This window comes from Balaenoptera physalus (genome assembly GCF_965194825.1).
Source record: "Balaenoptera physalus genome assembly, chromosome: 11".
In the NCBI taxonomy this organism is placed as follows: domain Eukaryota; kingdom Metazoa; phylum Chordata; class Mammalia; order Artiodactyla; family Balaenopteridae; genus Balaenoptera; species Balaenoptera physalus.
Genome location: NC_138896.1, coordinates 33,918,056 through 34,058,647, shown reverse-complemented (window position 1 = coordinate 34,058,647; position 140,592 = coordinate 33,918,056). Strand labels below are relative to the sequence as shown.

General features: G+C 53.6%; 2 protein-coding genes across 8 annotated transcripts; both read left to right on the top strand.

The window, feature by feature from the left end:
* Window positions 1–29,792: 29,792 nt before the first annotated feature.
* FOXP4 (forkhead box P4) lies at window positions 29,793–89,846 on the top strand. Of its 3 annotated transcripts, none has more exons than XR_014251243.1 (17): window positions 29,793–30,308; window positions 48,664–48,904; window positions 60,449–60,544; window positions 66,589–66,711; window positions 67,254–67,340; window positions 68,908–69,055; window positions 69,200–69,410; window positions 69,677–69,781; window positions 70,537–70,624; window positions 71,689–71,772; window positions 71,889–72,096; window positions 72,178–72,254; window positions 73,106–73,207; window positions 76,642–76,763; window positions 78,160–78,341; window positions 78,622–78,791; window positions 79,246–79,382. XR_014251243.1 is itself a non-coding variant. In XM_082414913.1 (17 exons), the coding sequence occupies exons 2-17, from the start codon at window positions 48,680–48,682 to the stop codon at window positions 79,391–79,393; spliced, it is 2,061 nt and encodes a 686-aa protein (XP_082271039.1). In that variant the 5' UTR covers window positions 29,798–30,308; window positions 48,664–48,679; the 3' UTR covers window positions 79,394–89,846. The 3 variants fall into 3 exon arrangements, 2 of the variants coding, with proteins under 2 accessions (XP_082271039.1, XP_082271040.1); XM_082414913.1 differs by having other exon boundaries at window positions 29,798–30,308; window positions 78,160–78,226; window positions 79,246–89,846; XM_082414914.1 differs by having other exon boundaries at window positions 29,799–30,308; window positions 71,925–72,096; window positions 78,160–78,226; window positions 79,246–89,846.
* A 23,940-nt stretch (window positions 89,847–113,786) lies between these two features.
* On the top strand, window positions 113,787–130,833 carry MDFI (MyoD family inhibitor). 5 transcript variants are annotated; one of them, XM_082413699.1, is made up of 6 exons: window positions 113,801–114,629; window positions 114,741–114,920; window positions 116,465–116,551; window positions 123,623–123,805; window positions 127,234–127,458; window positions 130,023–130,824. In XM_082413699.1, the coding sequence occupies exons 3-6, from the start codon at window positions 116,476–116,478 to the stop codon at window positions 130,277–130,279; spliced, it is 741 nt and encodes a 246-aa protein (XP_082269825.1). In that variant the 5' UTR covers window positions 113,801–114,629; window positions 114,741–114,920; window positions 116,465–116,475; the 3' UTR covers window positions 130,280–130,824. The 5 variants fall into 5 exon arrangements, with proteins under 5 accessions (XP_082269827.1, XP_082269825.1, XP_082269829.1 ...); XM_082413701.1 differs by lacking the exon at window positions 123,623–123,805 and having other exon boundaries at window positions 113,787–114,629; window positions 130,023–130,831; XM_082413703.1 differs by lacking the exon at window positions 113,801–114,629 and having other exon boundaries at window positions 114,746–114,920; window positions 130,023–130,826.
* The last annotated feature ends 9,759 nt before the right edge of the window (window positions 130,834–140,592 follow it).

The following is a 140,592-nucleotide window of genomic DNA, read 5'->3' as shown; positions in this document are numbered from 1 at the left end:
TTGCTTACACGTTGCTGCCTGTTTCTTCTTCCACCATATAAGCTCCATGAGAACGGGAACTATCTGTTTTGTTTGTGTCCCTAGAGCCTAGGGCAGCATCTGGCACATAGTAGGAGCTCAACAAATTTTTGGCAAAGAAATTCATCTGTTCATATTTCTATGGTCCACCTAGAATGTGTCATCCTGAAAGCAGGGCCCATGACTTATTCGTCCCAGCGTCCCCACTGCTGAGCCTGATGCTGGGCACGTAAATAGATGTCTCCATTGGATGGTGGAGGAGTGCAGGGCAAGAGCACAGCATGTGAAAAGGCACAGGGGTGGGATGGCATTAAGGTGACGTGGGCCAAATTATGGGGGCGCGAAGGCTGCAGGGAATATTTGACCCTATCTGATATGGAGCATTGTAGGATCTTGAACCAGAGAGAAGAATTTTGTATAACAACCAGAATCTGGGGGAAGAGTAATCAGAAAAGCGTGGAGAGGTGGAACTGACTTAGAGATTGCAAAAGCCCCTCATGCCCCTATAGCAGAAGATCCCAGAGGAACAGTATCATCTTTGAGCCAGATACCCCCAGAGTTGTCATCTGACCCTTCTGGACCTCCTTACCTTGGGTTAGTCTGAACTCTGAAAATTGGTCATAAACACACCTGCCCTGACCACCCCTGAGGATGTTGGGATTTCCATGAGAAGGTGTGTGAGAGAAGGGTTAGATGTGAGGAGTTCCCTGGAGGCAAGGGCTGGGGAAAGGGCAGGGAAATTTCAGTTGCTCTGCTACCTGGGGACAATCGAAGGTCCCTTTTCAGCCTCACCCTTGCTGCAGACCTTGGTCGCCAAGAAAGGCCTGGGAAGCAAGGCGACAGAGTGTCTCGGGTCTCCCCTCCCCCCTGCCCACTCCCCAGGTTTTACTCTGGGTCAGTTGGAGCCTGAAGTGGCTTTTAAGCAATTAGACTGAGTGCTGGGCACTTGCAAATCTAATTGTTTCAAAAGCCCTTGAAGGGTTTGAGTCTGAGCTCTTAAAATGCCAGAGAAGAGGGAAACCAGTGATGGCGGGAGATGTAGGGGCCCTGGCTTCTCTTCCCCTACCCGGTTTTCTGCTCCCCATCTTCTGGGGGGTGGGGAAGGGTCCAGTTCAGGACAGTAAGGACCCTCCCCACAAGCTCTAAAGGCTGTCCCTCCCCCACCCTAATTCAGTTCTCCATGTAACCGTCTAATCAAACTCAAGGCCTTGCCCAGCTGAGTTGATGAGAACTAGGGCTGTCCAGTAGGCAGACCCTCCCACAACCATGGGCAAAACATCTCACCTTCACCCCCGAAAACATGTCAACAGCTTCAGTGTGACTGCACACCTACTCATGGGCTGGATGCTTGAAATGAAAAAGACGCCCTGACCTCAGAGAGCTCAACAGTCTGGTGAAGGAGAAAAGACCTGCTTCATGAGCAGAAATGCAAGGGAAGTTGACCCTAAGAGAGGTGCAAAAGCAGCCAGCTCCGGGAACACCGACGGGGGCGGGCGTGGAGCCAGAACTGCATGAGAGAACTGGGGACTGCTCCGTGAGGAGGTGGCACTTGAGCTGAGCCTGACAGCAGGTAGGATTTTGCAGGCCAAGTTGGAAAGGAAAACACATCATGAATTTAGGGAATAAGCGTGAACCCAAAGCAGACCGTGGAGGTGGAGGACCCTAATTAGGGGCCACCATCTTCCCCATCATGCTCTGACTCAGTTTACTTGTCTGTAACATGGATCACTGAACTAGCTCAGTGGATTCTATTGGGTTAGCCAAAAAGTTCAGATGAGTTTTTCCGTAACATCCTATGGAAAAACCCGAACGAATTTTTGGCCAATCCAATATATGTGTACTTCAAGCTTTGGGATTCCACGGGGGAGCTTTGGACCACTGAAGAGGTAATTGGGGAAACAGAGTATGTAGGATCCAGCTTCCCACTTCAACGAGAGCTACAACTCCTAGTTGTTTTATATTTGGGGTTTCAGCATAAATTAAGTTTATTAAAAGGCTGTACTACTTTTAAGCCACTCTAGCTTCTATAAACTAGACTAGAGGATTCTTTGGGTCCCTTCCAGCTCTGAGCTCAGAGTCTTCTCCTAATAGCTCACAGTCAGCTCTTTCTCTCCTGAGGACAGAGAGAGAAAAACGAATCCAGAGCCCTGATTGGCAGTGGCCCCCTTTGGAAATTCCATCCAGGGTCTGATGTCCTGGATGGGCTCCTGCCCAACTGCCCTAAGAAGCTCAGCGCAACGACCAAACGAAATAGACTTATTGGTTGATACCTGGAAATGCCCTATTAAAGCACCATCCTTTTTTTTTTTTTAATTGAAGAATAGTTGATTTACAATGTTTTGTTAGTTTCAGGTATACAGCAAAGTGATTCATTTAGATAGATAGATAGATAGATAGATAGATAGATAGATAGATAGATAGAGATAGAGATATATGTTCTTTTTCAGACTCTTTTCCCTTATAGGTTATTACAAAATATTGAGTATAATTCCCTGTGCTATAGGTCCTTGTTGGCGCCACCAGGGAAGCCCCGGTTATCTACTTTTTATATAGTAGTGTGTATATGTTAATCCCAAACCCCTAATTTACCCCTCCCCCTCTTTCCTGTTTCGTAACTATAAGTTTGTTTTCTATGTCTATGAGTCTATTTCTATTTTGTAAATAAGTTCATTTGCATATATATATTTTTTTTAGTTTCCACATACAAGCAATATCATATGATATTTCTCTTTCTCTGTCTGTCTTACTTCACTTAGTATGATAATCTCTAGGTCCTTCCATGTTGCTACAAATGGCATTATTTCATTCCTTTTTATGGCTGAGTAATATTCCATTGTATATATATCACATCTTCTTTATCTATTCATCTGTCGATGGACATTAAGGTTGCTTCCATGTCTTGGCTATTGTAAATAGTGCTGCAATGAACATTGGGGTAAAGCACCACCTTTTTTATTTAAAGCAAAGTCCCCCAAACTTTTTTTCGTGAGAGTGAATTACCTTTTCTTTCCCTGAATTGTGAAAAAGAGAGCTTGGGTTGCTGCCAATATACCTAGATGTTGTATAAGAGGGTAGGGGTGTCATTACTGGCAAAGCCAAAACTTGGACAGTAGCCCACCAAACAGCTCAGAGATGGCCCAGATAAGGCTTTCAGATGGGATGGAGGGTCCCCAGGAATGCCCAAGGAAATTGTTGAGTAAATCAAAGAATGAATGGACAAAGAGGTCATTGCCAAAATGCACTTCTGTCTTGAAAGGGTGGCTTTGGAAGCTGCTCTCGATCATGTTTACCTTGTTGTGAATGACGTATCTTAGAGCAACAATTGCTAGGTGGGGAGGAAAGCTTTTAGAAACTGGGTGTCCCAATATAAAAAAACAATACAAAAAGAAAGGTGATGAGTGCAAGACTATCACATAACTTTGTCCTAGCTTGGACTACCCCCTACCTCCTCATCTTACCTCACTCCACCCCAACCTCCTCATCACATTCTCCCCCTTTCTTCCCTGGAAGCCCGGCCCAGGTCAGGGCTCAGGTGCTGAAAAGTACTTTCAGGGTGCTGGGAAAGGCATTTGTCTCAGAGCAGGCGGATGAGGGAAGGGGTGTCAGTCTGTGCCATCCTGAGGGGTGTGGCCTGTCAAGTGTAAACACGGAGGAGGGGCAGTGGCTTCCGGCCTGAGCAGAGGCCTGAGAAGGAGTGGAAATTCCTACCTGCGTTCCCGTCCCCACCTGCCGCAATAGCCCCTTCACTTCACAAACAAAGCACAGACGGAAGTCAGCCGATGCAATGACATCCGCCCCTGCCCAGGGCCTCTGCCCTGGCCCACTTCCCTGGCCCCATTCTCCTCTTAGGAGCAGCTTCTATCTACAAAAGCCCAGGTAGGTTTAAAAACAAAAACAAAAACAAGAAAACCTCCCATGGGTCTTTCACATTTACAGGCTGAGAAGTCAGGTGTGTAACTTACAACAGGCCACTCAGTCTTTCTTCTTCAGTGGACAAAATAAATGTGAAGACAGCTTGAAAAGTATAAAGCACCTTTCAAGGGTCAGGAATAAATATTAGGCCATTTAATTGTGGATTCAAATCCACAGTTTGAATTTGGTCTTAGGCAAGTTAGTAAATTCCTGGTGCCTCTGTTTTCTCGTCAGAGGTGCTCACAAGATGTGTCTCAAAGCTTTGGGAAGTAGAGTAATGAGAAAATGTATGCAACCCACCCAGCCTGTGCCCACAGGTGGTAGAGATTCATTTTCTATTTCTATACTTTCTCAAACATAAGATTGTAAGATGCACCATTACTTTATGTTCCACTAAGAAATATTGCTGTCAGCGGATTGTGAGACACATCTCAGACGTCAAAGATGTGTGTACCCTAGAAGTGATGAAATGCTATGCTACTGGGGAGACGAGGAGAGGGCAAGGAGTACGTCCATCTCTATAACAGTAGCTCTCTGCTCGGGATATATTTTAGAATATGATGCCCGGACTGCACCCCTATTAAACCAAAACCTCTGGGGTGTGGCTCAGTAATCTCTCTGTGCCTTGGTTTCCTCATCTGCAAAACTAGGATAATTACAGAATCTGCTTCTAGGGCTGCTGTAGTTAATGAGTTAATTCAGCTAAGCGATTTAGAACAGCGCCAGGCCGACAGAAATGCTGAGGTAGAGGTTAACGATTACTCAGCTCTGTAAGCCCAGGTCCCGGCACATGCTAGGTGCTTCCTAAATGTTGGTCGAATACAAGATTAAATATTGTCATGTGACTCCTGCCCTACGTCCCTGCCCTCACCCCCTCCAACTAGGGGAGGCCCACTCGGGCCTCTGTCCGGGGCTGGGGGCCCCAGAAGAGGCTCACCTGCCCAAGGGCCTTCCGTCCAAAGTTCAAGGGAGCCCCACCCTGCCGGGCGCCGCACCCTGCCCCCTCGGGCTGCAGTGTGATGGGTGCTGCGGTACTAGACCTGCCACGGCCTCCTGGAGTCAAAGACAAGAACCAAACTTCTCCCCCAGTCTCCACCCCTCCCCTTTCCTGCTTTTCCTATTTTCTTTTCCATAAAGATTAGTCTGTGTTGCTCGTCTATCAAGGCCTGGAGGATAAACACGTGGTCCCGAGGATAAACCACGTGCCTCCACCCCAGTAGCATAAACCCAGAGCTTTTAAGCAAGGAATGGTTTTCAGTAAATCTCTCCTATCAGCAAAAACCTTTGAAAGAGTTTGTTTAAAGGCCAGGGAGATAAACAGCAAGGAGAAGTGTTTGTTTAAGATGTATGTTCTGTGTGGCCACTCTGGGGCCCGGATTCACATCCCAGGGAGAGGAGCCACTCAGAGACCAGAATGGGGGCCTCCCAGGGGCGCCCAGGGCCCCTTGGTGTGGACTCCAGGCCATGCAGGGACCAGTCCTCAGGGGAGGGAAGCCAGTCAGACTGCACCTGCAGGCCCCTCCCCGGCTGGGGCTTGGGAGAGGTGCTGAAAGGAGCCGCAGGAAGAGGAAGGAGGGGAGGGGGACCCAGAAGGACCCGCTGGTGGGCGTGCAGGCAGAAATCCCCCAGGAAGCCAGCTGCTCTCCCCCCCGCCCACCCAGGCCCGACTTAGAGCCCCATACTCAGCAGTCCCAAATGAATGAGGGCTTGGATCTGGGTACCACCAGCTCTGTGACCTTGGACAAGCCACCATAATTAGAGCCTTAGTTCCTCTTTGTTGTAAAACTAACACGCCTGGGTTTTAAGTATTCCTCCCACCCATTTGACAAATACGCATCAGACACCTGCTTTTTACCAGGCACGGTTCTAAGTGCTTGGGACACAACAGTAAACAAAATAAACAAAGTTGCTGCCCTTTTGGAGGTGAAAGTGGAGGAAAATAGACAATGAGCCTAATAATGAACAAATTATATACTATGTTAAAAGGTGACAGGAACTGTGGGGAGAGAAGGAGCCGGGTACAAGGAACTGGGAAAGGATGATTAGGATTGGCAACACTGAGAAGGTGGTCTTGAAGGAGACACAGATCTCAGAGGGGAGAGGGGTCCAGGTAGAACCCTCAGCCAGGGAGAATGCCTGGGGAATTGAATGAAATGCCCTACTTTAGCACATTACAAGCTCTGGAGTGTGGTCCTGTGGTCGTAAATAATTGCTGGTGCTGTCGTTAAAGCAGTTACTGAGGGCAGGGGAGCTTTCAGGGAGGAAGCAGGACTTGAGCTGGATTTCCCCTGGAATTCCTTCTCCCTGCCAAGGAGAGAGGAGAGAAGGCATCCCTGGAGCAAAGCATCTTGGAGGTGGGGAGACAGGCAGAGCAATGACAGAGTTCAGGGTGCTTGCTGGGCCCGGGGGGCAAAGGCAGCTGGATGCTCAAAGAAAGCCTCACCAGGATCAGGAGCCTGGGTTCCCATCGCGGCTCTGCCCCTCTGCCACTGGGTCACCTGGGACGAGTGACTTGCAGCTTCCTGGGTCTTTTTTTTATTCTACAGTAAAATGGGAATAATATATCCTCCCCTCACTAGACAGGATGAAAGGAAGTGCGGTGGGCGTTTGTGCCTGGAAAGTAGTAGATGCTCAGTAAACGCTGAACTAGTGTTTCAGGCCTTCCTTCGCCCTTTGAGATTCCTTTTCCTCTCTTCCATGGGAGGGTGAGCTGGATGGTGATGGGCCCACTGGGTCCCAGAAGTGAAGGAGAAGATGTCGGACATTGTGTCCATGTAGATAAAAGGCTGTCCCACTGGAGAAAGTTTAGATTCGTCCCTGGGCTTCAAAGGGAAGATAGGAAACAGATTTTCACTCTACTAAGGAGGAGTTTTCCAGGAGTCGGTGGTGTTTAGTGCAGAACAGACCTCTTTAGAGTTGGAGAGAAGTGGAGCAGAGGGGACCCCTACATTGGGAGGAGTTTGGATCTGCTGGTTTGGGGCTCCCTCCCAGCTGGGAGATTTGGGGATCTATTTCCATTCCTTCCCTGGCTTTACAGTCTATAGCGATCTGCCCACAGAGCGGACTTTCTCTATTACCTTGTGAAAACTTGCCTGACCTGCGTCCCTAGGGTTCTGCCATGTGACAGGCCAGCATGTGTGACAGATAAATCCATGCTAAATTTGGAGTGGTCACAGATTAGCATGTTAGTCCTGCCAAGTAAATAACCCAGGGGCAGTTTAACAGGATCTAGGATGTATTAACTCAAAGATAGGAGGAATAGTGGAAATTCAGGCCCCAGGAGAGAGACCAAGGGACAGATAGATGTGTTTGGGGAAACATGTGTGGGTGGTTTATTGAATAAATTCTAGTATCCTCTAAACCCTAACCTACACTAAGATTAAGTTTAGCGAAGATCACAGACCACGCACGGCTCAAAGATTTAAAGGGCCGAAATGCCCACTTCAACACCCCCTCAGGACCAGGGGAAGTACAGGGTGATCTCTGGACATCTCTCCCTGCCCCACAGATGCCTTGCCTAGGAGAACCCGCTCTCCTGGCAGCTGGAAGCCAGCACGTTTCTTTTCAAAGCCTCTGTATCTCCTTCCCCTCCTCCTCCTTCCTTCCCGCCTCCGCCCCCCAAAAAAGGAGGATATGCCCCTTCTGTTGAGTACACAGCCTGTAATTTTGCTGTCAGATCTCAGCCGGGAGGTCAGTGTTGTGACTGACTGTGTAAGGATCGCTCCCGTAAGGGTAATTACACTATATTCCCCTCTGAAGGACAGCTCTCTCTGGATAGAATACAAGAAAACCCCGCATCCCCCATTCACAGAAATTCATGATTTTCTGTTGTTGTCACTGGCACCCTGGCAGCGAGGCACTTCCAGGCGCTGTAACTACTTGGAGCTGAGTCTGCAAGGAGGCAGGACCCAGGCGAGGGGAGGGAGTGGTAATGGATGGCCAAGCAGCAAGGGGAGGGCCATCCAGAGGGGCCCCACTGGGACCTGGGGCCCTGAGTGGCCAGTGGGAACTGGACCAGAGCCACAGGAGCATCTCCACACTGAGCTGGGAAATTCACAGCCTGAACTGGGGAAGCAGGAAGGGCCCCCGCTGACATCTACCCCAGGAAAGGAGATCCCTCGACCTTCACTTTGTTTTCACAGGCTGGCTTTCAGCACCCATCACCTGCCCTGCGCTGCACTAGGCACTGAAAGGGGACGCCAAGATGGGCAGCAGCCCCCTCCGGAAAGAACTGGAGGGCCCTCGGGCAAACCAAAGCACTCCCACGTGGAAGGCAAATCAATATCCAAGTTCCCCACCCCAGACCCAGACCCCGCCAGAGGGGCGATGCCCTGAGCCTTGTCCCCATCCACCCCAAGGGAGGATGGCAGAAATGGCCAAGACCTTCAGATCCAGCATCCGTACCTCGGTAGCCCCTGCGCTGGAACTTCTCCGCACCCCAGGGAGACCCTGAGAGAGTTGGGGAGTCACTCACCCACGACAAACAGTTAAAAGGAAGAAAGCGGGTCTGGCGATATCAATGCACTTTGATAACAATAAACTCTGCTTTTAATTTATGCTAATGTGTAGGGCTGTGGTGACAGTAAGAACTAAATTACAGAGTGGCTTTCGAGCTGGTAATTATCCCTCCATTTTTCGCTGCTCTGGAAGATGGACACACAATTATGCTCTCTTGCTGTATATTAATACAGATTCTTGACATCTTCAGCAGACCTGGAGCTGTCATCGAGCTTTTTGTCTCCTTTAATTGAAAATTAATGGTTACTGGGTTGCCACGGAAACAGAGGCCACAGACGCCAATGGCGCTCAAGTCTCACCAAGGGACTGGCGGCGTCAGGAGTCCGGAATGACCTTGAAAGTTAAAAGAAAAAAAAACTTAAAAAAGAAGGGGAGAGGAGGGGAAATGAGGACAGGAGGGTGGGAGAGAGTGTCGGAGCTGGAAGAGAGAAGAGAGAAAGGGGGAAGAGGGAGAAAAAGAAGAGGGAGGAAAAGAGAGAATAAAAAAGAGAAAACTGCAGGAGGTTGGGGGCATGGATGCTTGAGGGGGGAAATTAAATTAGTAAGTTTTACCTCTCCATTTTTGTCTCTTACCTCTCATTCATTTTAAAGACCCATTGAGAAATGGGGAGCTGGGTGTCAGCTCCAAAATCCATAATTCTACAAATCTGTACTAGGAAGAATGACAGCATCCGCCCAGAGCCAGCAGGGAGGAAGAGAAAAAGGCTCCTTGGTGCCTCGGGAGGTGGCGGGCAGAGCAGGGGGCAGGGCTGAGGTGTGCCCTGTGGGCACTTCCCAGGGGCCAAGGGGCTGTGCTGTGGGAAATGGGGGCCAGAGAGGGGGCTGCTTCATGGGGATCCCAGTGAGTTACCACAACATTACTCCAGCAGTAACGAGCAGGTGAAAGGGCTCTGTCGGCTAGGCCTTCAGCTTGAAGACACAACAAAAGGACTCAAATGAGTCAGATGCACGGGGGTGTGCAGGGGGAGGCAAGTTAGGTTTGCCCAGGAAGATAAAGGTAGGCAGTTCAGCGAGGCTTCGGGATGGACAGTGGCTTTGGGCTTGGAAATGCTTTTTTTCCTGGAAGTTGGCGGACCCAACATAGGGCGCTGGGGACCCCTGAGTGTTCCAGCAGGGAAGGTGGGCTCCCTCTTGATCAGCCCACCATCCCAGTCCCTCAGTCCAGAGCACAAGCTCCAGAAATGCAATACGGGACTTCCCTGGTGGTCCAGTGGGTAAGACTCTGCACTCCCAATGCAGGGGGCCTGGGTTTGATCCCTGGTCGGGGAACTAGATCCCGCATTCACGCTGCAACTAAAAGATACCGTGTACCGCAAGTAAGACCTGGCGCAGCCAAATAAATAATAATAATAAATAAATAAAATAAGAAAAAAAGAAAAAAAGAAATGCAATGCAATTCAACAATTACTGGATGTCTACGAGGAACCAGGAGCAAGGTTTGTGAATCGGATGCAGCACCGGCCCTGGAAAGTCTCACACTCTGGTCTGCGGGGAGACAGACCAATAAACAATTGCAAAGTTAGCCGCCCCCTCAAGAATTTCTCTACAATAATGTTTGTCGCAGTGTTGCTTATAATAGCAAACATCTAGAAACATTCTAGATGACCAAAAATTGCGGATGGATGAAAGTATATGCCTTACAACACACTCAGGAGACGGAGAACTGTGCGGTCATTTTATTTTATTTTATTTTTTTAATAAATTTATTTATTTTATTTAATTTATTTTATTTATTTATTTTTCGGCTGTGTTGGGTCTTCGTTGCTGCGCGCGGGCTTTCTCTAGTTGCGGTGAGCAGGGGCTACTCTTCGTTGCCGTGTGCAGGCTTCTCATTGCTGTAGCTTCTCTTGTTGCGGAGCACAGGCTCCAGGTTCGCAGGCTTCAGTAGTTGCAGCGCATGGGCTCAGTAGTTGCGGCGGGCGGGCTTCACTAGTTGTGGCTCACGGGCTCTAGAGTGCAGGCTCAGTAGTTGTGGCACAAGGGCTTAGTGGCTCCACGGTATGTGGGATCTTCCCAGACCAGGGCTCGAACCCGTGTCCCCTGCATTGGCAGGCAGATACTTAACCTCTGTGCCACCAGGGAAATCCTGTGCAGCCATTTTAAATGATGCTGCAGGAGAATATTTAATGACATGGGGGAAAGTTTCTCGATATTTTATTTAATGAAGAAACCAGTTTTACGAAACTGTACTTCGTAAATGTATTCATGATTCCACGACGCCATTTCTACATTTTTTGAGATATAGGTACATCAAGTGCATTATGCTATAATAAATAGTTACACATACATGTGTAAACGTGTGAGTGTGTGAATACGTGTGTGAGGATACGAATGTGAATAGATGTGTAAATGTTCATGAGTGTGTGTGATTCTGAGTGTGTGAATGTGTGTGTGTGTACTTTAAAAAACTAGGAGATACAGGAAAATCCTACCACGGTTATTTCTGAGTGGTGGGATTATGGCTGAACTTATCTCCTGTTTTATGCTTTTCTGTATTTTCCAAATTTTCTACAATAAATATACATAAATTTTACTGACAGGGTTTTTTTTTTTAAAAAAGAAGTTTTTGAAATTACTTTCTCCAGAAACCAGTCCCCTAGAGATAAAATCCCCAGCCCAGAGCTCCCCACCCACCCCTGCAGAGACCAGGCCCCCTGGCCCAGTGCTTCCCCCCAGAGCTCAGACTCAGCAGCCCCTTTCCTCAATTACTGGTACCCATCCCAGGCTCTCACTCCCAGCCAGACCCTTCTCTACACCCAGCCTGCAGCCAGGGTGCCCAGAGATGGGGAGAGGGGCTGAGGAACCCCAAGAGGAACTGCAGCATGGGCCAGCGTGGGCCCTGTAGTTGCAGCCCTGGAGGAGGCCAGGAACGAGCCCTCCTCTGTTCCTGTGTGCATCTTTATCCCGTGTCACAGACCAGCCCAGAGAGGCTAACTGACTTGCTCCAAGTCACACAGTTGGTCAGTGGCAGAGCTGGAACCCAACCCCCTGGGACCATCTGCCACCAGGTTTGTAGTCTCTGCACGTTTCTCTATTTGTCTTGTCCCTCACCAGGTCCAGAGAACGCAGGTACAAGCGGAAACTTCTCTGAATGGCTTGGATTTCTGAAATATGCCCCATTCTGGGAGGGTCACGATGATCAACAGCATCTTTTCATGGTCTTTGTACCCCAGGCTCGCCTTTGGCAGGACTGGGAGAGAGTAGTCATGTTACCCCTAGTTAGAGCAAGAACTTTGGAGAAAGACTGGCCAGGAGTGGGTCTCCCGGAAAACAAACCCTTTCTACCTCTCTCCAGACACATCCTTAAAGCCCCGTCCCCCTCAGGCCCCATACTCACCAGGCAAACAGGGGCTCTGTCCCTCACCCCCAATTCACTCGTCCGTTCACTCCTTGTCAAGCCTCAGCCTCCAAAATCAGATTCCACACTCCCTTCCTCCAGGAAGCTTTTGGGTCATTGACTTTGGATTATCACTATTATTCCTGTCCTCTGCCCCCAAAATAAATGCAACTGCCCTTATCATATCCATCCCCTGTGGCAGTCCCTACCCCAAGCACTGCTCGTGTGTTCACTCCCTTCATCTTAACAGCCTTAGGAGGGGGTTTTACCATTTTCTCCCACTGAGGCGTAGAGAGTTTAGCTGATGGTCACACAGCAAATCAGTGGCAGAGCCACAACTCAAACCCATGCAGTTTGAGACCAGAGGCCATGCTCTTAACCCCGCCAGTGACAGTGCAAGCGTCCGGGGTTTCACTAGAATTCTGTTGCACTGGCTGATCTGGCACTCAGTAGCCCATTTGGCCAGGCTCTCGTGACATTTCAATGATGAGGCAGGTCGGGGTGAAGGCCTTTCCGTAGAACAGAGAGCTTGCATTTGTAGGCAGGTGGAAACAGGCCTGTCCCCTTTCTGGAGGCTGTATCACATCTGCCATGCTGGCCTGGGAGCCTCTCTCAGAGTAAGAAGAATTCTGTCCTCACGGGTCCTGCCACCAACACTCAGGACAGGCTCTGCACGTGGGGGAGGGTTAACAGGGCAGCTGGTGGTTGCCCCATGGCCATCTGGGGACAATCGGCAGGGAAGGGTCCCAGGCGAGGACCACCATGCCTCTGCCCGGCCCTTCACTGAGTCCTGACGACCAGAGAATAATCGCCTTCTGTCCCCTGCCTACCCGTCTCCACCTCTCCCCTGTCCTTCCCCCCACCTCGCTGCCTCACCCCTGCCCACTTCCCTCTCCACCCACTTTCCCAGAGAACAAACAAGAAGACAAACCCAGCAGCGGAGGAGGCCATGGTGGCAGCAGGAAGGGGAGCGGGGAACTTGCCTTCATTTCCCTGGCTTCCCTGATCCCGACCTTAATCCCCGCTCAGCATCCTGTCAGCCAGGTTGTTCTCAAGCTGACGTTGCTGCAGGCGCCTTCTCGGCAGCCTTTCCTCAGATCTGCCTCCTCCAGGGACTTCTAAAGAGGAGCCCGAGGTTTCTCTGTTACAGCCGGCTTCACTCGCTGCCCTCAAGCAAAGCCCGGGCTCCCAGGGGGCCGTGGGAAGAGGGGGCTGCAGGGGGGCAGTGCCAGGCCTGACGCTTCCGAGGAAGAGGGGAGGGTGGAGGTGGCCGGAGGCTTCCAGAGTGAGGGTCAGACCTGGGGCAGGAGCCAGGCTAAGGGCTGTCGGTCTCCTCAAAGCAGGGGGAGCCTTGCTCAGGTTTGTGGACCTGAGAGGAAGAGGGAAACTGAATCTGGAACCCAGGGAATTCAGGCTGGTGCTAGTTCTGGCTGTAGCAGAAGCAGAGGGGTCTGCGATTTTCTGAGTTTGCCGTGAGATCACAGCTCAGGGTGGGTTTGGAGAAAGGGGCAGCTGGGGCCTGTGCTGACTGTGTATGAAAGAAAACCCACATAGGCACATGAATGGGTTGAATTCCTGAATGCATACTGGGTGCCTGGTGCTGGGAGAGAAACAGGAATGGCAGCCTGGCAATAGGGATGAAGCATCCGGATCCCAATCCTGCTCTGTCACATACTGGCTGTGTGGCCTCAGGCCAGTCACTTGGCTTTTCTGAGCCCCATCTTTCTCATGTCTAAGGTTAGGGGGTGGTTATAATAAAAGCTTCCTTGCAGGATCAATGTGAAGTTTAGAGACAAGGTGTGCAGAGCCTGTGGGGTTTAGGATGATTTTTACTATTCATGTCACTGTCCACAGGGGACATCAGAGGCCAGAGCTTTGTCTGGGTCTTCATGAAAAGGGGCCCTGAGTGCAGTGGAATCACCTGAGAGCATGTGTGTGTGCAGGTGAATGTTTGTGGGCCGGGGTGGGGGGGGGGGTCTGGGCAGGACCCCTGGGAAACTGCTGTGAGTCCCTAAGTTTGAAATCAAGCTTCGCCTGCAGCCTGAACAAATGCCCAGGGCAGGGGCTCTGGCCAGCCCTGCCCCTACCCAGCACTCCCCACTCTCTAGCTTGTGACTCACCCATCCTGCCAGGGGGACAGGGATGCAGCGGGCTCCTGGAAACCTAGGCAGAGGTGCTCCTTGAGCCCCCCTCACATGGCCCCTCTCTCCTGGGACCCCCTCAGAACCTCAAGTGCTCCCAGGACTAAATACCAGAGACCCCGGGTGCTTAGCTCCCTGTCCTGGGTATTTGCCTGCAGGCAGAGATCTCTGAGGCTGGGATGCAGGCTGGGTGGGCTTTGTGAGTGTCCATAGGGTCCCAAAGGCAAGAGCCTGTGGGAGTAGCAGAGAGGTCACCTCCCAATTCCTCAGGGGGGAGGGGGGAGGGAGGGGGAGGGAGGGAGTCTTGGAGAGAGGGCTGCAAAGCAGGTTCTGGATTAAGTTACTCTAGCTCCCCAACAGGAGTCCTCCCTGGAGCAGTGAAAAGAGCACTAACTCTTCCTATGGCCAGGATTTGCGTAGCTGGGTGGCCTTAGATAAGTCTCTGAGCCTTGATGTCCTCCTCAGTAAAATGGGAATATTATTGCCTGTCAGGGCTGTGGTGCCGTAAATATAAAACTACGTATATAAAGCATTTAAAACAGTGCCTGGTATGTAGTATGTGCTCAAAGGTGTGCAAACCGCTTGGCTGATACAAAAAGTTTTGACTCAGGGTAAGGTGGGTGTTTCAGTGTGAGCATTACCTGGTAATAAGAATAAAATGTTGACAGTGTTTTAGGTTTCAGAAATGGGTATGGATGTCAAAAAGTCAAAGCAGACAGATCCAATTGTCATATAACTGTGCTTGGTACCTAACTGGTGTGGGTAAACGCTCATTTCCCTTCTTCCTTCCTTCCTCCCTCCCTCCCTTCCTCTCTCCCTTTTTCCAACCAAACCAATTTTATCATTCTTCTGACCAGTTTACTCCCACTCTTTGGGGAAAGTCAGATTTCCTCCTGATCATAATGCTTCCTTCTCATTTTGGGGGGCAGGGGGTGCCTCCAGAGCCCACTGAGGGCTCTACTGTCTCCAAGCCTTTGGGAAACCACCCGTTTCAGAATTCCCAAGACCTTGTCAGCCATGCCGATTCCTGGATGCTCTCCACCTGTTGAATTAACACCCAAGGGCAAGCCTAGACATCAGCGTTTAATAAGCTCCCTTGTGACCCTGACACCCATTAAATTTGAAAACCACCTCCTTCGTGCTTTTTCTCTTTTTCACTGAGTCTTCACTGTGTCTTCTTTTTTTTTTTCACACACACACACACTGTATTTTATTTTTACAAGAGATAAATAAACTGACACCAAGCATTGTAAATGGATGACCACGACAAAAGCAACGATTGTAATTACCAAACATGAAACACACTCATACTATGTCATAATATTGACATTCAGTCCAATAATCCTCCACTGTTCACTGTGTCTTCTTATGCTTGTCAGACAGTGTTCAAAAGCCCTTGTCTTAGGAATGTGTCCGCTTCTCCCACCAGCCAGGAGATCCCTGTGGGACAATCCCCGAAAGAATCCCTGAGGCCACCAGGCAGGACTGATCCCATGTCACCTGTCCACACACACAGGCAGAGCCTGCTGGAGTTGGGGGCTTCCCAGTCCATCTTCCACAGTAGACTCTGCCTTCCTTAGAGGTAGGTACCTCGGGGGTTTCCTCAGCAGGTGGCCTGGGACCCTACTGAGGCTCCATGTCAAACAAGGCATGGGCTCCCTGCCCCGGCTAAAGAGACAGGCTCCAAGGGGACAGGTTGTCTTTAAAGTTCCCAAGGCCCTCCTTGCACTGGGGGTCGGGAAGCAGGACCACTTCCTGCTGCTTCTTCCCCCCTGGAGCATCCCTCAAAGGATGCCCGCCTTAGTGTTGGGGGAAGGACAGGAGGGGGACCCTCTCACTTCTCTGACGACTCATATCCCCCGCATTCCAAGTCCCCACACCCTTGTGACTACTCCCACCTGCCTTAGTGTATGTTAAGTTGACCAGAACTCTTCTGAGGGAGGTGCCCTGGGAGAGGAGGGACGGTGGGATGGGTGAGTTTGAAGTCCTGGCTCTTCACAACCAGATGGGCAGACCAAAGCCAGTCCCTCCTGATCCCTGTTCCTCAATCTCGCACCTGGGAAGGAGCAGCTGAGACCACCGACGTGAAAGTGCTCAGTGGACACGAGGCGTGGATCTATTATTCATATTTTATAGAAGGGATCCCTTTGCTCCCTCCCGCCTTACAGGTGCAGGCTACCTGGGAAGCCCCTTGTTGCACCTACTCCTTTCAGGGAGTCCTGGCTTCAAGCTGTGCGGCTCTTAAAACAAGCCCCTCTGTTTGAGGGGTTTCACAGGCAGCTGGGAGGGGCCCCCAACCACCCCGACTCCTTCCAAATCGGTGGAGTCAGAAAACCCGGTTCTAAGGCAGCCTTGAACTGTGATGTCAGCCCCAGAGCTGTCGGGGGTGGGGGGGGGGCGGGGGGAGAGCCAGGGAGGGGAGGCACCAGAGGAGGAGGACTCTGGGAACCAGATCCCGAAACTCCCATGGGCGTGAGATCAGAAACCCAAACCCCGGCCCCCCACCCCGCCTCCCAAGCCACTGTCCGGAAAAAATAAACTGTTTCCTGCAACCAGCTCCGAAACAAAGTCTGTGAGTGAGCTGTGACACATGTTACATAAATAGAAGCCACAGAGGGGAAAAGCCTGTTTTCTCTTTCATTATTTATCACTCTCTAACCATCTCCAGCTGGGTGAGTAAACAGGCGCATTGGCCCATAATGAGGAACAGACTGCTGCCGTGGGGCTGCCAGAGGGGCGCGGGGGTGAGCGTGAGAGCGCGTGTGCATGTGTCCATCTGTCTGTCCGCCGCAGGGAAGGAAGAGTGGGAGTCTACGATGGGGAAGGCTTGTGGGAGGCGCCTGATCCCAGCCAGCAAGGGGCTCTTCACCTGGTGCCCCGGCTGGGGTGGGGCAGGGTGCCCGCCAGGCTGGCTGCTGCCTCCCCGCCCTGAGGGTAGCTTGGGCATCCGGTGGGCTGGATGGAGAAGGAGTCAGAAGGGGAGGGACTGTGTGGGTGGAGAGGGTGTGAGAGGTACAAGCCAAGTGTGGGCCTCGAGCATGACCCTCACGGGGTGGGCTCTGAGTGTGGCAGGGGTGAGGGGGACGATGTGTGGGAGAGAGGCTGGGGCACGCGGGCATGTGAAGGAGTGACTGTGACGGGTGCGGGGCCGTGTGTAAGACGGGGAGACTGAAGGAGAACGAGTGTCTGTGAGTGTACGTGTGGCTGTGGGTGTGTGATCCTGGTGGCATATGTGGGTATGTGTGATTTTTTGACTACAAGAACGTGTGAACATGTGTCTGTGTGACTTTGAGTGTATACATCTGTGTGTCACTGCGGGAGTATGATAGGTACATGTGAGATTTTATGGCCATAAGGTGTTGTCAAGGGTCAAATGTGTCCCCGCTCAAAAAGATACACTGAAGTCCTAACCCCCAGTACCACAGAATATGACCTTACTTGGACATAAGGTCATTGCACGCGTACTCAGTTCAGATGAGGTTATACTGGAGTAGGCTGGCCCCTCATGCAATAACTAGTGTCCTGATAAAAAGATGTCCATATGGAAGACACAGAGGTAGAGAATGGACTTGAGAACATGGGGAGGGAGAAGGGTAAGCTGGGACGAAGTGAGAGAGTGGCATGGACATATACACACTACCAAATGTAAAATAGATAGCTAGTGGGAAGCAGTCACATAGCACAGGGAGATCAGCTCGGTGCTTTGTGTCCAACTAGAGGGGTGGGATAGGGAGGGTGGGAGGGAGAGGCAAGAGGGAGGAGATATGGGGCTGTATGTATATGTATAGCTGATTCACTTTGTTATACAGCAGAAACTAATACACCATTGTAAAGCAATTATACCCCAATAAAGAGGTTTAAAAAAAAAAGAAAAAAAGAGATGTCCATATGGAAACACAGAAACACATGTCCACGTGAAGATGGAGGCAGAGATTGGAGCGAGGCATCTCCAAGCCAAGGAATGCCTGAGGCTGTCAGAAGTTAGCAAGAAGCAAGGAAGGATCCACCCCTACAGGTCTCAGACAGAACTTTGGTTTTGGACTTCTAGCCTCCAAAACAGTGAGACAATAACCAAGCTCAGTTGTTTTCAACCATCCAGTGTGTGGTACTTTGTTACAGCAGCCCTAGGAAACTAATACTGGTGTGTATGAACATGGGGTGTGAGCTTGGGAGTGTGTAAATAAGTGTAGGAAACCATTGGAGTGTGTGTGTGTGTGAGATCCTGGTAGTGAAGATAGGTGTAGGTGTGACCATCTGCCTATGGGAGTGTGTAAATACGTCTGTGAGACCAGGAAGTGTGTGTGTGTGTTTGTACCTGCGCTCACACACTTGGTATCCCTATATCGTCATCCTGGAAAGGGCCCCAGCAACCATCCTTCACCTCTGGCTGCCTCTGCCCACCCCCAGACCCTTCCCTGACCTTGGGCAGCCCTGCCTGAGGCCAGGTCAGCCCTGGAGGAGGGCTGAGACAGTCCTGCTGAGGGCTGCCCACAACCTACCCCCACCCTGGGGTCATCCCAACATCAAAGTTTAAACTCCACCCTAGGGACTTCCTGAGAGGTCCAGTGGTTAAGACTCTGTGCTTCCAATGCAGGGGGCGCAGGTTCGATCCCTGGTCAGGGAACTAAGATCCCACGTCCTCTGTAGTGCGGCCAAAACCAAAATCTATAAACCCCACCCTGGCCCGCAGGATGAGAGCACTCATCAGGGACTGAGATGAGGCCAGACCTGGAGGCTGGAGGCCATAAGGTGAGAGGTCAAATTCGTTGTTTGTGTCCCGGGCATTCTTACCTGAAGCCTAGCTCAGGGGTACCGAGCTGGTATCACCTGTCCTGCTTGGGAGACAGACCTAAGCCCAGAGATTCTTGAAACAGAGCTGGGTTCCTGAGCACCTGTGTTGACCATGCCCATCCCAGTGGACCACTGGATATCACAGAGCCTGCCGCAGACCTAGCCTCCTAGGACATGTCCAGACCAGCCTGTACTCCTGCTGGCCCAGCCTCTGCCCTCCAACCAGGGGATACCGCAACTGTTCAATTACTCACTCAAAAAAGCACACGTCCCAAAGCCCATGTCTTAGAATCCTCAAACATATCCCAGAGAGGCCTTGCTGGGAAACCTCAGACGAGTCACTTTTCTCTGAGCCTCTTTTCCCCTCTGTAAAAAGGGTACAACCACCCTTGCCCTGCCTATGTTATAGGGATGGCGTCAGGATTAGGAGGCCTAATGGACGTGAACTTGTCTTATAAAGACATGTCTGATAAAATGCCCCCACAGCCTGACTCTGTGAATGGTGTGTCACAAAGGTAGCTCCACATCCAAGGCCTTCTGGTACTGATACCATCTCCACCATCCGGGTGGTTTGCCGTCTCCTTCTCCAGCTTCCCACAATCTCTTCCCTTAGCTTGATAATGGTTTGATATAATTCAGGTGAGGGGTCTGCAAACTATGGCCCCCGGACCAAATCCTGCCTGTTATTGTATGGTCTGTGAACTAAGAATAATTTTTTAAAGATATTTATTTATTTGTTTTGGCTGTACCGGGACGCAGGATCTTCGTTGCGGCATGGGGGTCGTTAGTTGCGGCATGCGGACTTCTGAGTTGTGGCATGAGGACTCTCAGTTGGGCTTCTTAATTGCAGCATGCATGAGGGATCTCGTTCCCCGACCAGGGATCGAACCCGGGCCCCCTGCATTGGGAACGCGGAGTCTCACCTGCTGGACCACCAGGAAGCGCCAAGAATAATTTTTACAGATGAACATTTGTCATCGATCTGATGGTAAGGAGCATTAACTTTGAACTCCTGAACTCCAATTAAGCAAAATGTTATCTCTCCCACCCTTACCAAAAAAATCCCATTCTTCTAATTAGTAGACCTTTTATTACAAAAAAAAAAAAAAGTACTCAATTATTATTGTAATTCCATCAATAAAAATTCTGTGGAAATTTGTTTTCTGTCTTGTTATGCATAATATCTCTTGTCGCTACATAATATCCTTGATTTTGCCTCAGCCCACAAAGCCTAAAACGTGTACTATCTATCCCTTTACAGAAAAAGTTTGCTGGTCTTTTGCCTCCACTACTGAACTCTGCCATTACAGAAACAAGTTGGCCAGAGTTTGCCAACTGCTGAAGTAGAACGTTCTAAGCCCTTGGACATTTTGATTGGTCTGGAGAGGGGCGAGTAAATCCCTAGACAGGTCCCAACAAGCCAGCATTTGCTTGAACAGTTCATTGGACTGAACTGGGCAGAATGTGAGTCTGAAGCTTATAGGACTGCCTCCAAGGACTCTGAGAATGAAGCCCACCCAGGGTAAGGCAGAGTTAGCAATGCAGAGACTGCAACGGCATCATTTTTTAAGCCCCTAGATCACACATCACCTGTAGCAAGCCCTACCCCTTGATGTTTCAGTTACACAAGTCAATCTATTACTATTGTTATTTAAGCCCATTTGCAGTGAATTTTTTGATGCTTGCACCAATACAAGAGCACAAAAGAAGAGTGTCTAATCCAGCTCGGAGCATTCAAGGAAAACTTCTGAGAAGAGGTGTCATCTAAGCTGGGTCTTCGAGTCAACTGTGAAAGCAAGTGGAAGAACAGGTATTCCAAGCAGAGGACACGGCATGAGAGGAAAGAGCACAGCACACGCCACAAGACCGAAGTGGCAGAGCTGGGAGTGGCCAGGGATGGAATCGAAGGTTCAAGAAAGGATACCTTGTGCCCTGTGCACCAGACCGGCGTACTTGAAACTGGCCCTGTGGGAATGGGTCTTGAACAAGGCATGACAAGCTCAGGTTGGCACTGTAGGTGGAACTCTTTGACCACTGTGGAGGCTGGACTGGGACGAGGTACGGGGAGGGGATCAGGTTGGAAATGGGAGTCAGTTAGGAGGCTACTGGAATAACCCGGGTAGAAGATGATGAGGGTCCAGCCAACGGCAGTAGGAATGGGGATGGAGAGGAGGGAATGACTCTGAGAAATATTTTGGAAACCGCATCCACGGGACTTGGTGACTGATTGGATGTGAAAGAAAGGGCTAGGGAGAGTCAAGGGGTGACTTCTAATAGTTTCTACATGACTGGGTGGATTGTGATGCCACCACTGAGGAGAAAATGCAGGGGTGGGGCATGTCTTTGGATACAGATGATATTGAATGATTTGGGTCTGGGACATGTTGGGTATGCCGTCCTTGGAGGGTCACAGACATGGGGGTGGGAGCAAGTCCAAGAAAGTGATGGTACTTGGACCAACTCACAGATGGTAGTTAAACCCATGAGAGTACATGGGATTGTCCAAGAGGACATGTAGCTTGAGGAGAGCCATGGGTCAAGGCTGAAGGCTTGAGAACCCCCGAAGCGTTTAAGAGGGAGGCCGACACAAGCTCACAAAGGCACATGGAAAGGAGAAGTCAAGGAGCAGGGCAGAGTGTGGCAGGTGCTGGCGTTCTGCCTGTGTCTCTCAGCACTTACCTCCAAACGGAGAAGGCTGCTTACTGCCAACACCTGCCCTTTGCCTGAGGGTTATTTTTTTATTTTCTGGCCATGGAGACGCCCTTGGCTCAGACTCAGGACAAGCTGGAAGCGCTGGAGAGTTAATGTGTCTGGAAGCAGCCCTCCACCAATGGCAAAGAGGGAGTTGGTGGATAAATACCCCAGCTTCCTCGCCCCCATCATATGGACAACTTGAGGCATGCCTCAAACATATTCTGGGGTTCCCCAGCAGGCCTGCACCCCTCTCACTCACAGTACATGCTAACACTCCCTATGTGGGCCTCCTGACCACCCACCCCCCGCCCAGCCCCCCCCACTTTCCCACTCCCAACTCGTGCTTGAATCCTTGCGTCAGAGTCTGCTTCTGGGAGAACATAAACTAAGTCAAAGATGTCGTGAAAACCAACCAAGTAGAAAATTTCAAGATGTTCTCTCCGTGTAACTTTTGTCTTTGAGGGGCTCAAGTCATCCCCACGCTGTGCCCACCTCCACACTCATAGAAGATGCTGCCCGATTTCTCCCCTGGGCCTGAGGTTCCCAGAAAGGGACGTTCCAGAGCCCAAGTCTGAGCAAACTCCACTATCAAGAAATCCTTTCCTAGCTCTCACCCTGGCTGCTCCTCTTTTACAGGGGCTGCTGCATGCGGGGAAGTCCGATCACGGGTCCTCGTATAACGCAAAGGCTTGGAAAGCTTCCTCAGCCCTGAGTCCCCCCCTCCATGTACCCCTGACTCTGTCCTCTCCTTTTCCAGCACTCCAAGTAGCATTCACTTTTTTCTGTTCATCCTATGTCCAGTCCTGCGGGTGGTCATCGCTTCTCTTTCTGTCTGAGATCCAAGAACTGGCTCTGACTACTGGCCTGGGACCCACGGGGAGGCGGGGAGAGCTGGGTGACCTGGAAACACTCCCCAGTTCCGGCCAGTGTACGCCCGACCCACCCTGCTCTTCATCTCTTACCTCTCAAGGCAGGAAACCAGGGGGAATGGCCTTGAACAAGACTTTGGGGGCAGAAGGAGAAGGGCCTTCAAGAAGGCATACAGGAGAGCGATGAAGTGGACATTCTGCTGTCTAACAAGCCAGGGTGTGAATGCAGGCACTTCGCTTACATAATTGTGGAACTGTGTGTGTGAGTTTCAACGTCTCGGAGCTTTGGTCTTGTCATCTGTAAAATGAGGATAATAACGGTATCCACCTGACTTAGGCTGGGTTCCTCCAGAAGCAGGTCCTGAGACAACTACTCCAGTACACATGGTTGATGTAGGAGGTAAAGGAAACACCAGTAGAGAAGTGGGGAAGTAAGATAAGGAAAGGAAGGAAAGCAGTCAAGTTGGTTATCAAGCTAGCTCCTCGGGTGGGCTCAGTCCTGCTGGGGAAACCCTGTGAGTGCATGTAGAGCACACACCTCAGTTATTTACACACCAATGCTCATCTGTCATGGGTGCAGGGCTCTCCTGGATGGTGTTCATTCCCCAGCACTTCTGGTCTCCCAATAGTGGCAAAGCAGAGTCCAATGCCCAGAGGAAGCCCTCAGGCAAAGATAGGCAGGTAGGTGATAGGAAGCCTCAGGGGTATAAGTGGTCAGGTTGAGGGCACACAGACAGGGCATCTGCTATATCATCTCAGAGGGCTGGTGGGAGGTGAAATGATGTCCTGAAATGACGTCATGAATGAAGAGTACTTAACACAGGGACCGGCGCACAGTTGGTTCTTCTCTAATCAAGATCCAGCCTCACTCCAGCCCTCAGATGCCTGGTTCCAGGGACTTCCTGCTGCCCAGCAACCATGAGAGAGGTCTTTGGGGCTGGAGGGCCAGGGGTCAAGAGCAGAGGGATCTGGAGAGAAGATCAGAAAGAAGAGAGGGTGCAGGAGGACTGGGAAGGGGGTGGGCGCTGGAGTCCAGGCCCAGCATGGAATAGACTCAAATCAGCGTGAAGAAGCCCAGGAGAGTGTGTGAGCCCCACTCCACAGGCCTCGCCAGACACCATACACAGTCAGAGACATATAAAGACTCTCTCTTCTCTCCCCTTATATCCACCCTACGTCGATTGCCTCTGCCATTTGGGGCACTGCCTTCTCTTTAAAAATAAACAAACAAAAGAATCAAACATTAGGACTACTGTGGAGATCAGAGATACAGATGAAAAGTGCCTGGTATACAGTAGATGCTCAATTGGTGGTAGCTATTTCCAGTGTGAGGCCACCTTGGCTTTGACTTTCCTCCTTCACATCCCACCTCACCCTCCAGTGCCACTGGCTGAGACCCCAAAACGCAGGGCTTCCAGGTTCCCTGAGGAAGGAATGCTTCCCTTGCTGAGCGCAGAGTTCTGAAGGCATCCCCCGCGGACGAGCAGAAAAGGTGCAGGAAGCAGTGATGAGAAGAATGGGGGGCACAGCCCTCTGGCAGGAGGCGACAGCCCCGAGGGAGTGCGGGTGCCGCCTTGTCCCATTTTCCATCCAAGTCCCCACCTTGACCCCCAGCTCTTTCCCTCCGATCATTGAAGACACAGTTTTATTGCATAGCTCCTAAAATTCCGCACCACCACCCCCAGCCCTCCTCACTGTTACCTGCAGGGCACCAACTTGCCCTGAGGTGTCAGGTTATTTTTTTTAACCAAGTATCAAATTACAATCAAACCAATTCAATGTGCATTTACTGTGCAAAGCACACTGGGCTGGGTGCAAGAGGAAATCCCAAAATGACTAAAATCATGGGCCCCCGACCTCAGTTTATTATCTAGTTAGAGAGATGAGGCATACATGGTTAAACAGTGAACAAACAATACAATGTATTAAAAGTTACTTGGTGCTTATGAAATAAAAGTTAGCCAACAACACATTGTGAAATCAACAAGAGCCTGCTAAGGAGGAGCGGGAAAGAGGTGGAAGTGGGCTGGAGTGATCAAGAGATAATGATCATGGCTCTGAGCTAGGAGATGCCTCCCCGGATGGAGGACCCTACAGGTGTTACACTCACTCACTCACTCACCACCTCCGCTGGACCCTCATCTTTCTCCCTCTTCTGCAGTTGAAGAAACTGAGATTAAGCCCTCCTGCTTCAGGGTTTCAAGCGAGAAAGCGACAGAACTGGGATTTAAATCCAAGCGTTTTTCTGAGGAAGGAAGACTTCGGGTAGCTCTTGAAGGATGAACTGCATGAAGGGAGAAGGGGCTCTCCTCTCTGTGCCCCTGCTTGGCCTTTCCTTGTCCCTGGGCACGGCCTCCCACCGCCCCCCCCCCACCCCCGCCTTGGTGAATGGCTGGGTGTGATGCATGGGATAGGGAAAGGGCGCTGAGTCTGCTCTCTTGGTCCATCCCTGCCTGTGTCCTGCTCTCTCCTTGCTCGGAAATCCCTCCACAGAGGGGGTCTCATTTCACCCAAAGACACTGTGTTCTAACTGATGGAAAATTGTTAACTGCTTGTCAGGTTATTGTTAATTTCCCGATCCTTAATGAATGATTTTCCACCAATCAGCCTGGAGTCCCATGCCCACCACCCCGTGGACAAGGCCTGAGTCTCTGAGGCCCTAAAAGTGAGGTCTGTAAACAACTCCCAGGGCCCAGCACCTGCCACCAAGAGGGGTACCAGGCCCCACCCCCAGGCCTGGGTGCCCTCCCCTCCTCCACAGCCCCCAGGGACAGCTCTCCACACTGCATGGTCCTCTACTCAGGGCAATATGGTAAACTGATAAGCCTCCCCTCAAGAGTAGGAGCCCCCCTTAAAAAGGGGGAGAGTCTGGAGAGTGCCTTAGAGGTTCCTGGCACAGTTCATTAAGATACCAACCCTTAGTGAAATATTTCTTTGTTAAAATCGTCATTTATCTTGGAGAACAGGGGCCTTTGTGGCAAAGAAAGAGGCTACCCCCTTCCATCCCTCCCCCACCTCCACCCAGCACAGATCCTGGGTCTTTCTGAGTCAGAAAGATTGGGAAGCAGGGTGGGGAGGGGCAGCTGGGAGATGGGGAGGGGAGAAGATGCCAGAGTGGAGGAACCACAAAGGGAAAGGGGGTCAGCTTGACTGAGCAGGAGGCAAAGGAGGAGAGAGAAGCAGAAGGCCCTGGGTGGGTGGGTGGAGAGACGCTGCTCAGAAGGAAGCCCACTGCAGTGTGACCACAATAGCCAAACGTTGGAAACAACCCAACCGTCCATCACTGGGAGGCTGGGTAAAGAAATGGCAGTGCACTGACGTGATAGAACGCAAGCCTTTTCAATTAATGACCTAGAGATGCACATAGCAAACCTGATTAATCTCAGCAACACGAAATTTAGTAAATAATACCACCAATAAATAGTAAAAGCAAGGAGCAGAAGGATAGTTTTTATTTAAAATTTCGAGACACCCAAGCCACACTAAATGTTTAAGAGTGTAGAACTTACTTGGGAAGGCTACCTCCCAGCTTCTGGAAACTGGCTACCTCTGGCAAGGGAAGGATGGAGAAAGGGAGGGAAGGATATGGAAGGTTCTCAACTTTATCAGCAACAATTTGTAGGCTTTTTTTTTTTTAAAGCATAAAGAAAGGTGCACAAATCATAAGTGTACGCCAGCTCAATTGTCACAAAGTGAACACACCCATGTAACCAAATCCCAAATTCAAAAAATACAGAACATTCCCAGTCCCCCAGGAACCCCTACTTACTCTCCTGCCTAGAGTAGCCGCTCTCCTGAGTTCTAACAAACACCTCGATTTTGTTTGACCGATTTTTGAATTTCAGATAAGTGGAATTTCTCTCTCACGACTGACTTTTATGCTCAACATTCTGTTTGTGAGACTTGTCCCCGTTGCTGTGTGTGGCAATGGCCTGTTCATTCTCATTACCAAGTACTAGCCCATGCATGAGAATACCAGCATTTATTCACCCATTCCACTGTTGATGGCTATTTGTAGAATGGCCGCTAAGACCATTCTAGTGTCTGTCTTTCAGTGAACACATTATGCATTTCTGTTGGTATATACTTAGGTGTTGAGCCACTACATCATGCTGGTAAAGTTTTATTCCTTAATTAACTAAAAAACGGTTTGGTTTTTTTGACTTTTTTTTTTTTTTGGCCATGCCACGTGGCTTGTGGGATCTTAGTTTCCCGACCAGGGATGGAACCCGGGCCCATGGCAGTGAAAGCACTGAGTCTTAACCACTGGACCACCAGGGAATTCCCTTAAAAAAAGGTTTTGAAGAGGGAAAAGAAGTAAAATTCAAGCAATCGGATGACTGGAAACATAAAATACCTGGGTCTAGATGTGTTGGAACTGTGGGAATAAAAGGACTGACTAATGTTTCTGGGGACACACACACACACACACCCAGTGCCAGGCCTGGTACTAACAAGAAGCTCACCCAGTAACCCACTAACATCCCCACAACAGGGAGGCAGCTGACCCTGGGAAAGGGCAACTCTTCAGAGCAGGAAGACCTGTGAGTTAGTCCTTGCTGCACCATCTTCTAGCTGTGTGACCTGGGGCAAGTTGCCTTACCTCTCTGAGCTTGAGTACCTCACTGTAAAATGAGAAAAGCCACTATGCCAGGGGTGATGCAGCCGAATAGCACGTGAATCAATTGCCAGACACACAGCAGGCACTTACTAAGTATCAACTGCAGATGTATGTATGATTTGCAGTTTTGTGAAGTCAGTATTCTCATTTTTAGGTGAGGAAACTGGAGCTCACAAAACGGAAAATGAGTGTTTATGGAAAGTATCTGATGAACAGGTCACAGAGCTAGATGCTTTGCCCAGCCTTTTTCATGCTACCCTCCCAACCCCCCAGGAGGCATTCTCCCAATGTCGTGGGTGAGGAAACTGGCTCCATCCTGTAACTTGCCCGGATCACACAGTTGGTAAGTGACAGACACTGAAGTTCAACCCTAGGTTGTCTCACTCCAGTCTCTGTGCTCTTAACCATGGCCTCCGTAGTAGGACAGGCCATGGGCCCTGGTTCTTGCCACACCACAGCCTAGACCTTTTGAAGGAACAAGGGCAGAAAGAGGACCCTCCTGCCTGTTCCCAGGCACTCTGGTTCAGGAGCCAAGGGCCACTTTTTTGAACCTTGTCCTAGAGGTCCTGCATCAAAAGGAAGGGCTTTGGACTGGCCGCTTTAATTTTGGGGTGTGTGTTCTGTATCGTTCTTTGGAACATTCTGTTTGTGAGACTTCTCCCCGTTGAGGCTTTGTTTCCTCATTAAAATGCCCTTTAGGTGAGGCCCAGACAGGATCTTTTGCCTCCCTTGGGCCCCCCACTGTGACTCACAGGGTGCTGGGAACTGAACTGGCCTGGAGATGAGGGTAAACTGAAGTGAAAGCCAAAGCATTTCCTAGGGAAATCCCTTTGGGCACGTGAATCCACGTGTGAGGTATGGAGGGCTGCCGCAGGAAGGTGATGGGAAAGGATGCAGTGGGCATGAGAGCCAGCCAGAGAAGCCCACTGGAGGTCACCTCATTCCTTCTTTTGTATTGAAAGTCCCTAGTTCTCGCCTGACCTGAAGCCTCTGTAGGACGGATGGAAAGGAGACCTGAGGGGCATGGCGTGGTCATAATCCAGCTGGGCTTACACAAGAACCTGCCAACTCCAGGCCATGCCCAGGCCTGTCCACACACCCTGACTCCCACCAGCGCTGACTCTCCATAGAAAATAAATAGAGTCGCACCACCAAAGGCTTCCTTTCTCCCAAACTATACTCCTCAGGTAACCCACAAGCAGGCAGTGCTGCTTTAAAGGCCTCACAGAAGTAGCTCTGGTTGAAATCCTGCTTCATCACTTACCAGCCGGGTAAGCCTGGACTTAACCTTTTTGTAAAATGGAGGTAATAGTACTATCTACTTATAGGGTTATTGTGAAGATGAAATGAGTCCTATGCCTGGCATGTGGTACGACTCAAAGGTTAGCTGTGGTTATTTTATTCTTATTGCTTCTGCTCTTGCTACACTGGAAAGGACCCTGTGGCATCCACATAAATGGTGCTTAGGGTCCTCCTCCCAACAATTTCACACCTAGCTATTTGAAATGCTCCAGCAGCAGCTGAATATGCCTGTCACACCTGCCCTGTGTAGGGCAATACATAGGATCTAGACCTGGACAGATAGCACTGACATTACAGCTCCTTCTGGCTATTTGCACCCACAGAAAAGGGATGGAATAAGGGACGGAGAAACCGAGGGAGAGCCTCCTCTCTTCTTCTTCCAAGCCCCATTGGAAAGGCTTCTCTTCCAAGAAATCCTCTCTCCCCAGGCCACAGCCCTGGCATACCCTAAGCTCCAATCCCTGAAGCACCCCCAGCTCACATTCCACAGGAACATCCTGTGTCTGCCCGTCTCCACCTGCCTCGGGCGATTTGGGGCAGGAGAGCCTTCTAGAGCCACGGCCTTCCTGCCCTCCTCCCACAGCAGGGTCCTCCCTTGGTCATGGTCAAGTCACTCCTTGACAACCCCTGAGGTGTCCCTCACCTCTCCCCACTGCAACACACAGAGCCAGACCTGAGATGTTCTGGGGGTGGAAGGCGGGGGGAGGATTTATTCAGGTTTCCACGGGTCTCTGAGTGAAGCGCCTGCTACCAGCACAGCCCTCCCCCTTGGATCTGGGGCCTTTCCTCATCCAGACTTCCCCCTCCCAACCCAAATACACACCTTGGCTACCGCCACAATCCCTCCGATTCCTCCCCGCACCCTCCCCCGCCCTCAGGCAAAGACGTTGAGCTTTGTTTACAATCTAATTTGTCCGGATAATTGCTTCTACTTTGCACTCCGCTCTGCCCGCGTGGATCCGGCTTTGGGCCCTTTCTTCACCGGTTCGCAGAGCACTTTATGGGAAATTCCCCTTCCGGAGAGGGAGGCGGTGCGCGCCCGGGGTGACCGTTCACAAAGCCCAGAAGGAGCCTTCCCACCTCCCCCACCCCCCGGTTCAAAAGCCCACCCCCAGCCCCACGCAGTGGGGCGCAGAAGGGAGAGGAGGAAGGACACCGGCTCCAGGCTCTGGGCCCCCCGGCCACTCCCTGCATAGGGCGCAGCCCGCCGGGAACCAATGAACCGTGTGGGAGCAGGGCTTGGCCGTACCTCCAGACTCCAGGGAAAAGCTGGGGTTTGCAAAGCGCGCCAAGGGATTCGCAAGGCCAGGGTGAATCCCTGGGGTCTCTCCACCTCCCCCCCTTTTTACAGGATCGCAGCCCTACGTCTTCTCCCCACATCCCCACTTTTTCTTCCCCTAAAGTTTGGCCCACGTGGTCTCCTCTCGCTCACGACTTGGCTGCCGGGCAGGGTGAAAGTTGCTGCACCTGCTTTAGGTGAATTATGGTAGCGCTAGAAGTTGGTCTCCCTCCCTCCCCTGCTCGCTCGCTCGCTCCCTCCTCCTTCGCTCTCCGCGCGCTCCCTCCTTCCCCCTCCTCCCCGCCCCCTCCCGCCCCGCCCGCGCGCCGCCCGCTCGCAGCCACTCGCTGCCCGGGCTCAGTCGCAGCCCCTCGGAGTCCGGAGCCGGCCGCCCCTGCGGACCGGACTGTGCGGCCGGCGGCCGGGACGTAGCCCCCAGCCCGCGAGGAGGGCGCGGCGCAGGCGGCGGCGGCGCGGCGGGGAGGAGCCCGGGCCGGAACCAGGGCTGGGCCGGGGGCGGGGACGCCGGGGTCCCGGAGCCCCGGCGCCCGAGCGAGCGAACAAGCGTCGCGGGAGGATCGGGAAGGAGGAGCACAGCCGGAGCAAGCCGAGCTGCCCCCAAAGTGTGATGCCCCGGCGAGGGTAGGGCGCGCGGCGGCCGGCCGGCGCGGCGCGGAGGGAGGACGCCTGGGAGCTGCGCGGCGCCGAGCGGCGCGGAGGGGCAGTCCCAGCGGGCGGCGGCGGGCCCGGGCGGCGACCGGAGCGAGCCCCATGCCCCGCGCGGGCTGACGGGCCGGAGCCCGCACGGAGCGGCCGGGCCGGACAGGTAGGTGGCTGGCCGAGCTCGGCGACGCGGGTGGGGGCTGGGCCGGCGACCAGACCAACTCCCTCGCTCGCGCACTCTCTCGCCCGCTCACTGGCTCACTTTGTGTTTGCAAACTGCCCGCCGGAGACGCGCCGGGAGGAGCCGGGCCCAGGCCGGCGCACTTTGTTCCAGCCGGGGCCGGCTGCGGCGCCCTGACCCAGCGCAGCCGCGACACCCACCCCGCCCCGGCTCAGGCCCCCGCGGCCCGGAGCTGCCTGGGGAACAGGTGGGGGCTACGGCGCGGTGCCGGGGGGGCGGACAGAGGAGGTCGGCAGGGGTTGGGGGGGCTGGAAAGGCTACTAAGGCCCGCCCTCCCCCCAAGAATCTAGGACCGGCCTCCTCCCGGCCTGGCCGCGGGGAATGGGGTGTCTGGGGGCGCGACCACCCCCCCGCCCCGAGTCAGACAAAGAGTACTTCCCAGCCCGGACTTTCCTGAGCCGGGGAGGGAAGTGGTGAAGTGGGCTCCCCCAACCCCAGTCTGTCCAGGACTCCCCAAGACGCGCCGGAGGCAGATAGATGGCGGGGGGGTACCGGGGTCCTATCCAACGCGTCGCCTTAGGTGAGGAGGGGACTTGGTTTGCTGGGGTCGCACCTCGGAGGTTCCGGGGCCAGTCAACGCCTTTCCGCCATACCTGGGTCGGCTGGGAGATAGAGCGGAAAACTTCTTGGGGACTTGAGAGCGTCTGGAAACGGCCTCTTGTGATTTTGTGCGCCGGTGCTGGAGGGTGGGGGGTTGACCCGGCCGATATCTTCATTCACCCCATTTGGGGAGAGCCCCGCCTCACCGTGTAGTGGGGAGAGAGGGCGGCAGCAGCGTTCGGAGGCCGCCAGGGAAGAGTGCCCCGGGATAACCAAGCAAGACCCCCCTCAGATCCAGGACTGTGACCTCTCCCCTGGACAGCCCCCTGGCAGACATCTCTCTTTGAGAGGCGGTCACCTCGGCAGCGCTCGAGTCTTGCGCTCCCCATCAACGCCAAACTAACTAACTTGAGCTGAGCCCGGCTACAGCTCGAGGCGCTAGAATGCGGGGAGCCCTGAGCGACCTGGGGTCCCGGCCTCCCCGGCAAAGGACCATGCGATTTCGCGGGAGGCGGATTCTGAGTCAGAGGCCCTGACGGCTGCGGATTCCTTCTTTCCAACTGGGGCGACCTCGTGAACACATCGGCGTCTCACCCGGACTGTCTAGGTTAGGGGAAGAGGATACGGGAACGCGGAGACCCTGAGCCCTTAGAACACCCGGCTCGTCCCTTTGCACCGCCGGCCTCTCTTGCCATTCCCCGCCTGACTGATTTCCTCGCTCACTCCGTGCCTGGGGTTTAAGGTGTCGGGAGATCACCGCGTGTCTCGCACCCCAGCGCCGGGTCTCCCTGCTGATTGACCTCGGAGCCTGGAGCAGGGGTTGGAGGTGGGGTGCCCGGAAGAGCAAACCCAAGTCTGAAGCTGTCATCCCCGTGGTTGCTGAGAAAGCCCGGGAGCATTTTGGCCAATGCGGGTTTTCACTTGAACTTCAGCATCTTCATCCCGTGTTAAAGCACACGCCTGGATTGTCCCAGGGCGAACTGTGTTGGGTCTGGGATTGAGGACCTTGGGAGCGCAGTTTGAGAGGCAACTAAGGTCAGAGCTGGAGGCTCACCTGGGTGCCGCCTTCTCCCACCCAGAAGGAAGGAGCTGTGGGATCATCTGTACCGCCTGTAGCCACGGGAGGGTCTGACCAGTCCCATTGTGGAACACAGTGGGTAATGGAGACCTCGACACCAAGAATTTGAACCCAGAAGCTCACTTCTGGGACTGAGCGCTGCTGGCGCTGGGCATTTCAAGCCGATGACCCTCCTGGTGAGCTAGTGGGTGGTTGCAGGGGCCGAAGGCCCAACAAATTGGCCAGGCCCCAGCTGCCCTAAGGAGAGCCACCCACCTCAGACAGCCCCTGCCCCAGACAACCCCTGCCCAACCTGGCAGGAAACCGCTGCAGGGGATGGGAAATCTGCAGGCTTATTTTGTTTTTATTTTTGTTTTAATTTTGTCTTGCCTGGGTTCTGGGGCTCTTTGTCACCTGGCAGGAGGGAGAGAGGGTCCTGGGACTGTGCTGTGGGCACCTGGACAGCTTGCTCGCTCTGGCACCCTTAGATCTGAGCCTCTCAAAAGCAGGGCTGTGTCTCGTGGGGCTCCCCATTTGGCGTCACTCCCCCTCTCATCAGTGGGGCAACGTGGCAGGGGGAGGAGGTGGCTCTAGAGAGTGCTCCCCGCCAACTCAGGACCCCTGTAAGATGTGAATCTCTCCTGGATCCCCCCCCCCCACTACCTTAGCCCCGTCCCAGTCTTGGCACTAAACTGGGGGGGACCATGGGAACCTTCTCTCCTGGCACTAAGTGCTGGGCCCCTGGGTGGGGTTTTCTGTCCTTCTCCCAGTCCTGAGCAGGTTTTGCAGGAGTTATGGAGTTGAACCCGTGAGCCCTGTGGGGAGAAAGGCCTGACACCAGTGCTGGGGGGTGGGGGAGGGCAGGTTGGGCCTACCTTGAAAAAGGACCTGTCCCTGTCCCTTTCTGTGTAGGTACCATTCTCACACCTAGACATCCCTACCCCACCTCCTTTCCTGTGCCTTTAGCCAGAAACTTCCTTTCTGGCTGCTGGCAGGTAGATCCCTTCTTGCCAGGAATGTGCATATCCTGCTGGGCCCCTACTCCAAACACACCTCTTCCTTAGGGGCAGGAAAGGAGGGGGGATCCTTTAATCCATTAATTCCCCAAAGGTTTGCTGAGCCCCTACTCTGTCTGGGCAGGTCCCAGGCTGGGCACTGGTGTGCCCAAGCAGTGAAGGCTGGGGTCTGCACATTGTCAGGGTAGGAGAGGCAGATAAGATATCACATTAGAGAGAGGAGGGTGGGAGCAGGGTGTCTGTTTCAGAGGAAAGGTATGAGGTGCAAGGGGGGAAGGGCCATCTCCCCAAGAAGGCTTCCCTGATCTGCCACACCTGGAGTAGCTGCACCCTCCTTCCCTACATCCTAATCCTTTGCTGCCCCACTGCCTTGGTGGCTTTCCTGTCTCTCCAGCTGAAATGCAAACCCCTCCATGCCCATCCCAAGCAGGCACAATGTCTTTACTTTTCTGATAACCCAAACTGTGCAAAGTAATAATTTCTTCCATCCAAGGAGCTCCGCACAGTTTCCTTTCAAAATCTCCCAGCTTCCCAGACCAAGGCAGGGCAGGCACTGTTTTTGACAGGATTCTGGGGCTCCGATGGCTGAAATGACTTCCTATGACTTGGTTCCAGAACTCTGGAACCCAGGGCAAGGAACTCAGGCCTCTCCAGGGCAGAACATGGGTCACAGGGGAGAAGCCTTTGGAACTTGCCAGTGGTGATGGGTCTCTGGAGAACTTAGTTAAGCTCTTCGAACCTCAGTTTTCTTATGTGTAAAGTAGGTCAATGATAGCCGTTTAGAGCCTGTTTGGGAGTAGGATGAAAGAACAGATGTAAAGTACCTAGCATAGTGCCTGGCACAGGGTAGTACTGACCAAGGGGTAGCTTTTATTATTAGATTCCCAGCACTGCCAGGCCACATGCTGGACTGAATACTGGAAATTTTTTTTTTAAATAAATTTATTTATTTATTTATATTTATTTTTGGCTGTGTTGGGTCTTCGTTTCTGTGCGAGGGCTTTCTCCAGTTGCGGCGAGCTGGGGCCACTCTTCATTGCGGTGCGCGGGCCTGTCAGTGTCGCGGCCTCTCCTGTTGCGGAGCACAGGCTCCAGACGCGCAGGCTCAGTAGTTGTGGCTCACAGGTTTAGTTGCTCCGCGGCATGTGGGATCTTCCCAGACCAGGGCTCAAACCCGTGTCCCCTGCATTGGCAGGCAGACTCCCAACCCCTGCGCCACCAGGGAAGCCCCTGAATACGGGAAATTAATCTCCATTTTAGGGGTTGGGAAAATGAAGCCCAGAGAGAAGAAGCAACTTGTCTGAGGTCACACAGTTAGTTAGTGGTAGGGCTGGGACTAACATGTGGGGCTCCTAGGACTCCCAGTGTAACTGGTAGGGCTTGAGCCTCTGCTGTGGGGAAGGGAGAAAGGGAGGGATGGGAGGGCCTGCCACTCCCCATCCCTCCTTCAAAAGCTCAGGCCTGCGTCCCCCTCAGCTCTCCAACGAGAAGGCTGGGTTTCCTGCTCCTGTCTTCCCTTTAAGGGAAGGTCTGGGCTCAGAACTTGGCATTTCCCACCTGCACATGACCCTGGAAGGTCCAGTCATCCCCCCTCCCCCCGACATCCTAAGGTGCTCATGGAAACAGAAATGGGAGGGATAATTCCCTAGAACACAGAGGAGGGAAAATGGCTGGCACCACCTTTCTCCAAAAAGGGAGACTTTCTATGGTTTGGAACCCTGGCTCATGCAGCGTTATGGAAGACAAGTTTGGCAGGCAGTCTCAGATCAATCTGGGACCTACTGCTGGATGGATCATCTTAAAGAAGCAAAAAGAAACTTCCCTTGAGTGTGAAGTTTCTGCCTCTTTCAACATTGCCTTCCTGGATTCTCCATGGAAATGCACACCTTCACCCACAGCCAGTTCTGCCCTGCTGGGATTACAGCAGGAACCCTCTACTCCAAACCCTGAGGCTTGCAGATGCAGTGGTCTTGTGAGATGGCGTTCGTGGGCCCTGTGCAGAGCCTGGACTCGGGGCATGCCTGCCTGAACTAGAAATCAAGAGCTCCTAGCACAAAAGGTGCCCATTTGGACAAGGCCATAGGGCACTGAGCCATAGAGTCAAAGCATCTGGTCCCTCAAAGGAGTGAGCCATTCAAGCCGGGGCCAGGCTGATGCCCTTCCCTTCCTTTGTTACTTGTCCCAGGATGACTCCTCCCGGGATCTTTACCTGGCTGTCCCTTGCTCCAGTGCAGCCCGGTGCCTTTCTTCTCCCCAGCCCTGGTCATAGCCATGCAGCCTGTTCCCCAAATCCCAGCAGCTCTGCCCGCCTCCCCAGGCCCCATCCTCTGCCCAGCTGAAGCCTCCCAAGCTGGGACCTGAGGGTGTGTGGAGTCATTGGTGGTGCAGGGCATGGGGAAAGTCCTCTCTCCTACTTGGAGTTTCTGATGGCACCTGACCTGGGCTACGGTGCAAATGGGAGGGAGGGGAGGTGAGATGGTTTTTTCTCAGACAGTAACAAAGTGAGGTGTGTAGACTAGTGACCCTCTGCATTTGTTCAAGGTAGGCAGGGTCAGCGGGTGGAAATTACCCAGAATTCCCACCGGCAACGAAGGAGGGACAAATGGTGGCGACAGGAGGGCAGGGTAGATCCGGGCATGGAGACCGGGACTCCTCCTCTCCATTCCACAAACATTGTGGAGCCATCGCTGTGCGCAATGGCCCGCAGGAGTCTAGGTGAAGAGGTTTAATAAGAGGTGGCTCGCTTACAACTTGGAAAATCAGAAATGGAGCAAGTGCCCCAGTGAGGATCTTTCCCATATGTTCTGGTGGCTGGAGGCAGGCTCCGGTCCTCACACTCCGCAGCCGGCACAGGATGCAGGTGCTGGCCCTGAGAGCCTTCAGGAGGGCTGAGCTGTGTGAAGGGAAACTGGCCCGTGGGCTGGTGAAGGGGCTTCTGTTCTTGTTTCGTCAGCCGGGCGTGCTGGAGGGCGGGCTCCCTGGGATTCGTTTCCCCAGCTCTGGAGCTCAGGCTTCCAGGAGACCCAGGCTGAAAGAAGTTGGTCCAAAAGAGGGTAGCATATACTTCCTTCTTGCACTCCTTCAGGGGGTTCTTTGGGCAGATGTGTATCACACCCTGAAAGAAAAGGGCGGGCGCAGCTGAGGAGAATTTGGGGGAGGGATGGGAACTCAGGATTTGCAGGAGACCGAGGGAGCGGCGGCTACTGTAAGTGCTTGGGCGCAGTGCCTCTGGAGGCTTCCACATCTCTGGGTTGGAGCCGGAGGCACAGAGGCACTTGCGAAGGTCGGATGTTGAGGGTGCATGGTTGGTCCACTTGGGAGAATCCTTCCTTTAGGAAGCCTCCGGGGTTCTCAGGAGAGCCAGGGCTCCCAGTCCTCGCCCCGCAGCTGAGGGCACCCGCTCTGGGTTGCTAGCTCGGCCAGTGTTACCCTGAGCCTCCGTGAGCGCCGGGTGTCTTCGGCCCTAAGATGCTGGGGGTTTGGGGGTCCAGGGAACTCTGGAAAAGGGGGCGGGTGGCCTCTATCTTTTAGCTACAGGGAGGGTCTCCCACGCTGTGTGCTGACCTCCTTGAGCTTGGGGATGACTTCGCCCGTCTGGGTCGCGTGGGTCTGGGACTCGCCCTTGAGGGGCACCAGTAAGCGCACTGCTACCAGCTTCCTCATTCCCTCTGAGACCTTAGGCATGACGGTCTTCTCTCTGGGCCCTGGTTTTCATAACTGTGCAGTTGGTGAGGGAGCACGCACACTGGCCTCTGCCTGCCCCCGCCCTTCCCGCAGCTGTGGGCTGGTGGTGGGGAGGAGGGAGTTGGGTGTTGGGTGAGAGGAGACCAGCTCACTGCCTCCGCATGTCCTGCCGGAAAGGGGCGCTGTGGAGCGTGGGGCAGACGACCCTGCGGCCCAGGCAAGTCTCCTCCCCAATTAGGCAGCGGAGCCTGATTAGAGGGGGCGCTGCCCGCCGCCTCCCACTCGATCCCCATCTATGAGATTTCCCTTCATCAGAATCTCACATCCTCCAGAAATTAATTTGATGCCTCTTGTTATCAATTAATTGAATCTCGTTGGGAGAGAGAGCTCAGCGAGGCGGGCTGCAGCTTGGCCCGCTTGTGCCACCGTTCCGCCCTCCCCCTCACACCAGGACAGCCTCACCCCTTCCCCATTTATCTTTTTCTGCTTTGCTTTAAATTTCACTTATTTTCTAAAATAAAACCACTGCTATGGGCCCTTTAGACCAATTTGGTTTGGATGGATACCCATGGACTGGGAACTGCCTGAGATTCACCCTTTTGAGCTGGGCGCTGGGGGGTGGGGGGGGGGCAGGGGCTTCCTCTCCCCTGGGCCCTGGTTGATCCCTCCGTAAATCAGCAAAACCAAACCCTTTGGGAATTTGGCCATGACCCCAACTCTTTGTGCTGTGGGGGCTGCTGGTGAGAAACTTGGAGAGGAGAACTGGGGGAAGGAGAGCTGTGGACAGAGTCACATACACAGACACATATACACACCCTAGTTGGGGGAGGGGGACACTGAAGGACCAGGCTAGGGACCTGTCAGTCATCAAGATTTTGTTCTTGTGAAAGTTCTGTCTTTTTTAGAAGAGGCATTTAAGATCTGTTGCACCCACCAGGGCTAATCTGTTAAATGTAGGGCAGAGAGCATAGGTGTGTACCTCCTAGCTGCCCAGCTGCCAAGTCAGGCATTTGTAGAAACAAGCCCTCAGCATTTCCAAGGACACCTGGAAGCCCAGACTCTGCCTTCTGCGTGGAAGATGGAGGAAGAAGGTTCTAGAAGACATCCGAAGTCTGAGAAGGGATTATGGCAGGTACAGAGTAGAACTAGGTGGTCATCAGACCCTGAATGAGGAACTGTGCTTTGCCATTTCACATACCTCCTTGTTCTTGTTTGACAGGTGAGGTCCCCAGGCCCAGAGAGGTGATGTAACTTGTCCAGGGTCACACAGCTGACTGGAACCTGCCTGTCTAGAATGCTGGCCATAAGGGCTGAGGTCACAAATGGACTAACTTCACCCCTTATGTGTTTTGTTGGCTCACACAAAGTTTATTACAGTGGTAAATTTCACATAAATATCCCCACTTGGCTGCTTTTGAAAAACCCAAAACCCTATCAGACAGGGAGCCTGCATTTCTGTGGGGTAAAGATAGACCGGGATTGAGTACCCTCCACTTCCCACTTGGCCCCCTTGGGGACCGGCCTAGCCCCTGAGGGCATTTCAGTTAGCAACTTTTTCATGGAGATTTTGCCCATCCTCAGTATTCTAGCAAGAGCTGGGAGGGGCAGGTGTCTGAGAGGCTTTGCAGGGTCTGTACAAGAGCTCAGAGAAGACCTTTAAGGACACCCTGACCCAAATCTAATTCTTGCACAGCTGCTTAAGAACTGATGGTGGTGGGTGATTTTTTTTCCCCTTCCTTCTACCACGGAGGGAATTACAGGTCTTGTGTCTTGGGGGATCTGTTCCAAGCTGAAATCAGCCCATCCCTGCCCAGGTGAGTCCCTTTATGAAAGTCATCACCCTCTTACCTGCCCCCCCCCGAAATTTATGTACTTTTTGTTGGAGATGGGGAGAATTTCTTCCGAGAATGGAGCCACAGGTGGGGATTAGAGAAGCACTGGGCAGCAGTCACCTTTCCAGAATTCATCTTGGAACAGGGAGAGAGATGTGGAAGGATGCTGAATCTTGCACATTCGAATATGGGTGTGTTTTTTTGGATGCCCCTGAGTTGGTACCCAAGATCCCTGTGAATGCCACCCCTAGATATCATCAGGGGAGACAAAGGGAGGGGCCAGGGCATGTCAGAGGCCGGCTGGGCAGAGCAGCCAGGGCCCCAGAGAAGGCCAGACTACTGGTCTGTCCCAGGCCAGCTGGAGCCCCCTGGTGCCAAGGGCACTACCAGAACCAGGCTCCAGATGGCCACTTGGGCCCTGGGTGAGTACCCCACCCCTTAACCAGCAGGCCCCCCACGAAAGACGGCACTATTTAATTAGCCATCTCTGATTAACCAAACTTGGCATTCGGCTCCTTTTGCCCTCATCTTTCCCAGCTCCGAATCAATGGCTTTGATATGCTAATTAGGGAGTAATTTAATTTCAAAAGGCCGCAATTAACAAGGGTGTTGTGGACATGCTGTAGTTAAGCGGAGTAATCTAATTTGCATTAGTAACAAGCAGGGACTAATTAGAAGCTTAATTAGACACTTAGATGGCTCTTATGTTTACTTTCTTAATGAGATGGAGTGGGATCTTTGGTTCTCTTTTCTCTTTTTTTTTTTCCTTTTTGTTAATTCTTCCTTTTGGTCATGGTACTTGGAAGGCGTGTTGAGGGAGGCCACCTTGCTAGGGCCTGCTGGGAGCATTTTGGGGCCAGAGCCAGTGAAAGTGCGCTGGGGTGTGGTGATGGTGGTGGGGAAAGGTTCAGATTCCAGGGAAATTCCAGAGTGACCGCCCTCTGGGCCTTGCCACGTCTGAGGTGGAATTCTGGGGAAGAGCACTGGTTTGGGAGTCAGAAGAGCTATAGGGTTTCAGTTTGGCTCAACCTCCTAGCAGCCAAGTGACCTTGACACATCACTAAACATCTTTGAAGTGTGGTTCCTTCATCTGTCAGAGTGAGTGCAGGTTGTGTGTGACAGGGTATGGGAAAGAACTTTCAAGGACTCTGAGTGGAATGGTTGTTATTAAAATATATTCACAAATTGTGTGCCCAGGCTTCACTTCCGTAAGACTCAGCTCAGAAGTCACCTCCTACAGGAAGCCTTTCCGGAGCACCCCCACTCCCTCTAGGCACCCATAGCCAGCAACCACCCCACCCCCCAGTATCTACTTAACATTTGTAAAGTTGTGTGTGTTGTGTAGGGCAGAGGTTCTCAACCCTGGCTGTACTTGAAGTTTAGAATACTTGGAAGAGCTTTTTAAATTATCCGTGCCTGGATCCCAGATAATCCAATTAAATTGATCTGGGGTAGAACCTAGGTATGTTTTTTTGTTTCTTTTTTTAATTTTTGGCTGCACTGCATGGCATGTGGGATCTTAGTTCCCTGACAGGGGATTGAGCCCACGCCCCCTGCAGTGGAAGCTCGGAGTCTTAACCACTGAACCGCCAGGGAAGTCCCAGTATGGGTATTTTTAAATGCTTGTGTTTGCCTGTATGTCTTTCTTTCTCCACCAAACTATAACCCACCCCCCAAAAGCAAGGGCTGTGTTTTATCCCCCTCTGTGTGTCCAAATGCCAGTACCCACCGTGCCCAGTGTCAGTTGCAGGCAGAGGCCCATCACCCAGCTATGTGCCCAGATTTGACAGGGCCGGTAGTGTTGGGTTCTCAATACCATAAGCAGAATCTGAGAATCCTCTGGAGAAGGAGCTGAGGAGAATGGAGGAAGATAGCTTTAAAAAAAAGAGCTTGTGAGTCCTCTGGGACAGGGGTGCATTGCTGAAGGTAGGGCAAAGTCAGCACACATTTTATGGACATCAATTAAGGAATAAATGTATCAAGAGCCTTAAAAATATGCAATTCCACCTAAACATGTATCCTAAGCAAATAGAAATGGAGAATATTCTGTTCGCATGAGGGTGTTTATTACAGTGTCATAGTGAAAAAATAGGCAGCAGTCTGGATGTCCAGCTTTAGGGGATCTGCTAAATAAATTCTGAAACACACAGCCCATTCAAACAACTCTGTTACCACTAAAAACTGTTAATTAAAATATTTGATGTCATGTGGAAATGGTTATGACCATAAGTGGTGAGTGGGAAAACAGAAAAATTCAAACCATGTACAGATTATGAACCCAAGCTCACGTTTTAAATGTTTATATGCCCAAAGAGAGCGAAAATGGATGAGACTGGAAGGGGTGGATCCCAAAAGGATCTCTGGCTGGTAGACTTATAGGTACTTAGAAGTCTACTTACTTTTTCTTCATACTTTTCTACCAGGATGTCTTATTTTTATGATTAGAAAATAAAGTTATTTAAATTTGGGGGAGAGGACTTCCCTGGTGGCACAGTGGCTAAGAATCTGCCTGCCAATACAGGGGACATGGGTTCGATCCCTGGTCCAGGAAGATCCCACATGCTGCAGAGCAACTAAGCCTGTGTGCCACAACTACTGAGCCTGTGCTCTAGAGCCCGCAAGCCACAACTACTGAAGCCCACGCACCTAGAGCCCTTGCTCCGCAGCAAGAGAAGCCACTGCCATGAGAAGCCCGCACACTGCAATGAAGACCCAACGCAGCCAAAAGTAAATAAATAAATAAATAAATAAATTTTAAAAATAAATAAATAAACTTGGGGGAGAACCTGGAACAGACAGCCCAGGATGGTGGCTCCCCTTCTAAATCAGAGGATGCTGCAGCCTTTTAGAGGTGTGTCCTCACCCTGCCACGTGCACTAGCTCCTTGGGCTTGGAAGTTTTGTGCTAAGAAGAGGCCTTGAATGGTCCCTAGAGTTGGACCAGATAGCTCCTAGTGTGTCATTTGTGGAGACTCTCAGGCTGAAGTGGGAGTCTTAGGGAGAAAACCGAGGGTGCCAGCCTCTGACCCACACGAGGGAGAGTCCCGAAGTACAGGGAGGGCGTGGGCCTGGAGAGGGTTTGAGCTTTTTCTGGAACTCTGACAGCCCCATCTGCTTGAGGAGAGACACTGCCGGGCTGATCAGAGAACCAAGTAGTCATGTGACTCACATCACCCTGCTCTGCTGTGGGGACACATTTTGGAGCTACAGAGACATTCTAACCCTTGGATTCTGTCTCACTTTCCTCAAGTGCCAAACCATAAGGCTAGGATGAGGGGATGGGATCTGGACTTGCTGCGTCCCCATAACTGTAGTAAATTCCCTTCTCTGAAAACCTTCTCTGGCAGTGTATTTTATTTGGTACCACAGCAACCCTGAAAGGAAGGGTTATTGGTATTAGCTTCGTATGGTAAACAAGGAAACCAAGGCTCAGAATGGTGACCTCACTGCTCATGTTCTAATTACAGAGGTAATAAGAGATCAGAGCAGGGTCAGCAGGTGGGATGCCAAATGAGGGGCTGATAAGAAAGGCTGAGGCCAAAAGTGGCTCCTGCCTGAGCCCTCCCTCACCTGGTGGCCTGAAGCTAGTGGGCCTTTGGGGCCTGAGCTGAATGGGGAAGGGGATCCCTGGGTCTTGGGATGACAGATTGGGCAGTATACCAAGTTACTTGAAATGCCAGTGCTCATTGCTCTGAAAAGCCCTCTGCTTTATGTCCCTTGACACAAATAAGAGCTGATAGCAGGACAGCTAGAAAGGAAAAGAAAGAGAAAGAAGGAAATAGACGGCATCTTCATGCTCTGTTCTCTGTGGTACCCACTTATGTGTCTTTTTATATAATCTATAAATGTGTCCATTTCAAAGACTTTTTGCTCGGAAGAAAGTCTGAAACCAGTGACTTCTCTTGTAAAATAAGGGCCTTTGCATATACTGTTCCCCTGCATTCAGTGTACACTTTACCTGACCCATACCTGCTCATTCTTTTCTAAGTATAGATGCCATTTTAAAAGGAAGCCTTCCCTGCCCCCTGCCCCCGTGTAAATTAGATCCCCCTGTTTATTCCCTGCACTCATATTTGATAGAATTTATTTTATTTGAGCGTATCTATTTGTGTCCTTATTTATCATCTGCCTCACCTCCTGGGAACATTAGCTCCAGGAGAGCAGGGCCTATGCCCTGTTCTGTTCAGTTCTGCACACACACAGCCTGGCACATGGGTAAGTGCTTAAATATTTGTTGAACCAATGAATGGATGAAGGGTCATTGCCGGTGAAATATTCTCCTGGCCAGCGTCAGAGGAGAGAGAAGAATGACTTTGTTCATGACCATAACTCCACTAGTGGCTAAACTTTGGAAAAGGCAAATGCCAGGTTTACCCAGAAAAAAAGGGAGGGAGAATAGGACCTCCATTATTACCAGTTGCCCTCAAAGCAGCCAGGACACCTGTACTGGCTTGTTTGTGTTTTGTAAGCCTGTAGGGGGCCAGGGCCAAATTTCAGTTTCCTGCAGATAGGTCTTCAGTGCTTGGCTTAATCGGGCACTAAATCCATGTTGAATGAATGAATGGTCTTGGAGGTAGATCATCTCGTTTTGGCCACCAGGAAGCTCATAACTGAAAGCCAGTGCTCATCGTTGAAGCCCTGTTGTATTGGACAGACAGACAGCATCAGCATCACCTGGGAACTTTTTAGAAATGAATTCTCAGGCTCATTCCAGACCTAAAATCGGAAGCTCCAGGCCTGGGGCCCAGGAATCTGTATTTTAACAAGCCCTCCAAGGTGATTCTGATGCACTCAAGTGTGAGATCCTCTGGCTTAAGATCTTGGCCTATTTATTCTCCCTTCCTACTACCCCATGATACTATATTTTAAGTAACTGTATCTGTCGTGTATTGCAGTCTGCTTCCCAGTCTTTCTTGCAAGTTGATAGGGGTATGCATTATAAATAGGTAGCTACATCTAGTCTAGTTTCCCCCATCATACAGAGAAGAAAAGGGGAGAACTAACTTGGCCCAAGTCACACAGCAAGTTGGTGATAAAGCTGGGGCTAGAAGCCAGTTTCCCAACTTCTAGTCTCAGGCTTTCAGCTGTCTCTCCAGCTAGGTTCTAGGTTTCCGAAAGGGCTGGAAACTGTGTCTGCTATTTCAACTCAAATCGCCACCATTGCTCTGGGTACAGGTTACCTGTGGTCACGCCCCCACCCGCCGTGCTCCCCTAAGAGCTGGGGGTGCCCTCTCTCTCTAAGGCTGAGCGCATGCACGTGTGCGCCCTGCGGGACGCGCGCCGGGAGAGAGAGTGCGCTGGGGACTGCCCCGCCCCTTCCCTCCTTCCCTCCCTCTCTCCCTCGCGGGTAAACTCCGGGCATCCATCAGTCTGTTAATTGCACTAATTAGAGATCGCGGAGGTGTTAATTGGAAAACCCTGGTATTGTGCCTGTTTGGGGAAGAAAACGTCAATAAAAATTAATTGATGAGTTGGCAGGGCGGGCGGCGCGGGTTCGCAACGAGGCGTAGGGTGTCGTGGCAAATGTTACGGCTCAGATTAAGCGATTGTTAATTAAAAAGCTACGGTAATTAATACTCCGTACACCATATGGGCCCGCGGAAAAGGCACAAAAAGTTTCTACGCGTGTGGGGCTCCCCGTCCCGTTTCCCCTCCCCCAAAGCACCCTAGCCCTTGGGTCCTCCCTTTGGCCCCAAGGTAGGTGGAACTCGTCACTTCCGGCCAGGGAGGGGACAGAGGCGGACCCGGGCGCGTTCCGAGGCGGCCCTCGGTGCGAGCCCGCGTTCTTCGAAGGGCCAGGAGCCTCGGGAAGTGGGACCCCCCCACCCCACCCCCCCGGTGGCCCGCAGACTCCCCCGGAGCGGAAGAGGCGGCTGTGGCTTTGACCCTGCTTGCTTGCTTGCTTGCTTGCTTCCTTCCTTCCTCCCTCCCTCCCTCCCTTCTTCCCTTCCTCCCTCCCTCCCTCCCTTCCTCTCTTCCTTTCGACGGCGTTGTCTGCGGGAGCGTCGGGGTACTGGCCAAAGGCTCCGGGGTGCCCTGGCTCCCCAAGGGAACCCTGAGAGATGGAAGACCAGGACCTACCCAAGGACAGGACCAGCGCCCCAGACAAAAATCCTAGAGCACAGGAAATGACTCGGCCTCTGCCCCCAGCGCAGTGTAGGAGAGGGTGCAGGGAAGGCTGGGGTGGGCCTCCATTTTAGCAAATCTTAGAAAGACCTTCTAATTTCCTCTCGTTGCTTGTTGGTATGAGCCCAGTGACTTGCCCAAGGTCACACAGCTGGCCCTTGAAACCAGATGGTCTCATTCCCAGAGCGCCTCGCCACTTCTGCAGGTAGTCAGCAGCTCTTTGCTGAGGAAATGGGTGCCTGGGGCGGAGCGCGGACTGGCAGGATAGGAGTGTGTGGAGAGAGGCGGGAGGGTGGGAGTGAACGGAGGAGGAGGGGGCTCTTGGAGGGTCCCCCTCAGTACCAGAGCAGGCAGCCCCGGTCCCCATTGGGAAGTCTGAGGCCTACATTTCCCTTTGGGAAAGGGACAGCTGTGATTCACGTGGAACCTCGGTGGCTCTCACCAGCCTCTAGAACACAGTGGCTTCTTGTGTACATACTGACTAGGGAGTTTTCCTCCTGGAGCTTCCAAGTCAGAAGAGACTTCAAGACCACCTCTCCATGTAGAGATGGGGAAATGGAGGCCCAGAGAAGGAGGAAGGCAAAGAAGTCACAGCTGGTGGTGACTGAGCTCAGGCCCCCTGACACCCAGTCCCCTGCCTTCTCTAGCCAGCGTCCAGGCTCCCATGGACGCTGCCTTTCCCCCCCAGCCCACACCCTTGTTGTGGGTGCAGGGCACGGATATCAAGGCCTGCCTCCAGTACCCCACTCCACCCCACCCCGTCCCTACCTGGCCGGGCGCCAGGCACCCAGAGCCTGCTCACCCACAGTGCAGGGAGCAACCCGTTGCTGTTGCAACGCCTGCAGAGAGACAGGCAGGAGGCTTGAGGCTGCCGCTGTGCTCCTCCTCGGGAGGCCAGGTGTCTCAGGGCAGAGGCGAGGAGAGGCCTGGCAGCACCCACCTGCAGGTTTGGATGGGTACTGGTGGACAGGCAGGCGCGAGCCTGGAAGGAGGTGAAGGCCCCGGGAGGGGGCAGAGCAGCACGCCATGTGGGAATTAATGCCATTCGTACACCCTGCGGAAATGACTTTTCAAATGCATATAATCTCAAGCATGCAAATGAGAGGCTTGCTTCACCCTGTTTAATATGAATGATCGGCCCTTGAATAGCTATTATTACACGCCACACTGCAGCAATTATGTTGTTCACTGGGTGTCGCTCTGTACCCCCCCCCCCAATAAAAAGAAAAGAAAAGGGCACCTCTGTTTGCATCCTCCTTCCTTTTTTCTCCCTTTTTCCAAACTTGCTGTCTGAGCAACTTTATGGTGTGTGTGTGAATGTTGGAAGGGGGGCACTCTTCCTTATCCCAAGAAGAAACTGCTGGATTCTCTCTCCTTTCTCCTGCGCACACACACCCCTGAGGCTCTGGTCTTTGTCCCCTGGGGCCCAGGAGTTTTCAGATCTTAGGGAAGCTAGACTTGGAATCCAGGCAGGCAGCTGCTCTCCACCCCCAGCAGGGCCAGGGTCAGGCAGAGGGAGAGCAGAGCGGCCCCTGCTGTCTCCCCATCCCCCTTGTGTATCTGGGGCCCAGGCCTGAGGGAGGGAAGGTGCTCTGTAGGCTGCTGGGAGGGATCCGGGTGGGCGGTTGTGGGGAGGGTCTGGAGCCCTGTGCTCTGGCGGGTGGAGGACGGTGCCCACCCCATCCATCATTTGGTAGCTACTGGCCCTGGGGCTGACACGGCCATTAAGGCCGGAGACGAAGTGCTCAATCTCTTCTGAACCGTTGCCCCCAACCTTGCCCTTGCCCCTAGCCCAGCTCCTCTCAGAACCCAGGATTGGGAGCAGCAGCTGGGGGTGGGGGAGGAACAAGCCCTTGGGAACACAAAGAGAAATGCACAAACGTGGGACACTCCAGCAGCACAGGTCACCCAGGAGGCCACACAGGTCCACTGGGACAGACACCTAGAGTCACAAGAGCAGGGTGATATGGCACACACGTGAACTAGTGGCCTCCCCATGGGCCTTTCACAGTGCTCTGTCCCCCCAAACCCCCGTGCACACCTAGATACCCTCACTGTCTTCCCCACTCTGCTGACAGCAGGGACAAAAACAGCAAGTGGCCCAGTAGAGTGAGGAGAAAGAGTTCTTCCGGAGTGAAAGAGAATTGGGGAGCTGCCACCTCGGAGAAGGAACTTGGGAAATAATCCTTCCAGCAGTTTCTCTATTAAGGCCCTCCTGCACCTATTTATTGGGTCAGGGACACCGTGTGGTTGTGGGGTCTGCCAAGGCAGAAAGGTAATCAAGAAGGGAGGAAAGAACGCTGGCTGGCTTCCAGCCCAATCGCTGTGTGATCTGGGCCAAGTCTTTGACCTCTGTGAGCCCAGGGTGTTCACCCTTACAAATAGGGCAGGTGAAGAAGAGACCCACCATTTTTGGCGCTTACTCTGCTAGGTGGTTTGTATGTGCTATTTTATTTACTCCTCACAGGATCTGAGAGGCTTGGAGTAATTACTTATACAAACAAAGAAACAGGTTTAAGGAGTTTAAGACTCATGTCAAAGATCAGTGGGGAATACCAACTGTGTCCTGTTTGGCTGAAATTTGTGTTCCTCTCAAGAGGCTGTGAATCTGGGGATAGCTGGAGACCCCAGACTTTGAGAACACCTCTGCATACTGAAGTCCCCCATCTGCTTCATAGTCTGTGTACGAGCCCCTGAGATAGTACAGCCTCCGTGAGTTGTAGAAGGAAACCCAGGCCTCCTCCTCACTAACCATAACCATCCCAGACATACCCTCTCTCTTTCTGAGCACGTTTCAGCCACTCCTTGAGAGGCAATTAGGGGAGATGGGGGAAGATACAGGATTGAGGCCTTGACTCTGCCTTGGGTAAATCCTCTGACTCTCTGGACCCTCAGTTTCCCATCTGTAAAATCAAGATGATAATAACTATCTCCCGGGACTTCCTTGGTGGCGCAGTGGTTAAGAATCCACCTGCCAATGCAGGGGACACGGGTTTGAGCCCTGGTCCAGGAAGATCCCACATGCCGTGGAGCAACTAAGCCCATGCACCACAACTACTGAGCCTGTGCTCTAGAGCCCGCGAGCCACAACTACTGAAGCCTGCGCGCCTAGAGCCCGTGCTCCGCAACAAGCCACAGCAATGAGAAGCCCGCGCACCGCAACGAAGAGTAGCCCCCGCTCACCACAACCAGAGAAAAGCCCGCGTGCAGCAACGAAGACCCAACGCAACCAAAAATAAATAAATTAAAAAAAAAACCCAAAAAACTACTCTCCCACAATTCTTGTGAGAAGGGATCTTGCTGCCTGTAGAGACAGTAAATATTGAGTGTCTGCTTTGGGCCAGGTGCTGGGCTGAGGGCCTTAGAATGGAAGGTCAGAAAAGTCGGACCACCAGCTGCCTTCCCTGCACAGCTCCAGGCCCAGCGGAGGGTCTGGCACCCAATAGGTGCTGGGAAAATGGCAGCGGTTTTTGCTGTGGGGGGGGGGGGTGGGGAGGTGGGAAGGAGGCCCTGCCCTTGGGGAACTCCCCATTTAGGGGGGGAACAAACACAAAGGCCATTACAGGTGCCTGTGGGCGGGGGCGGGTGGGGCGGCCAAAATGGTGGTTCCGGGGACTAGCTCACCTGCTTTCAAGTCCTTGCAGGACCCCCACCCCTCCTCGCTCTGCCCTACACACTAGCCTGGAGGGAGAGGCCTGAACCGGTTTGGGTGTGTGGGGGGGTTGGGGGGGTAGCGCCTCCTCGAGGAAATGTGGGGGAGGGGGGCAACGGGGAGGCCTCCGCTTCAGTCTGGAGCTGCCCTTAACTGGGGCGGAGGGTGACCTTAGATAGGAGGGTCTGCACCGCAACAGGGGTCCCAGGATCAGCCTCCAGGAAGCTGAGAGGGAGAAGCCGCCCCAGGACTTGGTGGGGGTTGTGTTGTTTGGGGATGGGGTGTTGAGGGGCATCGCCTGCTTCCCCGGGTGGAACCCGCCCTGCCTGTCCAGCCTCAGCCCCTCCCCCGTGTCTCTCCTCCCCCTCCAGGTCCCGCTAGAGCGACATGATGGTGGAATCCGCCTCGGAGACAATCAGGTCGGCTCCGTCTGGTCAGAACGGCGTGGGCAGCCTCTCCGGGCAGGCCGATGGCGGCGGCGGCGGCGGCGGCGGCGGCGGGGCCGGGACTGCGGGCCCCGCTGGAGGCAGCGCAGGCAGGGATGCGGCCGCGGGCGCAGACAGCAACGGCGAGATGAGCCCTGCGGAGCTGCTCCACTTCCAGCAGCAACAGGTAGGAGCTGGCGCCTCTCCCCAGCAACCCAGGAGAGGGGAGAGGGGCGCCGGGCCTCTTCCCACTACACCCTGGCCACCTGGGGGCTACTGCTCCCTGCCACGCAGCCTCACTTTAACGTTCTTGAGAAGGTCCAGCCTGCAGGGACCCCCTCTGTGCGCTCCCGTTCGAGTGGTCACTAAGGCAGGGGGAGAGCAGCCCTCCCAGAAAGAGAAGTGGGGCTGGGGGCGCTGAGATCATGGACCTTAGAACAGCCTCAGAAATGCCCACAAGGGCAGACAGACGCCTGGGCAGCAGGCTTGAGGGTGTGCGTCTTGTGTGGGTGGACGCCTGGGCTCTCCTCCCGCACTCTGGCTAAGTTAACAAACACGGTTGGGGGAGGGAGACCCTGCTCTAGGTGTGTGCTCTTTGGGGGAGGGGGGCTGTGCACACAGTGGTATCTTCATTTTATTTGTATTATAAAATGTTCCCCACCTCCACCTCTGCTTGGGCCCCTGATGCAAGCTAGATGTGAGATTAAAATTCCAGGCACCAAGGGTCAAGGCAGCTGGGAAAAGGTCAAGAGCAGTAGGCAGAGGCAGGCCTCCATTTTTAGTGCTCAGACTGGAAGTCCTGTCTGTGTCCCCCGCCCTCTTCCCCTTCATCATTCCCACCCTAAACTGCAGAGTTCAGGAGTCCAAGACCAGCCTCTCTGAGGATCGAGAGGCCTTAGGGGTGGGGAAGCCTAACTGGGTTATGACAGAGCAGGGGCCCCAGGTCCCAGCCCCACCCGGGAAAAAAGGAGAATCGTGCTTGACAAGTTCAGGAGAACCGGCCCAGCCAGCCCTGGCCTTGGGATGCTCCTTCTCTTATTTGACTTTGCTCCTCGAATCACTGCTGGTGGCATTGCCCCTTGGGGGCTCTGCTGGGAATGTGGAAAATTCGGGTCCTGCATGTTCCTCCCTACCCGTACCCCACCCCTGCCTCGTGCACACAGATGTGTGTACCCACATCACCCTCATGCTCTCTCCCAGGTTTGCCCTGGGGCTCCTCCCCCGACTCCATAGCCCCTAAGGGGCCCTTTCCCACCACACTTGTTGAAGCTAGAGGTCAGACTGGAAGCAGCACCGTCAGAAGCCCGGCCCCGCGCTCTGCACTGAGCTGGTCAGCCAGCACTGATGCAGGAACTGAACAAACCCAGGTTAAGTCCCAGCCTGCCCCTTCCCAGCAGTCAACCTTGGCCAGTCCTGGGCTTCCCTTACCTCTTGGCACCTAAAGTACAGGGTTGTTAGGATCAGATGCAGTTTGGGTGTAAAATCCCTGGTCAGTACGGATGTGAACAGAATTGAGGACTTTAAAAAATTCCTTCCTCTTGCAAACAGTGGAAACTTGAGCAGTAAGGGCCTGTCTCCTTTCTCCAGAGAGATGGTCCTTGGGAGTTTGCTGGTATCTCCCAAGCCCTCCTAAGCAGGTTCTCTGGGGAAGAGACCCACAGAATCTGTACCACCTACGGGGGACAGAAGGTCAAAGGGCAGAACCCTGCCCTTCATCAAAATAATAACAGAACACACCCCACCAGAAATCTCCAAGGCCACCCATTTTGTATGGGTGAAAACGCTTCCCCTCCTGCACCTCTATGCAGACAGAGCTGTGAAAAATTTTGAATGTCGGGGGAGGGCTGGGAGGAATACTGAAACTGGAAAGTTTCTTTAAAAAAATTATTTAAAGAGAAGACTGAACACAGATATCAGGATAAGTGGGGAGAGGTGTGGGGTGGGGAGGGACAGAACTGTCTGTACCGATCAGGTTTCTCTGTTCTGCGTTGCGCTCAGGCCATGTTTTACCATCTATATTCCACGTTCCAGTTATCCCTGTTTGTTTTGGTGAATATCCCAAAGTCCTGGAAAATCCTATATCTGTTTCACAAATAAACTGGGGTGGAGATTTGGAGGCGGGCGGAGGGAGGGCTGTTTTATCCATTTGGGCTCACTATGGGCGTAGTGCCTGGGGCCAAGGAAAATATTTGAGACTTAAAAAAGGTTTTCTTGGCTCCAAACTATGAAAAGAACCCTGCAAAATTAAAATTACAAAATTTTCAATTAAAAGGAAACAGCCTGTGGGCTGTCCTTCCCCCTCCAATATATGAGCGAGGCTTTGGGGAGAGCTTGAGGGTAACACTTTCTCGTCCCCCCCAACAAGTGTCTCTGACTGTTTGTGGGGTAGAGCGAATGCAGGAAAGAGAGCTGGGGCCCAGCGAGTGCCCCCTCCTCCTTGACCCCCACCAGGAAGTCCTTCGAGGACAAACAAACACCTTGCCTCTGTTTGGTGCTTTGGGTCTTTAATTACTTTCACCATCCTGGGGAGATGGGTGTTATTATTCCCATATCACAATGAGGGGGCAGTCAGAGGTAGCACTGACTTGTCCAGGTGACACAGGAAAGGCTAGATCTCAGGTCTCCCGGTTCCTAGTGCAGGGCTCAGCTCCCACCACACTCACAGTCCCCTGAGGGAAGTGGAGGCAGCAAGGCCTGGCGCCTAGTAGGTGCTAAATTAACCACTGCTGGTGAGTGAATGAGAGCACTCCACTCCCAATCTAAAAGCGCTCTTAAAACAAACCAACAAAAGCAGCAATGGCCGCCAGCTCTAAGTGGCCACTCCAGAAGCAGAGGGTGTGAGTGGGTCTGCGGGCTGTGCCCTTGGTCCCTCCTCCTCGTGCCTCCGTGACTCCTCATTCTCTGTCCGTCTGTCGGTCCTCGGTCCGTCTGTTGGTCCCTGCCCCTCTGCTCTGGATAAACAAGCCCTGGAAATGCAGTCTTGGCCTTTGGGAGTAATGAGTTGACAAAGGAGAGAGAGAGAGAGATAAACAGGGCGAGTCAGAAGTCAGGCTGGTGACAGGACTTTAGGCTGAAACAAACAGTGCTGAAGAGGGCAGCCACGTCACTTTGGAACAAGAGCAGGCGCCTGTTTCCATGCAACAGCAGGCCGGGAGCTTGTTTAAACAGAGGCGGGGTAGGGGGGACAGGGCTCAGCTACCAGGCTCTGTCTGACTGGAGAGAGGGTCCCCCTCTGGCTGCCCCATTTCAGCAGTCAAGGCCCCAGCTTCCCGCTCCCTCCTCCCAGCCCTCTTTTTGGTGAGTGACAGAGCCACACCGCCTCCACTCTGTCCTTGGGGCTTTCTTCTGGTCTCCAGTCTCCTGGAGACTCACCCCTGAGAAGGAAGCGTGGAGAGGAGAGCGCTGTGGGCCCTGGAGCGTGCATTCACTCAGCAAACATGCATCAAACCTTATTTTGCACCTGGCACCCTGCTGGCCCGCTGGAGTTGGTGATCCCCAGCTGCTGTTAAAGAATGCCTTGAACCGAACAGGCGTGCCAGCTGCCCGTCAACCCCCTCCCTTCCTTCACCAAGACAAAGTCTCCTTCCTCAGTGGCCCCCGGCCGCATATTTCCCCTCTAGGATGGCTTTTTTCTTTGAAGGTCGCCCCTGCATTTTCTCCTAATCTAATTTCACCTGTATGAAAATGTTCCCAGTGTGTAGGGCTTTCCCCAGAGACCACAAATATCCCTGATGGGGGCAGCCAGGGCTGGGAGAAGTGTGTGCCAGCTCTGGGGAGGTGAGGTGGAGGGCCTGGGGAGGTTTTGGGGACCAAGCTGGATGCTCGCTGGATTTGGGGCCAGGAGGACTGGGCCAGACAGTGGGGGCGGGCAGGGCTGCTGGCTCCTCGGCTGAGCTGAAAGGCGTCCTGGGCCTCCGGAGCCTGCACTCCTATTGTCCTCTGGTTGCGGGGGGTGACAGGTCAGCGGGGGTCACAGGAGGGTTGCCTAGCGTCTGGGAACTCCCACCGCAGTTGCCTTGGCAACTGGGGCCAAATCCCACCCTGTTCACATCCTGTGAGGAGATTCAAAATGGTTGGGGGGCTCTGCACATTCATGGGCTTTTAACTCACCCCCCTCCATAGAGATGGGGCGAAGGGAGTGTCAGGGAGCTGGGGAAAGAAGAATGGAAGAGATTTTTGTTCTCCTCCCCCATCTGGCTCTCCTCTAGGGGGATGGGGTGGAAAGGGGAGGCTTCAGAGGTGAATTAGCCCAGACACCTCACACACGCTGTCAACAGTTGCGTTTGGTCTTCAGGTCTGGGGCCCATTTCTTCAGTCTTTGGGACTCCCACCCTCCTGCCCCAGATTCTGCTCCTTCATCTCTAGTCCTACACCCTCCAAACTCCCCTTTCCTTTCCGTAGAGTGAGCCCCTTCCCAGGAAGTGCTGGGGGCCTGGAGGGAGAGCTGGGACCCGAACTCCTCAGAGGCGAGACTTAGAAAGTTCCCGTGGGTGAGGTCCCTGACCCGGGACAGCTGTGGGGTAGTGTTAGAAACGACCGACCGCTCCCTCTTGCTTGGGAACAGAGAGCAGGTGAGAGGTGGGCCCGGGTAGTAAAGTGACAGGCAGGGTCCTGAGAGGATGCCGCAGGGGACAGGACCTAACCTCCCTTCTCTCACCCTTCCTGGGTTACTAAACCAAAGGCCACCCTGTTTTGTGTGTCTGCCCCCTAGTCCAACAAAAAAGGAAGTTTCCCTAAGAGGGGAGAGAAAGGTCAAGGAGAGGGCCCGGGGCCTGGGAAAGGGATGCTCAGGCCGCTGCTTCCTTGGGACTAGGGAAGAGCAAGTGCACTGTGCTGCCAGGCTTCCCTTCTGCTGTGGAATTCGGACACCCCCTCTTTTTTCCCCCTCTCACCCCCTTTTTGTTACCAGAGTTCTTGTCCTTACTGATAGGAGTTTGGGGACCAGGGAGAACTGGGGAAAGGGGGTGAGTGTTTCCGCTTCTGAGGGTGAAGGATTGAAGCGGGACGGGCCGCATCCCAGGGCCAGTGCCCAGCTGGTGAGCTAGGTTTTCTCCTACTGGAGCCCCTTCATTCTGAGGAGCCCCGGTGGGAGTCAGTGGGGAGGGAACTGCATGCCCCCCACAGTCCCCTCTCTAAACCCCACACTTACAACCCCTGCGGAATGGCTAGCGTGAGGGTGGCGCTGAACCCAGGCCTGGGAATAGACCCCCTTCTGGAGAACTCCAGTTACTGGGACGCATCTGGGAGGAGTCTCTCTGAGGGGAAGCGCCACCATCCCGCCGACCCAACCGCCCCAACCGCCCCGCACTATTTCAGCTCCTTCCCGGATGCCACTGCTGGACCTTTCTATTGGAGCCGGTTTTGGCCCGGAGAGGCTGGATCTGGATGGGCCTAGGGCTGTTCCCCGCTGGGGGCACGAAGGGAGGGAAGGAAGGAGCCTCTGGGGAGGGCCTTGCCCTTTTGGGCACTGTTGGGTTCATTTGTTAATTCTGTTCTGTGGAGAGGAGGCATTCTCAAGACGCTCACTTGGCGGTGAAGGGGTCCTAAAACCGGTCTGTGCATCTCCCACCCACGTGGGCCTGTCTGTATCTGCGCGTTGCTGGTTTTCATTTTAATGGTTCTAATTTGAGAATGCGCCGATGTCATTTTTACGAGGTTGGTGTAAAAAAAATTTACAGCCTTTTCCAAAAAGCTTTTTTTTTCCAAGGGAAGAAGGTGTAGAATCACTTCGGGGGTTTTATGGTCTCCTCTTCCCCATCCTCCTTGCCCCCCTTCTCTGTGTAATTTCATTTTTATGTCTCTTTGCTGGAGGATAAAGCCTGGCTGGTGAAGAACCTGGATCTCCCCAGGTCAGCACCCTTAGTGGTGGGGGCCCCTGACCCCTGACCCTTCTCCCTGCACCCCTTCCCTCCACACTCTGGTCCCAGAGGACTTGTATTTCAAGGGGTAGACGGAGAGACGTTTCCTGTTTAATTCAAGTCAACAAATACTTATTAGGTACCTCCTGTTTACTAGCAGTGGGTTAGGTGTCTTCTCTCAGAGATTGTGTCAATTCCTGCTTAAAATCCTCCAACAATTTTTCCTTGAGTGTAGAAGGCAATGAAAAGCCATCGTCCCGGTGATGCGGCTGCGGCTCACCCCTGGGACTTCTTCTCAGGCCACTCAGCTTGGCCACACTGGCCTTTTTGGTTCATAATGCTCCAGCCTTATATGCCCACCTCCGGGCTCTTGCACCAGCTCCTTCCAACCGTGAATACCCTCCCCTGGAAGAGTAGCCCCCTCATCCTAAATGCGTCCTCGAGAGGCCTTCCCTGGCCACACAATCTAAGTAACCAGCCAGCCGTCCTTTGCGTAATGCTGGCCATCATCTCACAGCTCGCTTCGCTTTGCTGTAGGGTCTGTCTCATCCCATTAGAATGTGAGCTCCATTAAAGCAAATACGCCATGTCCCCAGTGTCTAGGACAGTGTGAGTGCCCTGTGGGGCTTCACAAATACTCGCTGAATTATAGATAAATGAATCAAAAGTCATATTCCGGGGTGGGGGGGGGAGCAGGTGAGATGGGCCTTCCTGGGAGGGCTTTTCAGGTTTGGGGTGGGCCGGCCCACCAAACACCCTTCTAGGGCCCCTTCCCCTAAATCGAGCCAGCTCTCAGTTGAAATTATCGAGACAATTGAGATCCCAATTTTGCCAAAATTAGCTAGATGCAGACAAAAGAAGTTTGGGTTTTGTCTATTTGGGCTGCTCTTTACCACCATCGGGATTAGACCAGAGTTTGCTGGGGCGGGGGCGGGGGGGGGTTCCTCCATCCTGTCTGCCCAGCTTCTGGCTCCTCACCCCTGTGCAGAGAGCCCTGTGTCAGGCCCAGGGGGATTTAGGTTCTGCTTCTGCCGCTGTGTGACTTTGGGCGCTTCACTGCCCCTCTTCGGATCTCCGTTTCCTTATCGATAAAGTGAACTAGATAAGTGTTTCACAAACCTTTTTGCTGGAGATCTGCCGTAAGAAATGCCTTTTATTTGGAGTGGCAGCACACAAGAGTTTCACGAAACAATGCTTATGCTTACCTAGTAACTCTGATGTTTTCGTGTGTGTGTGTGTGTGTGTGTGTGTGTGTATTTTTTCCTATTTTTTTGACCTTCTAAATTGATATTATATGACCCACCATTAACTCATGACCAGCAATTGGGAAAACACTAGACTAGATACCCTCTAACACTCCAGCTCACCAGGTCTGTGACCTGCGTGACTCTGCTTCTCTGTTCTCAAAAGTTCAGCCCTTCGTGCTTGTCTCCCTGAGCACCAGGTCCCCGCCCTCCCAAACGCACAGAGTAAGGCTGGGACCCCGACACAGACCTGGAATCCTCCAGCCTGGAGAAAGAACCGGTAAACAGCCCTGCACCTGGCCTCCACAGAGAGGATGCTGGTCCTCCCCCAAATTCTCCAAGACAGAAATGAGGGTGTAGTCTCATCCCGCAGATGAGAGATGCATCTGCCCCAAGACTTGTTTCTCTTTTCATAGCAGCTCCCTGTTGCCCTCAAAGCACTAGCTTCAGTCCCCTCCAACCCCGCCGCCCTCCCTGGATGCCATCCCTCCCTGGATGCCATCCGTTATAAGCCATTTGTTCCTAATTGTGAAGCTCCTGCTAATGACTTCTGAATGGGCGGTTGGGGGAGGAGAGTTCGGCTTCATTAGCGAGACTGAGTTCTTAGGCTTGAGGGGGAATGGGGGCGGGTGTAGATGGAAAAGGGCTTGGTTAACAAGTCCTTCTGGGTGGCACTGGACAAATGATCAGGAGCTGCCTGGGAAGGTGAAAGATCAATAATCACAATCACAAGAGTTAACGTCCATCCAGGACCCACTGAGTGCCAGCACTGTGCCAAGTACTCCATGCGCACCGTCACATGTATTCTTCACAGCAAACCTGTGAGCTGACTACAGGGTTATTCCCATTTTACACAGGAAGAAACTGAGGCTCAGAGCAGTGATGTGACTTACCCAAGGTCACTCAGTATTTGGTGGAGCCAGGATTTGGATCCAGATCCCTTTGACCAGGGTCCGGGCCCTGAATGGACCCGGTACTGCTTCCTTTAGAGGAAAACTAGACTTCATTCCCCAAACCACAGAGCTGGGCATTTGGTTTTCAGTCTGAGGGGTGGAGGGAGCAGGAAAATAAGGTTTAAAAGGCCAAATGGCTCCCAATCTCCCATTCTGCCCTGAGCCCCCCCACCCCATGCCTTCTCCCTGGTGGGATTCTCAATGCCTCTTCCTACCCAAAGCTGTATCTGGCCCACAAGGAAGGAAAACTGAACCCCGTGTATCAGGCCCCAGCCACGGCAGGCAGTGCAGACACATGCCTGGTGTGCCAGAGTGGCGACTGTGGCTCGGATGGGGCTTTAGAAAGTCTTAGATCTGCCTGATCCCTTGGGTGACCACCCTGGAGGAGGACATCCTAGGCCAGAGGGCCTCCCCCGCCCCTCCTCCCAGAGCACCATCCCTGGCTAGGGGTCCAGATGGGGGTGGGGGATGGAGCAGCATTACAGGGCGCTGAGCAGTCAGTGACATGTCCAGGCCATCTGGGGAGGGGAGACTGGGCCCCAAACCCAGGGTCTGCCCATCACCCTCACCCCTGGGCACCTATAGGGTGATCTTCAGGTGGTACCAAGTCCCTAATTGGGTCAAGGCTGGGCTGTAAGCAAAGTCCATGAAATGAGTGTGTGCTGCCCACTGTCACCTCCCCATCTTCTCCAAGCCAGTATGAGGTGGGTGGCCATAAAAGTGAATGAAGGAATGAGTGAAGGATGAATGAATGAAGTGCCTAGAGGAGCAGACCCTGTGGGCTCCTCCAGCCTCTCTGGCTACTTAACCTCCAACACAGCTCGATTTTCTGTCCCTGCAAGTGGTTTCCAGGTCCCCAGACTCACCGGCTATTTCAGTCGTCTGTGGTGTGAGGGTCGCTGTGCCTGGAACGCCCTTCACCCTCCTTGTCCACTTGCTGAGCCTGCCCTTCCAGCCTCCAGTCAGTGCTGCCACCTCATCTGGGCCCCGGCGCTGGTGTCCATCTCCACCTCAGTCTGTGACGGGCGTCTCATCACAGCACCAGGCCCTGAGCCCTGGGGCAGGGCCAAGTTCTGTTTCTCTGTGTCCCCAGCACCTAGCACCTAGCACCGTCCCTGGCGGGAAGGAAGGAGTGTGGGGGGAAGGGTGGGAGGTCAGAGGAGGTGACAACCTGGCCAGGCCTAGAGTCTCACCTGGTCCCCTGTCACCTGGCCTAACGGGGGAGGAAAGGCTCAGAGTGATAGGAGGGGTGGGGCCTGTCGCAGGGAGGTCTCACAGGAATAAGATTGCAAGGCCCTGTCATTTTTTTCCTGTAAATCTTGTAATTTCATGCTCCAGGGGACCACAAAGTAAGTGAGTCAGTGGGGAGAGAATCCAGCCCCCCAGGCCACTCCCCCGACCAGGAGACTGCTCGGGACTCCCTCCAACTTCCCCTGGAAAACCGTCCCCTGTGGCTCCTCTCTTCCCACCAGGGATTGGGGGGGGGGCTTCCTCCCCCCACCATGACCAGCATCCCCTCTGGGTCACCTGGGCTGCCAGCCCCTGAGCCATCCTCTTCACCCACCTTGCCCCCGATCTCTGACCCCTCTACCCCATCTCTACCTTTGGAGGACAAAGAGCATCTGTCCAGCCCATGTCATTGGACCTGGGGGGGAGGTCCCTAAAAACGAGGCACATAGAGGCAGGGCCCCTTCCGGATGACCAGCTGGCCACCTCCTTCCCCTCTTCTTCACCCTGCACCTCCTGCCACAGCCTCTCAGAGCCCTTGACTCAGGTCAGATTTCTACTTTCTGATGTGAATCTTGAAGAGAAGCAACCCCGGGCCACTCCTCCCAGTGTGAGGTCCCAGGGAAGAGGGGCATGGAAGAGGCCTAGGATCTGGGGCGCTGGTGAGGGGCATGCCAATCTGGATGCCAGGTCTGCCCTGGGACATGCTCCCATAGATACACCAGGGTGTATTTAGGTACTGTCCTAAGGTAAACTAGGTTTAAGCCTCAGGGAGGCTCAGCTATTCAATGAAAGGGCTGCGAAGGGGGTGTGTATATATGCTTGGTGTACAGTGGGCGCCCCCTAAGTGTTTGCTGAGTGGCGGGGTGGGGGGCTATGAGTGCATCCGTGTCCCGCCTTATAGGTCTGCCTTGGTGGTGCTCGCCGTGGGTAGGAGAGTGGAAGTCCACGTGAGGACAGACAAGTGTGTGTGTGGATAGATGTGCGAGGAAGCCGCAGGTGGCCTGTTGCATTTAATAGGTGCGCTGGGGAGAGGCTGGAGGAGGTGAGAGATTCAGGATACAGGAAGGAAGCGGATGCTCCTCGAATGCCGACCAAGTGCCAAGCATTGGTCCTTTAGTGCCAAGCATTGGTCCTTTAACACCCCACCCCCACCCGCACGTATTTCAAAGTTAGGTAGTGGCCCAGTTTTGCGGAGCAGACTGGAACACAAAGATAGGGGATAACTTGCCCAAGGTCACCCTACTGGTAGGCGGCACAACTGGGCTTCAAACCCAGGTCTGCCTGATGCCAGGCCCCCCTGTCAAAGGCCTGGACACAACTGCTCTGGCCCCCAAGGAGATCTTTGAGGAACCTGGGTATATTTTGTGCTCCTGAAATGTGGATTCAGGACAGGTCCCCACATCCCCTGCCTCTGAGCCCCCTACTGACCTGGAGTGGCGGGGGATGGAGGGCTTGGCTGACCTTACAGAGAACTTCCTGGCCTCTGTCTCCTACGTGACCTCTCCTATTCAACCTCTCACTGCTCGTCCGCCCACCTCCTAGGCCCACTGCCTGGCCGGAGAGGCTCCTCCTGCAGACTCCGTGCATCTCCCGTTCTCATGATCCCACCGGCTCAGAGTCCAGTCTGAGCCACCGTGGCCCCCAAGCCCCGACCACTACAGTCAGTGTAACTCACTGATACTTCACACACTCCCTTCAGGACTTGATCCAATTCCCCCAGCGCCACAAGGCCCTGCTCCCAGACCTCCTGCCCCGACTCATAAAGCCACGTAGCGCTCAGACCCTGAGACCCTGAGACTCCACCCTCATCCCCCCAACTGTGTGCTCTGACTCCAAGTGAATGCTACTCCCATAGCCCCCAGACCGACCACCTAGTAAGGCAGATGGCCTCGGAGCCAGGCTTCTTGGTCTCAAATCCTGGCTCTGACGCTTCCTAGCTGTGTGACCTTGGACATATTACTTAACTTCAGTTTCCTCATCTGCAAAATGGGACCAATAATCCCTACCTCACACCCTCCCAGGAGAGGATTAAATGACATCTTGCTGGTAAAGTGCCTGACACATAGTAGATGCTCGACAAATTGTACCTACTATTAATAGCCTGAGTCCACCACTGTACTTTCTCCTGGGTCCTTGTTTTGACCACTGACCCATTTGCTGCCCCCATTGAGTCCCAACAAAACCTCACCAGGTCCCAGAGTGAGTCCCTACAGGTTCTGATCCCCAAAGCCTGGCAGCTTCTCTCAGTGACTCCTACCTATATCCTTATCCCCTAACCCAGGTGGACCCCGTGACCCTCTCACTCATCGCCAAGACCTTCTACATGACCCTGATCTCCTCCCCTTTATTCTCTCCAAACGCTCCCTGAATCCAGGATCCTGCACTGACCCTTGCCCTCCCACGTCTGCTGGAGCAGCCGGAGCACTGATTCGCCCCTGTCTTGCAGGCTCTCCAAGTGGCCCGGCAGTTCCTGCTGCAGCAGGCCTCGGGCCTGAGCTCCCCAGGGAACAATGACAGCAAGCAGTCGGCCTCTGCCGTGCAGGTGAGGAGGATGCCCTCCTGTACTGGGCTGGGCTGGGGCCAGGTCGGAGGGTGGGCTTGGCACCGAGGGAGGGGAAGGACCAGGGAGGGGAAGAACCGGCTGGAGAATTGCTCTGGCCCATCCCCAGTGCCAGAGAGGGGGCGGCTTTCCAGAGGGGATTGCAGTCTCTGCAGGGGCAGGTGAAGAAACACCACCTTCTCATCTGCACCTGACCGCCCAGCCCTTCCTCCACCAAGCCTCGCGGCTGTCGCTCAGAGTTTGAGTCTGCCTGAGCCCTCTGCCTCTGTACCTGTCTGCCTGCCTCCTCTTCCCTGGCTCTGCCCTCAGGGTCTCTCCCTGGCACTTCTGGGTCACTCAGCCCATCTCTCTCTGCTTCCCTCCCAGGCTCTCTCACTTGCTGAGGCCACCACGCCCTCCCCCCACCTCCTTGTCTCTCACCCACCAACTCTCTCTGTCTCCCCACATTTCCTGTCTCTTGATGTCTCTGTCTCTTTTGTTTTCCTTTGCACAACCTGCCCTTTTTGTCCGCCTCTCCCTTCCCCGCAGCGTGCCGGCCCATCTGGCTGGCTGGGGGAGGGGAGGGGAGGGGAGATGGGGTTGGGGGCGGGGGTAAGCCAGGCCTTCTGTTTACCTTTTGTGTCACAAAGAACTTGGGAGAATTGCCGTCTGAGTCGGGGTGGGTCACAGCTCCGCGGGCAGCCCGCTCCCCTCCCCCCTGGCTCCCCTCCCCCTCCCCTGGCAGCCGGGCTTCCTCGCTCTCCCCACCCCTCTTGGCGGGGGGTGGGGGGCAGGGGTGGTGGCTCCAAATTGGGGAGGGGACTAAGCGGGGCTTTGGAAGGAAGTTTATCTAAGGGAGGAAGGGTGAGCACAATCCGATCCGCAAAGCGCTGAAGCCTGAAGGGTGGGGTGCTGAGGGAGTGGGGGGGACGAGTGGAGCAGGGCAGGGAGGGGGTACAGGGTGGCCGGAGAAGGACCCGGGACTGGGTTTGTCCTGGGGCAAATTCCAGTGCTCTGCGGCTCCGGCTCCGAGGGCATATCTGGGTTTTCTGTGAAACAAGCTTACGTTCCGAAAGTGCTTTCAAGAAGTTGAAGGTGCCGGACAGGACAGTTGTGGGGCCTGAGCAGTGACCCTCTTTTAAAAGTCTCCAACCTAATGAGACAGCCCTCAGGGGGAGGAGTTGGGCAAAGAGGGGTAGTGGCCTGGGCGGGGAAGGGGAGGACAGTTCGGATAGCCGCTAACGGGAAGAAGAAAGTTCTCACACTGGAATGAGGTAGTAGGTTCTCATGCCCCCGTAGTGTCAGGACTGGGTCTCTTTGAATTAGGGAGCCCCCCATATATTCCCTGGGTCTGAAGTGGCCCTCGGGCTACTGTTCTGAATCTGTTCTGAATTTTCTACCCTGGGCCCAGCCTAGTACCCACTTCTAAGAACAGGGAGGGGTAGGCTGGGGAACAGTAGGAATGTTCCCCAACCCAGAGAGGGTCTCCTGACCCAAGTAAGAGGGAGGGAGCTGGATGGTAGTTGGAGGGACTGAGGTCAGACATCAAGAAGGACTTTGCAGCAGGGTAAGAAGGGTAGGATCTGAAATAATTAAGAAAGGAAAGGAGGCTGTGGAATCTTCCTTCGGAGATCACCCCCACCCCCCAAAAACGAGAGGGGTCACTCAACAAACACTTACTCAGTACTTCCTAAACTGACAACATTTGCAGAGTGCTTACCGTGTATGCTGGGCTGGGAGGAGCAGGGATGGTACCGGACATAGAGGAAGCTTATTTAGAGGCTGAGAGTTGGGATGGATACAATTTGGTGCCAGAATCAAGGACCCAAACTCAACCTCTTAAGTCTGGGAATCGGGGTCCCTGGGTGAGTGGGGAGACTAGGCCAGAGCTTAGTTTAGGTTAAACTCCCTTGCAAATGACCAGAAGGTAGTCCTCAGTCCTGGCTGGAGCTGCAGCAAGAAAGATCGTGGTGAGACACCAAGAAGAACTTCTAGAAATGGCAAGGGGGCTGAGAAGATGAGACGAGGGCTGGGCACAGCTAAGGGGCCTGCCCTAGCCAACCTTCTGCCCAAACTCCCAGCTACCTGTGCTGCCTTCTGTGATTGAGCTCTCCCTGCCTGGGGCCCAGGCCCAGGGACAAACCAGGCAATCTCCAGGCTGGAGCTGGAGACCTAATATGGTTTTAGAAACTCTTCTGAAGCTGGCTCTAAGAGAGGGGTGGTGAACACGGCTGGGAGGTGAGTGGGCAGGCAATCCTGCCTTGAGTTGGGGACCACTGGGAAAGAGGCTGCCATCGATCTGCATTACCCACTTGATTCAGGCTCCAGATCAACAAAATATGCTCTCCCCTATCCCACCACTAGCCTTGAGTTCTTAGAAAAGCTGTTTCTAGGCCCTGGACCCCACGCGGGGTCAGAAGCCCCACTTCCTTGGAGATTATGAACCTGAGGGTGGGGATGAGAGGCAAGGAAGGTATCCAGGGTTGGGGCTCCAGGCTCCTGGAGAAGTTCAGACATGGCCCCAAGAACCCCCATCTCCCCAAGCCCAGAGAACCATCGGGCCAGGGCTCTGTACTGGGGACTGCAGTTCACTACTATGCTAAGCACGTGGCAGCATCACAGTGTAGGCAGGAAACTTTGAGTTCTGGAGCTAGTTGTTTGGGTTAAAATCCTGGCTCTGCCCCTTGTCAGCTGTGTGACTTTGGACAAGTTTCTTAACCTCTCTGGGCCTGAGTTGCCTCATCTGCAAAATGGGGCTAATAACAGCATCTGTCCCCTAGGATGGTGAGGATAAAACGAGATGATTTTGTAAATCACCTAGTGTCTGCCCCACGGTGATTTACATGGTGGTTGGAGGGCTCCAGGCCTGAGCAGGGTCCCTGAGGGAGGGGCTGGAGGCAGCTGTCGGGCATTTTGCCCGGGGCTTACACTGCCAGGGCTTTTGTAAGCATTTAGCTGCCCTGGCCGCCCTCCAGATGGTGACTCACGGGCCTCGCTGGGCTGACTAGCTGACGGTGCCCATCCTGACAAATCCCAGCCTGGTGAGGGGTCATTGGGGACACCAGGGGAGCTCCAGCTCAGTCCTCAGAACCCCCAAGGGGTGTGAGGGGAAGGGATGGGCTCAGCCAGCTCAGGAGATAGCAGGCAGCTGCCACCTCACTGACCTTTCTTGACCCCGCTGGGCCACCTTCAAGACAAGTACACACAAGGTAATCCATCCAGATTACTGCAGCCGCCTCTCCAGCCAGCAGCTCAGCCAACTGGCAGGAACAGCAGGGGCCGGGGAGGCCTTCCAAGGTCATCTCTTCCATTCCCCTGCCTCCAAGTAGGAAAGCCCCAAGGAAGGAAATACCACATCCTTTCCTGCAGGCCACTCGCAGTGACTCACACCCCTGGTGCCTGGAAAGACCTCCTGGGTGTCTAGGCTCAGTCTCCTCGGCTGGGGGCCTTGTCCATCTCCTCTAGTTCAGTTCTCACAGCCATGAGCATGGGAGGCCCAGAGCTTTTGCCCAAAGTGACCCTTGCCACGTAATGCCCCTGGGGCCGGAACGTTGGGGCCCTGGCGTGCCTAAGGTGCACTCGTGGAAGAGGGGAGGGAAAGAAGGGAAAAGGAAAATCCAGAATGTTTTAAAAAGTAATTTTCTTTACATTTGTGTAGAATTTCATGGCCATACAAATCACTTTCACTTACTCCTTCCCCCACTGTCCCTCTAGGCCTCGGTTTTCTCATCTCTAAAATGGTGACAATGATGGTACCTTCCTCCCAGGGCTGCTGTGAGGATTCAGGGAGATAATACACATAAAGGGCTTAGCCAAGCACCTGGCACGCCTGGCACGTAATCAGCCGCCAACAACATCATCTTGAGTAGTCGTGTGAAGCGGGGAGGGCAGATGTGCCAAAGCCCAGTTAGCAGATGCAGAAAGTGAGGCTTGGCGATTTCAAAGGATAGTCAATGTCAGGGACAAGAACCTGGGCCCTCTGACTCAGAAATCCAGGGCTCTGAGCTCCACCATGTTTGGGGCCCCCATGTCAAAGGACAGGTATGCAGCTGCCTCGGGAGCACCTAGCAAAGGATACAGGCTGGCTCTGCAAGGGGGGGCTGGATCTGTGCCATGGCCTGCCCCTCCGAGAGTGGGGACCAGAACAGCCCTGCAGCCTGGCTTTCCCGAGCCTCCCCAGGAGACAGTTGTAACGAGAGAGGTCGGCCTTTGGGATCTCTAGCCTCATCGAACCCTTGAGCTCCCTGGATGGTTCCATTTCCACACACTCTCCTAACCCTTCTCAAGACCTGCTCTGGGCGGGCGCGGGGGGGCAGGCGGTGCGGGACGTGGGAACAGCGGGAACTGCAGAGCACACAGACCTGGGCATGAATCCCAACCCTGCCGCTTAAGGCTCCTAGTTAGAGGCCCCTCAGAGCCTTCATTCACACGGTGTGGCCGTGGCTAAAAAGCTAGGTGCCCCTTCCAGGGATGTTTGCACAGAGATGGCTGCAGTAAAGGAGGGGAGCCCAGGGCTGGAGCTCAGCCACTAGTGAAGGGGGGGCAAGAAGAGGTGGGGGCAGTGAGACTTACCGATGTCCCTGGAGCCACTGCACTTCCCCCGTTGCTCCTCTGCCTGGGGATGCCCTCACTGGTGGCTTGAGGCTGAGCCTTGCCCCTGCCAGGGATCCTGAATGGAACCAACTCCTCCTCTTCTGCCCCGCCTGTGGGGCTGGGGGAAGGTGAAAGGGCCCAGGAATCCGCTGGGGACATAACCTGTGCTGTCCTGACCAGGACGAGTCTCTGCAAGACACTCCCCCTGGACTGGCCCACCAGCACCCCTGCCTCCCCGCCCCAAGGTTGATCTGCCAGGAAGGTAACTCAACTCGGGGGAGCACACACTTAGTGAGTGCCTGCCATGTGCCAGCTCTGCTGGGGCTGGGGAGTGAGGCGGGAGATTAGAGACTTGTGCACATGGGGCTTGAAGAGTGATGGGGGTGGCCGATGGCCCTGTGAGGACACCTGTCCTGCTAAAACAGGGCATCAAGACAGTGTTGCAACTTGGACTACCCAGGCTATGACTGCACAGGCTAGGGGTTTCAGGGGAGGTGGGAACCGGGAAAAGAATGATGATACTGCTTTTCCCTGAACCTTTTGCCTGTAGCTAGATTCTCTGGGCCTCCTATAGAGGCCTCACCCAGGGCCGGGGGCAGAAAGCTGCCCTACTATGAGAATCCTGCAAATTCCAGCTGGAAGGAGGCATCTCTGTTTTATGGTTGAGGAAACTGACACCCCAGAGACAGCCAGTGAATGGCTGGAGGTCACTTGGCAAGTTCATTGCAGAGCGAGGAGGAGCGGCCTGCCTCTCCCCGCGTCTCTGCATGGTGTCCTTTCCACCCCACTTGGACCTAGTTAGGTGATTACACGTACACACTCACACAGGGTGGCCCTCACGGTGCTCCCTGGGCGTCAGCTCCCGGTCACCGTGTGTGCCGCCTAGACAGGTGTGCTGGAGTACGTGACCCGCATGTGAGAGGGGCCAAAGTCCAGGTCCTCGTGCCGTGTGGGCTACATTTTGAAACCTTCCCATGGCTGCAGGCTGCCCTCCTGGCCAGGCCCACCTTGTGGATCGTGTTCTCAGAACAGACTGAGCAGGAGTCGGCAGTGGCTAGGTGCTGCCCCTCCCCATCACTGGGGGAGAAACCCTGCACAGCATGGATTCTACTAACCAGTGTCGCTGGGGTCTAATCTTCCTGCACCAAAGACAGCACATCCTGCAATAATGTCCAACCGTCTGCAGGCTCTGTTCTAAGTATTAACTCATTAGCCCTCGTGATGACCTTAAGAGGCAGGCGCTATCGCTACTTCCATTTCAGAGACAAGAAAACCAAGAACAAGGGAGGTGAGTCACTTGTCCAGAGACGCACAGCTAGCAGGTGGCAGAGCCAGAATGTGAACCCAGGCAGCTCACTGCCGAGCCGCTCTGCCCTGCTGTGGGCAGGGGCTTGGGCGCGGACCCTCCCCGGGGTGGGGCAGAGGTGAGGGGCTGACGGGGCCGAATCTCACAGGTGCCCGTGTCGGTGGCCATGATGTCGCCGCAGATGCTCACCCCCCAGCAGATGCAGCAGATCCTGTCGCCCCCACAGCTGCAGGCCTTGCTCCAGCAGCAGCAGGCGCTCATGCTGCAGCAGGTGAGTCTGGCCCCGGGGCCGCCGGAAGGGCAGGGAGAGGAGGGCGAGGTGTTCCAGGCACTGGCCTCCCCCGCTCCCACCCTGTTTACTACCAACATCACCAAAGGCCAAAGCAGTGGCAGAAACCAGAGAGACCGCTCGGGCCGGACTGACCTGCATTCCTCCAGGACAGCTGGGGAGGGGTCAGAGGTCAGGCCTCTCCCACAGCAGACTCCCACACACCCCCATACGCCCTCACAGCGCCCCACCTGTATCTCCAAACCCCAGGGAAGGACAAAGAACATCCTGGCACTTCATCCTCACCCACCAAGGGAGGGGGAGGGCTCGGCGCTGTGCGGGGAGGCTCCCCTCTCCCCTCCGTTCCCTCTCCGTCCAGGCTCTGCTCTGGGGCTCTGCTCTGGGAGAGCCTCTCTCGGAGCAGACATCTCCCTGCTGGACCATCTGTTTCACGGCAGCCCAGTCACGAGAGGGCTGGCCGTTGCTTTGGGGTCAGCAGTCCCCCGCCTGCGCTAACGCACTCCCGCCCTGCTGTCGACCCCCAGCTGCAGGAATATTACAAGAAGCAGCAAGAGCAACTCCACTTACAACTCCTCACGCAACAGCAGGCTGGGAAGCAGCAACCCAAAGAGGTAAGGGGCTCGGGCAGGGCCGGATGTGCCCCTCAAAGGACCCCCGCCCCTCACCTGCAGTGCCAGCCCTCTCCTAGCCAGGGGCTGGGAGTCCCAAAGTGGTCAGGACAGGATGGCCTTGTGGGGATAGCAGAAAAACCAGGAAAGGCTGGGGGATGGGATGGAGGGATGGAGGCCCACATTCCACCACCTCCCCTCAACCCCATTCAGTCCTCCTCTCCTCGCCTTGTGTTGTTGGATTAGGAGAGCAGAAGGGCTGAGCCCTGTGTTATCTGAGCACATACGCGTAGACGGGTATGTGAGTGTCGGATGGTCCGCGCTCATGACCGGCTGCCTCATGGTCATGCCCTCTTCCTGCCTGCTTGTCTGTTAGTGACCCAGCACCTCAGCCCTCTAGCCTGGTCCTGAGAATCTTTCAGTGCCCCCCTTCAGCCCTGCCCCAACCTCTGTTGCTTCTTGTAACATCCTGCCCTGCCTCTCCAGAGAACTCCCCAGCCTGCACCCCCTGCCCCATCTGGCCCACAGTGCCTTCTGAGCTCCCATACCAGGCCCTGCAGTGCCCCCCACCCCATGTCCCAGACACGCACTTCCCTCCTGCTGGCCAAACCACAGCCAAGTTCGAGTTGCCTCTTCCCAGGAGGCTGCCCTGCTGACGCCCAGTCATTCCCTCCCGCCCTCAGCCTCCCCCTCAGAGGTCTCGCATTTGCTGCCTTCTCTGCATTGTCTCTAGGCTGAATAGCCAGCCCACCACCCCACCTCCAGGGCAGGTGGGCCGAGCCATCCCTGCTTCCAGAGCGCCCAGGACATGCTTGGCTCCTGGGGCTCAGAAAAGGCTTGCTGACAGGCTGACTCGTCAGTGCTTGTGTGAAGTACTGAATCTGGGGGTGGGGGGGTCGGGAGGAGCGGGGCCAGAGCAGGAGAGAGGGAGCCACTAAGAGCAGAGTGAGCAAGTGTGGGCAGGCGGCGGGCACCTGGGCAGCAGCGATGCGCCTGTTCCCTAGCCTGGGTCCTGATGACCTGTCGATGCTGATCTTTTAAAGTCCCGTCAGACGCCTTGATTCTCTGTATCTAAGAAGCAAGAGAGGAGAGGAGCAGGAGGGGAGAAGGCCCCCTCCTCAGAGCGGAAGGGGGGCACCCCGGGCATGTGGGAAGGGTGCCCGCCAGGCGGGAGTGGCCCCTGGAGTCTGACAGGCTCATCCATCATTGTGATGAGAGCCCCCCGCCCCCCCCAGGCGAGCACAGCTGTGGTGCGGGAGCCGAAGCAGCCGAAGCAGCGGAAGGAGGGAGGCGGGAGCCGGGAGGGCGTCGTGCTGCGTGTCTGGGTCTGGCCGTGTGTGTTTGCGCGCGTGCGTGCGTGCGTGCGTGTGTGCGTGCGTGTTTCCTGCGAGGAGGCATGCAGCCCTATGGAAGCTGGGCCGGGAGCAGGGAGGCTGCAGCTGCGGACGCCACCACGACAGCTCCGGGGGCCGACAGGCCCTGGGAGGGGGTGGCCGCAGGGTGGGGGCCAGATGGCATGCCTGAGGCTGATGGCACCCCTCTCTGCCCGCCCCCTCGGGCCCCCCACCAGGCCCTGGGGAACAAGCAGCTGGCCTTCCAGCAACAGCTCCTGCAAATGCAACAGCTGCAGCAACAGCACCTGCTCAACCTGCAGAGACAGGGGCTGGTCAGCCTGCAGCCCAGCCAAGCCTCGGGGCCCCTCCAGACCCTCCCGCAAGGTGAGTGCCCACCCCCCAGCCAGCCCCAGCCCCATGCCCTCGCTGTCCCCGAGGGCTGGCAGCCCCTGCTCCAGGGCGTGAGGTGGGGGCCCCATGCGTTCCTGGGGCCCCGCCAGCCTCCCCTCTCTCTCCCTCCCATCGCAGCCGTGTGCCCGACGGACCTGCCCCAGCTGTGGAAGGGCGAGGGTGCCCCCGGGCAGCCCGCCGAGGACAGCGTCAAGCAGGAGGGGCTGGACCTCACCGGCACGGCCACCACCGCTACCTCGTTCGCCGCCCCCCCCAAAGTCTCACCCCCCCTCTCCCACCACACCCTGCCCAACGGACAGCCCACTGTGCTCACACCTCGGAGAGACAGGTATGGGGCTCCGGCTGGGAGGAGGTGCTGTATACCTGCCGGGGGACTGGCCTTGACCCTGAAGGTTGGTAGAGGCTGGGGTGGGGTTGTGGAGCTCAGGGACCGGCAGGTTTGCCTCTCCCGGGGCACGCACAACTGTGCCTGGCGTCTGGGGAACCTGTATTAGGGACAGAAACGTCATTAGTAGGGGAGCTGGGGCTGGGCAGGACCGAGGGCTGCCGGGGTCTTCAGGGTCGCTGACCACCATCTCCCTCCTGCCCTCCCAGCTCCTCCCACGAGGAGACGCCCGGCTCCCACCCCCTCTACGGACACGGAGAGTGCAAGTGGCCAGGCTGTGAGACCCTGTGTGAAGACCTGGGCCAGTTTATCAAGTAGGTGTCAGCCCCACTCTCCTTTGCCCCCCAGCCTGCCTCCCCTAACAGGGCCCCTCATCCCCCAGCCTGCCACCTAGCTTGCCACTTCTTGCGCCTTCAGGCACCAGCTGTCCTGCCATCCTCACCCCAGGGGGGGCCTCATTCCTTCTCTGCCCCCCATCAACTCCCCGGTCACTCCTACCGCGTCTGCGGTCTGTATTTCCTGAGCCAGCAGCCTCCCCACCCCGACCCCAGGCTGCTGAGCCCAGCAGGTTGGGGGTGTGAGGAGAAGGAGAGGACTTCCCCCACCGCCCTCCCCGGCTTCCCCCAGCCCCAGCCCCGGAGAGCGACGGCCTAGTGACGGCCTTCGGGCCTGGCGGACAGGCGGCTGGCAGCAGGCGGCCAGCTGCCATAGCCATGCCAGGCTCTGTCACTGACTGATTAACTCCACTGTCTCCCAGACCCTTGCAGCATCAGGGTCAAACAAATTGTTTTCACGCTTCGTCAGAGGTTTACTTAATTAGTTCATTTGCAGTTAGATCTCTGTAGCTGGGATTTTAGCAAAGACATCAAAGGAGGCTGACGAGAAGGCGGCTTCCTCCGTTGCCCCGTTTTTGTTTTTGTTTTTTTCCCCATCCCTTTCCCTTCTTTGTATCTCTTGGTCTGTCTGCTTTCCAGGCTGTGGGCAGGATTAGAGGGTAGGATGGGGAGGGTGGTGACAGCAGGAGAACCAGGGCCAACTTTCTCTTCTCCGCCCCCTCCTCCCCCGGAAGACACCTCAACACAGAGCACGCCCTGGACGACCGGAGCACAGCCCAGTGCCGCGTGCAGATGCAGGTGGTGCAGCAGCTGGAGATCCAGGTGTGGCCTCGGGCTGTGGGAGAGGGGCGTGGGGGGCTCCCACCCCTGCCTCACCCACAGCACTGACTTTCCAGGAGGGATTTAGGGGGTCTCATGGAAGGGTCATCTAATGCTTTCTAGGTCCTCGTTACCATGGTTGTAAGGTGAGGGCAGCCGGATTCTGAGGGGAAAACCAGGGTTGGGGGTCTCTCTGCTGCGAGGTCCTGAAGAGACTCATACTAATACAAACAACAAAAATGGTATAAATAGCTAACATACTGAGCCTTTACCTTGCGCTATATACTAAATACCTATGTGACTCAAGGGATCCTCTGAACAACGTTATATGGTTGGTAGGTACTATTGTTATGCCCAATTTACAGATACAGAAAACAGAGGCATAGAGAGGTGAGGTAACTTGCCTCTGATCACTCAGCCAGTGGGTGGCAGAGCTGGGATTGGAACCAGGGCAGTCTGGCTCCGGAGTCTCCACTCTACAGCACGGAATACTCAGGAGGCTACTCAGGACAGTCCATCAGGCAGCCAATCAATATTTACCCATTTCCCTCTGGCACCTAGCAGAGCTCCCTGCATGAGAGGGTGGTTGTAAAAGATCTATTGAATTTATGAATAGGGGTGAATGAATCATTCATCCATCCCTGCATCTCCATTCAGTGTGTGAGGGCACTCTCACACACAAGTGCCACTGAACTTGGGTGTTGTTCAGCCACAGCCTCTGCTCTTGATGGGGAGGAAAGGCGTGTGCTGTTGGGAAGAAGGCCCCCCAGAGTGCAGCGGCTGTGTGGGGGTCTAGGCTGGGGACACACAGTCTGGAGAAGCGGGGAGGGCTTCATGGAGCAGGCAGCCCCCAGTCCTGGCCTTGCGGTGTGAGGGGCCAGAGGGGCAGGGAAAAGCCGAGGTCTTCCAGGAGCAAGGGACGGAGGGAGCTGGGCTGCCAAGGGTGGGGGCGCGTGGTGGTGACAAGGGCTTGGTATGTGGAGGAGGAGGAGGAGGGCCCGGCTGCCCCCCCCCGCCCCCTCCCCACCACCAGGCATAACCCCTGCTCACCTCCCACCTCTCCACAGCTCGCCAAGGAGAGCGAGCGGCTGCAGGCCATGATGGCCCATCTGCACATGCGGCCCTCGGAGCCCAAGCCCTTCAGCCAGCCAGTGAGTGACTCTCCCCTCCCTGCGGCCCTCCAAGAACCGCCCCCCCGCTACCCACCCCCAACCCCGACCCCTCATCCTTTCGGCACTGGTCTCAGCATCCTCCCCGTTGCTCACAGCTGAACCCAGTCCCCGGCTCCTCCTCATTCTCCAAGGTGACCGTCTCCGCAGCCGACTCGTTCCCAGATGGTCTCGTACACCCCCCCACCTCGGCCGCTGCCCCTGTCACCCCCCTACGGCCCCCTGGCCTCGGCTCTGCCTCCCTGCACAGTGGGGGGCCCGCGCGGCGGAGGAGCAGCGACAAGTTCTGCTCCCCCATCTCCTCAGGTAAGGGCCGTGGGGAGGGGCATCTTTCCCCAAGCTGGACCCCCACTTCTGGCTACCTCAGCCTCTGCCTGTCTCCCCCAGAGCTGGCGCAGAATCACGAGTTCTACAAGAATGCCGACGTCCGGCCCCCCTTCACCTACGCCTCCCTCATCCGCCAGGTGAGCGTGGGAAGGTAGACGGAGTGGGGGGAGGCGGGGGGAGGCACACAGTCTGCACCCCTCCCTCAGGGTCCTGGGACCAGAGAATGTAACTTTCCGTCTCACACATGTCCTCTCCCACTCACACCTGCATTTTCCTTCTCAGCCAGACAGCCCCTCACATGGGCTTCGGCTGAGCGATCCTGCTGGTCACTCAGACCTGTCTGTGGGAGCACACACACTGTTGATGCTACTTACACCCCCTGTGACATCCATACCCTCATTTCCACGTACGCACACGCCCATGAGACGATTTTCTGATAGACTTACGGTCACTTGTAGTCTGTCTCCTTTTCTCTGTCTCTCAGATGCGCGCGCGCGCGCGCACACGCACACACACACACACACACACACACACACACACACACACACACACACACACACACACACACACACACACACACACACACACACGCCATCTCGTGTTTAGGGTGCCCTTTACAAAAACCAGGATAAATTCCAAACAGCCCCCACCCCCGGACCTCTTTCTCCCAAGAATACTGCTTTCTTTCCCAGTCTAGGGCAGGGGCCCTTGGAGCCATTTTCCCTCCAGCAGAAGTTCACGTGCTCCTCGCACAAGTGCATGGCCCTCGAGGCTCGTGTTCCCTTTAGCCTCTGGCTGGGCTGTAACCAGCCTGCCCCTCTCAGGGGACCATCGAGCACCCCCAGTCTTGTCCACATGCTTCCGCAGCGGGTCTCCTCTGCTCTCAGTGAGTTAGGGGCCAGGCTGAGGGGAGCTGGGGCAGAGCACACAGGCCTGTGGCCCTTGCAGGCCCAGACTGAGGGTCCCTGTGCTTCTTCCTTGTCCACAGGCCATCCTGGAAACCCCCGACAGGCAGCTGACCCTGAATGAGATCTATAACTGGTTCACCAGGATGTTCGCCTATTTCCGGAGAAACACGGCCACCTGGAAGGTGAGGCATGCCCGTTCCTCCTTGCCAGGGCCCCAGGCGGCCTTGGACATCTCCAGATCCCTTTGAGACCAAGGCTGCCTAACAGTCCCCTCGGGGAGGCAGTTCTATAGAAGTGGCCCCACCAGGCCCCAGGCTGGGCTGTGGGCCCCTCCACCTCCACTTCTCTGGAGCGCTCCCCCCATGGGCCCAAAAACCCCAGCCCCCTGAAATAGGGCCTGCAGGAGTCGGTAGTGCCTGAGCCTGGTGGGGAGGCCTGGGTTACATTCACAGGAGACCCTCAGGGTTCAGAGTCCTCGGCTAAAGGCGCACGCTCTGAAGACCAGGATGGGTGGAGGGAGGGGGCTCGCAGGCCTGGACATGTGGGTGGACCGAGACCCTGGACTGTAATACCCTGGGGCACAAACACAGCCGCTCACACTCTCCCCAGCTCTGCCATCAGTAGCAGGAAGATAATTATTGTCTTCATCCAATTAGTCATTTTAACACCTTCAGCCATAAGAGTTTTCCTGGGGGATCAGAAACAGACAAGGGAGGGAACCTAGGAAAATGGGACACGAGAGTTGTGGGCTGGGACACTAAGTCATTTGTTTTTCTAGAGCCAGCATGGGGGGTATGAGTCTGTCTGTCTGATGGGTGAGAATATTAGGTTCTGTGCAGCAGGGTGGGAGGGGGTGAGGGGAAGGAGAAGGGAGTGTCAGTGCCCTGTGGGAAAGGATGGACACCCGGGAAGGAGTCCCCCACATCTCAGGACCTGAGTTGGATCCCTGGCTCTTGAGTCCCTCTGCTGGCCAGTGCAGAAGCTGCAGTTAAACAGCCTACCTCCCCGATCCCACCAGGTTTCAACAAGTGTCACTAGGGCCCCCTCCCTACCAGTGACCAGGACAAGGTGGGGTCTGTACAGGGCCCAGCCTTCTCTGCCTTCTCTGTGCTAAGTGCAGCAGGAGAGACTGCTCCGTGACCTTCTGTATCCCCGTGCCCAATTCCCAAAGCTTGGCAAAGAGGCTGCAAGGCTGGGACAGCTGCTGTGATTGGCTGCGAGTGATGTCATTTCCTGCCAACCACAGTCCTGCCCTCTCTCTGAGCCAGCAGAGCCTTCTTGGAGCCACCTGGTTCAGTCTCCAACCTGCAGGCCAGTTTGGATACCAGGTTTCGTAAATGATGAGAGTCCTATACAAACTTTAGGGATCATTACAATTGTTATGTAATGTTTACTTTAATATTGTATATTAACCCTCTACCTTTAGGGGAGTCAATGTGGAGCCTCACTGCCCTAGACAACCTCCTCCTTGGGGGCAGAGTGCCCCTCATCCACCTACCCTCCTTTCTTGTTCTCTCTTAACTGCATCACCCTCTGCAATCTCTACTTCTCTCCTTTCTTGAGGTCGGAAGGAGCTGGTTTAGGTGACTTTCTTAAACCCCTCGATGACCATCATGAAGCCACCTCTCCTGTAGCCCAGCCCCCTTGGGCCTTCATACCACCTTTGACTGGTGGCCCAGCCTTGGTCATCTCAGCAGCGTGTCTCCCTCCCAGGTCTTCACCTCCATCTCCCCTCCCCTAGTCTAGGTCCCAGCAAGAAGCCAGCTCATTGAGTGACCTTCCCATTTAGCTGTGCTCTGCTGCTGCTTCTGCCACTGGGGGCACTGCCTGCATCCTCCCTGTGGCCCAGCAGAATCCACCTCAGCTTGCGGTCCACTCTGACCTTCAGGATTTTTTGCCGTCAAGCTTCCATTCACGTCACTTGGGAGATGCACCCTGTCTACTCCCAGCTCTATTTCCTTTCCACCCCCACTTACGACCCGTTTATCTGCCCATTGAGGTCCCTCCTCTTCTCCTCAACTATTTCAGCTTCCTTTCCTTCCTCCTCCTTTACTCTCTTGGGCCCCCACCCTGGGATGCTGTCCACTTCAGACCAGGGCAGAAGGGTTGGGAGCCGGTGTGGGCCAGGCCAGCTGCCGTTCATCCGGGGACAGAGCTGCCATCTGCCAAGCTGATGGTCCTCGCCAGCCCTCCCCCTGTGTCCGTCCCCTCCCAGGGCCCATGTTGTGGGCCTGTCCTTTTGTTTACGCAGCCCCTGCCAGACCCCTTAAATTGCCGTTAATGTTTCAGCGTAACGAATTAGTCTCTCATCACGAATCAGGCTTCGAAATGAGGGAAAAAAAGCCCCAGTGAGGCCATCCTCGGAAATTGGGGTCATTCTCATTTGCAAAGCGGAGGATCGGAGCCCCGTAATGCGGGCAAATTTATTCCAAGGCAGGAGCCCCGGCGTGATTAGGCCCTTTGTAATTATCGCTCCAAGAGATTCCACTCCAGCCGCCCGCCTCCCTCGTGGATTAGCAAGCGAGTCGGAAAAATACACAGGATTTAATTAGAGGCAAATTAAAATTGGTAATGAAATCGGGCCAGTTGCAAGTGGCAAGAGTTGGAAGGGAGAAAGGGAGAGGGGATCTCCAGGGGCATGGGCTGCCTGCCCAGCCTGCTTTCTTCCCCGTTTAGAAATGTAAAGAGGAGACAAGGATGGAGATGAGGTGCGGGAGGCTGAGGGGGGACAGGTAACAGGGACAGGGACGGCTTGGGGCTGTGAAGTTGAGAGAGGAGAGCGTGGGGACAGGAGCGAGGCACATGGCGGGTGGTGGTGGGGTGGATCAGGGCCCTAGCCCAGGTTCGGGGAGGGAGGGGCGGATTGGGCCAAGCACCCCTGCCCCCACCCAAGTGTCCTACAAACAGGATGACCTCAATTCCTGAAGTTATCCTGCTGGGAGGAGGTGGGACCGACAAGGTGACTTTTCCCTCCTCTTCCTGCTGTACAGCCACTAAACCCAGGCTCTCCTTTCTCTCAGCTTCCTTATGTTAGCAAGTATGTATTAGGCCTCTACTGTATATACCTCATGCTCTCAATAAGCCGTCTGTTCTGAGCCACAGCCCAAAGTCAAGGCTCCCACGCTCCAAGGTGGTCAAGGAAGGTTGCAGTGAGGCTTCCTGAGTTATTCCCAAAACTTTTAAAGGCTTAATGGGAACTCTGTGTGCACCTGAGGTAAGGTGTCCCAGGCTCGCTGAGGTGCCAGGACCTGAGTGTGGTCTCGTGCCGCTCAGAAGCCCTAACAGCTACATGCATCTGACTAATGATGATGAGAAAACAGATTATTGCTAACGAGGTATCATTCACTTGGTAGACAGAGTTTTCCAAAACGTGGCAGGGAGAAGGGAGCAGACAATACAACGGGCTGGCGGTGGTGAGGATGCCGGAGCTCCTGGCTCCAAGGGCCGAGAGGGGTCTTCCCTCGGCTCCGGCTGCATCTTCTCCTGCCCGGCCCTCCCCTTGCTTGTTGCTGGGGAAGGTGGGACCAGGTGGGACTTGAGGACCCTCCTGCCTGTGCTCCCCCGAGTGGAGGAGGGGCCACCTCTGAGCATCTGCTTCTTGTCACTGCACCCCCAGAATGCAGTGCGACACAACCTCAGCCTGCACAAGTGCTTCGTGCGCGTGGAGAACGTCAAGGGCGCCGTGTGGACTGTGGACGAGCGGGAGTACCAGAAGCGGAGACCACCAAAGATGACGGGGTACGTGGGCCCACACCCCCCCATACCTCTCCAGGGGACCTCTCTGCCCCAGATCCTTCCCACTGTGGGGTTGGGGGCTCGGAGAAAAGGGGCGAAGGAGCCCAGGAGAGCCTGGAATCTGGAAGTGACAGATGATTAGGAAGAGGACATTTATGCCTTCTGCTTCTGACTGAGGGAAGGAGCTGAGGGGAACCTGGCACCAGAGAGAGGCAGAAGCCCAAAGTAGCCCCGGCTGGAGCTGGGGCATGGGCAGATGGCAGCCAGTGTGGCTGTTGGTGAGGGGGCTGCCATCCCCAGGGCCACTCTCCCCCATCTTATTGCAGGATGAGCCAGTCTGTGAGATCTCCAGGCCCCACCTCTTCATTTTACAGGGAGAGGAGGCCCAGAGAGGACAAGGGGCTGGAGGGTGGTCACACAGCAGATTCCTGGCGGAGCTGGGTCTCTGACTTCTACCACGCAGCACTTCCAGTGGAAACTGAGGAACCTGGGGGAGGGTTCCTCTTTCAGCTTCCCTTCCAGCGCCACCACCTCCCCACTCCGAGCACCCCACGTGGGCTTGCCTGCGCATCTTGGGCCTCTGAAGCAAGTTAGATGGCTCTCTGTGGGTGCCTGTGCCCCTCAAAGATTCCTTCACCCCAGACAAGAGCCCCTCTACCCTCAGGCAGCTGTGGGTGCTGGGGCAGGGTTGGGACCCGAAAAGGAAAGCCATTCCCTTCTGAGTGCCCCCATGTGCCAGTCACAACGCTTGGAATCTTCATGTCCCATTATCAACTTGGAATCGGAAGACCTGGGCTCGAATTACACCTCTGCTTCTCACCAGCTGTGTGACCTTGGGCCAGTTCTTTAAGCTGTCTGAGACACCCTCTAAACTGGGGATAGTCACTGTGGAAGGATGGCCTTAAGCCATTGCTTTTCCTGACCCAACTCCTGGACACTTCTTTGTGCAGAAAAGCCTTTGGTGTGGAGCATGTGGGGACAGGCTGAGCACACGGCTTATTGGATGTCCCAAAATTCAGGGTGGCAAGAAAGTGGATTTTATAGTAGGGGACTATGGAGGTTATCGCTCAGACCTTGCCAGACATCGGGAAATCTAGACTGGAGAGAAAATACTGGGCCACCTGACGTGGAGACAGACACTGGGAGGGATCTGGGTCCTACTCCTCAGCCCTGAGACCCTGGGCACATTCCAGGGCCCCTAGGAGCCCCAGCAGCTCACCTGTGAAGGGGGCTTTCGGTCCCAGATGTGCCAGGTCAGTGGGAGGATTGAATAAGATGGGGCCTCCCAGGATAATGAATGGGACAGTCCCTGGCACAGAGCAGGCCCTCAGTTAGGATCAAGGCCTGAGTGAGGCATAAGCGAATGAATGAAGCAGACGCTGCCTTCTATCTCCTCCAGGAGCCCCACCCTGGTGAAGAACATGATTTCGGGCCTCAGTTATGGAGCACTTAACGCCAGCTACCAGGTAGTGGACTGGTCCCCGCCCAGTGCCCTCCCACCCCCTCACTTTCCCTCCAGCACACTGGTCTGCAGAAGAGACATTCCCCCACCCTCCCTGGCAGAGACGGGGCACAGAGCGGGTAGGTTGGCATAGCCAGTGGTGACCCCTTCCCTGGCTTACAGATCTGGGGTGGCAGCGGGGGCAGGGCGTGGGGGTCCTCTCTCTCCCGGGAAGGGAAGAAGTCAGGCCCAGGTTCTCAGGAAAGCTGGGAGGCAGCTCAGCTTCGGAGCTCTGGCCTTGGGAGGGGGTGCCAGAGATCTGCCAGCCCGTGGACACACGGGAGGCTCTCTAGGGCTGGGGAAGGGACAGCACTTGACTGGGTGGAGCCCACTGACAGGCCCCAACTCTGTGCCCTCCAGGCTGCCCTGGCCGAGAGCAGCTTCCCCCTCCTCAACAGCCCTGGCATGCTGAACCCTGGCTCTGCCAGCAGCCTCCTGCCCCTCAGCCATGACGACGTGGGCGCCCCCATGGAGCCGCTGCCCAGCAACGGCAGCAGCAGCCCCCCTCGCCTCTCCCCACCCCAGTACAGGTGAGCCCATGGCATGGACCCCAGCCCACCGCCGTGCCCCCCGCAAACATCAGGAAGGCTGAATCTTCTCCCCCTGCAGCTGGGATCCCCATCTTGTGGCCTCCAGCACAGCTCTCTTCCCAGGGCAGGTGGCCCCTCTCTTTCTTCTCATTGCTCCCCTCTGCCCCCCCTCCCCCCACCCCGTATCCTCTTTATTTCCCTCTCTTCTCCATCCTCTGTCGTCTCCCTTCCCCTCTCCTTCCCAACCAAAGGCAATCTCTGTCCATCCCAAGACCTCCTTTCCTTTGAAGGGAAACCAGACCTGAGACATCAGGCCCCAGCGGCTCAGAGATGAGGGGGTCCTGGGGAGGCGAGCTCTGGACACATCCCTGTGCCCCCAGATCCTGGATGCATTTTGGGCTGGGGCCGGCAGGAGAGGACCTCCAGGGTGCCCACATCATCCCTTCTGTCACAGCCACCAGGTGCAGGTGAAAGAGGAGCCAGCTGAGGCGGAGGAAGACAGGCGGCCGGGACCCCCCCTGGGGCCCCCTAACCCCAGCACCTCGGGGCCTCCAGAAGACAGGGACCTGGAGGAGGAGCTGCCGGGAGAGGAACTGTCCTAAGGGCCTCTAGGGGCAGGCAGGGCAGGGGTGAGACCCCTCCCTCCCGGAAGCCAGGCCCCACCTACCCCGACTCCTCGCCCCGCCCAACCTCAAGGCACTTCCAGGACTCAGATGGGGGGCTGGGCCAGCAACTCCCAAGGTGACCTGACTGACCTACGACGACGCTCGGAGTGGGGGGGCAGGGACCGGCTGCCCCCGAGGGGACACAGAACCCCTGGTCTGGGACCAGCAGAGGACACGGAGGGCCCAGACCCCTCCTCAGACTCCCCCGCCCACATCCGAATCCCACCTCCCCCGCCCCCCAACCACCAGCAGCAGCAGCAGGGCCCTCCTCCCCCACCAGCTCGCCCCCGCAGGGCCCCTCAGTGCCCCTCAGTGCCATGGAGACCCGCAGGCGGGGCTGAGCCACCCTCTCACACCCAGGGCCCCCCCATCTTGCTCTGGCAGTACTCTCTGGCCAGAGGCCCCCGTTTCCCTAATTTGTGCACCCTTCCACCTTCTTGTCCTTACTGTGAAGAAGTAGCTCCAGCCCTGCTCCTACCCCTGGCCTGGGTTGGGGGCAGCTAAAGTCTCAGAGCAGCCCCAGGAAAAACCTGTCCCTCAGCTGTGCCCGATCAAGAGCCACAGCTGGTGAGGGGGGGGCGGGGACAAGTGGAGTGCCCCGGGGGGTTCCGTGGGAGCAGGGCTGCCTGGTTCCGGGTCCCCCCCAGGCCGAACTGGGCCTCCACCCCCATTTCCTGGGTGCTGCCCCCCAGGCCAGGGAGCATAGGAAGTGGCCCGGTGCCCACCTCGTCCACAGAGACCTGTACCCGGTGCACTCGTGGAGGTAGAGCCGCTGAAGGCGGCCGAGCTACCCTTGAGGCTGGAGTTGGGGCCCCAGGTGGTGCCAGGACTGCGGGAAGCATCTGCCTGTGTCCCAGGGAAAGGCCAGGCTGACACCAGGCTTGAGGGGCGGGTGGGATGAATACGGTGGCTGCTGTGACCCAACAGGTCACTCCCACCCCAGCCTTCAGGTCCCCCACCGCAGTCTTCCCTCACCCGCCCTCAGCACCCCTTCCCTGTCCCCCCACCCCCCAGTTACACAGATGACCAAAGACCTTTCTTATGCCGGAAGCAAAAACCAAAACTTTTTGTTGGCTTTTTCCTTTGTCGCCTCCCGTACCCCCTGCTCATCCCGCTTCCCATCCCGGCCCCAGGCTGGAAGCCCTCCCCAACTTAAGTTATTGTTTTAAACCAAAGTTTACAGTGTCTGTTGGTGGCCAAGACCCTCTCTCTCCACCCTCCCTCCACCCCACCCTGAGGACCCTGGGACTCAGTAGAGGTTGGCGACCCTGCTCACCTCCCCTCTGCTCTTGCCCAGCCCGGGGGGAAGGAAAGCAGGCAGAGGGGAGGAGATGGGCAGCCCTCGGCACCCCGCGGGGTTCTCTGCCCCTTGGGTGGTGGGCACGGGAGCCCTCTTCCCAACCCTGGGCTGCTTACTGGGGGCTCTCCAGACCCCTCTCTCCAGGACCAAGTCCCCCATCACACTGGGAGTGTGGATTCCAGCGAAGGAGCTGGAAAAAAAGTGAGACTCTCCACAGACCCCCTATGGGGGACCCCAACTTAAGGCCAAGGACTGGGTGTATTTGATGCTTATGACACCCCAGGCCAGGCCCCTTTGCTGAGAAGACTCCTTGGACTATTTCCCAAGAAACCCCCCACATACACCCCTTCACAATCCACCCCTCCCAAGAGGCAGGGGGCCCTCCGCCCCCTCCCCTATGTACTCCCCACCTGTGTTCTGTTTGACCAGCACAGAAATATTAAACGTCCTCTATTCACAGGGCCCTGCGTGTGTCAGCAAGGGGAGGGAGGGCAGGGGTGTGAAAGCACAAAGATGGCTCTGGACAGCTGGGGGCTCCTGAAGGGGGACTTCCTGCAAGTACGGGAGTGGGCTTGAACCCCGCGCACCGGCACCTCCACGTTCATCCCAGCCAGGGCTCTGGCTCCTCTCTGCTCCGCCTGGCCCCCTTTTCCATCCGTCATCTTAGCATTCTCGGAAATTTCAAACCAGGTCTCTCCATCGTTCTCCTGTTTTCTCCCAAAGTCACAGCTCCTTGCCCCGGTTCATTCGTGGGTTTGAAATCCAGGTTCCTGGCCTGGATGTTTTCATTAGGGAGTAGATTTCCTCTAGGGATGGAGAGGGTTCCTCCTGCAGGACCGCATGCCAAGGTGCCCTCTGGGCCCATCACCCGTGTCTTCCTGGGGGCTACCTGGATAGGTGTGTGTGTGGCATTGAAATGCTCGCCCACCCCTGTGTGCAGTGTCATAGCACTGGTGGGCTCAGGTCGAAAAAGGGGTTATTCTAGCCCATGCAGTCTGGACCCCGACAGCTGGGGGAGGAAAAGGTGCAGGCTGTTAAAGGCAGGGTGGGGAGGGGGGCACCACCACACCAGCCCACATCAAGTCCTGGCTCCCCGTCTGCTGCCCCACCCCAACAGGGGAGCCCCCTCCGCCTTCCTCAGACCCCAGTGCCGTTACTGGGTTATCGGCCAGTTCCCTCCTCCCTGCACTGTTCACCTTCCAGACACTCCCTCCTCCAGAGCAGGGCGCGGGAAGGAGTGTGTGTACTCAGCGGAAGTGCAGGGCGCGGGGGGGGGGGGGGGAAGATGTTGAGAAAGCAGCAGAACTGGAATCAGTAACCCCACAAATCACCAAACTGCTGGAACTTTCTGAAAGCCAGGCTTGAGGGAAGTAGAGCAGAAAAGAGCCAGCAGGAGCTGGAGATTGAGTCTCCGCTGACTTATGGGTCTCAGGCCCTTCCTACTCCTTTCAACCATCATCTGTGTCCTTCTGTCTCACTCTCCCCACTTTCTGTCCACCCCTGTCCACCCTGCCTCCTCGCCCTGCTCCAATCCTCTGGACATTGTTGTAGAGCCCAGGGTGAATCCCCTGTCCCTCCTTACAGAGGGCATCTCAGGAGGGGCCTGGCCAGGTCAGGCCAGGGAAGCTCAGCCTGGGGACTCAGAATCCCCACCCTCTACCCGCCGGCTCGCCCACCAGACACTATGAACAAGTGGCATTGATAATATAATAATCTGCCCCACCTCGCCCTCCGTGGAGGCCACCAGGGTTCTGTATGGTAGAACTAGCTGCATGTAATTGGTGTGGACAACGGCACTCTCTACAACGCAATAAAGAGGTTACCCTCAGTTTAACTGCAGCCGCCGCTTCCCCTCCCCTCCTTCCCCTCGGAACCCACCAGCCTTCTAGAAAATCCAGAGGTGTTGGCTGCCAAACTCCCTACTCCACCCACGGAAGAAGATTTGTTTTCTAGGCTGGCCCTGGGAGCATCCTTCCCACATGGGAGACTCTAAAGGGACAAGGATACACCCAGCCTCACTACCAGGACAGTCCTTCCAGTGATCTAACTTCAGTTTCTCCTGCTTCAAACTTGAGTCCTTTTTTTTTTTTGATTCCTCCCCACAGGGATCCGGCAAATGTCTGGTCAGTACATTTGGACATGGGGTGAAGATCTATCCCAGGTGTTGTCAGAGAAGAAGGTCTTACAATATGAGAAACAGGAGGCTGCTGTGGGCCTCCATCTTCTGAGTACAGACTCAATAATTAATTTCCTTTCTGATCTGACAGATCCCACGCGGGACACTCCTCCCCATCATTACATCGTTACCTTCTTCTAAATAAGAACTACCTCCCACATCCCACCCCCAATCATGTTTTGCTGTCAGGAAGTTCTGCATGCTGTCTAGCTGCTCGCCTTCCTACTGTTTTGTGCAGCTGTTGGGGGGCAGGTTGTTAGCTCTGGCTGGCTGCTTGTCCTGGTCTATTTCTGCATTTACCAGGGGAGAGAAAATCTGTCTTTGGAAACTGTTCTCAGGCTGGTTTAAAAAAAAAAAAATACTCCAAGCCAGGCATTTTGAGGGTGAGAAGGTGGCACTGTGGGCTCTGCATCGGGCAGAAGTCCCCTTCCCCTCACATTCAGAAGGCTCTACTCTCCCCCAACCTTCTATTTAACTCGCCGCCCTTGACCAAGGCCTTCGCCGATGGCCAGCAGAGGGCGCTTCAGACAAAGCCGAGCTTCTGCTCCTCTTTGGGCAAACTTGCCCTCCAGGGGAGGATGGGAGGTGGGGGTGTGGGGAGAGGGCGCTCAACTTCCTGTGACAACCACGGCCCTAAAACCCCATGTCCCTGAGAGCAGTCTCTAGCCTAGGGCAGAAAAGTGTTCCTCCTGCTGTTTGGGGGCTTCCAGACCCCCTCCAACTTGTGACGTATGAAGCACCCGGAGCAGAAACAGGAGAAGAGAGATGAGAGTGATCTGGAGAGATGACGCCTCTGGAGCCTAGTACACTGCTCACCACAAAGGGCTCAGTAAAGATTTTTAATGGTAACAATAATTACTAACATTTAGTGTTCTTATCACATACCCCACACTATTCTAGAAGCCTTATATTTTGTGTAATCCTCACAACAACTCGAGTTAGATACTGTTATTATCCCCATCTGACAGATGAGGAAACTGAGACTCCGGGAATCAGAGGCTAACAGATGAAACATTAAGAATGAGGAATCTGGTTTGCAGTGGGGGAAGGGAAGACAGCGGCTCGGTGCCTTAGTCTCAGCTTTCTAGTGACACTGTACACTTTGGCTTTCCCCCCACCCCTTGTTGGAGACTCCCAAAGGGGAAACTGAGGTACAGAGTGCCTCAGAGCCAGGAATCAGGCCCTGAATTCAGAGTTCCCCAGATGCTGTTCTTCTCTAGGCAGAATGAGGTAAGTTGAGGCTTGGAATGTCTCTAAGGGACAGAGGGAACCGGAGAAAGAAGGCTGAAACGCTCTATAAAACTAATCAGACTGGGAGGGGGGTACTGGGAGGCCTTCTGCTGGAAAACGGAGTGAGTCTGAGCAGTGAAAGCAAAGAGGCCCCTGGTCAGGGGTGGGGGTGGGTGCAGATTCACAAGGCGTGCGCGCGCGCGCGCGCGCGCGCGCACACACACACACACACACACACACACACACACACGTGCTGCTAATTAGCTACGTTTACACCAAGAAGTCCCTTCCATCTTGAAAGCCTGCAATTATCCTGTGGCCAGCCAGGGTGGGGACACATCCACCCGGTAGTCACGGTGACATCCCATCACACAGGCCCAGGTCCCCTCCACGCCTGCGGTCTGCCTCCACCTCAGGTTCAAAAGTTTAGAAAAACAGCCCCTCCCAAGAAGGTGGTCACGGTGGCAGCCAAGGCTGAAAGGCCCTCTGTCCTACCCAAGAGGGGCCGGGGAGGGGGTGTGGGGAGGGGGCACTGGCCACCTTTGGGAGATGGGTCAAATGAACAAGGTTGGTACAGGGTGGGGTGGGCATTCTGGAGCTCCTGGCCCTGAGTAGAAGGCTTCTACCCCTGCTAGGGGTCAGGGCCCCTCCTGCTCTCAGACCTGGAACTCAGACTGTCTCCATCGGGCGCTGCCTGGGCTCAGGGGCAGGCCAAGCGCAGGAACACGGGTGGGCAGACACCAGAGACACACGGGACTCAGCTCTCAGAGAGCTGGTTCTCTGTCTGGGAAACTGACGGTGATCAGCCAAGTGCCGAGGACTGCAGGGGAGAAAACTGAGGGCCTGCAGGGGTTCAGATCCTGCCTCTGCTACTTGCTGACTCTGTGGCCTTGGGAAAACTTCTTGACCTCTCTGGGCTTCAGTTTCCTCGTCTGTAGACTGGGGTGGGGCGATCATCACTGGCTTGTTGAGAAGATTAATTATACAGCATATCAAAACATGTCTAGTGCATATTAGGCCCACAGCACATAATAGCTCTTAACAAAATGTGGTCTTGGATGCCAATTACCATGGGGGTGAGGGGACCGGTGCACTCCTGGAGGACTCCCTGGAAGAGAGGCTGCAGCTGGGAGGGGGAAACTTGGGTGGGAAGTGGGGAGAGGAGAAACGTTCTAAGCTTGTAGGTAGACCTAGATGGAGCTTCGGGAAGGTTCACGTGGCAGAAAACAAAGGGCTGAGTGAGGAGAGAGAGGCAGGGGCAGAGAAGCCAGTGGACTGACAGAAACCTGGCCCACCACTGTCATTGCCGACACACATTTACCTCCTCTGGCACCGGGCTAGACCCCCGGCACGTGAATTGTGGTGCAGTCTCCTTATCTATAAAGTGGTGATCAGAATTCCTGACTCCTCAGAAGATCGAGGGGGAGAATTAAATGGAATCGTGGATGTGAAGCATGCATACGGGCCTACGCCTGCCGATACCCTGTCAGCGGCGATACTGCTGGTGCTGCTGACGAAGATTCAAACGCGGCCCATGTCACCGAGTTTACATCAGAGGGGGACAGTCTGGTACTTCAATAAATACATAAGTGAGCTTGGCAGGGGCGAAATCAGTGATTCCATCACGCCATGCTGTGGCCTGCAGAGGTGTTCAGAGCAGGCTTCTCGGAGAAGATACGGCACTGTAATAGCCTCGAGGGAAAGATAAGGCTCAGCAGGAGAGCCTGGCAAGCGGGGCAACCACCCAGAGAAAGCAGGGGTGGGATGGGTTAGGGCATTTAGGGGAGAGTCAAGAAGGCCAGAGAGGCTGCAGGACTGGGAGATGATACTGGAAAGCCAGTGGGAGTGACTGTTGGAGGGTCCAAAGGCAAGCTGGGAGTCCAGGCTGGCGGCCAGGGGAAGCGCTCAGGAGAGGGTTTAGAGCAGAGGGGAACCGACTGACATCAGGTGTGGGGAGAAAGTAGCTGCGGGGCGAGTGGGCTAAGCTGGGGCTGCGGGGGCCATTAGGTGGCTACTGGGGTTGTCCAGGTGACGGGCGAAGGAGTCCCAAATAGGGAGGTTGCTTTGGAAAATGATATCAGGAAGCTTTTTGAACAACAGAGTAGAAACTGGGACCAGGTGACTGCACGAGAGAAGAGAGGTCCAGAATGACCTCAGCTGAGTGTTATCTGAAATGTCTATTCACGGGACGGGGGGACGTCAAGTGTGGCACATTTTCACAATGGAATATTAGACTGCAGAGAAAAGGGATACACCAGAGCTACTTGTCATCAGCAGGGTACATTTGAAGGGGAGAAAATGGAAGAAAGATACATTGTGCTGCCATTTACATAATGCTTAAAGCCATGCATATGAAAGCTATATATCATGTAAGGCACATACACATGTAGCGAACATTTAAAGAATTTGTAGGAATGATAAATAACAAATTCAGGATGGTGGCTGCCTCCTTGGGGAAGGGGAGATGCGATGGGGAGCGGTACTCAAGGGGCTTCAAGTATATCGATAATGGTTTATTCTTGAGCCAGCTGGTGGGAACACAGGGGTTCATTCCATTATTCCCTGTACCTTTGTGTGGCTGGAATATTTCATTTAAAAACAAAAGAGGAATGATTCCAAGGTTTGGGTCCTGGGCCAGAGGAAGAAATCTCATGCTTTCAGCCCCTCTGGGCTCAAGACAGAGCCAAGGAAGAGGTTCGATGTTCAACTGGGCCTGTAGGGAGGGGCAGGACAGCCAGCTGGCCCTGTGCAGAGGGGCTGGAGAGATGGACCTTGGTGAAGCACATCTGGGCCCACATCTGGTCGTGGGGCAAGAGGCGTGGCTGTGAAGGAAGACAGAGATGGTCAGGGGGCAAGGAGGGAGAACTGGTGAGAGGGCGGTCCCGAGGCCGAGGCAGGGGCTCTGCAGTGGCAGGGCTGCCGTGCTCACGGAAGGCAAGGCCAGGGACAGCTTCAGGCTCCATGCCACCGCCACCAACGTGGACTTGGCAACAGGAGGCCCCTGGCACCCTAGGACAGCATAGTTTCCGAGGAGAGGAGGAGCACAGGAGAGCTGCATGAAGGAGTCCCTGTGTGGAGCAGAAACGGGGGCGAGGGGGAATCTCTCTCTCACTGAGTTTAGCAGCAAAGGGAGAGAGAGAAGGACCCCAGAGGTGGAGGGGAGGAGACACCGCCATGGAATGTCAAGAAAAGGTTTTGCTATTAGTTTTCTCGGCTGTAATGATTTTGTGTTTTCTGATACATATTTAAGCGGGGCGGAGAGAGGGCAGCAGAGGTTCAGGTTGATTCTCCCATGAGTGCCTGTGAGTGGACCCTCCCTCCTCCATCAGATTAGGTGTTTCTCACATCTCCTTTCTCAGTATCTCCCCCAGGACTCGACCACAGCTGCTCAGGAAGAAGGGTGGGGCCCCCTTTGGGAGGGAGGGTCTAGAATCGGTCATGGGACTCACCAGAGGAGGGAGGGAGGGGAGGAGGGAGGGAGCAGGGCACACCATCCCGGAGCAGAGGCCTGGACCTGGTGATCCTCACTTGAGGGAGGGAAGATTCAGCAGCAATGAAGTTGAAGGTGGCTCTGATGCCCGCACTACAAAGTGGGGTTCCGGAGGCGAACGGGAGGCAGGGGAGTGGGGCGACCGGGGCTGGTCAGCCCCTAGAGTGAAGAAATTGCCCTGAGGCCTTGACCCTGGAGGCCTTCCCACCCACTTAGCCCCTCCCCCATTGCACTGACCACCACCCACCCCACTGCCACTCTGTTCACACACATTCCTCTCCTCCCTCCCTCTCCCTCCTTCCTCATCTTCCTCTTCTCCCTGCTTCCCAAAGAACACTTGGCTGTGATGGGCTATTCCTAGATGCCTTCTCCCATAGTCCACGCTGGTCCTTGCCGTCTCCCTCCTCCCAGGCCTGACCCAGGCCCCGCTGGGCTTCCTGATTTTGCTTCCACATCAGAGAGTCACCCCAGACCGGCCCACTTATCCTCCCCGACCTCATAGCACACGCGTTCCATCTACAAATCTTCACTGAGCCCCTACTCTCTACCTAGGCTGGAGCTGGGTGCTATGGAGAATGCTGGAAGGAAGAGCTAGGCACAGGCCCTGCCCTTGGGAGGCTTACAGAGCAGCTGGAGAAAGAACACGGATATGTAAAGAAGTAAAATAATAAGTGAAGCTAGGCAACATGCAAAAAGAAAATACTCTTTTCCCTTTTGCTGCGAGCAATCTTTGGTACAAAGAAGGTCCTTCTAATGACACTTGCAGGGAGTTTAATTATTAAAACGATCTTCCTATCAAAGGATTATTAATATGGTGATAATGAAGGCAGCAGCATAGAAAAGAATAGACACAAATAATGAAGTATAACTATAAAGTCAATCATTCATACATTCAACATTTATTGAGAACTTAATGTATACAAGGCACCAAGCTAAGCCCTGAATGTACAAGAGGGAAAAGACACAGTCCCTCCCCTCAAAGAACCCCAAAGAGAGACAGATATGTAAGCCGAAAAATGGCAATACAGGACTTCCCTGGTGGTCCAGTGGGTAAGACTCTGCGCTCCCAATGCATGGGGCCGGGGTTCGATCCCTGGTCAGGGAACTAGATCCCACGTGCATGCGGCAGCTAAGAGTCCACATGCCTAATTAAAGATCCCGCATGCCGCAACTAAGGCCTGGTGCAGCCAAAATAAATAAATTAATTTTTTTTTTTTTAAAAAGAAAAATGGCACTAGGACATTCCACTTGAGGTTGGGAACACAGAAGAGGGTGTTGGCAACTTCCCCGGGATAACTTGTGAAGCTTTGCGTCAGAGGCAGCATTTAAGCTGAATCTTGAAAGGTGTGTAGGCAGAGGGAACAGAGTCAGGAAGGGCCAGTGTGTTCAGAGTGGCCGTAACCACGCCCAGCGGTCCTAGCAGGAGAATGAGGCCAGGAGAGGCAGATAGGAGTCATATTGTAGAAACTCCCCTACCTAACTCAGAAATTGGCACTTTTTACTCTAGACAAAATATTTTTGAGCCGTGAATGACATGACCATGGCAAGTTTGTTTGTTTGAAGACATTTCGGAGGTTAAATGTGAAGGGAGGATGCTTGAAGATCAGTAACAGGCCGTTCCTTCAGGTCTGGGTGTGAGAAGCTGAATCTGGGTGGCCTCTGTGAACAGAGGAGGGGAAATGGGAAGGACACCAGAGGGGAGACTAGTTTCATGAACAGGAGGCAAGGGACGCACAGGTGCAGAGAGGACCCTATGGTGTTAGGCCTTAGGTAACAGAGCAGCGGAAGCCACTGGCAGAAATCAGAACCTACTAAGAATTTCCTAAGAGAAGGAGCTTATTTTGCAGGAGAAGATGGGGGGTGGGTGTCTGGGTCAAGGTGAATTTGAGGTGACAACAGAAAATCCAACTGGAGCAGCTTCTAATTAAAGGTGGCCAGTTGAGCTCATGCGTTTCCCTTCCAGCCATCCTGAAGCCCTGCTAAACTACAGCAGAGGGACTTGTTTTAGAGTGTAGACTCATAGAAACAAATAGAATAGAACAAGGGAGGGAATTCCCTGGCAGTCCAGTGGTTAGGACTCTGCTTTCACTGCAAGACCGCTGGGTTCAATCCCTGGGTTCGATCCCTGCTTGGGGAACTAAGATCCCCGCAAGATGCACGGCACAGCAAAAAAAAAAAAAAGAAAAGAAAAGAACAAGGGAGAAGACAACAGCAACAAGTTTCAGAAGCTGGAGAGAGGATGGGCAGAGAAAGCTGAGTCCTCAGCCAGTGAAGAGGGCAGCTGAGAGGCAATCTCCCTGCCTCCCCCCGCTCCACACTCAGGGCACAGAGGTCAGGGGAGGGTTGGCATGGGTTACCTTGGTTACCTCTAGAAGTAGGGATAAAGGTGGATTTTAAAAAGTAAAATGTAAGTGGTTGCCGGGGGCTGGGAAGAGGGAGGGATGAATCGGGGGAGCACAGGATTTTTAGGGCAGTGAAAATACTCGCTGTGAGACTGTATGGTTGACACTTGTCTTTATACATTGGTCCCAACCCGTGGAATGTTCAACACCAAGGGTGAACCCTGCATGTAAACTGTGGACTTTTGGGGACAATGATGTGTCAGTGTAGGTCCATCAGTTTTAACAAATGTCCCCTGGGGTGAGGATGTGGATGATGGGGGAGGCTGGGTATGTGTGGGGCGGGGGGTACATGGGAACTCTCTATACTTTCCACCCAATTTTGCTGTGAACCTAAAACTTCTCTAAAAAAGAAAGTCTATTAAAAAAATAAGCAAACTAGTTGAAAGTCAGTTTAAGGAGCAGTTAGTCCTCCAGATCCCTCCCCTACTCTGTGCAGGCAGGTCCCTTCCCCTCCCTGTACCACTGTAGATGATGGGAGATGCATATTCTGGAGTGAGTAAATGGAGGGCCTTTGGGCTGGAGGAAACACTGATGTAGGAGAGACAGGACCACTGCAGGGGATTGGGTGAACGACTCTGACATCAAGGGTTTCTAAAGGGCAGAGGCAGCAAAGGCCTGCCCACAGTTGCAAAGCTTTTAGAGTTCCATGCTTCAGCAGAAACCCAGGGACTTCCCTGGTGGCGCAGTGGTTAAGAATCCGCCTGCCAATGCAGGGGACATGGGTTCGAGCCCTGGTCCAGGGAAGATCCCACATGCCACGGAGCAACTAAGCCCATGTGCCACAACTACTGAGCCTGCACTCTAGAGCCCGTGAGCCACAACTACTGAAGCTTACGAACCCTAGGGCCCATGTGCCGCAACTACTGAGCCTGCATGCTGCGAGTACTGAAGCCCATGCGCCTAGAGCCCGTGCTCTGCAACAAGAGAAGCCACCGCACCGCAACGAGGAGTGGCCCCCACGCGCCGCAACTAGAGAAAGCCTGCGTGCGGCAACGAAGACCCAACACAGCCAAAAATAAATAAATAAACTAAATAAACTAAAAAAGAAAAAAAAAAAACCAGAAACCCAAAGATTCACAGACATATGAGGAAAGCATCTAATGTGAAAAACAGAGGTCAAAACAAACAGATGAAAGCAATTTGGAGGAAACTGTTATGCAGACAGAAAGAAACTTTTTAAAAAATTATTTATTCTCAGAGAAATGTGATATTGCATCCATGAAATAAGAATAAGATGCTATAAAAATGAACATTCAGAGAACAAAATGAGGTCTCAGAAATTTAAAACTTAACAGGAATGAAAATTAAACAGGAAGACTGGAAGTTAAAGATATCCTCCCAAACTGTAGCAAGCAAACAAAGAAACAAAAACAAAGGAGGAAAACAGAAAAAACAGAGAAGAGAAAAGCCCTTAAAAAGTATTTCAAGAACATTTCCCAGAATTGATGAACATGAGTTCCAAACTGAACAGGCCAATGAGCGTATAAAAATGTACCCTCACCAAAGCACAGCATCATGGAATTTCAGAACTGGAGACACAGATGCTACAAACTTCTAGAGAGAAAACTGAGTCACATGAAAGGATCAGAACTCCAAACAGCATTGGTTGTTCAACAGCACTGTCATAGATGATGGAGCATTGCCGTAGAAGTTCTAAGAGATTTTTCTGCAACCTAAAATTCCATACCCTGCTAAACTATTAATTTGTAAAATAAAAACATGTTGAGACATGCAAATTCTCCCCAAACTGCAACTCTCATTTACCATTTCTCACAGTGGGAGGGTGGAGGATGTGTTCCCTCCCCCAAACACAAGAAAAAGAAAGCAGAAAATCAACTAAGAGAGAGATTAGGATCCGTGCCAGGAGTAGAGAGCAAGCAGGTCCTCCTGGAGAAGTGAAAGGGCTCTGGGAGAGATTTCTTCAAGAAGATGAAATGCACAGAATGCCTAAAATTTGGACATATTGAGATGAGATCCACACTACCAGGGAAGATTTAGAGATTGAATCACTAATATGTATGAGGAAAACTAAGCAAATAAAAAAGGGCAGCTCACTCTAGAGAGAAAAAAATGTTGAAATAGTAATAATATACTACATGGTTTAGCTATAAATAACATTTAGTCATAAAAATGAAGACACTGAGGTCCCATTTAACCAAGAGGATGATGTAACCATATTGGGAGAATGGGGAGACACGAAGGGGTTCTGGGGGAAGGTTCTAATGGGGAGGGTAGATAAAAGATAATTTAATCTACATCTTATAAAGTGAAACTTAATTGGCACCTAAAACTGAAAAGTCAAAAAGTAGCGATGCAAGTCTCTTTTCTACAGATATGTATGCTGCTAAAACTCAAAGGAAGCATCTAAAAGAATTGAGAGTGGGGGGACTGGGGGTCGGGTGGAGGGGTGGAGGTGGGGGACAGGGAGCCAGGACACTGCTGCTTTCTTCACAAAACTGGTAGAGCTCTATTCTTTCAACCACGGCACAGCACGTAGCCCTCTGTGGTTTAATTCCGTGCTTATTCACCTGCCTGTCTTCTAGAAGGTGAGCTCTGCAAAAACCAGGCCCCATTCATCTTGTTGCCCCAGCACCCAGCCCAGTACCTGTCAGACAGCAGACCCTCAATTACGTGTTTGTGGAATGAATCATCGTAGGTTCAAGCTGGGAGGGAACTTTCATTTCAACCCTATCATCTTACAGGTTAGAAAACCGAGGCCCACAAAAGAAAGGGCGTGTTCTCCAGGGCTCGGGTGGTGAGTGACAGCTCCAAGGCTACACTGTCAACCTCTGGATTCTTTGTCCATCCTCCTGCAAGCCCAGGGGCCACCTTCGAATCTACAGAATAAGTGACGGTTTGGAAACTGAGCTGCTCTCGTGGGGAGAGGATTTAAAGAGGGAGGAGAGGTAACAAGAGGAGGGAAGACAAGCATCCAGGCAGAGGGAGATGTAGCTCCTACCAGAAAGGTGTGGCCCTGCCCAAGTCAGGAGAACAACATCTCCCAGAAGAGGAGGTGACCGTCTGGGACCCACCAGGGACTTCTCCCTCTGAGGCCCCACTGGAGCTCAGAGTTCAAGATCACACCCCATGGCTGCCATCCAGGGTTCAGGAAGCTGCTACTGCTTCTGCCAAACTAGCCTCTCAACAGCCAGGAAGCGACAGAGTGGCCCCTGGGAGGCTGCAGCAGAAAAATGGCACATTTCCTCCACGTTTACCAGGAGCAAAAGCAGCCCAAAAGGGCATTCACTGCTGCTTCCAAATACCACCCAATGCATCTACATTAGGGGGAAACTAATTTGCACCTGGATCCCTATTGCCAGCGAGTTCTGAGAAACATGGCTTTCAGCTTTCTGACGTCTCCAGAGAACGGTGGACCGGAGGTTGAGAGCGACACTCCACAGTCCCCTCTGTTGATTTCACTTCATTCCTCTCTTGTCTCCCTCCGTCCCAGGCTACGGCACTAGAAACATCCCTTCTCTTCCCAGGCCTCCAAGGAATGCCCACCTGTCTGTGAGTAAATTCACGCAAACAGATGCCTGGAGGGACCCCTGGGCACCCAGCTCTGAATCACAGTGCGGGCTCTGCGGGCCTGAGGAGATACTAGTGTCGTTAATGTCCCCTCTCAGCCATCTAAGCATCCAGGATCAACGGGGGAGGGGAATTTCAGGTTTAGCTTGTGACATGAAAAGACTATTTGGCAGGATGCCAGTAGACAAGCAGGAGGGACCTCTGTGCCAGGGAAATGCCCACAGTGGGCAGCCCCATATCCATCACAGCATGGGCACTGGGTAGCAGGAGGCTGGTCACGTGGGTCCCGGGGTTAGCAAGCTGGACAAGCCAGGAGACCGTCTCAGAGATAATATCCAATTGGGATCATGTGAAGTCTGGTGGTGTCCCAGGCAGGGTGGGGGGCTGGGGTCCGTCTGAGTCAAAGAGTTCCTGGTCACGGAGCCCCTTTCTCCCCACGTTAACCCCCAACACAGAACCTGGCCTCCTGTTCCGTCTTGCACTACCCTCCTCAGCCGGCTGCACTCTGGCCGGGGAACCAGAACGGTCCTGGACGAGAGCAAGTTGGGTGGCACCTCTCTCTCCCTCCTGGCATGGGAACACAGGTTCTCCCCTGGTCTCCCAGCCAGCCCCTTGTCCTGCCCTCTTGGAGTTGGACAGACTAGGTCCAGTCTACACTCCAGTACTTTCTAGTTGTGAGACCGCGGGCATGGTGATGTCACCCTTCTGAGCCTGGGTTTTCCCATCTGTAAAATGGAGCGAAAGGTAACATTTCTCCCAGGGATGTTGTAAGCATTAAACAAATAACATGTGTAAGGCTGTTGGCGGTGCTTGGCATATGGTCAGTTGCCCACTGTTGTGTAAAAACTGCTCCAAAACATAGTGACTTAAAAGAACAGCTATTTACTTATGATTCTGGGGGCTCAGCTGGGCAGTACCTGTGCTCCTTGTGGTGGCAGTGGGGCACTCATTTGGTTACATTCAGCTGGAAGTTCAACTGTGGTGGCTGGACCTCCTTCTCCAGCAAAGTGGGCTTCTCGCATGGCAGCCCAGGGCCCCAAGGAGTCCAGGCAGAAGCCGTCAGTTAATGCCTGGGCTAGAACTGGTACACTTCACTTCTGGTGCATTCTATTCTTCAAGGTGAGCCCCAAGGGCGGCTCAGACTCTCTGGGAGTGGAGATAGCCTCTGTCTCCTGGTAGGAGGAGCGACATGGCACAGAGATGGGAGAGATTGTTGGGGGCTGTCTTTGGAGACAAGGTACCAGCACATAACGTTAGGTCAGTGGTAGATAGGGAAGTCTGGCTTGACCACTCGGCTTTGCACCCTCAGGAGTCTGGCCCAGAGCAATGTTTCCCAGACGATGCAGGCTGTATCACTGGTGTCCCAGAGATGATTTGCAAAAAGTAACTTTGCTTGGGAATTCCCTGGTGGCGCAGTGGTTAAGAATCCGCCTGCCAATGCAAGGGACACAGGTTCAATACCTAGTCCGGGAAAATCCCACATGCCGCAGAGCAACTAAGCCTGTGTGCCACAACTACTGAAGCCCGAGCGCCACAACTACTGAAACCCACTCGCCTAGAGCCCATGCTCTGCAACAAGAGAAGCCACCACAACGAGAAGCCCACGCACCACAACAAAGAGTAGCCCCCACTCACTGCAACTAGAGAAAGCCCGCACACACAGCCAAAATAAAATAAACACAGCCAAAAATAAATTTAATTAATTAATTAAAATATATTTTAAAAAGTGACTTTGCACTTTGAGTCTTTTTTAATCCTTTTGATACCATCAAAGAGAAAGATGTTGGCTTAGTGCTAGCCTGTGTCTAACACACTCTACCACTAGCTATTGCTGGCCCGGCATTAGTGGTATCCAGCAGGCAAAGTATCTTGCCAGAACGTAGTATGTTGCTTTGTTTCTCATACATTTATTTATTTATTTAAATTTATTTATTTATTTATTTATTTTTGGCTGCGTTGGGTCTTCGTTGCTGGGAGCGGGGACTTCTCTTCATTGCAGTGCACAGGCTTCTCATTGCAGTGGCTTCTCTTGTTGCAGAGCATGGACTCTAGGCATGTGGGCTTCAGTAGTTGTGGCGTGTGGGCTTCAGTAGTTGCGGCACGTGGGCTCAGTAGTTGTGGCTTGCGGCTCTAGAGTGCAGGCTTAGTAGTTATGGCGCATGGGCTTAGTTGCTCCGCGGCATGTGGGATCTCCCCGGACCAGGGCTCGAACCTGTGTCTCCTGCATTGGCAGGTGGATTCTTAACCACTGCGCCACCAGGGAAGCCCTCATGCATTTATCTTTCCAATCGTCAAGTGAACTGGCTTTCCACTCCTGAGGGTAATAGAACATTGGCTGAAGTAAGGAGAATCATCGCAACAGAGGGGTCAGAACCCAAGGGCTTCCCAGCTCCAGGCTACAAGCTCTCTCCTCATAACCCTACTTCCAGTGAGTCTGTTGTCCCCAGAAGAAAAGCCTCAGCATCCCCACCGCCCTTACCTCCTTCACCCATTAAACTTTCCTCCTGTACATTAAATTCCACTCCCACAGACATTCCTTGGCATCGTTACAGGCCTCTTCCAGAAACTCCTCTGTGCTTTATTCTTTTTTCCCCCCTATTGAAATATAGTTGGAATCGATTTATTTACTTTTTTTGAATACAGTATTTTGTTTATTTTATTTTATTTTTTTTAATTTATTTTTTCTTTTGGCCGTGCCGCACGGCACGTGGGATCCCAGTTCCCCAGCCAGGGATCGAACCCATGTCCCCTGCAGTGGAAGTGCGGAGTCTCAACCACTGGACCACCAGGGAAGTCCCATTGTTTTATTTATTTTTTAAATTAAATTTATTGGAGTATAGTTGATTTACAATGTTGTGTTACTTTCTGCTGTACAGCAAAGTGAATCAGTTATACATATGCATATATCTACTCTTTTTTAGATTCTTTTCCCACTTGGTCTTTACAGAGTATTGAGTAGAGTTCCCTGTGCTATACAGTTGTGCTTTACTCCTCCCCAATACTCTCCCCATTCTCTACTAGCAGGCAGTGTGGTGCAGTGGGGAGCACTTGGGGTCAGACCACTTTGGTGAGGTCTGGGGTCTATCACCTACTAGACAAAGCCCCACCTTTCATGTTTGCAGCCCAGGGCAAGAGTGCAGAGGAGACGCCCCAATTCCATATCTTGAGAGTTAAAAGCTGCAAATAAAGCTAACAAACCATTGCATAAAAAAAGTTCCAGCTTCCTAGGTTGACAAATATATCTTCCTTAAAACCAAAAACGGGTAAGAGTGTGTACACAGAGCTATGCTTTTTCTATGATGACAGACAGAAAAATATAAAAGTCACTGAATTTTGTGTAATTTTATAGTAAGTCTTGAAATCAGTATAAGTCTTCCTACTTTCTACTTCTTTTCAAATTTGCTTTGACTATTCCAGATCCCAGTTTTTCTAGGTCTGAGAAAGTCTAGGTAGGTTGCCTTCATTTTGAAAGATATTTTTACTGAGTATAGAATTCTAGGTTGATGGTTTCTTTCTTGTCTTTTCTTTCTTTTTTTTTGTTTTTTTTTTTTTGTTTTAGTACTTTAAGGACGTCTCTCCATTGTCCTATGGCTCGCACAGTTTCTCACGAGAAATATGCTATCACTCTTTTTCTTTGTTCCTCTGTCTGAGATGTGTTCTTTTCCCTCTGGCTGCTTATACAGTTTTCCCTTTCTTACTGGTTTTCAGCAATCTGATTATGATGTGTTCTTATGTGGTTTTCTTTACGTTTCTTCTGCCTGGGTTCATTGAGCCACTTGGCTCTGTTGTTTTTAGTTTTCATCAAACCTGAAAATTTTTTTATCATTATTTCTCCTTTGGAGAAATATATATTTTTTATTTCCCTGCCCCAATCTGGGTCTCCAATTTCTCATATGTTAGATGACTTGGTAGTATCTCAAATGTCACTGATGCTCTATTTATGTTTTTTTCCCCCCTCTTCTTTTTGTCTCTGGGCTTCATTTTGGATGTTTTTTATTGTTGTATCTGCATATTCACTGATCATTTCTTCTACAGTGTCTAATTTGTTCTTAATCACATTCAGTGTATTTTTTAATTTAAGATATTATATTTTTCACTTCTGGACATTACAATTGGATTTTTTTTATAACTTCTGTTTCTCTCCTGATCATGTTCATATGTTTCTCTACCTTCTTGAATACATGAGACTTATGTGTGAGGCACAATTATATTATCTCAGTGTCTTCCTCTGCTAATTATTTCATCTCTTCATTTCTAAATCTGTTTCTACTGATTGATTTTTCTCCTGATTGTGGGTCATACCTTGCTACTTGTTAGCATGTCCTTTTGTTGTTGTTGTTGTTGTTGTTTGTTTCTAGATTTTTTTTTTTTTTTTTTTGCCACTCTGCACATCTTGTGGGATCTTAGTTCCCCAACCAGGGATTGAACCCAGGGCCATGACAGTGAAAGCATCAAGTCCTAACCACCGGACCACCAGGGAATTCCCTGTTTCTAGATGTTCTTTTTTTTTTGTTTTTTAATTATTAGCACCTTTAATTATTATTTATTTATTCATTTATTTATTTGGCTGTGTTGGGTCTTTGTTTCTGTGCGAGGGCTTCCTCTAGTTGCGGCAAGCTGGGGCCACTCTTCATCACGGCCTCTCACTATCGCAGCCTCTCTTGTTGCGGAGCACAGGCTCCAGACACGCAGGCTCAGTAGTTGTGGCTCACGGGCCTAGTTGCTCCACGGCATGTGGGATCTTCCCAGATCAGGGCTCGAACCCGTGTCCCCCGCATTAGCTGGCAGATTCTCAACCACTGAGCCACCAGGGAAGCCCTCTAGATGTTCTTTATCAGACTGAGGAACTTTCTTTCTACTCCTAGTCTTCTGAAAGTTTTTAACAGGACTGGATGTTGGATTTTGTCAAACAATTTTTCTACATCTATTAAAATGATCCTACGGTTTCCCTTGTTTCATTTGTTAATATGGTGAATTCAATTGATTGGTTTTCAAACATTAAACCAACTTTGCATTCCTGAGATAAACCCCACTTTGTCAGGGTGTATTATCCTTTTTATATATTGTTGGATTTGATTCGCTAAAATTTTGTTTAGAATTTTTGCATCTATGTTCGTGAGGGCCATTGGTCTGAAGTTTGATTAGATGCTAGACATTGTGAATTTTCCATTGTTTGGTGTAGGAGTTTGTTGCATTCCTTTAAGCAGTGTTGGACTTTGTTCTGGCACATAGCTAACATACTTGAAGTAAGATGTATACTTTTGAGGCTTGCTTTTAAGATTTTTAGGGCAGATACAGAGTAGCTGTTAGTCGAAGGTTAATTTAGACCTCTGCTAAGGGGATATGCTTCTGAGGACTATACTCAATGCCCCGTGTATTATGAGGTCTTTCCACTCTGCCTGATGGGAACACAAACTAATCCCTGCCCCGTGTGAGCTCCAGGCATTGCTCTGCCTTCAGTGGCTCTTTCCCGAGCCTTTCCTTTCATGTGTGTGCAAATCAGTGCTCAGCCAGACTCAAGGAGACACCTTTGCTGATCTCTGGATATATGTTCAGCTCCACTTCCCTGGGACTCTGGCCTGTGAATTTCTAGCACCTTTCTAAATCTGTCTTCTCAATCAGCAAGACATCCAAGCTCTGTTTGCATTCCCTCCTCCCTGCACTGAAGCCTGGAAACTGCCGGAGGCGGGGAGCTGGGGTAATTACAGGGCTCACCTCATTTGTTTCCCTCTCCCCAGGGACCAGTCCCGTGTTGCCTTTGTCCAAAGTCTGAAAATCATTTTTTCAGCTATTTTGTCTGGAGTCCTAGTTTTTTAAGGCCGGAGAGTAAACCTAGCCCCTGTCACTTCATTATGGCCAGAAGCTGAAGTCTCATTCTGTTAGTAAATTTCTTTTCCCATGTGGCTGTGACATGCAGAGCCTTCTAAACTGCAGATCCCAGGTCGGAGGCCCCTTTGCCTAAGCCTGAGATCACTAGTAACTAGATGTGTTACCTTGGGCCAGTTACTAGTCCTCTTGGTGCCCCCATTTTCATTACGGTCAGATGGAGGGGACAATAATTGTATTGACTCTAAGGACTGTCGTGAGACATTGGTAAGATCTTACACGCTTAGCACCCCTAAAACAGTGCCTGACACATAGTGAATGGGTGTTTGATAAATGTGGATTATTTCAGGGACAGTTCAGACCCCCCAACTAGGGCTCCCTCAATCTCTCAACCTCCTCCCACTGTCTTCACTCAGAGAAAGAGGAATCCTTCCTTTTTTTTTTTTTAAGGCCATCACATCCCCTGTCTGATGAGTTAAAAAGATCCTTTCTGCACATATTTTCTCCTGATTTCTCAGCCTCTCTCTCTTTCCACAGACTCTTTACCCTCCGACTAAAACATATTCCTGTCTACTGCCTTCTAAACACCAAGGAACACAAACGTTCCCTCTGGCCTCCTTCCCCCTCACGCTCCCTTCCTCCAGCTTTATTTCCTTTCTCTGCCAAATTTCTTGAAAGAGAGCTCTGTGCTCTCTGCCTCCCATCCCTCACCTCACACTCACCCCACATCTCTGCACACCCCGCCCTGCACAGACTCCGCTCTCACCAAGCCCAGGGCCACCTTCTCGGGCAGTGGCCTTTTCTTAATCCTGTTCACTCAACCTCCCTGGAGAATGTGACATCGGAGGAAACCTCTTCTTAGGGCTTCCATAATTGTCTGCAAAATGACCTTGAGACCCAGACAACCAGAGTCCTTAACAGAACAAGGAGTTCATGAGGCCAAAGAGCATGCCCCCCCCCAACCCCCGGAACACGTGACTTGTCTTCTAGGCCACGCTCCAGGTACCCAATATTTGGGCATCTTTGCCCAAACAGCTCAAGGCCCACTTCCAGAGCCTGCAAGGGCTTCCTGCCTTGGTTTGTCCTCTTGAGGGTGAAGCATGACGGGTGTGTGTGCCCAGGGCCTGAGGGGCAATTACGGGCAGCTGTTTGCAGGTGGAGAGCACGGACGGAGCTGGGGTTTATGGTTGGAATGTGCATGCATTCCATTAATAGGAGACCCTCACTCTGCAGGACAAGCTGAAAGTGTGAAAAGAAAGGGAGAGGGGCAGGCTGAGAGCCAGGAGCCATTTGCATTTCCCAGGCCCTGCAAATGTCAGGGGTGGGCTTGATTTTGCCCCCTTGACTCTCCTGCAAGCTCTCTGACCACTTTGCCCTGTCTCCTTCGCTGACTTTGCTCCATCTCCCATCCTCCTGGAAAAGGTTTCCCAGGAGCCGGCCTTTGGCCTCCACACTCCCTCCTCTGCCCATCTCTCAGGGCGCTCACTATGCATCGAGGGGATTCAGCATCTGCATGTCTGCCTTCTCCTCCAGATGGGAGTTCCTTGAGTCCCCTTGTTTCCCCTAGCCCAGAGCTGGCACCCAGTGGGTGCTCCATCCATGTTTGTTGAATGACAAAGGGAATGGATAAATGAAGCTCACTTATTCTCGCCCGTGAGCATCTAAACTCACCCTGCTAAGCTTGCATTTCCCCAGTGGATGTGATGAAAAGACCAAAAACAGGAGCTCTGGAGTCAGACTGCCGGGCTGCAAACACCCCTCTCACCACTTGTAAGCTCGATGTGTTCCAGGGCAAGTCATTTAACTGCTCTCTACCTCAGTTTATTCTTCTGCAAAGTGGGGATAATAATAGTACCTACTCCATGGGCACCCTGTGAGGAGTAAAAGATCTAACCCACAGCCTCCACTTCTCTTCCTCTATGTCTTTGCTGGTGCTCTTTGTCCTACCTGGAATGCCACTGGCATCATCTCTGCTTAGTGAATCCTACTTATTCTTCAAGACCCAACTTAAATGTGCCACCTCCTTGCAGCCTTCCTGGATTCCCACATCCTGGTGCCTCCTCCCCAGTTAAACGCCTATGACATGCTTCCTGAAGGCCACAGTCCTACTCTGCCCAGGTTACAATTATGCCAGTCCAAGCCCCACTCTCCCTCATAGGGTTGGAGCTTCTTGAAGGCAGGGGATAGTTGGTGCTTAATGGATGCTTATTGAATGAATGAATGAATGCTTGCAGGATATTCCAGATGCTCTGGCAATGTCTGATAAATCTACCCGGACTAATTTTTAGGCAGCCCTGAACCAAGGCCTGTAAGATAGCAAACACATCTCCTCTAACTGACCCCTTGGATTTAAAGGGACTTTGACTTACTGAAAATCCACTTCCAACTTGTAAAGAGTTAATTATTAGCAGGGAGTTGACCCAGGAATGAAGAAGGGCAGAAGATCCTTCCCTCTGTCTGTTCTGTAAATTTGGAGACAGTATGGTGTCGTGTGAAGATTAAACGACACAGTGTTCTAAAAGCCCCAGCAGAGTGCCTAGGGCGCAGCTGGCCCCCAAGAAATGGCAGCATCAGCACCAATGTTTTTTTGGTGGTTGTTGTTATTGTTCTGGAATAACTGAGTTCGCAGGGCAAGAGGGCTGGCAAGCTGATTCTTTTGCAGTTAGTAAGTAGCAATTTCTGCTTGACGACTGTGTTTCCACTTGCAACCCCATGCTTGTCGGTACACGTATTAGTTTCCTATCGCTGCCTTGACCAACGTCAGCGGCTTTAAATACCGCAGGTGTATCACCTCGTGGTTCTGTAGGTAGGAGGTCCAACACGGGTCTCATGGGGCTAAACTCCAGGTGTTGGCAGGGCTGCGTGCCTTCCTGGGGCCCGGGGCCCTTCCCTCCATCTTCAAAACTGGCAACAGTAGGCCAAGTGCTTACGCTGTCATCTCTCTGACCCTCTGCCATCCATGTTGAAAGCCACTGACTTTGTGTACCTTCTCTCTGTACTTTTATTTTTTTATAAATTTATTTATTTATTTATTTTTGGTTGTGTTGGGTCTTTGTGGCTGCACACGGGCCCTCTCCATTTGTGGCGAGCGGGGGCTACTCCCTGCCGTGGTGCGTGGGCTTCTCAGTGCGGTGGCCCCCCTGGTTGCAGAGCACGGGCTCCAGGCACGCGGGCCTCAGTAGTTGCAGCATGCTGGCTCAGTAGCTGTGGCTCATGGGCTCCAGAGCGCAGGCTCAGCAGTTGTGGCACATGGGCTTAGTTGCTCCGCAACATGTGGGATCCTCCCGGACCAGGACTCGAACCCGTGTCCCCTGCATTGGAAGGTGGATTCTCAACCACTGCACCACCAGGGAAGCCCTTCTCTCTGTACTTTTAGCCAGGAAAGCTTCTCCACTTTTAAGGATTTATGTGATTAGATTGGCTCCCCTGGATAATCCAGAGTAATCTCCCCATCTCAAGGTCCATACCTTTAATCACATCTGCGAAATCCCTTTTGCTATGTAAGGCAATGTATTCATAAATTCCTGGGACATCTTTGGCAGGGGGGTCATTATTCTGCCTAACACTGTATACCGTCTTACAAGTTGCCCTGAGTATGTTTTCTGTGTGGGGACCGTCCAATCTCCTCTTCAGAGGGTCTCCCTATCGTCATCATAACACCAAATCGTTCGGAAGGGTTACCACATGCCAGGCACTGTTCTAAGGAGCATGTATTTCTGCACTAATTCAGTCTTCACAGATTCCTTATGAGGTTCCCCACTCCTTAAGCGTGGACTGTGCACAGCCACTTCCTTCCCAAGAGCACAGCCAGGAGAGAGGGAGTAACTCCGCAGCAGAGAAACCTGACACCTGACAAACACCTCAACCAGGTGATCAAGGTCAACATCCACAGTCATAAGTCACATTGATAGGATGTAGCATTGAGACAACACCATGAGAAGGGTGTTTTACCCCTGTGACCTTCTCCTCCTCAAATCTATAATCCCAGTCCAATCATGAGAAAAAGTCAGACAAATTCCAGTAAAAGGGCATCCTGCAATATACCTAACTAGTACTCCTCAAAACTGTCAAGGTCATCACAAGCAAGAAAGTCTGAGGGCTTCCCTGGTGGCACAGTGGTTTAGAATCCGCCTGCCAATGCAGGGGACATGGGTTCGAGACCTGTTCTGGGAAGATCCCACATGCTGCGGAGCAACTAAGCCCGTGCGCCACAACTACTGAGCCTGCGCTCTGGAGCCCGCGAGCCACAACTACTGAAGCCCGCGCACCTAAAGTCCATGCTCCACAAGAGAAGCCACCGCAATGAGAAGCCTGCGCACCGCAATGAAGAGTAGCCCCCACTCACCGCAGCTAGAGAAAGCCCACGCGCAGCAACGAAGACCCAACACAGCCAGAAATAAATAAATAAATAAATTTAGATAAAAAAGAAAAGTCTGAGAAACCATCACAGCCAAGAAGAGCCTAAGGAGCCATGACAACAAAATATAATGAGCTGTCCCGGATGGGATCCTGGAACAGAAAAAAGACCTTAAGTAAAACTGAGGAAATCTGAATAAACTATGGGCTTTAGTTAATAATAAAAAGTATCAGTGTTGGGTCATTAATTATAACAAATGTTAATAACAGAGAAAACTGGCTATGAGATATATGGGAACTCTGTACTAGCTTCTCAATTTTTCTGTAAACCTAAAACTTTTCTAAAAAATAAAGTCGAGGGTTTCTCTGGTGGCGCAGTGGTTGAGAGTCTGCCTGCCAATGCAGAGGACACAGGTTCGAGCCCTGGTCTGGGAAGATCCCACATGCCGCGGAGCAACTGGGTCCGTGAGCCACAACTACTGAGCCTGAGCGTCTGGAGCCTGTGCTCCGCAATGAGAGGCCACGATAGTGAGAGGTCCACGCACCGCAATGAAGAGTGGCCCCCGCTTGCCACAACTAGAGAAAGCCCTCGCACAGAAACGAAGACCCAACACAGCCATAAATAAATAAATTAATAAAAATAAATAAATAAATAAAGTCGATCATAAAAACAAAAAAAAATAAATAATTTTATAGAACTCTACAACATAGGTGCCATCATTATCCCCATCATACAAATAAGGAAATTGAGGCTCAAAGTGGTAACTTATCCTATTAATGGTGGAGCCAGGATTTGAATACTGGATTCTGGCTCCAAAGTTCAATGCTCTTAACCACCATGTTTTCCTGTTTCTCTAGGGGCTGTCCAATCTCCCCCATTAGTCCAGAAGTTCCCCAAGGTCAGGATCTGTCTCTTCCCTCAGGCTAGGGCCAATATTGTGCTTCTCTCCTCAAGGGGCAGGACTATATTTCTGCCAGACTGGGCACCATCTCCTGGCCACTGGCCATGTCCAGTGTAGAGATACAACCTGAGTTTTGGGGATAGACCATTGCTTTTTTTTTTTTTTTTTTTTTTTTGGCTGCGCCGCACAGAATCCTATTATCTGGCCGGGGATGGAACCCGGGCCCTTGGCAGTGAGAGCATGGAGTCCTAACCACTGGACTGCCAGGGAATTCTGACCATTGCTTTTCAACTGGAGTGCTTCCCTCTACCCTGCCCTGGGGACACTTGGCAATGTCTGGAGACATTTTCAGTTGTCACAACTTGAGGAATGCTACTGGCATCTAGTGCGTAGAGGTCAGGGATGCTGGTAAACATCCTACAGTGCCCAGGACAGCCCCACAACAAAGAATCATCTAGCCCCCAAGTGTCAAGAGTGCCAAGATTGAGAAACCCTGAGATAGACCCTATTTCTAACACTCTCTCCCATTTTCCTCATAAAGACAGTCATACGTGTCTAACCACACGTACCAATTTTTGGTTTGGGAAATCTTGTCACTCTAAGTATAGCAGAGACTCTGCGATGGAGAGCTCCACCCTGGGGAACAGAGGAGGGAGGGTCCCGCGCAGGGTCCCGCTACTGCCTCTTCCAGCCCCTGTCTCCATTGACTAGCCTACCTGACTTCCAGCGTGGCCCTTTTGGCAGAGAGGTGCCAGGATGCCCTATTTCCTGGGGCAGGAGGAAGTTCCCAGCCCTGAGGAGGTCACAGCTGAGTCAGCCCTTCTTGGCTTCAGCTCTGAGAGCACTTGTAGACCTGAAAGAGACATCCACATCACAGCTTGCTCTGGGCAGCCAGACCGGAAGGCGTGGCGGGCAGTGGGGCGCAGACAGCTGCCAGGTCAGCCCTGTCCTCGCCCAAAGCCTTCCCGAGACTTGTCAGACAGGCATGTCATGGCAGCTGGGTCTCTTTGGGCAAGTCATGACTTTCCGGACCTTGGTTCCTTTATACATTGAAAGCGGAGGACACTCACTCTCTCTCCGTGGGAGGATAAAATGGTCAGGGAAAACAGCTTTATGGAGCACTGACTCAGGTACCCCGTTCCAGGTGCTGGAGAAAGTGTGGTGGACAAACAGCACCCTGTCTTCAAGGAGGGCACCCCAGGTGAGGGGAGACAGAAAATTCAGTGGTCCACATGGGTCTGTTTCTGGTGGGGTCTGCGGTGGCTGCTGTGACTTGCTGGTGCTCTGTCTGTTGGCTCCCAGCTTCATGTCCTCCCTTCTGTGTTCTGCAGGTGCTGGAAGCTAGCAAACTACATTTCCCAAACTCCAGTTAGGTTCTGCGAATGGGAGGAACCGGTGAGAGATGGGAAGGCATGAGGGAGGGAGAAGCAGAGTTTTCTGCTTCCGCAGCTTACTTCTGAATTGGCAGCAGCAGCGTGGACACCTGGGGTGGGCACTTCCTTAGCATCAGTGGGCAAGAAGGGTCCCTGCTTGCTGCTCAGGGGCAGCTGTTCCAGTGGCAACACTTCCAGCTACTCAACCCCAAGTGTGGGTTCGTGGGTTCCAGCCCAGGGATGGTAGCAGCTTCCTAGCCTCTGAGCATCACCTCCTCCCTTCTAAGACATTTGTGACCAATTCCCAGTATTAAACCCCCTTCTGCTAAAAGCACCTAGAATGGTTTCTGTTTCCCTGTTTGGACACTGATACGAATGGTAATAAATGAGATGATAATGAAAATGTGAAAATGGCTTGCTTCTTATTACTGCAAGGTCCAAAGCAGAAAGGAAACCCAAGTGCAAACTCTCCGTGATTTTCCCCTTAGTGGGCATCTGACATTATCCCACCCATCAGCTTGGCGACTTTATCCAGACTGTCTATCACCCCAGTGGGAGTCCATGGGCATCTTCAGGGGCCAGGATACACAACCCCCCACCCAACAACCCCCCTTCCACTCCTACCACCACCTTCATCACCTGCAGTTCTGTTTTATTCTCTAGGCTGTTCAGAAGCACATTCTGATTATTGGATGCAATTCCAATCTCCATATATTTTGCTTTGTTTGTTCTCTTCAGCAATGTCAGATTATCCTAAAAAAAACCCATAGACTCAGAAACAGGGCCACAGAGGTGAATAAAATTCTTTCTCCCCACCTTCAAATGTCACTTTATGCAGATATCTGAAATTCCACCACTGAAGCAGTCCTTCAGATTAAGGCAAGTAATCTTAAATGAGGCTTTCTGGGCTTCTACGGATCTCCCAAACTTGTATTGGAAATGCTATGTTTATTTGAGGGAAGTTTTTTTGGATAGTGCCCATAATTTTCATCAGATTGTCAAAGAAATATGGGATCCTGAGAAAGCTACAACCAGGAGGTTAAGGCAAGGCCATCTGTCAATCACATATATTCTTTCAGGAAGAGTGGTACATCATTGTCTCCAAAATGGGATTCAGGAAGAAACACTTATTTATATTTACTTCATTTATATTGGAGTCATTCATATTTAATCTTTGTCCCACCCTTTCACTTTTAAGCATATTTATTATGTACATTATATATAACATAATAGCACGGGTATATAATTTATAAGTAAATGACACATATGGGGATCGATGGGCAATTTTTAAAACTTGATATAGGTGCACTGTCAAAATACTTTAGAGGAAGCAGGGCTTGAACACTAATGTTCATTGCAGCATTATTCATAGTAGCCAAAAGATGGAAACAACCCAAGTATCCATCAACACATGAATGGGTAAAAAAAATGTGGCATATCCATACAATGGACTATTTATTCACCCATAAAAAGGAATGAAGTTCTGATACATGCTACAACATAGATGAACCTTGAAAATATTATGCTAAGCAAAATAAACCAGACACAAAAGGACAAGTATTGTATTCCACTTATCTAGGATAAGCAAATTCATAGAGACAGAAAGTAGATTACAGAGTGCCAGGGGTTGGGGGAAGGGAGGAATGGGGAGTATTATGGGTTGCATTGTGTCCCCCACGAAAGATACATTGAAGTTCTAACCCCCAGTACCTCAGAATGTGATGTTATTTGGAAATAGAGTCTGTGCAAATTTAACAAGGTTAAGATAAGGTCATTTTAGAACTGGCCCTGATCCAGTATGACTGGTGTCCTTTGGAGACAGAGACAGACATACACAGAGGGAAGGTGATGTGAAGACACAGGGAGAATGGCCATGTGACTGGAGTGATGAATCTACAAGCCAAGGAACTCCAAGGATTGCCAGCAAACACCAGAAGCTAGAGGAAGCCAGGAAGAATTCTCCCCTAGAGCTGTCAGAGAGATCATGACTCTGCTGACACCTTGACCTCAGACTCCTATCCTCCAGAACCGTGAGACAATAAATTGTTATTGTTTTAAGCCATCTAGCTTTTGGTACTTTGTCATGGCCAGCCTAAGAAACTAGGGAGTTACTGCTTAGTAGTTGCAAATTTCTATTTGGAGTGATGAAAAAGATTTGGAAATAGATAGTGGTGATGGTTGCACAACATTTTGAATGGAATTACTGCCACTGACTTGTACACTTAAAATTATTAAAATGGAAAAATGTATGTTATAAATGTTTTACCATAATTTAAAACAATTAGTAATGTAATATACCAAAACCTACTAAATTGTACACTTTAAATGGGTAAATTGTATGGTATGTGAATTATATCTTCATAAAGCCGTTAAAAAATGGTTTGTATATGGAGGGGCAAAAGACCCAGAGTACCCAACACATTATTGAAGAGAAACAAAGTTGAATAACTGACACTACCCAACATTAAGACTCACTATAAAGCTACAGTAATCAAGAAAGTGTGGTATTGGCAAAGAATAGAAAAATAGATCATTAGAACAGAATAGAGAGCCCAGAAATACTCACATAAATTTAGTCAATTGATCTTTGACCAAGGAGCAAAGGCAACCCAATGGAGCAAAGACACTTTTTTCAACAAATGGTGCTGGAACAATTGGACAACCACATACAAAAAAATAAAAATAATCTAGACACAGACCTTACAGTCCTCACAAAAATTAACTGAATGTGGATCACAGACCTAACTGTAAACACAAAACTATAAAACTCCTAGAAAATGACGTAAGAGAAAACTGGATGACCTGGCAGTTGTCAATGACTTTTTAGATATAATACAAAAGGCAGGGTCCATGAAAGAAATGATTGATAAGCTGGACTTAAAATTTAAAACTTTTGCTCTGCAAAAAGCACTTTGAAGAGAATGAATAAACAAGCCACAAACTGGGAGGAAATATTTGCAAATGACATATCTTTTTTTTAATTTTAAATTTAAATTTTTTATTTTTAAAAAATTAATTTATTATTTTTGGGGGGCTGCGTTGGGTCTTCATTGCGGTGTGTGGGCTTCTCATTGTGATTGGCTTCTCTTGTTGCAGAGCACAGGCTCTAGGCACACAGGCTTCAGTAGCTGCAGCACGCGGGCTCAGTAGTTGTGGCACAAAGGTTTAGTTGCTCCACAGCATGTGGGATCTTCCCAGACCAGAGATTGAACCCATGTCCCCTGCATTGGCAGGCTGATTCTTAACCACTGAGCCACCAGGGAAGTCCCACAAAAGACGTATCTGATAAAGGACTGTTACCCAAAATATACAGAGAACTCTTAGAATTCAATAATAAGAAAATGAACCACCCAATTTAAAAATGGGCAAAAGACCTGAACAGACACGTCACTGAAGATGATATACAGATACAAACAAGCATATGAAAAGATGCTCAACTTCATATGTCATTAGGGAAATGCAGTTTAAAGCAACAATGAGATACTACTACACACCTATCAGAATGATGAGAATCCAAAACACTGACAATGTCAATGCTGGTAAGGATATGGAGCAACAGGAACTCTCATTCACTGCTGGTGGGAATGCAAAATGGTACGGCCTCTTTGGAAGACAGTTTGGAGGTTTCTTAGAAAATTAAACATGCTCTTACCATATGATCCAGCAATCATACTCTTAGGTATTTACCCAAATGAGCTGAAAACTTAGGTCCAACAAAAACCTGCATACAAATGTTTATAGCAGCTTTATTCATAATTGTCAAAACTTGGAAGCAACCAAGATACCCTTCAATTAAAAAAATGGGTAAAGAAACTGTGGTACTTTCAGATAATGGAATATTATTCAGTGATAAAAAGAATGGGCTATCAAGCCATGAAAAGACCTGGAGGAACATTAAATATATATTATTAAGTGAAAGAAGCCAATCTGAAAAGGCTACATAATGTATGATTCCAACTACACAAAATTCTGGAAAAGGTAAAACTATGGAGACAGTTAAAAATATCAGTGGTTGTCAGAGGTTAGGGGGAGGGAAGGATGAATAAGTGGAGCACAGAGGTTTTTTAGGGCAGTGAAAATACTCTGTACGATACTATAGTGGTAGATACATGTCGTTATATGTTTGTCAAAACCCACAGAATGTACAATGCCAAGAATGAGCCTGAATGTTAGCTATGGACTTTGAGTGATAGTGATGCGACAGGGCAGATCCATCAGCTGTAACAAATGTAGCACTCGGGGGGGCATGTGGATGATGGGGGAGGCTGGGTATGTGTGGGGCAGGGGGTGTACGGGAACTCTCTATACTTTCCACTCAATTTTGCTGTGAACCTAAATCTACTCTAAAAAATAAATCTTTTTTTTTTTTAAGACTGGCACTGTCCAGAAAATTTTAAGAGGTTTACTTATAATTGTTATAAAGTTGAATTACTTAAAAAAAAAAAAGTTTGGAGGCCAGTGCATAAGGGCATTTATACGTGATTAACAGCAGCTCAGAGTTAATTAACTTCCCTGGGGGATGAAGAGGATCTATCCAGTAGAGGATCAGCCCTGAGTCCCCTCCCTCCCCCCAGAGAAGATGGTGCTGAAGGGAAGGCTGTGAGGCTTAAGCAAGTTGCTGAACCTCTCTGTGCTTCTGTTTCCTCACCTGTAAAATGGGGGAAATATTGGTACTTAGTATTAATTGATATTTAATGTTGTGACTATTAAACTGGTTAATTCATGTAAAGTGCTGTGAACTGTGCCTGTCGCATAGTGAGCACCGTGTAAGGTGCTGGACACGTGCCCTGTGAGGCTCCCCTTGCTTGTTGCTGGGTGAGCGTCAGGGAGGGCAGACCCGGGCAAGGGAGCTACCATTTACTGAAGCCTCTGATGTTGTACCAGGTGCTCACTTAATTTCTTCCCAATTGTGAAGTGGGAACCATCCTCCTGGGTTTACACAACAGAACTGGAAGCTCAGAGAGTTCAAATGACTTGCCCCAAATCACAGAGCTAGGTAGAAGTGAGTGAGCCAGGATGCAAATGGGGTCTCCACGATACCAAACCAAGCCCCACTCTTTCTACGCTGCCAATTACCAATGAGACAGAGGAGGGGGGCCAGGGCCATGCCTCCATCTCCAGCAGCCAGCTTGGAGGTGGGGGACACATTCCAAAGAATATCACAGTTCTCTCTCTGTGCTAAAGGCCATGTCAGGGATTGGAATGAGCACTGCAGTGGGCTTCAGAAATGTGGTACAAGGGACTTCCCTGGCGGTCCAGTGGTTAAGACCCCACGCTTCCACTGCAGGGGGCATGGGTTCGATCGCTGGTCAGGGAACTAAGATCCTGCATGCCATACGGCACGGCCAAAAAAATAAAAAAATAAAAGAAATGTGGTACCAGTCCCAGCTGCAACCCATACTAGTTGTGTGGCCATGGGCAAGTCACTTCACCTCACTGTGCCTCAGCTTCCTCACCTGTAAAATGAGGATAATAGCTATCCGGACTGTGTGGGTATTAAAGGAAGCAACATGGGAGGGAGATGCAAGAGGGAGGGGATATGGGGATATGGGGATATATGTATACATATAGCTGATTCACTTTGTTATACAGCAGAAACTAACGCAACACTGTAAAGCAATTATACTCCAATAAAGATGTTAAAAAAAGTAAACTTAAAAAAAAAGAAAAGAAAGGAAGCAATAAATCTAGAACAATCCAGCAAGGGGCTGGCATATAGAACATACCCAACTCATGTGTACTGAATGTGACACACCACCATCTTCTGATCACCAAGAATAGAGGAGAGGAACAGAGTCAGGCCTGGGGCCCAGAGCTCCCCTCCTGCCGTCCCATGCCCTGTCCTTGAGGAAGGGGGGATTAGAGCCCCATTCTCCACTCTGCTCATTAGGGAGGGTGTTCCTATCTAGTTGTTCAGTTCCTATCCAGCATCCCCCTCCCCCCACTACACACAAACACACCCCCTTCAACACAGCCCTCTGCAGGGAGGTCGCACCACAATGGCCTGTCCCCCACTCTCCAGGGTACAGAGACCACAGCTGTGGTCCAGCTGCGAAACCCAGCCCAGCCACCGACCAGCCCTGTGCCAGACAGGAAGCCAGGAAGAGCTGTGCATGCCTGCTGGACACTGGAGAGGGGTGGACGCCAGGGTCTGGAGCCTGGCCAGGCTCTGTAATCACATTGTGTGGAAGGGAGCGTACAGGAGAGCTGTGCAGGGTCACCCTTCGCTGTCTGGAGGGCTGTGGGGGTAGGGGGTGAGGATAAGCCCCAGGAGGCAGGAAAGAGCACTGAGTTGGGAGTCTGGAAACATGGGATTTAGTAAGCTCTTGCCACCAACTCACTGCGTGACTTGCTAATGCCCCTTCCCCTCTCTGGCCCCTTGTTTTCCATCTGTGAAATGAAATATTTATTGAGCTCTCTGTGTCAGACCCAATTCTAGGGAATACCCTAGCAGACAAAGCAAAGTCCCCTCTCTCCTGGAGCTTTCATTCTACTAATCAACAAGAGGTGAAAGGTTTATGAAGAATAATAAAGTGGTGGGAAGGGACAGAGAGTGAGGGGTCTGCAATGGCCTCTCTGAGAAGGTGACATAAGTAAAGGAAACAAGGAAGGGAGCCAAGTGAATATCTAGGGGAAGCACATTCTGGGCAGAGGGAAGAGCAAGTGCAAAGGCCCTGAGGCAAGCACACGAGGCGAGTTGAAAAAACAAACTCAGGGAGCAGCAAGCTGGAAGGAAATGAGTGAGGGGAGATGAAGGCGAAGGCAGGTCGAGCCCAGCTCTTGGAGCCTGAAGGCCATTGTAAGGACTTTGCATTTGACTCTGAACTGATCAGTGGGCCCCAGGAAAGCTAGGCCTGGGCTTGAATGCAGAGCCTACCTGGTGTTGAGGGTGGTGATGAGGGGGGTGGAAGCATCTTCAGCCTCCCGCTCATTTACTCTGGGGTCCTATCCAGGTCCTTCAGGAGAAGACAGTAATAGGCCAGGGACAATGGTGAGGTGTGTAAGGCCAAGAGTGAGTGAGGCTCAGGTGCAAAACTTAAGGGAGCATCAAAAAACTCGGTAATTACAATTACTCGGTAATTACTGGGTAAACAATATTTTCCTGCAATATATCTAAAAATCAAAATTAATGCAAAAAAATCTATAATGAACAAAATGCCAATATTTTAAATAAAGACAGGATCTAACCCTGAACTTGCGTGATCCCATCTCACTGGCGTCACCCTAATCCTGTCCCTGGTTCCAATAAAACTTTATTTATAAAAATATGCAGCTGGGGAATTCCCTGGTGGTCCAGTGGTTAGGACTCGGCACTTTCATTGCTGAGGGCCTGGGTTCAATCCCTGGTTCCATCCTTGGTCCGGGAACTAAGATTTCACAAGCTGGGACTTCCCTGGTGGCACAGAGGTTAAGAATCCGCCTGCCGATGCAGCGGACACAGGTTCCAGCCCTGGTCCGGGAAGATCCCACATGCCGCGGAGCAACTAAGCCCGTGCACCGAAACTACTGAGCCTGCGCTCTAGAGCCCGTGAGCCACAACTACTGAGCCTGCGTGCCACAACTACTGAAGCCCACGCACCTAGAGCCCGTGCTCTGCAACAAGAGAAGCCAGTGCAATCAGAAGCCTGCGCGCCGCAACGAAGAGTAGCCCCCGCTCACCGCAACTAGAGAAAGCCCATGTACAGCAACGAAGACCCAACGTAGCCATGAATAAATAAATACATAAATAAAATTTAAAAAAAAAAAAGATTTCACAAGCTGTGAGGCACAGCCAATAAATAAATAAGTAAAAATAGGCAGCTGGCTGGCAGGGCTGTAATTTGCTGATTTGGCTTTTTAAAAATATTGAATTAAAACATTTTTGTATCTTGGCACCTTCCTAAATTTTGCACCCCAGAGGAGTACCCCATTTACCTCACCCTAGTCCTGGTCCTGGATAACAATGAAACTATTAGCTTCCACACGGACGCCCCCAGTGTTCATCCCTCCCGAGGCTCAGAGAGGTAAAGGGACTTCTCCAAGGAAACACGTGGATGGTGGAGTTGGGATGTGGAACTGGAGTCCCATGCCTGGTCATCACACCATACTGTGTTTTGTCCTAGAATGTTGATTTTAATGAGTGTTGATTTTTTAAAACATTTTATTCAAGTATAATAGCCATATAAAAAAGTGCATGTACCTTAAATGTTCAGCTTGCTGAATTTTCACAAACTGAGCACACCTGTATAACCGGTATGTGGGATTAAATGTAAAGCCTATTTTACATTTCCAACAAACCAGACATATTAATTAGTGTTGCGCCAGATTCAGAGGACTTTGGATCCCAAGCAGCTGATTTCGGACAGTAAGGCTGGGAGACTGGGCCGATCCAGAGTTTAGGGGCCCTGGATAGAGACTGAGAAGCAGTGGGGAGGCGGGGCGGGTTAGTGGTGCAGGGCTAGGGTCTGTGGTTAGGGAGGGGGCCCCACATTCAGGAGAGGACGGAGAGCGACGGTGGGGACTGCACTGGGGACCATGTCCACCACCCCGCCCCCTTACGCCCTTCCACTTCCACTCTTGGCGGCGGATGAGGCCAAACTCGCGGACCCAGGTAAGCTGGTCAGAATGCTGCAGTCGCCAAGCCCCACGGGTGCGTCCCAGTGACTCAGCCCTTGCCGGGAAGGGGGAGTCCACCCCGCTCCCCAGAATTTCCATACAACAGCCTGATCCGGGCTGGCTCCCGGAGTTCCAGGCCGGGCCCGCACCAGGCAGCGCGGCCGCGGGAGCGGGACCCCTTCCTCCCGGCCCGGGGGCCCCCCACTTCCGGCCGAAGCCACCTGGCCTCATCGCGGGGACCACAGCGGTCCTGGCCTCGACGGCGCCGCGGGGACCTTCGAGCGTCGTAAGTAGCGACTGTGGGGACTGGGGGACACCAAGGAGAGGCCCCGAGTCCCTAGCTCGGCCCCCGCGTCCCAGCCCCGGCTTCAACTCCGGGCTGGAAGGCGGAACCGGCAGAACAGGCCTGGCGCCGCCGTCGCCTCCCTAATTGCTCACGGGCCCTCGTGGTGGGGAGCCCATACTCGGCTCCGAGGAGTCCTTGGTCTAGCGTGTCTGAGACGCTGTCACCACAGCGGGCGGCCTCACCTGATCATCCCACGGGCCCGCCCACCCCCACCCAGCGGGCCCGCAGGCTCCATGCCCTCCCCCATCCTCGGGGACCTGCTCCCTGGGCGACGCTGAGGGTCCCTGAACTCCCCCCACCCCGACTCTCTGGCCACGGCTCCTTCCTACCCCCGGCCCTGAGGAGGGACCCAGCTCACAATTCCAGATGTGTCGCCGGGCTGCCCCCGCCGGGAGGGGCTCCCGGTCTCCCCTTTCCCGAGCGCCCGCAATTTGGAAGGCCTCGGATTCCAGTCTGGAGCCAAAAGAAAGGCTAAACTCGAGAACCTCTCTTTGCCTCCAAAGTTGGGTTTCTGACCAAATTCCCACGCACGGCTGGTGGAGGTGGGGGAATTAGGGCTGCTCTAGGACACGGGATGCTAGTTGGTCACTAACCGGATTTCCCGGAGGGACAAACTTCTGGTCTGTGCCAAGGCTTAGGACCCCGGGGCAGAGACCAAGCGGGTGGGCAAAGGGTGCCTGAGAAACTTGATCACTCCCACCTTTGGGACAACGAGATTTGGGGTCCACAAATATTCAGACAATTGGCTCGAGGTAGTTGTGGTCACCATGGTTTCTCTCTCTCTCTCGTTCTCTTGCTTTTTCGAAAACTTTTGCAGAGTTTAGGACAGGCGAAGGGGAGCGCGCGCGGCCCCTTTTGCACGCCCCCCGGGGCGCTGGGCCTGGGAGGGGGGCGGGGATCTGGGGAGACTGGGCCCAGCTCCGAGAGCGCGGAGGAAACGCGCGGAGCCGGCTTCCTGTGGGGGCTCCAGCCGCGGCGCCCCGCGGACAGACGTGTCCCGCCCAGGCAGCGCCGAGCCCGGCGCGGGGGAAGGGACGTGGTGGGGGGGGGGTGCGCCTGGGAAGGCGAGGTGGGGGCGGGGAGAGGGTGGGCCGGGGAGGAGGGGAGGGAAGAGGAGAGGCAAGCAGGGGAGGAGCGAGGGGGTTACAGGGAAAGGAGGCAGAAGGAAGGGGGCCAGCGGCGTGCGCTGGCGCCGAAATGGGAGAAAGGAGCGAGTGAGAGGGGAGGGGCGCGGGGCGAGCGCAGTGGAGCCGAGTTGCCCCTGGGCTGGGGCGCTCGCGGCCGTCGCGCATGGCAGGCCCCGCGCGGTGATCCCCGCGGCGCGAGAGAGCGGCGCGCAGCTCGCACGAGTAAGTCGATCGGGGGCCGGGCTGGGAAGGGATGGGCGCACGGCTGCCGCTGGATCGCCCTCTGCCCGGCCCCCTTTTCCCCTTTCGCGCGCGCGGGGACCTTCCGCCCCGCCCGCTGAGCCCTGTTTCCCGCAGGTCCCGGGCCGATGTCCCAGGTGAGTGGCCAGCGCCCCCCTCACTGCGACGCGCCCCATGGAGCCCCCAGCGCAGCCCCCGACCCAGGTAGGACCGGAGGTGGAGAGCTAGACTGGACGAGAGCCGGGTAGGGGGTTGGGGGAGGTGGTCATTCTCCCCCCTCCTCCCTGAGAAGGGGGGAGACGGTTCGGGAAGCTTGAGTGGAGGTGGAGGCGAGGAATCTGGGCATCGGGGACCGGGTCCAAAGAGAGTGGAGGGCTGAGGCGATGGGGGTAGGGCCCGAACGGAGGCGGTGGCCGCGCCAAGTTGGCTCCAACTCTCCCCACTCCCAGCACCAGACACACACACACCGCAGTGTCTGTCTGTCCGTCTGGGATTTGTGTCCCAGCTTTTTCTGCCCAGTGTGTAAATATTTATGGGGGCCTTAGGCGGGGTGGGGGTGTCTGAGTCTTTCTCTCCTTCCCTTCCCCCAACTCAGCCAGAGCCTAGCGCTTCCAGAAAACTTTTGTCCGACAGGACCCGGCCCCTCCCCTCCTTGCCATTCCTTGTCTCGCTCGTCTTCCTCCCCACCCGGGCCGGCCAGTCCCCGCCACCCCTACCCTGCAGGGACGCGCGCGCACACGCGCACACACACGCTTTATCTCCTTCTCCTCTCTCTTTCTCTCCCTCTGTCTCATGCACTCTCCCCAATCAAGTGCTCACCACCCGAGTGAAACGCCCCTTCCCTCAACTCAAGGGGTCTGTAACCTCCCAGGGATTCCTGCAGGAGCCTCCCAACCCCGGGAGGGTTTGTGACTCCCTGAGGGGGTCTGAGGAGGGGGTGGAGGGGAGTCCTGGGGCTGTGGCTCTCAGTCCAGCCCCTCACCATACACATGTGAGCTGAGGCTCACAATGGACCACAGGGACAGGGAGAAGTCAGGAACATCTGGGTTTTTTGGGGGGGGGCGGCTGGAGGGGTGGCATGCAGGAGTACAGGCCCAGATTTCATGCCTTTAATCCTAGCTCTAGGATAGTCTAATCTTCTGCCTTCCTCTCACCCAGCCCCATTTGCCCTTTCTCCCCTCTTTGAGTCTCTGAACAATGGAGGTCTGGTCCTGGACCTCTGACACTAACTCCCTGCACGGCCTTGGACAAGTTCCTTCCCCTCTCTGGCCTCAGTCTCCATATCCGCCCATGGGAGCTGGTCTGCCCGTTTGGAGAGGCCCAGGTCTACCTGGTGTGGATGCTGGCCCTTTGGAGACGCAGGGCTGTGGAGGTGCGGGGTGGGGCTGGGGGTCTCCTAGAGTGAGGACAAGTCGGAGACGTTTGGCCAGGAGCCGGCATGTACGTGAGACTAATGTGTCTGCTGTGCATCCCACCAGCCCTCCGATTCCCCCCCTCTGTGGGGACCCTGGAGTAGGGACTTCTGGGGAATAAACTGCCCCAAGAACTGGGCTCCTGCAGCCTGGAGAGGGAGCTAGGGGCAGAGACCTGGGAAGGCTCTTTCTCTGTCTCTAGCTCCACCTCTCTTTCTCGGCCTCCTGCTTCTCTCCCACTCTCCCATTCTTCCCCTGCTTATCCATTTTCTCTGCTCTCGCCTCCACTCCTTCCTTCCAAGATCCTCCCCCCTGTGTGACCCATTTCAAGCCCCAATAGGGAAAGGAGGGGCTGAATGTGCTCGGGGCAGGGGCAAGGGCCAGGGTGGGCCACTGGGAGGGTTAAGCCCTGGGCTGTAACTTGAGGCCCCCCAGTGCCCCAGCGAGCCCCCTCCCCAGCCTGGGCTGGGCCAGACAATGTGGCTTTCATAACACGAGAAGGCCTGGCTCTGCTGCCTTGGGAGAATGAGCCTGCTGCCCAGGAAGCCCAAACCGCAGGAGACCCAGCCAAAACCCCACAGACGCCTAAATCAGAGACCAGAATCCCCCACGCTCCCTGCTGAGTGCTGACAGAACAGCAAGGCCATGGCCCTGCTGGCAAGATAGCCAGGGAGCAAGTCAGCCCCTCCCTCAGCCACGCAAGATGCAGACAGGGGTGCAAGGGGACCCAGGGCAGCTCTGGTCGGGGAAGGTGGCCAAGCCCGCACACCCTTGGCTCCCCCAGTGGCCTCTTCCCCATCCAGCCCTGAGAGCCCCAGGAGCCTGGCTCCCTAACCCACAGATTTCTGTCCAGCACTGTGGCGTCACATTCCTGCTCTTGGTTCTAAATTGAATTTCCTGGGGAATTGGAGCCTTCAGACCTAAAATAAAACCAACTGGACCCAGCCTAACTGGCCATCTCAGGCCCTCACAAGTCCTCAGCCTGGTGACCTGAGCCTGTGACCTGTGTGTATCAAGCGAGTCCACATTCTTGCCTTCTTGGTGCCAGGTGCCAACCCTAATTCTCACCTTCTCGTTCTCTCTCCTCCTGACCTGGGGCTCCAGGCTCCAGAACTCAATCCTCAGCAACAGACATTTGCTAAGTGCTTACTGGGGGTGCAGAGACAGACTGGGGCTGCAGTCTGATTGAGGACCTGCACTTCACTCCCTAGTTACAGTTTACAGCAGGGAACCCTGGACGCTGAGTTCTCAGTAAGTGGCCACTCCGAGGAGAGACTATTGGCTCGAGGGTCAGGGAAGGCTTTATGGAGGAAGAGGTGAAACTCCAGCTGGGTCATGAAGGATGAGTTGGATCTGGGGAGAGGGGAGAGGTAGGACATTCTGATCAAGGGGAGCAATATAAGCTTGGATGGATTGGGCAGAAGGCCCTGTGGTGGCCTGGGGCCATGGAGAGGTCGGCCAGCCTGGAACATGGGATCCTTGTCCATTGAGTAGGCTGAAGATATAGACCGAGGCCTTGAATACCAGGCCAAGGAGAGATTGGAATGTGGGGCTTTGGTCACTACTCTCTGAGCAGATCAGATCCTGGCCCTCTCTCTGCAGAGATGGTCGGAGCTCCAAAGGGGAAAGCTGGGTCCACTGTCCACGAAGACAATGGAGAGGGCTCAGCTGGAGGGACCAGGCACCGGAGCTTGGGGACAAGGGTCCTGTGGACACCTTCCAGGCTTGGAATGAACCCTTCCCACCTGGAAGTGGTCCCCCGAACTCCTTCTCCATCCAGGAACAGCAGGCAGAGGGAGCACACAGGGTCCGGCTGAAGTTTGAGTCTCTCTGCTTCGCTCTCGGGCTTATGGATTTAAACGTGACTTTTCTACCCTCTTCCGGGGCTGTCTTTCCAGAACTCAGGGCATTGACCTGAACCTTATCCCATGTTAGGGATGAGAATATGTCGAGGCACAGGGGCTCTTGCCTTTCTGTGTTTCCCCCTTGGAGATGGGGACTCTTGAGAGAAGTGCAGGGCTGGGGCTTCTGCTCAGGGACGCCACCAGCATGGCTGGCCCGCTGTGCACATTATTATTTTTTTTAAGTTTATTTATTTATTTATTTTTGGCTGCACCGTGCTGCGTGCAGGATCTTAGTTCCCCTATCAGGGATCGAACCCGTGCCCCCTGCAGTGGAAGCGCGGAGTCCTAACCACTGGACAGCCAGGGAATTACCCCCTGTGCACATTAGAAAAAGGTGGCTCTGGTGGGGCCCCAGCCAGGGACTCCAGCCCCACCCCGACCCGGGGCAGATGCCTTCACACGCAACTTGAGTTTCTTGTCCACACGGTGGCCCTTGTCCTTTGCTGGCCTCCCATCCTCCGGGACTTTCTCCTCAGAGATGTTCTCCCCTCTGTGGCTGGGCAGGGGTCTCCTGGTCGCAAGAAGGAAAACTGGGCTCTTTCCGTCTTTTGATTGTTGAGCACATGGGCCCCGCCTCTTGTCTGGTTTTTCGGCTCCACGTGCTTGCAGGGAGAGCTGTTTCTTCTCCAGCATCTTGGCGTCGGGGCCCCTGGGCAGCGTGTCACCCGCAGACCAGGCCCTCCTGCCACGTCTTGTTCATTCTCTGCCTGCTCCCACGTCTCTGGGCCCTCGGCACAGTTTCCTCTTCTGCCCTCAGCGCTGCTCCCCCAGTGTCTGCTGGGTCCCCTCCGCAGCCCTCCCGGCTCCAGGAGGTCTGTCCCTCAGTGTTTCCAGGTCAAGATGACTGGACTGGATTTACTTTCCCCCCTGGTTTCCTTCCAAGGTCTGGTGCTCACCCCAGAATGGCAGGTTTCCTGCAGGAGGGGCCTCCTCGGGACTTTGTCTGTGCTCTCTGTAATTTCCTGTTCCCACCAGATTAAAGGTCACCAGCCCTGTAGGTGACTTAGGAGACACTGCCCAGAGAGTGGCAGGTGACATAGGGGTAGGAGGGCCCAGGTGAGGACCAGTCTCCTAACTCCTCTTCCTCTCCTTCCTCCCTCTTCAACCCTGGGGGCCAAGAGAGCTGCAATCCTGGTTCCTTCCCCTGCAGGACTGACAGTGTCACCTCTGTGTGCCCTGGTGACCTCAGGAGAAAGCCTGGGAAGTGACCACAAGGCCCACCGTGCCCCAGTTATCATTCTAGTCTCCCCTCGTTCATGCTGTAGCTGTTCACACTGGGGTCTTGGCTTCTGCTGCTGTTCTCGAAAGGTCTTTTTCCCCTTCTTTGCTGACTGATTATTTAAGACCCAGTGTAGCCATTGCCTTCTCCAAGAAGCCTCCTAGACACACACAAACACACAAACACACACACACACCCACACACCCCTGGGATAAGTGCCCACCTTCTGTGCTTCCACAGTTCTTAGATGCCCCTGCTGTAACTCTTGCCCTTCGGTGTATGTGACTGTCACCCACCCCCACCCCGACAGAGAACTCCTGGGGGAGTGACCAGGTCTTTCTCATTTTGGTCCACCCAGTGCTTGACGTATTGGGAGGTGCGTCGTAGCTGTTACACCAAACAGCACAGGAAGGAAAGAGGAAAGGAAGGAAGGGAGAGGAGGGAGGGCAGGCAGGGGGATGGGCAGATGGAAGGGTATGTGAGTGGCCCCCTGAATACCAGGCACTGCTGAGTGTTTCATTTACTCTTTGAAACCCTGAGGGACAAGCATGGTGAGCCCCCTTTCACACAAGGTGACCCAATTCCTGGTAACTCGCCCAAGCTGGTATCTGGTAAAAACCAGGGCTTGGGTCTTCCAGCTCCTGGCTCAGGCCTCTGTCATTACACCACCTGGGAGAGTCAGCACTCCGCTTCAGGGCTTTGGCAAGACGCCTCTGGGGCCAGAGGCTGGAGCTGGGCGGCCCCCTCCCTTCCTGGGAATTAGGACTCAAGCTGTGAGCCTCCCTCTCCATGCCAGGTTGGTCGTGACCCTCCACCGTCCTGTCCCGTCTGTGCTGCTGTAGACCAGGCTCTGGGCTGGGAGAGATGCCATGGAGCCGGCAGCCTGGATCCCCCTTGGGGGTTGTCTCTGCTTCCCTGCTTCCCCTCGTCCGAGCCCTGCGATCCTCCCAAAGCCATTTGACCTCTCATTAACGCAGAGAGCTCTCAGTAGGCCCAAGGAATGGATGGGGCTGGAGGGACCTGCCCCCTGCCTCCCTGGGCACCAGGAGGGGTTCCCAGCACAGAGCTGCCACCTTTCAGGAGTGGTGGGAGCCCCAGCCCTCCCCGCTCCCTGTCCCAGCTCCCAGCTCCAGGCAGGGTTAATGGTTTCCCTAGGCAGGTGGGAGCATGCCGGCTGCTCTCTGTACGACCCACGTGGGGTCCCTGGGGCCTCGGTCCCCCTGGCCGTGGGAGACCAGGGTCTTTGGAACAAGGATTGTCCCCTCCCCTCAGGATGCTCCCATCCCCCAGACCTACATGCCCAACCTGAATTGATCCCTCTGAAGATCTCCTTCCCTACCCCTCCACCCCCGTTTGGAGACAGCTCAGGGAAGGAACCCCTGTGTAAGGCCCTCTGTGCTCTGTGATTGGTTCCGTTACTGTTTCCAAGACTAGTTTTTGTCTCTCTCTGTCCCTGTGGGTGTGTCTCGTGATTTCTGTGTGTGGTGTGTTCGGGTGGGCGCTGACCTCTTACTCTCTGGGTTTCATCACCCTTTCTCTTCATCTTTCTCTGTGGCTCCCTGTGTCACTCTCCTCTCCCTGAGCCCTTTGGTCTCTGTGTCTCTCTGAGCCTCTCGTTTCTGTCTCCCCTGCTCCCAGTGCGGCTTGGGGGAGGGGCACCCTCTTGAGGCCCCTGGCATTCCCACTGCACGACCTGGGGGCTGATGGGAGGCCCAGGCTGCACCCTGCCCTTGCCCAGCCTGGCCCCTGGCCCCATGACCCTGGGCTTCACCCTTCCTGTCCACCCTCAGGCCTTCCCACGCCCGGTCACCTTTCTGCCACCCTGCCCCACATCTCAGCCCCCAGAACTTTCCTCCCCTGGGCCCAGGAGGCCCTAGTCCTGCTGCCTCAGGAACTGTAGGTGGCTCCATTTCTGCCTTCCGCCCACCCTGCACAGAGGGGCCGAGCCACTCACTGTAATTACATGTGGCTGCCATACGCCTCTTCCAGCACTCTTGGGCCGTCTCCCCGTCTCTCTTCCTGCCCGGAGCCCCTCCGCCTCACCCCCCAGGCTCCGCCTCACCCCCCAGGGTTCTCTGACTCTTTCTCTTGCTGTCATCCTCTTTCTCAGCCCCAGTTGCTCACTGTCTGTCTCCCTCTTGCTCTGTCTGTATCCCACTCCCTCTCCATCGCCTCTGCCTCTGACCTCATCTTTATCTTTCTCTCCATCGCTGACTTTCGCTCAATTGCTGAGTCTCCTGCCTTTCCCGGGCTGTCTGTCACTGGGCGTCTGGGGCGCCCTCCTCCGTGCCCAGTCTCCCACTTTCTGATGCACTGTCTGTCTTTGCTTCTACCTTTCACTGTGCCTTTGATTCTTTCTCTCTCCATGTCACTCTGGATGCCTGTCCCTGTCTCCCCATCGCTGCCTGTCTCTTCTCTCCTGTGCTGTGTTTCTGCCTCCCCCCACTTCCCTTATACCATGCATCTCGGGCCCCTCTCCCTGACGATGCACACACACACACACACACACACACACACACACACGTGCACATGTACACACCCTTGCTCGTTCACGGGCTGTGGTTTGGGAACTTTCTATTCTAGAGTCTGGCACTGTTGCCAGATAGGGTAAGGGCTGGGTAACTGGTACAGAGACCGAGAATGAGGGCTCACGGCATTCTGGGCTGTGGGAAGGGGACCAGGGCTGGGCAAACAGGAGGACACCAGGAAAATGTCCTTCGGTCGTCTGCTTTTTCCCTAGCCCAGACCCTATCCCTCCTGCCTGGGCTGGAGGTAGTGACAGGATCCACTCAACCTGCGGAGGCAGCGCTAGAGGAGGGCTCCCTGGAGGAGGCGGCACCCTCCATGCCCCAAAGCAATGGCCTTGGGGCCTCCCAGGCCCTGGACAGCACTGACCTCGACATCCCCACAGAAGCTGTGACACGTGAGTCCTAGGGGTCAGGGGATTGGGGTGACAACATGTAGGGGTTGCTCTAGAGAATCCAATGCAGATGGGCTGGCAGAAATGCCGTGGGTGCCTGTGGGAGCCTAGCGGTGGGCCAGGACCTTGAGGTGTGGGCAGTGGAAAGGTGTAGGACATTGCCCTTTCTGTCTAGGAAGAAGACCTCCACATACAAAATGATTCGGATAAAATTAGTTCAAAATGAGTGTGGACAGGCTCCAGGCAATGTGGTTCAGGACAAGAGAGCGTGAGGCCAGGGGCAGGGAGCCGGAGCCTGAGGCAGCCCAGCCTTCAGGGTGTCAAGAGCAAACCGGCAGGAGAGACACCCGCAGTTGCTCTCTGTAGAAAGGAGCAAAACTCAGCTCTATTCCCAGGTTTAGCTCAGTGTCTCCAAGGAGGTCCTGGAGGGGGAGAATTCGCCACTGTCACCCTCAGAAGCAGGGGAAGGGACAGCCAGAATCATTTTGTAATTACCAGTAAGATCCGCAAAATCTACAGACACATTGGCACTTTCCAACTTTCTTTCCCTGCATGATCTCACGCGCTCTCCACATTGGCCTGTATTGAGGCAGCAGGATAGCGCTTGCCAAGCCCATTTTACAGATGAGGAAACTGAGGCAAGGAGACCCACTCTCCCTGGACACAGACTGGGGAGCTCAGGTCTCCTGGCCCAGTGCTCTTTCCTATGCCTGCCTGCCCAGCTGGCATGGCCGAGCGTGGAGCCGCCTTCAGCCAGGGCATCTGGGGTCAGCTGGGCTCCCTGGAAGTCAGGGTTACTAAATCCTGCTAGTGCACTGCCCTCCAGACACACCCACCAGCAGAACTGAGAGAAAGAGCTGAATGCCGTGGTCACGGAGGAGGGGGCCTGGATGGGAGTTGGACAGACACCCCTGTGTCTGTGGGGCCCTGAGTGTTTGCTCTGTGACTCAGCCACCACGACCACCGCCACGGCCATGGCCACAGGCGAGCTCTGTGTCTGCCCCAACCTCCTGGGCCCTTAGCTCACCACACGCTCCCGCCCTCTGGTCACTGTGCCCATGTTTAGGCAGCAGGGCAGGGGGCACCGAAGCTGGCCAAGGACTCAGCCCAGTCACCCACCATGGGGCCAGGCGGTGGGGGCAGGATGATTCAGGCCTGGCCACTTCCCCTGGCCTTACCCCTGTTTACCCAGATGCAGGCACCAGCCACTGCTCAGGGCCAGAGGCTCCCAGCACGGTCCTCCCCAGAGCCCTGTCTCCCATCGTCTCCTGACTCCCCAGCTTGTCCTCAGCTCCTTTCTCCCAGTCTCCATCCCCTTCCCCCTCCACTTCCTAGCTGTGGAACCTCTGGCAAGTTTTACCCTTTCTGGGCCTCAGTTTTTTCATTTGGAAAATGGGCTAGTAATAGTACATCTGTTTGATGCTTAAGGAAGTTACTACTGGGAATTGCTGGTGGTCCAGTGGTTAGGACCCAGCACTTTCACTGCCATTGCCCAGGTTCAATCCCTGGTCAGGGAACTAAGATCCCGAAAGCCACTCGGTGTGGCCAAAAAAAAAAAAAAAAAAAGCACATAAGGAAGTAGTTACTACACTTAGAGCTCTTAACACTGTGTGTCTGGCACCTAGTCACAGCTCAAACCATGTCAGCTACTAGTTATAAGAGTAGTGATGGTTGTGATAGTAGCAGCTTATTCCTCGGTCCCTTGCCTCCCAACCTCTGCCCCGCTCCTTGCCTCTCTGCTCTCGGAGTCCCAGCTTTTAGCCTCCAAGCTGGTCCCACCTCTGACCCTTCGCTGTGTGACCTTGGACAAGTTACTGTACTTCCCTGGGACTCGATTTCCTCATCTGTAAAAGGAGGATACTGCCCTATAGAGATACTGAGAACAATTCGCATGCCAAGTGCTCCGAACAGTGCCCGGCGTGCAGTGAGTGCCCAGCAATGTGCTCCCACCATTACTTAAAGGCCCAGCCCCCTCAGTTAGGGGAAGCGCTGAGGCCCCCTTCCGCTCTCCTCAGCCTCCAGCTCCCGCCCCAGACACCCCCTCCTGCCACAATCCAAACCCAGAGACCTGGCCCGGAGGGAGCTGGGGATCTAGACCCCAGGGCCTGAGAGATGGAACTGCCCCACGTTCACGTTTACTGAGGGTCCTCAGGGCCAGAGGGTCCCGCGCAGGAGTCAGGGACCCTGAGCAGAGAGATCCTCGAACTCTTGTGACCCCTCCTCAGACTTCTACACACACACACACACACACACACACACACCCACACACACACACCCCTGCCCTCAGCTCTTGAGAGACACACACACACACCCCTGCCCTCATCTCTTGAGACACACAGACACACACACACCCCTCTGCCCTCATCTCTTGAGACACACACACACACACACACACACACCTGCCCTCATCTCTTGAGACACACACACACACACACACACACACACACACCCCTGCCCTCATCTCTTGAGACACATACAAACACACCCCTGCCCTCATCTCTTGAGACACACACACACACACCCCTGCCCTCATCTCTTGAGACACACACACACACACACACCCCTGCCCTCATCTCTTGAGACACACACACACACACACCCCTGCCCTCATCTCTTGAGAACAGAACCATGCCATCCAGGTGGGCAAACCTGAGGGAAGGAACGGGGTGTTTGGGGGGATCTCCAGGGCCAGCCTCCCCACACCCCACTGATAAAGCTGTTTTGGTTCCTCAGCCTGGGATGGGGACCCAGGGTTCCCAGCTTCTGGGGTCTCCCTGCTTGGCCTCCCTCTTCCCTTCTCCCCCTCCTCAGACCCAAGGGGACCCTCAGCAAGCCCCTTCTGCAGCTGCCCCACAGAGGCCGGATGGGGCGGGGAGCTGGAGGCGGAAGGAGCAGGAGATAGGGGGCTGCTCTGAGGAGACCCTGGATTCCAGGGCCAGGGCATTCATCTCCGAACAGATGTTTCCAATCAATCACCCGGCACACGAAGGGCAAAAGCAGCAGGGGGCTTGGCAGGGGCCGAGGTGACGGTTAACTGCTTCCCTGCTGTCCCTCCACCCCCAACTGCCACCACTCTCACCAAAATCCCAGGACCCCAAGAGCAGGAGAGTGGATTTCACGTGGGGTAAGAAGGTGGGGTCCAGGGCCCTGAGCCTCTCCCTTTGCCTTGCACCTCTGTCTTTTCTGGAATGAGCACGGACCTGGGAGTCAGGATCCAGGCTCGACTCTGTGGCTGTTTCATGATGTGCCACTGGGCAAATCAGTTTCCCTGGGCCTCAGTTTCCCCATCTGCAAAATACAGATCAGCTAGATGACCTGTGGTGTATCTAGGAACAAAGCAGGCAAGATTCAAGCAGAGCCCCGGGAGGCTGTGCAGGGACCCACTCCCCAGCTCCCACCTCCCCCATTGCCCTTTCTCATCATCTTCCTAGGCCAGCCTCAGGGGAACCCCTTGGTCTGCATCCCACTAGTGGCGAATGGCTCTGGCCACCCCTCGGAGCTAGGCGGCGCCAGGCGGACGGGGAACGGTGCCCTGGGTGGCCCCAAGGCCCACCGGAAGTTGCAGACACACCCATCTCTAGCCAGCCCAGGCAGCAAGAAAAGCAAGGGCAGCACCAAGTCTGCTGCCTCCCAGATCCCTCTCCAGGCACAGGAAGGTAAGCACCCCATCTCGCCTCCCTCTGGGAGAAGCCTCCAAAGCTGGCTTCCTCGAAGTCTGACGCAGGGGCCAGCGGCAGCATCTTTACAAGGTTGCTGGTTAGAAGTGCAGCATCTCAGCCCCACACCAGGTCCTCCAGATCTGAACCTCTGGGTGGGGCCCGGGAGTCTGGGTTTTAACAAGCCCTCCAGGGAGTCTGATGCAAGACTCTTAAATCAGAGAACCTTGCAGAGGACACATGTTGGGTAAGGTAAGGCACGTGTGAGTTCTCAAGGCCAACCCCTTCTCATCCCTACTCTCCCAGAGTTGCTCTAACAAGAAGTGGAGCCATCTGGGCCCATCCAGCTTAAGCCACGTCATTTCTGGAAACAGAAATTTTCCTTGAGGAATGGACCATCTGTTTAGTGAGAGCACAGCACCTAGCGTAATAAAATGATGCACCATCAGATGCTTAATTGGGGGCGGAATGGGGGCTGCAAGGTGCAGTGGGAGGTCAGAGCACCCAGATATACCAGCCATTGTTCCTGTCACACAGAGGTCCTCTGAGGGACCGACCTGGGCAGCCACGTCCCCCGTCCCACCAGGCATCCGTTCAGCTTGGGTGACGGCTACCTGTAGCCCAGTGATGTTTGACCTTCACCCCAGAACTTTTAAGTAATTTTTCGCCATGCTGGGGGACTCTGGCTGGTCCTCTGCAAACAGGATTCAGTGTACACATTTGCACACAATGTGTTCATAACTTTCACCCGCCAGAGCAGATTCTGCCCAACAGGCTTGTTTATGAAGGGGGTAGTCATGCATCTGAAGTGAACTGGGCATCTGCTGTGAGCCAGGCACTGTGCTGTGTGCTGGGTACCCAGGCCATGGCCTCATAAAGCTCTCATCAGAGGGACACAAACAGGTAATCACTCTGTGATGTGATAAAAGATAAATGATGAGTGATAAAGTGAACACAGGGGGACACCCACACCAGCCCAGAAAGCTGGGGAGGGGAGTCCGGGAAGGCTCTGGAGGTGTCTGAGCAAGCCTTAAAGGACCCATAGGAGGATCTAGCCAGGGTGCATTAGCACAGAGATGAGAACTGGTTAGTGTGGCTAGATTATGAAGTTCCAGGTGAGGAATGGTGGGAGGTGAGACTCCAAGCAGACCGGGACTCCCGCGGTGGAGGGTACCTAGTAAGCTGCGTAGTGGGTCTAGACTTCATCTGGAAGACAATAGGGAGCTTCGAAGGGTTTTAAGCAAGGTGGTGACCTCATCAGATTTGCGTCTGAAGAGACCTCCCTTATCCAGTTTGCGGATAGATGGCAGGGGTTCCAGCTGTGCGAGCCCCCATTCCCTGTACACAGGACTGGGTGGGGACGTCAGAGCCTGCATGGTGGTGTGAGACTCCGACAGGACCAGCAGCCTTGAGCCAGGGGCCCGCCTGGTCAGGGGAACTGGACACTGCCCATGGCCCGACCCCTGGGAGGGGTGCCAGCCCAGCATCCTGGCAGCACGCCAGCGGTTCAGAACACGGGCTGCCGAGCCAGCACCACCGCGTACCAGCTGGGTGCCCAAGGCAGGATCGTGCGTTAATTCACTTCCTGTGTATTTACTCAGCACCCACGATGTGCCAGGCACCGGTCTAGGGACCGTAACAGACAAAGACGCCGGCCCCTGCTGTGTTTGCCCTTTAGTAGGCGGGGAGAGCTGTGTAAGCCGCGGGAGGTGCTAAGTCCTGGGCGGGGAGGCAGAGCAGGCCCCAGCGAGGGGGTGGGGCTGGGGCCCGGCAGCTCGCAGTATTAAAGAGGGTGTTCGCGGAAGGCCTCCCCGAGAGGGGACATTTGGGCAAAGACGGAGGGGACAGAATGAGCAGAGCATGTATCTGGGGCTGCAGCACTGGAGGGGGACGGGGGGCAGTGCCTGCATGACCAGGAAAAGCCAGTGTGGCCACAGCAGAGTGATCTGGGTAGGGGCCGTCCGGGCTACTGTGAGCTCTTGGGCTTTTCCTCCTGGTGAAGGGGAAGCCACTAGAGGGTTCTGAGGGCAGGAGGGGCGGGATCCAACAGAAGTTTTTCAAGGGTCCTTCCGGCCTCCGTGTGCGGAGTAGGTGCGGGCCGGGAGCGGTAGTCAAAGGCAGGGAGTGGGGAGACCAGCGAGGACACAGTTGCTGTCGCCAGGCAAGAGCTGAGCAGAGTGGTAGGATTCTGGAGAGATTTTGAAGTGACTTCTCTGTGCCTCAGTTTCTTCATCTGTAGAGAGGGGCTAATACAGCCCCTCCTCAAGGAGTTGTTGCAAGTTTAAATGAGTTTAATTCGTGCATAACACTTAGAACAGTGCCTGGAACACGTCATCCCTTGGTGTTCATTAAATAAATGACCGAGGGTGGTTAAAGCAGGGACTGAGGATCCAGGCTGCCGGGGCTCAGACCCTCACTCCACGTAACTCTCCGTGTCTCGGGGTCACCTGGAAGGTGGGTCCCCATTTCACGGAGCCGGGGGAGGGCTGCACGAGCGTTATGTCTGCACTCAGTGAGCCTGCCGCCCGCGGCTGCTCCCCGGCCCCGGGCCATCTCGCCTGCAGACTGCTGCGTCCACTGCATCCTGTCCTGCCTGTTCTGCGAGTTCCTGACGCTGTGCAACATCGTCCTGGACTGCGCCACGTGCGGCTCCTGCAGCTCCGAGGACTCGTGCCTCTGCTGCTGCTGCTGCGGCTCCGGCGAGTGCGCCGACTGCGACCTGCCCTGCGACCTGGACTGCGGCATCCTGGACGCCTGCTGCGAGTCGGCCGACTGCCTGGAGATCTGCATGGAGTGCTGCGGGCTCTGCTTCTCCTCCTGACCCGCGGCGTCCCCGGCTGTCACACGAGGCTGGACCGCCCCCTCCCCCGGGCCTCTCCCACCCTCCCCAGGCCCTCTCGGAACCCCAGCCCGGTGAGAGGGCGGTGCCGGTCCTCCTCACTGGTTTCCCTGGACAACAGCACCTAACACCTGGGGGGAGGGGGGACCGTTCCTGGATCAGCTGCCAGGGCTGCAGAACACTGTGAAAGTTGGGGGAGGGGGCCGGGACATGGGGGAGGCTGGGGTGCCGGGGCTGTGCGCTTTTCTACCTCTCACTGCCCCTGTGCCTGCCTCCCCCCTCCCCTGCCCCCAGGCTTAGAGGACAACAAAATGTGAAAAGAGACACCCCACCTGACCTCAGCCAAGCCCCTCCCCAGTCTCCCCTCCTGTGGGGCCTGACCCATACAGTGACCCCAGAGGGCAGGGCTGGGCTTGGGCCCAGGGTGGGGTGGGAGGGGGGAAAGGTATAGATAAGACTGGAAGGGGAGAGGGAGGGAATGGAGGGAAGGTCTGTTCTATTTGTTGCTGTAAATAAAGATATGGGTCCATCTCACATTTCCTCAGGACTCATGAGCGATGGCCATGGACTCTCAAAACCAACACTCCCACAACCCCCCTACAAAGTCCCCAGATGGATGGGGCTTCCCTGGCCCCTGAGGTCCCCTCCCTTTTGTCACGTTCCCCCCTGAGGGAGGGAAGGAAGAGGGGTACCCACGCCCCACCTTTATTTCCCTCTTCCTGCCAAAGGGACAGAGAAGCCCAGAAAGGGAAGAGTTAACCCTTGGCATAGAATTAATTAACAGCAGATGTGTTCAGGTTTTGATTAATTAATCTCCTGCTGACTCCTGCTTCTCGAAGCCATGATGGCTCCAAGGCATAGGGTGACGCCTATGTCAGTGGCAGAGCAGGGCCTGGGGAGGGGACAACCCTGGGCCCCCACACAGCCAGGGCTGCACTGGGAGGCAAGTTTGGCCTGAATGGAGGTCACGTGGCCCAGCCTCAGTTGTCCCCCTGATTGCCAGGGGGCCTGAGATAGAAGAAAACTGTCAGGATTGGCGGGAGCCTCAGAGGTCAGGTGTCCAGAGCCCTTGGGTGCGGGAAGGAGGGGCAGACCAGAGCACTGAGGTTGACAGCGGGGAGGGCTGTGTGGACCAAACCCCTCTCCACCCCATCCTGGACCTGGAGGAAGCCAGGAGGGGTCCAGGGTGAGTGAGAGGACAGCTCATGGTTGGACTTGGATTGTCCTGAGGAGAAGACATGGCCCTAGAAGGCCTTGAAAAGTGGAGACCTCATGGGAAACTGGTGGGACGCTGCTTCCAAGAACAAAGGGTGGAGTGGCCCTGACGGATTCTGGAGGGGAGGAGGGAGCTCAGGAAAAGAGCCAGATGAAATCTGAACTGTCTTAAGGAATGCCACACTACGGAACAGCCCATGGCCTTGGGCGTGGGTTGCAGTGTCAGCAGAAGGAGGTGACAAGAGATGGTGAGAAGGACCCCCCCCGCCCCTCCCCTGCAGCCCTTCCCCTCATACACATGTACACAGGCCTCACTTTGCCAACACCAAGGTTTTCCAACTTCTGGGACCACGTAGGAAACTCAGGACACAGAGAGGAAGTGACCTCCCCAGGGTCACATAGTCAAGATCAAAGCCAGGAGAGAAGCCCCATTTTCTTGGCCCCCTCAATGTTCGTTTGTCTCAAGGGTTTTTTTTTGTTTGTTTTTTTTGTTTTTACTTAGTTATTGTATGCTCAAAGTACAAAAGGTTCAAAAGTCTCATCAAAAGTGCATACACAAGCATTTACCCATATCATTTTTCTTTTTTTTTTTTTTTACAAAATGTCAGAATCCCATGCATGTTGCGCCATTTTTATCACTTGACCATTTGTTTTGGGGGCTCTTCCTTATCAGCACTTTGAAGAGCGGCCTGGAGCCTCACGGAGGGATGAACCACACATGATCCAGTTGCCCAGCTCCTGCTTAATCCCTTCCATTAATTTCTCTGTTATGAGCAAGGTTGCGTGAGCATGTCCTTTTGCACAAATGAGCTGTATCTGTAGAATATTCCTGAAGGTGGGATGGCTGGGCCTCAGGGTGTGTGTGTTTGTGACTCTGACCTCGATGAGGGCATGCCAGTCCGCCCCCATGGCCGCGGGGAGCGTCCACTTCTCTGCTGTGCTTCTTTGTCCACAGGAGGACGGATGATGGTGGGAGGGCTTCCGTTCAGTCCCCGCTCAACCCAGCTTCCCCCCAAGGCTGAGGTTCGAGGGACGTTAGGGAGGACCAGGGTGGGGGGTTCGCCTGACCAACTCAAGGTCTGGTCCAGGTGGGCAGGAAGGCCCCTTCCCGGCCCTCTCCCCTCCGTGGCGGCCGCCGCAGGAAGAGGCACCTCTGAAGTCCAAATAGTGATTTCCTGCAGGACAGTGGCTGAAACCCGAGAGGCTGAGCTGGGTGGGGGTGAGACAGAGGCGGGATTCAGCCACACACACACAAACACACACTCTCCTTACAGCCACATGCTCACATACATTCCACAAAGACACACACATACCGCACACACACACACACACACACACACACACCAGACATAGACACACACATGTGCTCACACACTGCACATTTCAGAACCTGCAACACCGCCAGCCCGTTCAGCCTGATCCTTGTGTCTGCTACTCGCCCCCCTGCATCCCACGCCTTCTCCACCTTCCCCAGCCCCCGCGTCCTTGCCTAGGTGGCCTCCTCTCTGCTGGGAAGCAGATGGCATTTATCTTAGAGGCCACTGACCCACCCAGCTCTGCCCACATGTCCTTCCAGGGCAAGCCCTGGTTCTGGACCATTCCCCTCCACACCGTGGCCCTTCTCTGTTGGCTCCCAGTCTCTGCTTTCTGACCAGCTGATCTGAGCCGGGTTCTGCTGTGGGTCCTGGGGAAGAGGCCCTTTCACGCTCTGGGCCTCAGTCTCCTTGTGTGTACAATGGAACAGTGATGAGGCTCTGGAAATCTAATGGCGGCCACAGTATCCAGGGAAGTCGCCTGCTTCTCTGGTTTTCTTTCAACCCTGGAGCAGCAGATCAGCACCCCCCACCCCCCCCGCCTTTGCCCAGGAGACTTCTTGAGGGCCGCTCTCCTGCCCTGGGTCGTCTAACTCAAGACAGGCATTACCACATTTGTGGGAAGACAAGGTGGTGAGGCCAGGCTGAGTTGTCCCTGGCCAGGACCGCCCATGACCTCTGGGTGATCTGGTGTGTTTGCCCTGTCACCGAGCAAGCGGCTGAGCCAGGGGCTGGCTTGATGGGGAGGGGTGCTCTGCCCCCCACGCCCCCGCCTCCTGAGCCTCCACCAGCTTCTCCCCATTCTTTGGCACATTTAATCCACATTCTCTGTGCTTGTACTCAGAGCTGGGCCAACTCCAACTCGGCTTCGGGCCTAGACACCCCATGTCTCCGGGGCAAGGAGGGGACACCCTTGAAGCACCCCAAGGCTGGGTTGCCTGCAGCCAGCCATGCCCTGGGGCCTGCACCAGCTCCCCGGGCAGAGGAGGCAGTGGTGGGGGACTGAGGGCTGGCCCCCAAGCCTCAGGACAGCTGCTGCAGACACTCCCCGTTGCTGAGCGGGGGCAGCAGAGAGGACAGAGATCACAGCCCTGGCCCCTCGTCACTTCCGTGTTTTCCTCCTTTCCACATTCCGACTTTCCTAGAATGATACGGAGACAGGCATGGGATGGTATCTCCCACAGCCCCAGCCCTCCCCTCCCCCCCACCTCCTCCCGAGAAAAGCCCCTCCCAGCCTTCCTTGCCCCACACCTGGTTTTCCTGTCCTTCCCCGACCCTGTAGCGGCCTCTGTACCCCACAATTCCTACCATCCCTGGGTTACAGCCTCATTCCCTCATGATGCGGACAGGTGTCCAGGGGCGCTCGGAGGCGGGAAAGAGAGGTGTGTTCACGTGCTGTGTCTCAGGCATTTCTCAGTTTTGCCACCTCAGGGGGCCCAGGGAAGGCACTAAGGCCCATCCCTGGACCAGTCACCGTGTCAGGGGACAGAGGGCTACAATGAGCCAGGCCTTTGTGGCCAGAGACGGTGGGTTACACGGCTGCCCTTCCAGAATCAGGTGGGCACATTTCCCAAAGAAATAGGGGTGCTGTGACAAAACGGGGGAAGGATGGCAGATTAAAACAACAGAGGTCACTATAGGTGGGTCCAGAGGAGGCTCCTGGGTTGGGGAGGCCTGGCTGGAAACCTTGAGCTGCACAGGGCATCTGGCTGGAGAGGGAAAGTCAAGGACAAAGGCTTTCACAAATCTGAAGCCTGGGAGGAGAGTGAGGCTGTCTCGGGCTCCAGCGGCAGAGGTCAGACCCAGAGGCAATGGTCAGACCCAAAGGCAGAGGTAAGGACACGGAGAGAGATCCTAGCCCCAGGCAAGCGAGAGAACCGCCCCAAGCGGAGCGCACTGCAGCAGTGGTAGGGGGACTTCCCCGTTCCAAAGACTGTTCCAGGGGAGGGGGGCGGTCAAAGGGGTCCCTGCCCTGGTGTTGACTGTTGGCAGGGAGGACAGATGGAGGAGGGTGGTTACAGGTGGCGCCCACAATTCCTGCTAAGTCAGACCTTCTGTGGCTCTACGATGCAGCCAGTGACCGTCTGATAAGAGAGAAACAGAGACTGAAGGTAGACAGACCGGAGATGGAGTGAGATGCAGAAAAGGAGGGGAAGAGACAGCGAGGCAGACGGGACAGTGCGGACAAAGCATCCCCAAGGCCCTGGAGACAGAAAAGCGAAGCAGGGAGGCTGCGGGCATGCGTCCCTCGGCTGCTCCCAAGGTCACCCACCACCGGGGCTTTGGGGGCAGCGGTGCCCCTCCTTTTGGTCCCGGGTCCCTCCTGTGCCTGGAGCCTCTACAACGCTGGGCAGCTTGGCATTAATTAGGGGCCTGGCTAATGGCTCGGAAGATTGGCCCGTTCCAGGGACGCTGCTGAATAGAGACCTCGGTGAGATTTATTCCTAATTATCTCATTTGTCTCCCCCCATTACTCTTTATGGCTGGGATTTATGGGGCCATTAATGGGGCCTGGCCAGGCCAGGATGAGTGTGAGCCTTGAGACGCTTCATAATAATAACAATAACAACATTCACCCTGGCCAGATTAATGGGTTCTTGCCCTCCCCACCCCCTGTCCTTGGGACCCCAGCTACCTGCTGCCTAGAGGTCCCTCTCGCTTCTGGGACCCCTGGTCCTCAGCTCCAGTCCTCAGCCACCTGTGGAGTTTGAGCCTGTGGCCCTTCCTCCGCCCCACTCCACCCCAAGGCTGTCTCTTAGTCCTTCTATGGTGCCACTAATTGGGAGCTTCAAGGTGGTAGCGGGAGTGTCGAGTCCAACGGTAACACCTCTGGGACAAGGCCTGTATCAGCAATTGATGAGTTTGGCTGCAAGCAGCAGAAAACCCAGCTGAAGGTGGCTTAATCTGTAAGGACATGCACTGTCTCCTTAACAAAAGTGCAGAGGTAGGTGATCCCAAGCTGATTGGGAGATTCAAAGATGCTGTCAAGGAAGCTGGCTTCCATCCTTTCACTCTGTCATCCTCAGCATGTGGTCCAGGTCTCCCCTCCTTGTCACAAAGTGGCTACCGCAGCCCCAGGCATCAAGCTCACACAGCATCCACACAGAACAAAAAAAGCAGAGAGGGAAAGAGAGACCTTCTCCTCCTATGCCTTTCTGCAGAGGGGGGAAAAGCATTTCCAGAAGCTCCTAGCAGGTCTACTTACATCTTTGTCCAGACTGGGTCACATGTGGTCTTAGGTTAACTTCCCCAGAAGCAGGCCCTAGACAAGGCTTCAAGTGCAAGTAGGTTTGTTCAGGAGGGGATTCCAGGAAACATCAGTAGGGAAGGAGGGGAGTGAGACTGGGAGGGAAGGCAGACAATAAAGGGTGTGTTATCAAACTGGTTACCACTGTGGGTGGACAGCACTCAGTCCTGCCTCTGAGGGAGCTGAGGTATTTACACACCAAACCCACCATCACTGGTTGAAGGCTCTTCCCAATGGAGTGGCAGTTTTCTGGTGCTTGCTGCCTGGTTGGGCTGCTGAAGGAAGCCCTCCGGCAAAGGGGCAGAGATGCAGGGAGGCAGAGTTTGGCCAGAGAGCTCTTCATTGGTAATGCCTGAGGGGACAGGCAGCCCCATCACCTGCAATGCGTGTGCAGTGACTGTCAGACAGACCAACCTGGTCCACTGCTGGGCAGGGAGAAGGGGGCCGGCTGTTGAGGAGACCACCACAGGGTCTGCCACAGCCTTCCCCCCGTCTCTCCAGGGGTGAGACTGCCACCAGAGGCCAGTCACAGGGGCTGAGCAACTTCCACATCAGTGTGAGGGGCACGTGGGGACAAACCCCACAGAGAGGAGGTGAGTTTCAGCCCCGGTGCTGTTGGAATGTGGAGCTGTCACCTCAGCCTCCTCTACCTGCTTAGCTCAGGAGGAGAGCAAGAGATGGCCCTTCCAGACCCTTCCGTGGCCACCCTCCCTACAGGCTGCCGGTCCTCCTCCATCCCCATTCCTGGGTGTGGTTGCCCCCGCCTTCCCACTGCCACCCACTCTCAGGATGAAGAAGTCCAGCTTTTTCCATCCAGGCACCAGCTTCCCCCCATTTTGCTGTAGGTAGAGACTGTCTTACCTCATGTTTCAGCACCAAGAACCCTTGTACACAACCGCTGGGAGTGAATCTCCTCTGGCAAAATAGACATGCATAAGCCATTCAACCCAGCGATTCGATTCCCTTCTGGTTGTATATGAAAAAGGTCTAGATACACACATGCTCCAAAAGGCACAGACTAGAATGTTCACCACAACACTATTCATAGTGACCCCCAAATGGAAACCCAATTGTCCATTAATGGTAGAATGGAAAAACAAACTGTGGTGCAGTCACTTGATGGAATTCTGCATAGCAGTGAGAATGAACAAACCCGACTCAAGGGAAAGAAGCCAGACACAAAAGAACAGACTATGTGATTCTTTTTACATAAAGTACAAAGACAGTTGAATCAATCCATGGTGTTGGAAGTCAATTACTCTTTCCCATTGTTTCTTCCTTCTCTGTTTACTGTACCTATATGAGATGATGGATGTTAACTGAAGCTATTGTGATAATCATTTCACAATATATGTTAATCAAACAATCATGCCATACACCTTAAACTTATATGTATCTCAATGATTTTTTGATAAAACTAAAAAAGAAAACATACTGACTGGGCTTCCCTGGTGGCACAGTGGTTAAGAATCCGCCTGCCAATGCAGGGGACACAGGTTCGAGCCCTGGTCCAGGAAGATCCCACATGCCACAGAGCAACTAAGCCCGTGCGCCACAACTACTGAGCCTGCGCTCTAGAGCCCACGAGCCACATCTACTGAGCCTGTGTGCCACAACTACTGAAGCCCACGTGCCTAGAACCCGTGCTCTGCAACAAGAGAAGCCACCGCAATGAGAAGCCCATGCACCGCAACGAAGAATAGCCCCTTCCATCGACAGATGAATGGATAAAGATGTGGCATATATATACAATGGAATATTACTCAGTCATAAAGAGAAACGAAACTGAGTTATTTGTAGTGAGGTGTATGGATCTAGAGTCTGTCATACAGAGTGAAGTAAGTCAGAAAGAGAAAAACAAATACCGTATGCTAACACATATATATGGAATCTAAAAAAAATAAAATTAAAAATGGTTATGAAGAACCTAGGGGCAGGACAGGAACAAAGACGCAGACGTAGAGAATGGACTTGAGGACACGGGGAGGGGGAAGGGTAAGCTGGGACAAAGTGAGAGAGTGGCATATATACACTACCAAATGTAAAATAGATAGCTAGTGGGAAGCAGCTGCATAGCACAGGGAGATCAGCTCAGTGCTTTGTGACCACCTAGGGTGGGATAGGCAGGGTGGGAGGGAGATGCAAGAGGGAGGAGATATGGGGATATATGTATATGTATAGCTGATTCACTTTGTCATACAGCAGAAACTAACACACCATTGTAAAGCAATTATACTCCAATAAAGATGTAAAAAAAAAAAAAAAAAAGAGCAGCCCCTACTCACTGCAACTAGAGAAAGCCCGCGCGCACCAACGAAGACCCAACGCAGCCAAAAATAAATGAATAAAAATAAATTAAAAAAAAAGAAAACATAGTGACTGATCTACTTCCCGTCTTGTGACATTAGTTGCTCTGTGAGAGGAATGACGAGTTTGCCCCAAAGTCTTACTTTCCTGGCGAGGAATCCAGAGAGCTCTGCATCTACCATGCTGGTGACAGAAATCCTATGCAAACCAACTTAAACAAAAAAGGAATTTATTGGCTCTCATAGCTGGAAGGAACACTCTGGTATTTGAAAAAATTAAAGAAAGATCTTCAGCAATCGGTGGGAGCTGGGGACCGAATGCCACCAGGATTCTGTGTCTCTCCTTCCCTCTGTCTCAGCTCTGTGACCCCCTGAGTGTTGGCTTCAGCATCTCCTGTTGCAGACACATCTCCTCCATGTTGGTGGAGGGGGAGAGAGCAAGGCGGATAGAAGCTCGAGATGCCAAGATCCCCAGTGAGGAAAAGAACTCTAATCCTAGGAGAGGACTCAGGATGGCTCTCTGGGATCACATGTCCATCCTCTGGATGGGTCACTGTTGCCAGGAGCACTGGCTACACTAATTGATGGGCCTGTATCATCCGTTTACTCCTGTTGGGGAGGGGGCTTTGGTAATTGAGAGCCTCATCAGAGCCCCAAGGAGGGGAAGAGGAGCAGTTCCCCAAAGCAGGGACATTATTTTAGAAGAAGGAGAGAAAGGTTGCTGGGAAGACAAAAGAAGAGTAGATGCTTAAGACACACCCACCTTCCCAAGGAGAGAGGCCCCCTCTAAGGGGTTCTTTCTACTAAAAGTTGCCCTGCATCTCGCTGGTACATTGAGTGAAACCAACCCCACCGCCCAGAGGAGTACTTCCCATTGAAATCCTCCAGGGGCCACTGTTCACACTGACCCCTGTGAATGGTGCCTCTTAAAGCCAGACAGTATGTGGCAGCCCTGAACTTGACCATGTGTGGTTGGACCAGGGATGGGTGGCTGAGCCATGAAGGAAGCACTGAAAATGATGAAATACTTAGTGATAAATCTGACCAAAAATGTGCAAGACTGGTTCACTGAAAAATTAAAATATATTCAATACATTGTTGAGGGAAATAAAAGAAGAAATGGGTAGACTGTGTACATGGATCAGAAAACCCAATATTGTTAACATATCAATTCTTCCCCAAACTGATCTATAGATTCAATGCAATCCCAATCAAAATTCCAGCAGGCTTTTACATGGATATTGACAAGTTGATTCTAAAATTCATATAAAGATACAAATGACATAGAATAGCCAAAACAACTTTTAAAAGGAACAGCAGTTTGAAGAACTTACACTCTCGGATTTATAAATCTACAGGAATCAGGACAAATTGATGGAACTGACAGATGGACAAATAAATCAATGGAGTAGAATAGAAAGTCCAGAAATAGACACATGCATATATGACCAATTTATTTTCAACAAAGGTGCCAAGAAAAATTCAAATTTCAAAGGTGTCCCCTTCCTAGTCCCTGACATACAGTAATTCTATGTCACCAAAACCTGGTTGGATGCTACAAAGGCAAAAATACAGATGACCCCACATCCCTGTGGTGTTGCCTGATGGTTTCCAACTAGATTGCCAGCTCCTGGAGCTCAGGCACCAGGATGGGGACACAGACCAGTGGGAGGCATGAGGAGGACCAGGCCTCCCAGGGATATCGAGGGATACGGGGTTAGAGGCAGAAGAGAGAGCTCAGATCATCTAGCTTGTTTTATGGGCAAAGCCCCCAGGACAGAGAAAACCAAAATGTTCTGATAACATATTTCTTCCCCAGATTTCATCCTGGTAGAATTACTGGCCAGTAATTACCTAGCAAACTAGAGAATCTACCAGAACTGGTTCCTGATTAGAGAAAGTTGTCAAATGGGAACAATTATCTCTGTTCTGTTTCATTTCCTCCCCCCTCAAGCCAAATGTCTCTGCTTCCCCTCCCCCACTGGGCCTTCCTGCTACTCTTGAGACCGGGGTTTGGGGGGGGTTGAGGAGGTAGAGGCCACTGTCTGTCGCCACCACTAGCACCAGCCCAGGAGGTAGTACCAGGGGCTTGTCCTGTGTTCCCAGGAGTCCCATGCCCTCACCACCTTGTTTCCGAAGGGCTTGTCTCTTCTCCCACTAAACTACAGGCTCCCTGCCGGCATGGGTTTGTCTTAATTATCTTCCCATCTCCGG

Bases quoted from the DNA above. Each gene is read 5' to 3' on its own strand.
- MDFI (XM_082413703.1), top strand. From the start codon at position 116,476: ATGTCCCAGGTGAGTGGCCAGCGCCCCCCTCACTGCGACGCGCCCCAT. The intron at 116,552-123,622 runs GTAGGACCGGAG...CTTTTTCCCTAG, and splicing joins CAGCGCAGCCCCCGACCCAG to CCCAGACCCTATCCCTCCTG. The intron at 123,806-127,233 runs GTGAGTCCTAGG...TCATCTTCCTAG, and splicing joins CCCCACAGAAGCTGTGACAC to GCCAGCCTCAGGGGAACCCC.
- FOXP4 (XM_082414913.1), top strand. From the start codon at position 48,680: ATGATGGTGGAATCCGCCTCGGAGACAATCAGGTCGGCTCCGTCTGGT. The intron at 48,905-60,448 runs GTAGGAGCTGGC...CCTGTCTTGCAG, and splicing joins TCCACTTCCAGCAGCAACAG to GCTCTCCAAGTGGCCCGGCA. The intron at 71,773-71,888 runs GTGAGTGACTCT...CGTTGCTCACAG, and splicing joins CCAAGCCCTTCAGCCAGCCA to CTGAACCCAGTCCCCGGCTC.